The sequence below is a fragment of the Peromyscus maniculatus genome, chromosome 12 (assembly GCF_049852395.1).
Source record: "Peromyscus maniculatus bairdii isolate BWxNUB_F1_BW_parent chromosome 12, HU_Pman_BW_mat_3.1, whole genome shotgun sequence".
NCBI lineage: Eukaryota > Metazoa > Chordata > Mammalia > Rodentia > Cricetidae > Peromyscus > Peromyscus maniculatus.
This window is the reverse complement of record NC_134863.1, coordinates 65,818,331-65,962,509: the sequence shown is the minus strand read 5'-3', so window position 1 is coordinate 65,962,509 and position 144,179 is coordinate 65,818,331. Positions and strand designations below refer to the sequence as shown.

Sequence of the window (144,179 nt, the reverse complement as noted above, 5' to 3'; positions counted from 1 at the left end):
ACAGGAACCCATGTGATTTGAAGAGGACAGGTTTTTTACTATGGCATAAGATTTTTCTCATGCCGGGCGGTGGTGGTGCACACCTTTAATCCTAGCACTCGGGAGGCAGAGCCAGGCAGATCTCTGTGAATTTGAGGTCAGAGCGAGATCCAGGACAGACACCAAAACTACACAGAGAAACCCTGTCTTGAAAAACAAAAACAAAAACAAAAAACAAATTTTTTTCTCATATCATTAAATATTCTTTCAATGCTTCATGCATGTAAAAACTATTAATTTATTAAATTCTTTCTGAGTATTTTTCCATTTTTCTATATAATACATGATACTACAATGTATAACTTTACATGCTATAGATGTCTACCCCGCTAACGGTTATCTGAAGAGAAATTCTTACTTAGAAGTAGCTTTATTTGACCCATGGATATGATAAACTAATAAGATCCCAAATTGCTATCCAGAAAATCAGGTCCCACATAAAATGCCTGTGAACAACACACCTGCCCTGTGTTTCACCTACCCCTCTCAGCCCTGAGCAAGACTGCCCCCACACTGAAGGCTTTTGGAAAGAGGTTGTTTGGTATTATGTTTGTTTGTTTGTTTTCCACTATACTACTAGCCCTACCTTGTTTCCAAATATTAGATTTTATTATTTTACTTTTATATTTGCATTATTAAATTTTAGTTAGCATCTATGACTAACATGGTTAGCAACTTGTCGTCCATGGAGTTTTAGGCTATGTGATCTTAGTCCTCTATCAGGACATTAAGGAAGGAAGGTAACAGTGTGACAGTGGCTTTCATGGAAGGAGAAGGCCCCGACTCTGCTGAAAGATTGGTAAGAGTCAAGCCAGAGAGGTGACAATTGATAGAATTGTCAAAACATAGGCAGAATTCCACAAGGTTTGAATGAGCATTAGATATTCGAAAAACAATTAATTTGCTATATTGGGTTAAAATGGAGGAGGTGACTGGATATTAAAATATCCTTGGTGATTTTCCCCTCTTCCTGTGTGTGGTGGTAGACTTTTGACACGGTCACATTTTCCTAACCAGTTAAGAGATGCCTGTTGATGGAACACATACACACACACACACACACACACACACACACACACACACACACAGACAGACACACACACACACACACACACACACACACACGGGGGGGGGGTCTTTCTCGATTTGTTTTTCTGTATTCTTTACAGTAGGCAAAAACTCTCCTTTGGTTTCAGTAGCTGAGCTTATAGCTTTCATTTTGATGGTTTTCATAAAATTCGTATGCTAAATGTAAGTTTTTCCCTAAGTGAACAGAGGGAAGAAAAGTTTTTGTGAGCCCATATTTAGAATTATGTTTTAATGAGCGATCTCAAGTAAAAAGTAGCCCAATCCATCTGTAAACTAGTATCCATATCTGACCATCACATTATGTGCAAACAGTGAGATGAAAAAATGGAAAATAAAAAGCATCCATCTGGATTTCTGATGTAACACTAAAAAGTCAGCACCTTAAAACCCTCTGTGTTTGCATCCAATTTCCTCTCACTTAGTTATTCTGTTGTTTTTGTACCTCCATGTTCAGCATCCAGAAGAGGATTTGTGGCTTTGTATCATTAAGACTCCAATAGAAATCATTTTGTGAGCAAGAACTGCCTTTTGTCTCAGTCCTTAAACTACATTGATTAGACAATGGATCATCTCACCTTCATTTCTAACAGCCCCAAAATGAAAGCAACTGGGATATTCTTCAGAGGATGAGTGGTTCATCTCTGTGTCTCTAAGGTAGAATATACAGTGGATACAGATGATATGTCTATAGGGTGGAATATTCCCTGATAGTGAAAAAGAACAAACTATTGATAACGTATAATACCTTAGATGGATTTCAAGTGTCTTATGCTTAGTCAAAACTTGATTCTCAGAAGGTCACACATGGTATGATTCCATTTACACAATGTTCTAGAAATTGCAAAACTGAGGAGATAGAGAACACATCCGTGGTCACCTGGGGATGGGGCAGGAATGTTGGTTAGTGTGGATCTATGATAAACATAAAGACATATTTTGGGGGATTGGGGTAGTTCTGTACCTGATCGCAGTGGTGGTCCCATGAGTATTTGCATGGAGTTAAATCACATGGAATTGTCATATACACAACACACGCGCACACACACACACACACACACACACACACACACACACACACACACACACACACTACATATAAAAGGCCCACTGAAAGTGAAATAAGATGCCTGGACCAATCACTGTATTATAACATCTGTTTTTTTGTTTTGACATTGCGCTTCATCCATATAGAATGCTACTACTCAGGGAGACTGATGGGCAGTTCTATGAACTGCTGTTAACACTTTCTGTAAACCTAGTTACTTCAAAATCAGGAGGAGGGTAAAAGCATCAGGGGTTTCTCTTCTGCTGGGGTCATCGGTGCCTTGCTCTGCCCTTTGGCCCTTCTCATCCCAGTCTTCGTTGCCTCCCCAGACTTTGCTTCCTGAGGTCACATGTTTTCACAACACTTTCGGCTCTTCTTTGAGCTGGGCACATTCACTCTTAGCTAATACCGTAAGCATGGCATGCAGTGTACGACCTGCCTTCCTCACACCACACCCATTTAAAAGGCGCCATTCCGTGATCAAGCCTGAATGTTAAGCGTTTGATCTTTTCCCCAAAGCACCTGAGAGCCTGGGCAATATTTGCTGAAATAATGACTGAAAACGACACAGCACTGGGAAAACATTTCTCCAAGTCACATCTGACAAAGTTTAGTGAGAGTCAGAAAATGAGATCGGGGGAAAGTAAGTCTACAAATAATAAGTCCATCATAATCTTGCAGATGGTTAGAGCCACAAAGGGTTCAATATTAATTCTCACAATGCACGAAAGTTCATTTAAAACTAATCACATGTCTGCATGATTATCTCCATCTTTTCAATACTTCATCAATTCTATTAAACACTGGTAAAATGCATCCTCTGAGGTATTTCTTCAACCAAACTTCTTAGAGCAAATTCTGGTAATGAGGACACTGCATGGAAAAGTACTAGCAAGTTTGGTTTTCTGTGGCTTTCATTGCTCCTATTGCCCCCAGGTCTAGTAAGAATAGCAGAGACAACTGACCATCACACTCTTACACCAATTTTGTTTTCAGTTCTTCTCTCCCATGAAACCTACATTGTCATTGTTCACTCTATTTCTTTACTAGCTTGAAACACCCCCACTGTGGCATACATGCACATGTTCTTTCTGTCTTTCTGTCTTTCTGTGTGTCTCTGCCTCTGTCTCTTTCTTATCTCTGTCTCTGTCTCTGCCTGTCTGTCTTCTCTGTCTCTCTCTGTCTGTGTCTGTCTCTCTGTCTGTGTCTGTCTGTCTGTCTGTCTGTCTGTCTCTCTCTCTCTCTCTCTCTCTCTCTCTCTCTCTCTCTCCCTCTCCCTCTCCCTCTCCCTCTCCCTCCCCCTCCCCCTCCCCCTCCCCCTCCCCCTCCCCCTCCCCCTCCCCCTCCCCCTCTCCCCCTCTCTCTCTCTCTCTCTCTCTCTCTCTCTCTCTCTCTCTCTCTCTCTCTCACACACACACACACACACACACACACACTTCTCCATTCTTCCTTTGCTCAGATCTCCACCAATTCTGAGTTTAAAGGGATGCTAAGATGTTCAGACACACCCATGGGAAGGAAGAATCTGATTTCCTGGTTAAAGTAGTAAGCAAACATGAATGCCTAAAGTAGAGCAGGGATGATAGTTTCGAACAGAGGTGGTGGCTATCTAATCTCCATCAGCATCCCCACCCCTCCATCACATGCCAGAAAAGAAGAGATTGAGACGGGAGCCTGACAACTCATTTCTGAAAGCTTTCCAATCCTTAAAGTATAAGTCAGATGAAAAGCACAGAAGACATCTGGACTTGCTAAACTTTGCAATGCTAATGTGTGTGTTCTGGAAGCAACTATGCAAAGAGACGAGTGTAAGATTCCAGCCTCTTTCACAAAATTAGTTCAGAGGAACATAGTGAGGACACATCTAGTAGCAGAAACCAGATGCCAAACAGCTCTGGAGGGGGCGAGGAAGCTATAGCAAGCCAAGGGCATCACTCAATATTTCTAAAGTACGTTCTTATGCAAGAAGAGTTGATTCTTATTTTACTAGTGATTTAGTCCCTAGACGTGAAATAACAATGGATGCCGCCTGCGTGCTCATTAATATCATAGAATTGAGCATTTTGTGGAAGTTTCGGTTTGTATGTGAAAATCATACAATATTTTTATTTCCTGTTACTTGAATCATCTCTCTAGACAACATTAGATGTGGAGAAAAGCTAACTTTGGAGAACAGCACTGTGAATTAGAAAATAATTAAGGTAGTTGGGATTTTCTTTGGGCTGCCAACCAGGTCCCAAGTGAAGACGTGGAGACTTAGTATTAATTATGAACGCTTGACCTTAGCTTGGGCTTGGCTCACCAGCTCTTTTAACTGAATTCAACCTGTTCCTGTTCATCTACGTTTTGCCTTGGGGCTTTTTACCTCTCTTTCACTCTGTGTGTCCTACCTTCCTGCTTCCTCCGTGTCTGACTGGCTGGTCCCTGGTGTTCCCTGGCATCTCTTTTTTCTTTCTTCCCTAAGCCTAAATCCCTCCTCTTGCCTACTCTTCCTTCCCAGAAGTCCTGCTTATATCTCTTTACTTGCTATTGGCCATTCGGCTTTTTATTGGACCAATCAGGTGCCTTAGGCAAGCAAGGTTAAAAGAGCAACACATCTTCATATAAGTAAACCAAGGCAACACATCTTTGCATAATTACATATTTGGCAACAGATTAAAAATTTGCTGATCAGATTTTTCTAGATCTCATTTTTCCTCTTCTGGAATAACAAATGACATCTTGAATTTTACTTCTTACTTGACACTTTTCATTTGCAAGACTTGTTTGTGTTTTAATTGATTGCCATGTGATGGCCCATCGTACAGCAGGTTATATGGAAAAGAATAGACCACATTCCTCTCCTTCTTTCTTCATCTTAGATGATGTGCAAAGCTCCTCACTCCAGTTTGACATGCTAAATTAATTTATTTCAAGCATACGTGTGTTAGTACAGATATATAGCTTACCTTTAAAATTTTGTGTGCTTTCAGAACAAGAGGACCAGACACCAATAAGATAAGTAGCACAGGTAATCCAGCCATGCAGCTCTACATGCGGCACTAGATGGCTCAAGCCCACAGGCAGTGGCTGAGAGCTGCATCTCTGCACACCTTGGCCTGCCTAAGGGATTGCAGGAATAGGAAGTTGCATCTGGCTCTGTTTTTGCAAGTTTGGAACTCTTTTTCAGGCTTTCTCAGGTCCTATGTGGAAATATGTGCCCCCACATTGGATGCCATATGTACCGAGTCTTTCTCTGCTCCACCAGCCAGCTCCCAAATAATGATACAGAGACTTCTTGTTAATTGTGAAAGCATGGCCTTAGTTTAGGCTTGTTCCTAACCACTTCTTTATAACTTAAATTAACCCATATTTTTGAATCCATGTTCTTTTACGTGGCTCAGTTATCTTTACTCTGTCTGCCCATCCTGCTTCCTCTGCGTCTGGCTGGCAACTCCTACACATCTAGATTCTTCTTCCCTATCACTTCCTCTCTTTCCCCAGAAGTCCCGCCTATTCTCTCCTGACTAGCTATTGGCTATTTGGCTCTTTATTAAACCAATCACAGTGACACATCTTCACCCAATGTAAACAAATATTTTGCAACATTCTAATTGCATCAAAGTAAGCAGAAGTCAGGCTTTTTAGTGAAGTATTTTGATCTCAACACCTGAGGGCAGAAAGATCAGAAGCTCAAAGCCATGCTTGGCTTCATATTGAATTCAAGTCACCATAGGGTACAAGAGACCCTGTTTGTCAAGACAAAAACAAAAACAAAAACAAAAATAAAGCTAAACAAACAACAAAACAGGCAGTCTGTTGACAAGTTACATTTTTGTGTGTGTGTGTGTGTGTGTGTGTGTGTGTGTGTGTGTGTTTGTGTGTGTGTGCTGGTTATGCCTTTAGTCTCAGACCAACATTCAAATAATTTGTTAGTTTTGGACTTAACTTTCAAAACTAAATCAAACATACATGTAAAATCGCTACATATTTTCAGGACAGGATTCTCTTTGGTTTTAATATCTGATCACTTTTGTGATACATATTAAAGAAGAAGGTAGTGGGGTCTTTCTTGAAAATATGACTTGGCTTTAAAATCAAAGTTGTATTTGTTCTTGAATATCAGTTCTTTTATATTATCAAATTTACCTCATATTATCTAAATCATTTTTTCAATAATTTGATAGCATCTATAACCCCTTCATTGTTGGTAACATCTCTATTTTGGTGTTCAACATAATCTCTCTCTATTAAAGAAAGTAGCTATCTACTAAATCTACATTTTCTATCCAATATATATTTTCTATGAATTTTGAAACATGGTGTTCAATAATTAGCTTCAGTATTTATTACTTGACAACTTCATAAGTCACAGTCCAACTTTACACTTTTTTTCTTCCCTTGAGAGGTTCATACCAGTTTATTTCTATAATACACTTAAACTTTATGTCATAAAACAGACACACATACAGGTTTTCCCAACAATTCTGAAAGGCAACATAAAAGTATACCCATAAGAGTTTTGACAACCTTGTATATTGCTTCATGAACCCAAGTTCACAAAACTAAAGATGGGAGATAGTTATCAGTGGATTCAGTACCATAGGTTGTACTATTAGTTCTTGAGTTACCAAGATTCTAGTAGTATATTCCAGTTAGCCTGCAGAGTTACATTACCCTCTTAGTGGTCTACCAGTCCAAACCAAACCAAAACTTACCACAAACATCTCTGGTATATGAGCAAGTGGGGAAAAAAAAAAACCTCTCTAAGCCAAGAAGAGGAAAATGACAATTCTATCACTGCCTTCTACTCTTAAAACTGCAGAAAAAAAAATAATGCATACTGTGAACCAAACACCAAATATATATACTATACATTGGATATTTGCCATTTGGTTGAGTCAGTCCAGGTACATGATGATGGGTTCAGTGGTTTTTAATTAGGATATGTGTCCTCTACACATTAGCAAACTCCGTTTTTAGTTAGTTGACAGGAAACCGATTGAAAGATCAAACATTTTATTCAAATGGGATACTCATATAAAAGATAGTTCTACTTCATTTCCTCTTTGGAAACAAGGGTCTCTGAGACTTTCTCTGATGGTGCTTAATTGGTCACATTTTTACAGCTGTCTTTGGGGAAAGCAATGTTTGTTAAAACCTACCACATCTGAATAAATGTAAGAGATTAATCGAATGATGGGCTGGTCATCAGCTGTGACATACATGGCTTCTTTGGATGGGTTGAAACTGTAGATCATTAGAAATAGATTGTTTTGCAAGTCAAGTGCAAGATACAAGTCCTTGTCAACTAAAATTGTATGACTAATCAACTTTGTAATTTTAACCATAGGATAATATGTTAGAGACCTTCTCTTCAAGTGACCGGATATTTGACATTGTTTCTGTGTCTGGTATTGTTCATAATTTGCTAGTCATGTAGAGGGTGTCATCTGTGAAGGGTACTGTGGCATTTAAAACAATCAATAGAGACTAATGAACTCCTTGTTTCTAAAGCACAATTATAAAATAAATAGACTTTCAAAATCAAATTGGAAATATCTGCGTCATTCAAAGGTTATTTTGGAAAGGGTTTTAGCTCAAATAAAGATACCAGGCCTTTAAATAGGTGTTAGTACTGCATGTTATGACAAGGCATTGTGCTTTTATTGCTGCCCTGTGGATAGCACTACCAATCTGGTAGCCTAGACTTTGACCCGGGACCCTAGAGACTCATATTGTAAATGTCGAAGTCTTACAGCAAAGTTAAGATTAGAAGCAAACCGTGTACACCAAATCACAAACCGTGAGTGTTACAGACAAGAGATGCCTTTTCCAAAGCAAGGGTTTTTTAAAGATGGATTTTTCTCATTGCTGTCTCATGCTCTAAAAGTGAAAACAAGGGTTGTTTTCTTTCAAGACAATGAGTAATTTAGTCTCCTGCTTTGAAAGTTCTGACACTAATATGCTGCATTAAAACAAACGTTCGGTGCTCAAATGGGCGCTAAGTGAAACATAAATGGTTTATAGGAATTCATAAATTCCACATTAAATGTTACAAATCAGCCAACTTTTGAATGGCAGCGTTTATAATGGTTCACTTGTACACACAGTGAATTTTTATTCCTCTCTTTTGGGTTTTGGTTCTTAGACCTGGTCGTAAAATGTAAGCAGGGTAGTTTAGAAATAACCAAAAGATTATTCTGACTCCACCCCGACCAATCTGTGTTTCTATACTTAAACCATAAAATAGAAAGGATGGATGTACAGTCCAACCATAGACCTAGCATAACCATCTCCCTAAATTGATACATATTAAATTGATTGCATTCGTGAAAGTGGATTTGTCACATCTTTTCTTCGGTGTCTTGGACCAGTCCCCTCAGTATTCGATCTAATGGAAGTCACCTGGCAGACGTCTGATCCTGCAAAAGCCAGCAACTCAGGCCCACAGCAAGAGATTGCATCATGTGTCTAAGTTTTGAAAATGAACGTTCCCTGCAAGGTGGGGCTCTGAGAATGCTCAGAGCTCAAATGGGCCTCAGCCGCTGGCTGACAGGCTGGCACACGCATGGGGCCGCCTGCCAAGGGTGTAAGTGGTAGGGCACAGAGGGCCACATTTTGCTCCCAAAGCCTCACAGGACAAGATACTTTTTTTTGCTAATTCATCCACTCAGATCTCTGAGCGTTCCTTCATCAGAGGCTCTACTCCTAGGCCAACCAGGAGATCTTTAATAGCACATGCCCCAATACTCTGTACACATTAGTGGCTCTGGTGGAGTCAAGGTTTTTACAAGAAGCATAGTTTCAAATCTGCCTCGTGAAATCGCTAGTAGCTGCTCCTTTGCACTTAAAGTGTGGCAGGTTTTTCTTATTCTTGAAAATTACAGTATATTTAGACCTTTCGTGATATGCAGAGAGCCTATTTTATTTGTCCATATGAAATGGTACTAAAGCCAATAACATAAATGTTGAGAAAGGAAAATATCTGAAGTTTTGATTTCTCTAGGTATGGTTAGTCTGATATCGTGGAAGTTGCCTTCCAATGGACCAGGAGATTATTGAAAACCTAGGGAGCAGCCAAGAATAAAGCTTGCTTTCTGACACCATCACTTGTACTCTGTACCCTTTGACCAGGAAGTTAATGGCTCTAAATCTGCTTCCTTATCCCAAAGTGGAGTTGACAAGAGTACCCACCTCAAAGAGATATTGCCAATGCTAAATAAATAATCCATGTAAGACACACAGCAGAGCACCTGGAAGGCACCAACAAGCCCTGAATAAATGTTGGCCAGTGGGAAGAGAAGCAAGCAGGTGGTAGGCAGACTTTCTAAAATAATCCTCCACATTTCTAAAATAGTCCCCAAATATGTCCTGCCTTAAAAAAATAACTATAGATTATTTTACTGATATTTAACTAACAGAGGAAATAACAATTGAGATCATTTAATATGTCCTGCCTTGATCTCTGAAAACTGTGAGTTAATAAAGCAGCCCCGCCAAGATGACAGGATGGTCACATGGTAGAGCTGACCTTCGGAAGGGTAGTTAATCTTGGTAATCCTCATGTAGTCATAGCAGCATTTTCTGCAAGTAGTGGCATAAAAGTGGGTCAGAGAGATTTGTAACATTGAAAAGGATTCATTGGGCTGCTGCTGGCTCTGTGATGGAGAGAACCACATACAAAGAGTGTGTCACATTCTCAGGACCTAGAGAAGCCCCTTGCTGAAGCCAGCAAAGAAACAGTGACTTCAGCCCTAAAACCACAAGGATTGGGTTTGGCTAGCAATCTACATTAGGTTGGCTGTGAATTCCTACCCAGAGGCTGCCCAGAGCAGACAAGCCAGACGACACTTGGATTGAAGCCTCAGAGACCCAGGTCAGAGAACTTCAGCCCTAGTCTACTTGGTTGATTGGCTGAGCTTCACAACCATGAGATAAATACATGTTGTCATAAATGGTTAAATTTCTAGAAACTGGCAGATGACTAATACAATCTGAAATCCAATTATTAAAGTCAATTTACTAAAAGAAAGACCATATTTGGATTTTCTTGGTGATAAATCTCTTAGGAGAATACTAATCAACAATTGTGAGGACTAAAGGGTAATGTTTTCCTTATTCTCACTAACATAAAAGCAGAAGTAGTAGCTATGAGAACCAGTTGCCTACTCTTCTGAAAGTAGATGGTCACACCACCAGTGGCCAACAACAAAACCCAAATAAGGGCTGTCCTTTGTGGTGGTTTGAGGAGACTGAACCCCCAGAGGCTCGTGTGCTTGAATTCTTAGTGGTCCTCAGTTGGTGGAACTGTTTGGGAAGGAATAGGAGGTGTGGTCTTGTTGGTGGAAGTGCAGTTACTGTGGGTGAGCTTTGCGGCTTCAAAAGCCCATGTCATTCCTAGTTAGCTCTCTCCGTCTCAGGCTTGTGGATTAAGATATCAGCTTTCAGCCAGTGTTCCAGAGCCATGCCTATCTACCTGCTGCCACTCTCCTCAACAAGATGGTCATTGACTCTAACCCCCTGGAGTCCCAAATCAAACACTTTCTTTTATAAGTTGCCTTGGTCTTGGTGTTTTGCCACAGCAATAGAAAAATAACTAAGAGACCCATGGAAGTTATTTTCAAATGAGCATATGAAGCAAAATTCTTTAGGTTCTCATAGGGGGAAGTCAATTCTTTCATATTTATGTATTGCTAATACTATTTAAGTTCAACAAAATAAGTAGTTTAAAATAATTATGGAAGCATCTAAAATTTCAGTGCTTGAGGCTTTCTAAACACAGGGAGCCACTCACATTCTGGGTTTTCCTAGCATTGTTTTCCTTTAGGGAACTGTCTATCTTCCTGGTAACTCAGTGTATTATCTACTTTTTGTTACTATGATAAACCACAATGATCAAATGCAACTTATGGAAGAAGTTTATTTTGGTTTATGACTCCAGAGGAAGAATCCATAATAACCAGAATGGCATGACCACACATGGCTGGAGCAGAAATCTGAGAGATCACTTCTTCAGTTGCTTACAGAAAGCAGAGTATAACCTGGGAATGAACAAGGTGACCAGCTCTCAAAGCCTGCTCCCAGTGACATACTTTCTCCAGGAAGGATGCACATCTTATAAGTCCTATAGCCTTCCAAAATAGTGCCACCAACTGGAGACCAATTATTTAAATAACTGAGTCTATGAAGGACATTTATCACTCAAACTATCACATTTAGTTTATATAACACTGCCTCTTCCTCCAAATGGTTCACATTTGCTTCATGCTGAAGTGTCAGAGAAACACAGGTTTTTAGCTATGGTGCTGGGCCTAAGCACAATGATTGGTTTAGAGGTGTTTACACAATTAATCACCCTCAATCATAAACACATAACCAAACAGAATGCTCAGTCCTCGTGATGAAAGATTGATTATATCATCCATCAAGTCGTACTCTGTGTATGTGGTGTGTGTGTGTGTGTGTGTGTGTGTGTGTGTGTGTGTGTGTGTGTTTACAGACTGTTTTGTTTTCTTTTCATTTCCTCCTAGTTCTTTGTTTTTTATTTCTATCATCAGTATTATTTTACCTTCTCTTGAGGTTGGAAAAATGAAAACTCAAAATATTTATTTTTGCACTGCCATTTGGGGGATGGTGGTGTGTGTAAGTGATGACTTGGAAATTATCTGCAGATATTGTGCACAAATATTATTCTCATCATGCTTCCAGCAAACTGGAAATACCAGGTTACCCTTTTACTTGTTTACATAAAAGCCCCTTCAACAGACATATACTCCAAAACACAAAAGCTTGGAGTTCAGCATCTCTCTGTAGGGTGTGATTTGGTCACAAGTGAGGTGACAAGCTAATTTGGCAAATTGCTGTTTGAGCTCCTTTTCAGTTGAACTTCTGCTGAGAGAAGAAAGAACAAGCAGGCGAGCAGAGAACACACTCTATGCATCACCGAAACTTATTGCTTATCTTTATTGCATTTGAGTAAATGCTCTTTTTCTGCTGGTGCCAAGTAAGTCATCATATTTTAGTTCTGCACTGAATCCCTCGGTAGGAGACGAGGTTTGAATAGATCCAGAGTGCAGAAAAGAAAAAGAATGCACACTTTGGCTAAAATACCATGTTCCCCAAACTCTCCCATACCTCCTTCGCTGGAAATGTGTACCGGTTTGTGCTAATATGTATGAATTGTTTTCTAAAAACAGTAACAGGTCTTTTAAATAAGGGTTTCAGCTGCTCAAAAGCATCTTTAGTTGTTCTTCTGATAAAAATCATACTTGCTCATTACATAACAGAAGCATACAAAGGAAAGAATAATATGTAGCTGAAATTCCACCTCTCAGAAACCCACTAACATTGATCCTTCACATGTTTTCATCCTTCACATCTGTATGTTTAGAACTATATAATATTGTTGGAATACAACCTCAGCAGTGTTATTTTTCATTCCTTGATCCATTTTATTTTGTACATTAGTGGCTTTTTCTCCTTTTTTTAAAATTTCATCCATTGACATGTTCTCTTAACCAAGCATAGGTTTTACATGTCCCCATCCAAAGAGTTTGCTATTATCCCATGGATTTATTTTTCTAAATCTTCTATCACACTGTCTTTAAGGGACAAATTTAGCATTGTTTTAGATGAGTAAGGAACAGATACCAGTATGTCTGTCAATAGTTATGTAATAATTCCTCATGTGTAGATTCAGATGGTTTCCAGGTTTTTATCATCTCAAATAATGATGCAGTAGCCATTTATGTTTTACTTTTATACAACTTAGCATATGGTGGCTTGCATAAGAGATGTCCCCCATTGGCTCAGATATGTGAACCCTTGGTTCCTGATGGTGGTGCTGTTTGGGACGTTTATGAGGGGCGGCCTTGCTGGAGGAAGTATGCCAGTCAGAGCTGGCTTTGGAGGTTCGTGGACTCACCTTTCTTCCAGGCTGACCTCTCTGCTTCATGCTTGTGGCCGAGGATGAAATCTCTCAGCTTTCTGATCTTGCCACCATGCCTAACCCTTGTGCCATGCCTCCCCACTGAAACTGACTCATCCCTCTGGAGCTGTAAGCTTAAGCAACCCCTTCTTCTAGAAACTGCTTTTGCTTTGGGTCATAGTTGGTTTTTGTTTGTTTTGTTTTAAATAAGCAACCAAAAAGCAACTAATACAAAGTATCCCCAAGTAGGATTGTTGAGCAAGAAATGCATCTGTGTGTGTGTGTGTGTGTGTGTGTGTGTGTGTGTGTGTGTGTGTGTGTGTGTGTGTGAATACTCAAATCTTCACAGCACAGCTCCAACACCGCACATGTCTACAGGTTCCTCGGCACAACCCAACCCTGCAAATGAAAACAAACCACTTACTTTTCTAATGTGATGACTCAGGTGTGAAATTTCATTTTCATTCTGGCTTTCATTTCCCTTACCCTTTTTCCTACCTCTCTAGCTTAGGATGATGAAGCATTTGTTTATAATCCAGGTCTTATTGACCATCCCCAAGTGCACTGATATGTAAAGCAACTGTTCCCTTCTCTTGCCCATCTTGCCCTGGTTACCAGTAGAAGCCACTAGTGTTGATTATTTGGAGGGCCTGAAGGAAATTCTGATCCCTAGGTTTATATTTGTTGACTCTTCCCAATGTTTTCATCTCTCACTCTATGAGAAACCACAGCTCTTCCAGCCGCTGCCTCTTCCAGCCAGACTCTCTTAGTCTTGAGTGAGTGCATTTATTAAGTATACAGTGAGTCAACGTAAAAGAATAAATAGCAAGAAATAGATACATAGGTAGATAGACAGACAGACAGGTAGATAACACAATGTGGGAGCCCGTTCTTGCGTTCCTCGTGGCTTTACCCAGCAGGTCCGCATAGAGGATGATTAGGACCTTTGGCCTGAGTGCAGGTGGCTGAGATGATCTGCACTTGGCTGTGCTGGGGGAGGAGGTCTTTTGCTCCACCCCTTGGCGTCTTTATAAATACCCTGGGGCAGAGAGAGTCAGGGCCCATTGGAAAAGGTTCCAGGCCCTCTCGAGGTTATCCTTTATTTTCTATCTGTTTATCTCCGCAAGATTCTCTGCAATAAATCTTTCTATCTAATATTTCCTGTTGCTCGCACTCAAGAAAACTCTGCGGAGCTGTGGGGTTGGTGGGTAAATGGCCCACAACACAACAACATCAAACTAAGTGTTCAAACTTTGAAGCATCAGATGTGAGGGCCCAGTGAAACAGTCAGCTGGTGTTCTCCAGAAAATTCTGGGTAGAATGAAGAGTGTCCTCTCCAGTGAGGCTTCCAAGTAAAGACCAAACAGTAACACCAAGAGACAGCATCACTGGTGTCCATCCAAAACTGACTAGAGAAGTTGAGGCAGTCAGAGACGTTCTGGCTGAGCTTGCTCTCCATGGGTGAGCTCCCTTGGCTGAATGTCAGTCTTCGCTGGCCTCCTGCACACACTTTCACATCGTGGATAAGCAGCAGGAATCTCTCTTGGAAATGGTTCACCTTCTAGCCGTTCTCAAGGACACTGTGTTTTCACTCAGGAGCTTTTAATCATTCATTCTCTTCTTCCTCCTCAGAGTTAGGCAAGGCAGCCTATCCTCAGACAAGGTTCTTAGAGGACATAGACGGGACTAAGTTGGAACCACTGCCCTTCCAGAACCAGTTTCTCAGTGAGTTCAAATAACCCATGGCAACTTCTATGTAAAGTCTATTTCACCACGTTGATCATAGATGACCCTCTAATTATTTCTATTAAAACAGCTTGTATGGATGAAATGGTTTATGTTCCTTGGCTGATACTGCAATTATTCTGAATAAAGTATAAGTCTTTCGGGGGAGGGGTACGTTATTTGATGGTTTTGACATTTTGTTACTTACCCATGTTACTTGTCTTTTATAAGTACAGCATTAAAGAAATGTTTTGTTCTCTCCTGAAAGTTCTAGAATTGGGCGTATGTAACTGTTTCTATGGCCCATTCCCAACCTGGGTTGGTGATAGTCAGAGCTGTGGGTTGTAAACCAGCTGTGAGAGATTTCCCAACTTAGTTCGTTTAATTTATTCCAAGTCACTGCTAACCAGCTGTGTGTGAGTTTGTAGGTTTAGTTTTTATATGGATGTAAGTCTGTAGCTCTGAGAGAAAGTATTACATTTCTCAGCAGACTACGTTAAGGTCTGAAGGCCTCTGAGCAACAGAAATATGTGTATATTTAGTTCTGTTTGTTCTGGCAAACTTCAGAGCACAGACCTGGCTATTTCAGAGCCCAGCAATGTGTGTCTAGACTTGACCTATGCCTCTGATTAGAACTGAGGTTTCAGCAGAAGTCTCGTTCTCATCACTTTAGTTCAAGTTGAGTCTCGTACCCAGTTCCTTCCTGACGGGACCCACAGTGTGGCTGATAAATCTTCAGAGTAAATGGCAGATTCCAAACGGTATAGCCAAAGCCAGTACGTCAGAGAGAGAAACATAATCTGCCCTCCCATTCTCAGAGCGAGCCTGTAAATGGTGGTACCCACATCTGCTGACAGACTAGCAGCTGAAGAAACTTGGAGTCAGGCACCAGAGCAAAGAGGAGGCTTTTCTCCAGGCACTCAGGTACGTTTCCAGCTCCAAGCAGCATGCTGCACCCAGCGAGCCGGGGAGTTGGGAAGCTCTTCTGATTTCCTCGTGGATCTTTTCTTTTGTTTTTCTCTTCTTTCCTTGTTCTTGAAGCAGTTCTCTTTCCCTTCAAGGGATCTTTTAATTATCATCCTCTGGACTAACCAGTCAAGCTGCAAAACCCTTAAAGCAACTCAAAGCGTCCCGCTTCTCCTGCCCTGCAGCCTCAGCAGGTTTCCCTGCCGATGGAAGCAATTTCTCGCAGCCGCTTCCTGCCAAAGCAAGAACTGAATGCAGTATGTTGTTTAAGGAGCCACTTTATTATCCACGGGAACAGAAAACTTTGAGAGAAAAAAAAAAAAAAAGTCCTCAGTAAGGCTCAAAGTGACAAGACTCCCAAGCAAAAGGAAAGAGCGGGGTCCCCTTTACGTTGCTAATATTCTTTCTTTCTTTCGGAGAGGGTCTATTTTCTTCTTATGGTGTGGTGTGACATTGCCCTAGGAACACTGACAGAATTGGTTATGCAGCAGCTATCCTGAATTTCCCCTGTTCCGTGGCTCTCAGCTGTGTGCCCCTCCGACATAAAGGAGTAATGGAGTTGTAAGTGGAGATGAAATAGAGGGCCATGGCCTGATACTACACCCTGTCCATTAGCATCCTACTCTATCCATCGGAACAACAATCACATTGCTGCTGAACATAGACAAACGTAAATGAAAACGAACTGGGATCTTGTCGGCAAACACTGTTAATACAAAGCCATATTGTCTATCAATGAGATACAGTCATCTGGATCCAAGCCCAGTCTCCATTAATAAGGTTCTACCAGTCACTCACAGGTTGATCCTGGTGAAAGGCCATGATTAGTCTGCAGAAGGATGAGTCACCATACCCAACTTAGTAGTAGGATAGAGCTGGAGGAAGCTTGCAAACTTTCTCTCTTTCTACAGGTTAGGTTTTGGGTTATGAAGCCAACAAAGGTTATATTCGTGAAACCCAGGCCAGTTAGTATACCGTGCCAGTAGAAGAAAGAGGAAACAGAGAGGAATGTTCTGGAAACCATGGAGATTCATAATTAATATTGTAATATTAAAGTCTTCACTGTAACCTTCAGCATCAAATGTGATTTCACTTGGTTTAACCTAGTGTTTCTCAAAAGAATCTGACCAGCGAACAATTTTTGGTTTGTGTGATGTTTCTAACAGTCTATGGGACCAGTTGCACAGAGGCACACTGAACAATGTTGGTATTATGATTACAGCTTCTAAGAGGTCTCCATTGAAAAGCCTAACCGACCCTCCGGAAAGCCAGGCCATTCTCACAGGAACGCTCAGTATCATCCTTTGTTTCAAGAGAAATCTTCCTTTTGGCAACCTGGTTTATGTGTTGGGAATAAGGGATCTCCTGGTTCCTGATGTTGAAGGGGAAGGGGAATGTTTGTTATTCAGCAACCTATAATTTCTTCAGACAGCCAAACCCTGGGGCTGCCTTTTCTGGAAAAAAAAAAATGCACTCTCCCCCTTCATCTTTCCCCTCAAGCCTTTTCCCTCTCCACTTCCCTTTGTGTTCTCCCCAGCCACTTCTCTGTCTCTCCGTGCCTCCCTCCCTCCCTCCCTCCTTCCCTCCCTCCCTCCCTCCTTCCTTCCCTCCCTCTCTTCCTCCCTCCCTCCCTCCATCCCTCCCTCCCTCCCTCCCTCCTTCCCTCCCTTCCTTCTTCCCTCCCTCTCTCCCTCTCTCCCTTCTTCCCCTCCTCCCTCTCTCTTTCTCTTTCTCTCTCTTCTTTCCAGTCAAGATTGCAACAAAATCAGCAGTCTTGCCTTAGCCATGTCTTGCTTTTCTATTCCTTGAACAGTAGGTGAGGCCCACTGAGAAACTTCCCCAGGCCTGTGGATGGCTTGCCTTGTGGGCACTGTGTTAAGTTAGATGAGAGAGTAAAGTAACGGAAGCCTCTTTTTGTGCTTGGGCTCAATTTGTACCCTCGGACAAGAGCAAACAATCAAAAGAGAAGAAAGAAAGAAAGAAACAAACAAACAAACAAGCAAAAATTGTTTTTTAAAAGGACTGAAGTTAGTTCTATCCTTGAGTGCTCTGTTCCATTCTGTTCCATTCTGGAATTTGGAAACCGGAAGTGGGGAAGAAAAATAATTAATTGACATTCTCATTGCCCAGCACCTATTATCCTTAAGAGACCACTTCATCAGTCGGAAATGATTATGAGGTCACCCTGCAGCAATTTCTTCTCCAGCTCCAGTAATTCCAAGCTCTTTTCCCTTTTCTTCCCCGTAGCTCCATTTGCCAACACTAATTATTTTTGTTGCTCTTTGCTGGTTCCTTTCCAAGTTTCCAAATCACTTAAAAAATACAGAACCCGAAATGGGACAAAGCCGTCCACGGAGTTGGTTTGCTTGGAGCGTCTAGATGGAGTGCTGGCCGCTGCAGCATTTTGTGCTTAGTGGCGATTAGAGAGCATCCCCATGCTGAATGAGTTTTCATAACCAGAAACTGACACCAGTGACCCCACTCTACAGCTTGCTATAGTTTGCACGTCTGCTCCAAGGGGACGCTTAAGAACCACGGTGTTGTAATGGTGGAACCAGCTAGGCATTTCCCACTTCGTGTTGATAGTGCTCTGTGTATTTCACATCGGATTTCATTTGATTGAAGTCCAGCGAGCTTCTCTTTCCAATGTATCTTTTAAAAAATGCTTCTTTTCACTTTTCCTTCTATGCTAAGAAATGTTGTTCATCTTAAGACTTCCAGGCTACTTAGCCAAGCTTTCAGATTTAAGGTGAGGGGGTTCGGCAAGTAAGAGCATTTGCAGGGCAAGTCTGATGACCTGAGTTCAATCCCAGGAGTCCATGCTCAGGTGGGAGAAAAAAAAATCTATTCATAAAGTTGTCCTTAACTACAACATGCTTTCCAAGGCACAGCACACATGTACACCCCACACACATGGCACACACACACACACACACAATAATAATAATAATAATAATAACAATAACTTAAGACGTATGAGTTGTCTGTATATTCTTGACTCTTTTATTCCATGCCTACACATCACATTGATTTGCTAATACAATGAAAAGAGCTTTGCCTATATGGAGAGTACTTACTTTATAGTTCTTTGCTTTCCCAGTACACACTCTCCAGTCATTCACTGAACAATATTTACTGACAGAGCTCGTCCTGGACGTTAATGGGATAAAGTAAAGTAACACATAACTGGCCTCGCGAGAGTCACAATGGCGGGAGGGGCCTTGGAGCAAAGAGTTGCACTACCGTGTGGACAGCGCCGTAAAATAAGGGGCGTCGCTTTTGACAAGGGTCCAGAGGAGAGCTTGCAGAGACAGGTGCAGATGCGTGAGGTTAAAAGAAAAGCCCGATCCGTGGGCTTCAGGCGGAGGAGTGGAGACAGAAAAAGCTGAAAGCAAAGGGTGGGCCCAGAGGTCACACGCTGAGTCTTAATACAGCACACTCATTCACCAGTCAGAGTGTTGGCCGTCATTCTCACAGATGGCCGATCTTGGAGCTGAATGAAACACAAAGTAAAATCTGAAGGAAGACAGTTTCCAGGCTTTACGTTCCCAGGGCAGTGTTCTTTCTACACGAAATGTCTGCTATAAAAGCAAATGGACGCCTGTTCTCTGTTTTAGCATCCAGTATTTCCCTGTATTTTATTTTTTATTATGGAAATTTAAGCCTGTTTATTGCAGGACATTTTCAAAATGGAAATGCAGGAAGAACTAATAAAATTAAAGGTAGTAACATTTAAAAATATTTTCTCTGTCATTTGTATATATAAACTTGCATGCATATTTTATAAAATTGGCAGTATTGTGTCTCTATATTATATCCGGTTCTTTCCTTGAATAAAATATATTGTGAATATTTTCCTCATGCACATAAATAGGTTTCAATAGTATAACTTTTAATGTCTGCAGAGTATTCTATTTTTAATGATTGTAAAATATTCCATCGCATGGATATAATGACAATAATTTGTCTATTTCATTATTGTTGAAATTTAAGATATTTCTAGTAGTTTGTATTATGAGTAACTCTATTGCTCAGTGTTATGGGGTTTCTTGGAAGTAACAGGTTTGGGGCTATGTTTATTAGGACACAAGGAGATGTATCTTCTTGTCAAGTTTAAAGGGCCAGACTCCTCAGTCCTTGGAAAATGTCCCCTTCCTCCAGGGGAATTCCCTATGGCCATTCAGTATACTCCTTGCCCTCCACAGCCCACCCCTACCAACCAAGAAACCTCAGGTGTCTCCTCTCTATTCTGACCCAGACCTTGAAACATACACAGGGCTTTATTCTCCTGGACCTTTGACAGGATGGACGATTTATAAATAGAGAAGTCATTTTAAAATTGTGAGATATTGCCGGGCGGTGGTGGTGCACACCTTTAATCCCAGCACTTGGGAAGCAGAGCCAGGCGAATCTCTGTGAGTTCGAGGCCAGTGTGGTCTACAAGCACCAAAGCTACACAGAGAAACCTTGTCTCGAAAAACCAAAATAAATAAATAAATAAATAAAAATAAATAAATAAATAAATAAAATAATTGTGTGATATTTGAGGCACATAGAACCACAAAGATGACAGTTGTTTGCTTTCAGACTTTACCTGATGGCCATTGTTCTGTTTCCATACTCTTATCATTTGTTTCATCATTAACCATGATTTTGAAGTTTATCCACACTGTCACCTACAAATCTGCTTCCTCCCATGTAAATGCATATGGAGCTCTGCCATTGAAATATCCCCACAATTTATTTATTTTCTTATTGCTGCACGTTCAGGTTTTCCACGTTTTCTTATTTAAAAACAATTTAGCCTCCCATACAGTTTTCTTCCTTTGTAATTGAGAAATGAAGTTGCTCGTTGTAGGAAATATACACTCTCAAGTGGAGTAGACCTTATTAAATTCATCTCCAATGCAATTGCTCAAGCGTGTGGCACCCCAATAGTCCTAGCTTCTCTTGTCTTCCTTGAGCATTGATCATATCACCTGACTACCCATCTTGCACCAATCCCAGAAGGCCAAAAAGAAAAAAACCCAAACTAAGAAATATGGGGCTGGAGGGATGGCTGAGGGGTGGAGAGAACTGGTTGCCCTTCCAGAGGCCCCGAGTTCAAGTCATAGCACCTGCCTGGCAGCTCACAATCATCTATAGCTGTCTGTAGTCTGATGCGCAGACAAAGCGCCTATATACATAAAAATCTATAATTAATTAATTAAAGAATGAAAACAAAGACATTGAGTTTTCCATCCCTTCAAGGAGAGACAGAGAGTAAGCTTCCAATTGCATTTCCAGAAAAGAATTTCTACATTTTTTTCTTACACATTCAAAGATGAAAGTCATATATATGGGTCATTTCCATATCAAAATGGACTAAACTATTATAGCCTTAACAAGTATTTTCGTTCTCTATAAGGCAGGTAACAGTCAAAGGAAACTCTAGACTCCCCACTCCCCCAGATGGGCAGACGGGGTCACTTCTCAGTCACGTGGCTGATGCAGTTGAAGGCTGAGCTAGGCACAAAGGGGCTGGTTCTTTGCAAGAGAAGAGTTGGACTCTTCCTGAAAAGTAAAAGCAAGAAAGAAGTAAGAGTCATATGACTCCTTGCTCATGTTCCTACCTGACTGCCGTGATCCAGGAGACAACAGAGCTGTTGAACGGCTGCCTGTAACTGTTGCGTTAAGGCTGGAGCATTATTAGAACTACAAATCTGGAACAGCCTTCAAAAATGAAATAATCCTAGATGCAAACATGAATGTTTAGTAATAAGTATATAAAGAACATTCAATATATTGGGGATATTTTTAACTGGAAACATAATCATTTCTGATTATGTCATAGTAAATATAGGGATATGCTCTTGATACAAGGTTGAAATGTTTTCAAAGGTGTAAGAAAAAAGTAATAAACTGCATACATAATATGAAACATATATGTATATATAGGTACATATATATATACACATGTACTGAAGTACATACATAATGATAGATAAGCTGTATATATAGAAGCCATTTTGCTTGTATTTTTGTGTGCATATATCTTATGTAAAAGTTGAGACTAAAAAAATGAGCTAAAACATTAATAATTATTTGAATAGCAGAGCTATAATTAAGCTTTGTTTTCTTTCATTTTCTTACATTTTATGAGGTTGGATAGATTAATTTTAAATGTATGTTTGTGTGTGTGTGTGTGTGTGTGTGTGTGTGTGTGTGTATAAAATAAATGAAGCTAGAACTACATTGGCTATTGTAATTTGATTCAACTGTAAAGACAATTTGACATTCCTTTGGCAATCTGAAAAGAAACCAGCTCACCATCCAAGGTCTGCAGTTATAAATGTCAGAAAATATTTGGTACATATAAATGAGTGGCTGAAGAGTCGACCTTTGTCCTGAGTTGATATGGAGGAAACGCCATGAATATGCAAAGCAGCTCATTTCAAAATTCCAGTGGTCTTTTCACAGAAACAAATTGAGCGCGTTACAGTGATTGACTGTAACCAACTAAATGATCAAGGTGGCAAAAATAGAATCTGCTAAAAATCACTGATCCAGTGGCCATGTATAGACATACAGTCAATATCAGGATCAAGAGAATGAGAAAATAGAAGAATAGAGATAACTAGTCACTGAATAAAACATTCAGAAATGCTTTGGAACAATTCCTGAGTTCTCATCTTAGAAATTCTTCTAATTCTTTCACCTATTTTTATTTAGAAGCCTGTGGACAGATAGCACACATTTATAATTTTCAGCTGGAAGGTTTTGTGGTTTGCATTTCATTTCTTCAGTTCCTAGTTGATTATAGACTGCCTATCGCCTCTGAGTACCTTGTATCTATCATCATAGACCATCAGGCTTAGCCGAGTTAGGAATGTCAGTTCCTTAGAAACTTCCCTGTGCCTGGGGGAGCAGCAACTGTTTCCAGTCTTATACTTTATTGTCGCTGAAATAATTTGTTAACAAAATTTTAATTTAATTTGAAATTTATTTATATAACATAGGCCGGGAATCATAGAAGTGATCTCACATCCAGGGTGAAGGAAAATTCCTCTAGAGATGATGACATACAAACATGCTGGCATCACTAGCGTATTAACAGGCACTTGTGTGCACTGATAAATCATAGTGTCTTACAGACCAGCAAGGGATTAGACATTGCACAATTCCATCCCTCTTCCTATAAATAAGAAAATCAAAAACAAACGACAACCAGTCACCTGCTTGCATTGGGACTGAAGAGCCCTAAATCTCAATCTACTTTTTTTTCCAATTAAGGAAATATACACACAAACCCAGTTCTTTCAGGGAATTCGGTACCATTGCCCTGTCTTTCTGCTGACTTCACATACTGAATCCTAGGAAAGCAATACCAAGCAGATGTTGCATTGCATGAAGTCAGCTTGGCCCAGGGGAGCAGATGCCTCTCGCTCGGATAGCTTCCCTAATCCTAGCCCCTTCTAGCTGCTCACTCTACACTAAAACTGACCAAGACAATTGAATTTGGGTGGCAGGTGACTACAGTGATGTAAAAAAAGGGAGGGGGGAGAAAGACGTTTAAAATCCAATTGCTTTTGGAAGAGCTTTTTAATATTGGAGTCCACTATAAAACTGGTGATTATTTCATGTCATTATGGGAGGCCAAGTTTTATGTGAAGGATCTATTTTGTTGATTAAATGACATTCTTTTTGTGTGCCACTGGGTCACATATAACATATGTCCATTCAATTATTTTAACAGTAGTTGAAGATCTCTTTTTTCACAGTAATAGTTTTTTTGGCAATCAATAGAGCTTTGAAGAAACATTTTTCATGATAACGACATAGATCTTTTCCATAGACCTTTCCTCTGCCCAAGATGAACAAAGTTGGATTGTGGGGAAAGGTGATCAAGTATCCTTTATTGTAATTTTCCCAGAAAGATCAATGGTTTTGCATTCTGAAGTGATAGCAAAAACAACAATTTTTAATAACTGAATGCCTAAAAACAAATGGGGATTTGATTTGACATATGTCAAGTTAAAAATATTGATAATAAAAAAATAGCCATCCTTTTCCAGGAAATTTCATCTCTTTTTATCTTAGGAGATCAATATGATAAATTTAAGCTCTACCATTGTCAATAATCTAACCAGGTAAAAGATTCAGTATCAGATATTTGAGGCTTTAGTTTCAGGTCTAATTCTGATGCATTTAACATTTGGCAGAATGATTTCTAACTCTGAACATCTCTAAAAGTAAACTTCAAGTTTTCAATTACCTTTTGTACTACTTTCTGAAGCAAAATTACATGTTTACCAAAGGAAACACTTGCATTTATCAGTGTTTCTTTGCTTCTAGTTTGTGCTTAAATTAAAATAAATAATTTAGGAAGCCCATTGACCTCATCCTTAGTCCTTACATATGATTTACATAGGAGGCCATTGTCCCCTGAAACAGCTGAAGGACTTAAACAAAATTGGTTACCTAACAGTGCCTATTGACATAAACAATACTTATACTGACAATTTGGTTATATATGCCTGCCAATGCTATTTTAGAATCATTACCCATTATGTGCATGACCCAGTGAACTTTTGTGACCTGCCTTGACCCATTCATCCCTTTGTCTGAGCAGGACACTTGAAATTGTAGCCCATCCTCATGCCATTTACATGTGTGACACCAGAGGACAAAATCTGAGAATTGTTCATTGCAGTCGGTGTCCAAAACAGAGTGGGTCAAACCAGAACGTGCTGTATGTACACATGTAATCCAAGGGTCACTGGCCCAGGAGGAAAGAAACAGGCTTGGCCCTGTTTAATATTTGATCACACAGAAAATGGGAAAGCAAGACAAATACTCTGTACTGCATGGAATTAAATCTAGAAAGAAGTCAGATACAATTCTGGACCCTGACAGATTGAGAATCATCAAAAAATTACTTTTGTTAAACAGCGATCCACTGGAGCAAGTGAGAATTCCAAGCAAATCCACTACCAAGTGATGGGCAATGATAAGGGGCTTCTAGTTGAGAACTTTCCTAGTACAAGCTGTGCATCGGGATCATTGGAAAAGGTTCATTTCCTATCACACAAGTCTCTGCTTAGAAGGTACATTTATGTTGCACATATTTAAAGTTCCACAGAGGAAGCTGTCTCTTGGAAAATCATTAGGTCCCATATCACCCCTTTTGAAAAATACACAAATCTGTTTTCCAAATTTGTCATATCATTGATGAGATTCTGAAGTATGGTCGCAGCTGATAGATGAGGACCAGCTTCGTAGCAATTTGGATCCTTTGCTCCATCTTAATCCTCAATCTTCAGAATTTGAACCTTCATCTGAGAAGATGCAAATGGCCGACTTTTTCCCAACTTTTGAGTGTGGGTGAATAAAATTAAGTGTCCAACAGCTGATGCTAAGGATTCTAGACCAAGCAGAATCATAAATGTTGATGTCTCCTTGTCATACACTTATATGAGCTCTTTCCCTCAAGTTCTTGTTTGGGACTGCTGTAAAGATAATTTGACTATAATGGGTCTGTTGACCAGTAACACATATGAAGAAGTTTAGAGATAACACTTAGAATGACACAATTTCTGTAACCATGGTGGGGTGTAATAGCTGAGAATGTTGTATAATAATTCCTTTGATTTTCTAAGAACCAGAAGTCATGGTGTGCGCCCTACTTTTACACTAACTATGCTACTCCAACTGGTTCTTAAAAGAGTAATCCAGCCCATGGATGATCCATCACTAGTCTATCCATTAAAAACTCTAACAGATGTGCTGACACCACCTGGCACCTCACCAACATCACAAGTGCTTCTGCAAGAGCATCATGGTAAAGAAATCAACGCTGCTTATGGGACAGGAAGTTCTGACACTTGATGCCAAGTTTCAGTCAAGTCTCTGAACAAGTGAAGACAAGACATCCAAACATTGTTGTTAAGGACAGCTGAGGCAACCAGAACACTGTAGATAGATGAGATGGTCTTTGTTCCTTAGGTGTGTGGACTCTCCTACTGCCTCATTCCTAGGTAGTCAACATGAAGCAGATAACCAGTTCATATGATCCAGTAGGTCTCAGGAGAACAGACATGTCCATTAATACTCATCTGATCTGGGACTTTCTGGCCCACCAGGCTATAGAGCAACTGATGGAGACAATTCGGTTTGGATGGCCTATAAATTCCTGAATCGGTGCCTGACCAAGGTACTGCCCAGAGTTCTTTCCCATACTTTACAGGATCCCTATTATCTTAGAAAAGTGGCAGCATATCCCAGCAGAACCATTAACAATAGCTCCTTATTCTAGGCATGTCCTGGAGAGCTGCCCAATCCCTGATCTATTACCCTGCTCTTTGTCTCTCTGGTTCCATTTGCTAGCTTTGGTATTTGTAACCCTTATCATTTGGCAGCTTTCCTTTTGACATTTCAGGTCTTAGGTTCATTCTCATCATAGAAAAATGAGGGAAAGAAACCAAAAGCAAAAATAATCCCACTTTTTCTCTCATAGGTCGTCACTGTAAGAATTTCAGTGGCATATCCTAGTAGACTTATTCTAGATTTACTGATACACATACTACATATAACACACACACGCGCACACACATATGGGAAGTTCTTATTACAGTGATTTACTGCAACACAATAACTTCAGAAAATGAGCTCTCCATATTTATGACTTGTTATTTGCCTCACTCAGCAGCATAGAGTAAATATGTTCAGTGTTGGTACAATGATTTGGCATTATGACGTTTAAGTAAAGAATACACAGCAATTTTGTACATACTTGTTATTTTCCAGTTGTTTACACTATTTTGCTGTTATAAACACAGCTACAAAAAAATTATTCGAGTTCAACTTCTATATTCTAGGAATAGCTCTGGACAGTGAGATCATTGTTGCAAGGACTCTGCATAGTTAAGATGTTTGGAATAAAAGTCAAAAGTTCATAATAAGTTTCCATTTTCTCATCAGGAGCACATGTGGTTTTTAACCCACTTATTGTTTTATTTCAAAATTGTGATAAATGCCACAGGTCTTTTGAGAATCAAATATACAAAAGTCTTTGCTCTACCTGTATTGATTTTAAAATATGAGAAAATAGACATTAAGTAAGCGTAAAAACAATCAATGACAAAGTTCAAAATGAATCATGATCATAAAAAAGCAAGTTACTAGGCAGGCATAGTGGCACTGACCTGTAGTCTCAGCTGCTTTAGAAGCTGAGACAAGAAGACTGCCAGTTTAAGGCTAGCTTCAGCTACAGAGTAAGTTCAAGGACAGTCTGAACAACTTAGCAAGAAATGGTTTTCAAATATAAAGGTTTAAAAAAAGATACAAGACCAGGAATGTAGCTTAGAGAAGCACTTTGACATATATGTTTTGGTTCCATATCACTGTGTAAGAAATTACCATATGCATAGTGGCTTAAAGCAATTATCACCCCACAGTTCTCTGAGTCGGGATCTGGGAGGAGTTTAGCCATGTCTTCTGGAGCTATTTACTATACATATTTGAAATTAGAACTTATTCTTAGGTTTCTGGTCTCAACAATTGACTACTGGCATTAAGATTCTATATTGCTGCATAATTGTTTTTGTTACTTTTTACATGTTTAATAGGTAGCAATGATTTTCTCATTTAGGTTTTGAATAGTGTTTCTTTCCCTTAGTTTATTAGTCATGATGATGTTTTGTTCCAAATAATTTATACCTACTACTCCAGCAACTTTAAGACCATTTTTCTAAGTGCTAATGTTCATCTTAAAAAGCTGAACCAAGCCGGGCGGTGGTGGCGCACGCCTTTAATCCCAGCACTCGGGAGGCAGAGGCAGGCGGATCTCTGTGAGTTCGCAGGCCAGCCTGGACTACCAAGTGAGTCCCAGGAAAGGCGCAAAGCTACACAGAGAAACCCTGTCTTGAAAAACCAAAAAAAAAAAAAAAAAAGCTGAACCAAGCTAGTACCTTATTACCTCAACCTCTAGAGATAGTTGATATATACTAGTAATGAATAAAAAGTAATGTGCATCCTGCTTTTAACACATACAAAATGATACATTTTTATATTTCTTGATGCATACATATTTTAAAATGCTTAGATTATGGTAGATCCAGGAACAGTTTTCTTAAAGAGAACTGGGTAGCTGGGAGACAAGGAGAAATTTATTTTTCCTATATGCCTTGTCTATAATATAGACTTCATAAATTATATTTTACTTATACATATATATGATACTTTTCTTAAATAAATACATGGGCTTCAGGTAGTCTAATTACTGTCCCCCTGCTTCCCTTATCTTATACTGATAAAAAAAAAAAGCAAATAACAGATTTTAGACCCTATCCTGTGGTCACCTAGTGGCTGTTTTATCGAGTGATATGGGTATGTAAGTATATATCTACCCAAAGGCGTCCTGACTGATTCATCTTAGAAAATGCCATCTTAAAACCATGGATTTTCTTATCATTAAGAACTGAATATAAAAAAGTTTTTGGTGGACCTGAGACCACCAGTAACAATGGAACTTTGAGCTATGTATCACTGTGCTTTGTGACCTGTATACACCCATAGATCAATTATTCAGCATCCACTGTGGAGCATGTGCATTATCTAGATAATTTACCTCATATCCTAAGCTCCCCTGCCACCTGCCACTCAATTACATTCCTATTCATTACCAGCGCCAATGGGCATGGGCATAAAGTGAAGGCAAAACCCAAATAAATCTATTTAATTACTTAGACTTGTTAAAGGGTTTCTTTCAAGCGGGCGGTGATTAAGAAGAGTTGTTTCAACGTTCATTATTTTATTTTCATTTGTAATTCTTTACACCAATGCATTCTGAGTGCTGCCCTTTCTCCTTTGTTACTAAAAATATTATCTGCATAAAGGACTAATTGGATTTTTACTAGCCACTCCTTCAACTTTCTACCCCGTGTTCCCAAATATCAGCCATAAGAAAAGGAAGAAATAACACAGTAGCAGGTGTAGAAAAGACATTCATGATTCAGGATCTAGTGAAAGAAAACAACATAAAACAATTAATAACCTTTAAAAGGCACAAAGTTAAGTGGCGTAAACATGACCCAAGAATGAATATTAAAAGGCCAGCTATACGATGCTTGCTAAAAAGCAGCATCATAGAAAAAGAGAGACCAATTATGTGATGCACCTCTCTGAGGTACTGTAAACAAAAAGAGAATATATCACAAAGACGTGAAGGAACACAACAGTTAACAAAGATGGTACTGCACTGGACAGCTGTTGTTTAGTTGATGACTACTATTTGTTCATCCTGTTGTGATGAATGTTTCAGTTTAGTTTTACACTTGAGAAATCCACTTGAAACTCATTGGCACAAGACGATTTTGTGAACAGTACATTGATAGCACAGGCATTAAACACAACTAATACATAGGATCTCATGAAGCTAAAAAGTTTCTGTAGGGCAAAGGATACCATCACTTAAGCAAAGAGGCAGCCTACAGAATGAGAATTATTTTTAACCAATTTTTCATCTAAGAGAGGGTTAGTATCTAGAGTATACAAAGAACAACAACAATAACCAAAAAACCCTGAGCATAAGAAAACAAATAATCCCAGTTTTAAAAAGGGAAATAGCCGGGCGGTGGTGGCACACGCCTTTAATCCCAGCACTTGGGAGGCAGAGCCAGGCGGATCTCTGTGAGTTCGAGGCCAGCCTGGACTACCAAGTGAGTTCCAGGAAAGGCACAAAGCTACACAGAGAAACCCTGTCTCGAAAAACCAAAAAAAAAAAAAAAAAAAAAAGGGGAAATAGAAGTAAAAAATAACAGTTCTCAAAAGGTCAGGCACAAATGGATGAGGAATATTAAAATAATAATAATAATAATAATAATAATAATAATAATAATGTTAATAATCCTTAGCCATCATAGAACTGCAAAATAAAACTACTTTGAGATTTCATCCTGCCCCAGTCAGACTGAACAAGATCAATTAAATAAATGATGGCAGATTCTGGTAAGGATGCAGAGAAAGAGTAACACTTATTCATTGCAGATGGGAGTGCAAACTAGAAAAGCTTCTATGGGAATCAGTGTGGATGTTCCTCCAAACACTGTAAATTGATCTACTGTAGATGTAACCAACCATCTTATTAAATAAGAAACACAGAACCAATGTAAAAGAGAAAGCCAAGAGATCAGAGCTCAGAGCTAAAATCTCACCCTTTCTCCTGCGGTGGTCTTAGCTTCCCAAAAGAGAGCTACTTCCTGTGTGTAAGTCGTTTCATAGTCATTCTGCCTTCTCATTGGTTGTAAACCCAAACACGTGACTGCCTCTTCACTGTCTGTATGTACAGTCCCCCCCCCCCAGGTCTTAAAGGCATATGTCTCCAATGCTGGCTGTATCCCTGAACACACAGAGATCTATGGGATTAAAGGCGTGTGCCACCACCGCCACGCCCTGTCTATGGCTCTAATAGCTCTGACCCCTGGGCAACTTTATTTATTAACATACGATCAAAATCACATTTCAGTACAATTAGAATACCACCACAATCTACCACAAATCCAACTATATAACTCTTGTACGTATACCCAAAGGACCCGACATTTTACTTTAGAGATACTTGCTCATCCATGTTCATTGCTGCTCTATTCATGATAGCCAGAAGCTGAAAACAGCCTAGATGTCCAACAACTGATGAATGAATAATGAAAATATGGTATGTTTACACAATTGAATATTTTTTATCTGCTAAGAAAAATAAAATTATAAAATTTGCAGGTAAGTGAATGGCCGTACAAACAATTATCCTGAGTGAGGTAACCCAGACCCCCCCCCAAAAAAAAAAAACATTGCATGTTTTCCCTTATATGTAGATATTAGCTTTAAAACTTTAGTTTCATTCAGAATATCCATGGAGGTTAGGAAGATCGTAAGAGATTAGTGGGGAAGAAGGGATCTTCTGAAGAAGGAGAAATACAATGTAATAAAGGGATAAATGGAAATTAGAGTAGGAACATTAAGTTCAGAGGAAACTTACTATATTATAGTACTATAAAAGTTTCTTAAAATATATCCAAATGTTAAAGGAATTTAAATGGAGTTACCATATAATGGAGGAGGCAATTAACTAGATATCCTATGCTAACAAACAAAATTTCTAATACCAAGAATGGGTTACATCTTTCTGCATCATTGGCTAAAAGGATCCTGGAGATCCCCTCCAAACATTGCAGGCTATTACCAGTGCTATCTGCTACTCTCCATAACCTAATGGGAAGACCCGGACACTGAAGACAACACATAATTGTGTCATTGAACATGGGGAGCTTCAGCTGGTGCTTAAGTAGAAGCTGTACCCCTACTGACTAGTGCTTCTAGTGCTGGAAGATAGTATGCATTCTATTGGGGGAGAAAAGTAGCAACTAGTCTTACCCAGCTATGAACTTTGAGAGCTACAAAGCAACCTGCCTGTAACATATACCCACTGGTGCAATAATGGCGCACACGTTATGGGAGCAACCAACAGCTCTTTTGTTACTTTTTTTTTTTTACATTTATTTGTTTGTTTGTTTGTTTGTTTGTTTATGATTTAAGACCTGACCCATGAGATGGAGCTGACACTGCTAATAAGGCCAAGAATCTGAGACTGGATAGGATATGGGCCTATGGGGAAACCTGTTACTATTATTCTGCTAAATAAACATTGCAACAAAACAACTCTTAATGACACATCTCTATACCTATAGATCAGTGCTTTACTCATTGCTCATCAGAGAAGCTTCTTATTGTACACAGTAATCAACAAAGAGACCCACAAGTGTATAATGGCAGAGAGTGAAAGACTTTGGAGCACTCAGCCCTAAATGGGATATCTTTATCATCCACTTCCCCTCAAGGCCCTGGAATGTATGTAGAGGAGGCAGAAAGATTATAAGAGCCAGAGGTGATATATGGCTGCAAAGAAACAGCCTTTTCCAGATGTAACAGGACTGATGCACACATGAACTAACAGAGACTGTGACACCACACACAAGCCCAGTCCAGAGCTGGGTTAGGAGGCACAAAGTCCCGTCTGTAGCCAAGAAACTGTTTGGGATTGGTTCTTGCTAGGAAAGGGAAACTGAGTTGTCTTCAGCAGAGTGACACATGGGTCATATCAGCCATACTCCAAGGTGAGCCTCATGTTCAGGAGCAGTCAACCAGCACAAAATGGACTCCATGGTTTTGCTGTTTGTTTGGTTTGGTTTAGTCTTTTTTTGTTTCAGAAAGAAAAAGAAAATGAGGTTGGTTTGGTGGAGAGGGGATGATAAGGAAGGAGTTGGGGAAAGAAAGGGCTGTGATTAAAATAGAGAGAGGGAAATTTTTAAAAAGAAAAGAGAAAGCCCTGGGAAGTCTGTATTTCCCTGCATCTAACTTCTTGTGTGGTCTCTGTGAAGGAGAAAATGGCATCCTTACTTTAAAAGGAGTGCATGACCTCAAATTGACCATCAGAATACCACATTTGTTCCTGGTTAACTAAGGGGACAAGTGAGGCCAATCAAAGCCACTGACACTGATTGGAGGGAACGTTTATTGCCTGTTTTAGATACCGGATGAATTCATTTCAGCTGGACAAGGTATTGCTGTATTTAAAGTGGGTGATGTTTCTGTCATGTTGTCCCTATCAATGAAGCTGAGGGTAGTGCCTACACCAGAGTCGAGAACAGGGTGGGCCAAAAGGGCTGAAAGACACCAAGACCCACAGGACACGACATTGTTGGAGCTATTACCTAACCCAACTCAAACGCAACACTACTCTTGCCAACTTTAAATACAATGAGGGAATCAATTCAAGCTTTTTCCTTTTTTAAGCCAATGCAGATTATGCTTCCACTGTATAAAGGAGAATATATGAATATTACACAGAAAAGATATTAAATGAAATATGGTCTTTAACAGGGGACATGGGTTATGATAATGTCTTACACAGATAATTTACCACTACTTTCCTTTGAAGATTCAGCCTAGCTCCCGTAACACTAAGGGGAACCCTCTCTTCTACTAGGCAATGATTGCTGGTGGTTCCACTTAACTGCTTTTAAAAGTGGCAGATCTTTCATCGTTGAGACCTCTAAGAAAATATGTGACATTGGCCTATTGAGAATGTACCCATAGGAGAATGTTTACATGTGAAAGAACATATATTGGAGACTGAAGAAAAATAGGTGAATAAAGTTGGGGTGGTATGGAAAGAAGTGACAATGGCGGTGGATTTAGTTTGGGAAAAGCAAAATTATTTTCATCTCTAATATAATAAAAATCTCTCTAAACCTGAGAGTGTAATATACGCTGGGAAACACTGCAGATTTTGCTATGACCTTGCAACTATCTGGGCAGCAGCACTCAACACCCATCATACCTTAAAGTCATCATCCAAGACTTGAACTGGAAAAGTTGAACAAGATTGAAAACTCTGAGTCACTAGTGTGATAACTCAATGCCAGGAAGCAATGACCTTTTTGGACGATGTCTACAGTGACATCAGTTTGCAATGGGTCACTGTAGATTGCTCAGGGTGACAAGGTTTTGTGCACTATCCTGTAAGAGGCTTCTTACATGACACACGAGACCTCTAATTCTAACAATATTATAAACAAACCTATGCAATTAAGGCTTGATGCATGACTGGAAGCCGAGATAAGCTAATACGATTATGAAGCGACTAAATAGATCCTGAAGCCATATGATGACATCATGAAATTTTAGAAGCTACAGCTGGCTTCTGGTGATATTTTTGCAGTTGAAAATATGTAGCATCTGGTCTTTCACTTATCATTCTTTGCTGAAGTCGTCGTCATCTTAAATTTCCTTTTATCATGGAGATGTGGTAGGTTTAAAAATAATGTTGGAAATTTTTGATAGAGCATGCCATTCAAGTTCAAGTAAAATACAAGCAAAAATTATTTGCTATTTGAAAACAAATTGCTTATAAAGATGGGCAGTGACCAGAGTCCTTGAAATTATACTAACCAATTTTTTACTCATAAAGAGTAATTGACCCAAAGCATGAGTGTCTTTTATTGAGTTATGAAAGTCTAATTTTTCTTGTCAAGTGTGCAGTGCTTGTGTGTTTTCAGGGGTGGGTCCTGTCTCCTTGTATAATATACAGTTAAGAGGTCTGTCTTTGGATATATGTCTCTTGGGTTCAAATCCAATTTACTACCTACTATCCAGATTACTTATCCATAAAACAGGAATAATAGTAATCGCTATTAAATGACAAAAAAATTTATAAAGTATCCAATTGCTATTAAATGACACAAAATTTATAAAATTTTGCACTGTGTCTGACATTCATAAGCCCCAAGTAAATATTATTTATTGTTAGGTGACTCTCTAGCAAATAATTATTTATTAACAAATACTTATGTGACTTGAGTACTGTGCTCATTTTTGGGAATACTTGGCCAAGAAGAGAGAAATGATCTGTTAAACAATTAACTTGCTTACAGTGATATTCTCTGAGATAAGTGTATACACACACACACACACACACACACACACACACACACACACACACATCCACTAGAGTCTCTGATTCTCCACTTAGCAGATTTTGTAGAAACTACATTTTTTTTACTATTGGGAATGAGGGAGGATTCATAATACTGACAATAGTAGACTTTGTAGCTAGAGTTTTCCTGCCTTGCCCACAGTCAGGACAAATCTTTGTCACCCGCCAGTCCCACAGCCACTCAGACCCAACCAAGTAAACACAGAGACTTATATTGCTTACAAACTGTATGGCCATGGAAGGCTTCTTGCTAACTGTTCTTATAGCTTAAATTAATCCATTTTCATAAATCTATACCTTGCCACATGGCTTGTAGCTTACTGGCATCTTCACGTGCTTCTTGTCATGGCGGCAGTTGGCAGTGACCCCTTCTGCCTTCCTGTTCTTTCTTTTCTCCTCTCTGTTAGTCCCGCCTATACTTCCTACCTGGCCACTGGCCAATCAGTGTTTTATTTATTGACCAATCAGAGCAACAGATTTGACATACAGACCATCCCACAGCAAGATATGTGTTAATGGCACCATGACCAAAGTATCCCAACTGTCTGCATAATCACATTACTAAAAGTTCCTTCTAAAATTTTTCATGGTGAGGGGTGCCTGGGGGCTGCACACTAGAATCTGAACCAGCTCCCACGGTGGGAGTCAGCCCATCTCCCTGGATGCTGCTCCAGCCCCACTTCCTGGGTATCTTTGTCAACTGCTAGGACCACCAGGATGCCAGCTGTGTTTGCTCTGCAGCACCCCAGCCCTGCCATCCCCTTGGCACCCCACTTCTCCAGATGTTGCCTCCGTTCCTGCTTCCAGGATCATCAGAGCAGCCCCCCCCCCCCCCCCCCCCCCCCCCCCCCCCCCCCCCCCCCCCGCCTAGGAGCTAAGATCCTAACGGGACCAAGGTGCATAGACATGTGACCGCATTGTAGCCTGGCTGAAGTAAACACTGGCAGAGGAATGTCAGGAACAAACATGGGAAAAAAGGACCTCGTGGTGACAGGATCGTGTAAGCCGACTCTTCAAGGAGAGAAGATTTTTTAGCAGCAAACAGTAAAAGCAAGACCGTCTCGGGCGATGACAACGGCAGAACGTTCCCCGAAGGTTGTCACTGGGCTGCTCTTTTGGTGGTACAAACACCACAGAGCAATGACGTCTGTGTCTTCTGGAAGGACACAGCAAGTCAGGTTTTTGAAATGGACTCCTGGAGGAAGCTGTAGTTATTATGAAGTACTAGAAGAACTGAAGCTATGGCCTTTGTTTATGTACATTAGATTTACTTGCCTAAGGTTTTGTGAGTGGTAATATGAAGCACAATTGTGTGTGTGTGTGTGTGTGTGTGTGTGTGTGTGTGTGCAGACAAAACACCCCTACACATAAAAATAAATAAATAAATATTACAAAAGAAATTTAAAAATAGTGTTTCGTGGTGATAGGAGTTCTTCCTACTTTCTGCTGTTTCTATACATGGGATTTATATTGTTTCACTTGTCATAAATATGGCATTTGCATACAAACTACTGTAGAACTAATTCAAAGGGCATTTAAGCATTTGAACATTAATGTGGAACTTTTATGTGGATGACTTGGTTAATATCACGCACTCTCATTATTCACCTGAACCTTTTATGGGCTTGGTGCCTTTGATCTAGCAGATATCTAGAAACATCTAGGACATGATGAAATGAGACTGTTCCGGCTCATGGTGTTTAGATATGTCAATGGGAGACCTTTAATGCCATCACAATAGCACTTCTTATCTCCCTTCACCAGAGTCGAACACAGCAGAGCATGAGAAATGCATATGCCCAGGTCTCAACAAAGAGCTCATTACCATATTAGACTTAGCTGTGCTCAGTTAACTCTGAAGGCTCAAAATACAGGCAAAACGAGCCACAGAGTACACTTTATTGCCAAATGTTGTCCACATTAAGGAGATGATTTTAGCAAATGTTTCATTAGTGTTTGACTTCACAGTCAAACCACTCCTTCCCCTGTGAGCATGTTTTCATCAAGACGGAGAAAGCGGCAGATGCTGCCAGACAGTCTTTCCAATCTATACAATTTCTCCCACCACCAAATACATCTCATGCCCCCTTAAAGGTGATGTTGAGAATGCTTATGTCCAAATTACATAGCTCAGTTCATGTCGGAGCTTTCTCTATATTTTATATTGATTCACTTTCACACACCATTCAGACAGGATTAAATTATACATGCTTTAAACAGAAGATGCGTTGAGAGTCTACCTGGCTTCCTGAGTGGATTGATTAAGTGTATCAACAATCTCTAGAGTAGGAAAAATTATAAATTTAGTTCTTTGATATGGAATGGGATATTCAGCTTCCCCCTAAAACTGCCCAGGAAAAATGTTGATTATAGGCAGGGTTACCCTCATCTTAAAATTTTTTATTCATGTTGTATAGTTGAAGAAATTATGAAAGATATAGCCAGCAAAGGATAGGTCCTCTGTTGTCTTTTGGTATATATCAAATTCCCACTTTTCAAGACAACCTTTATAATTTTCTAGAGACTCTTAATAAGGAGTCTAAAATGACAATTTTTTGACTTATTAACAGAGAGCAGAAAATCTGCACCTTGGGTAGGCTCCCTGAAGAATGACTGAACTCAAGGTTTCTTATACTTCTTCAAGAAATGAAACACTTATAGAACCCTTACTCCAGAGTCCTCTAAGAGCTTGTTATATTAAACCACACATGACTATGCTGTCTGTAAATGTGATACCCTATGAAGCAAGAATCTAGATTCCCTAATGCTAGAACAAACCACAGACAAACATGAGAAAAGGCTAATTTTGATGACTACCTGAGAGCTAACTTTGTCCACTATTATCTCATTTTTAAGGAAATGTTTGAAAGTTTTCAAACACCGGTGTTTTTACAGTATAACTTGTGAACTGCTGAATTAAAATTTTAAGTAGGAAAGAGATTGAGAATGATAATGGAGCCCTGTGAAGACTCAAGAAGTATGATGAGCTGTATCATGAAACTCTGAGAGAGGCTTGGACTGTCCATGAACTGTAGCAGTATTCCCAAGGAGACCAGAGCTTTGGTTCCTTAACTTTGTCATTGGGGCAGAGTATTTCATTTGGGGCCATCCAGTAATTCATCTGTCAAATGAGTTTCAGTGTCTACCTGACATACAATATATAGTATGCCCAGGAACATTTTGGAAATTCTCAGATGATGTCACATCTCTATCTTTGATTCTACCTCATAGAGCACTGATTCAGCAGTTTATATTCATAACAAGGCAATAGAAACGCTGTATCAACAACATGTCTTGATAAACAAAGAATCAAGTTTTATCTTTAAGAAGACTAAACATTCAAGTCCAAATTAAAAAAAAAAATAACTCCTGGGAGATAATACTGAATGTGACAATGTTTTAGGGATATGTTTAAGAAGGTATTTTACTTACATTATTCTTGTATTTTTATGGAAGAGTACTATAAGATTGTGTATGTACATTTGTACATAAATTTAAAAGAGCTCCCCCAGTAAGTATAAAATTAGAATTCTATTCAATATGAAATAGCACTGTGGCATTGTTTAATTGATTACAATCTTCTTCCTTAGGAGTCCATGAAATATTTGATGGTGTGTTAAGGTCAAAGAAATATGATACATAGACTTACAGTGTCATTATGAAGTTACTGGGCAGCTAAGGGAATGTTGTCCTAAAAGTGAATTAGAAATATTATATGCTTTGGCATAAAAGGTAAGTTTAGAATGTTTTATAGCTTTATTTAAGGCCAGCCTTGTAAGTGAGAAAGAAAGCAGAGTGATAGCAGCATCTTCTGCTGGTAAACACACAAAGTTTGGATGTATATGCAAGTCATGGAGATGTTTAAAAATATTTTCTTTTAGAAAAGAAAACTCCAGAAATAGCAGCAGAGAACCCTTGAGAAATGCTGTATCAATGACAGTGGCTTTCCATGGCCTAAGACATTAAACTCATGATTCAGAAGAACTAAACATTCATTTTAAATGCACAAATGCATTCCATGGGAATAACCTTCTCACTGTACAGTGGCACACTGGGAAGGAAGGAAGAGAAGAATGAATAGCCCCTGCAAAGCCTGACGGGAGAAGATGTCATAGGAAGTATATAAAAGCTGACTTATTCTAATTATAAGAATAAAGTAGGTTAGTAAATTCATCATTCACATTCTCAATCAAAAGCATTTGCTCAAAAGAAAAAAGCATTGCTCTGACTTCCAACCTATGGACTGTGCCTTCTCTTCCTATTCCCTACAGCACCTATCCTAACTACACCTTTATTAAAACAACAACAACAAAAAAAAACATATCAAAGTAAATATTACATGTCTCTTCCTGTGGATACCACAGAAGAAGTAACCATAATTTGTTTATTGGCTACCAAAGAAACATGATATAGGGTACTCTGTGGACTTAGTAGGCAATTAGCAAATAATTGGTAGAAGAATGAATATGTTTGGTGCATTTTGTACAGAAAAATCACAACATTAGTTTTCAAGCAGATAATTTATAAATAAGATTAATGATACCATTTCAGTATCACAGGTCCTAGCTTATGCGGAAAAGAGGATACTGACTATACTAGAGAATTAGTTTAATCTCCTACCACAACCATCTTAGCCTTCTTGTTTGGGTAGCCCTATACACTGGCTTGGTAATGTCAATTGTTTGTACTAAGTGAACTTTTCCTCACCTTCCCTAAAAATGGTTATGTAGAGCAGGGTAGACATCTGGGTGTAAAAGAACTATGCTGGTGAAAACCACAAAAGAACTGTCTCTGAGCAAACTGAGTTTCTCCTTTGGAGAATTAGACGAACAACCATGGTCTAAGCAAACAAAGAAACAAGGCAAGTAACAAGTCGGGCATCGGGGGAAAAGTGTGATCCTTTGGAGACAATAATGGGAGATAAGATCTGATCAAACTACATCATATATATATATACATATATATACATACATATATACATACATGTTTGCATGTATATATATTATATATATATATTACATATACATTTTTCACATGTGTGTGAAAAACGTAACAATGAAACCCATTGTTTTGCACAATTAGTCTATGCTAAAATAATCATAAAATAAATTTCTTTTGTTATATCCACTGGCATAGATATCCTATACCACTCAAAGAGCCTTGTCCAAGAGTAGGTAGGGTATTTCTTCTCATTTGGTTCATGGTCATTAGCCAATGTTGCAAGAACTAAAACACAGTGGAATATAAACGTTAACTTTACTCAAGCTTAATGAGCATCGGATGAGTTGGTAATCACATATTAGGATCTAAAATAATCAGCTGCTGGTCTTTCGGCTTTGTGTGCCTGCTGGAGTTGGAGTCCTGCTTGCCCTGGAGGAGGCTTTTCTCTTTCCATCAGACAATGGCAGTCCTCAGGTATTCACCCCACTGATAGCCCCACATTCTCAAGGGCTTGATACAAACGGGAACCCTCCATTAGAATAGAAGACGGGGGAGTGAGCTGAGATTCAGTTGCAAAAGGCAATATATGAAAGGTCACTAGTGCTTTTAACATAGAAAGGCGAACCAAGACATTGTAACACCGTTAGCCCTAAGAGATGGGCAAAAGGAGCCCCGAAGAAAAGAGAGCCTAATTAAATCAGGCTAATTCATATTATGCATTAATTTTGATACGTGTTGTCATGAATTTACTTAAATTTTATGATATCAATTGAAGTATTATTAAAGTTCAGGAATAAATCTTTGGATACCATGAGAGTGACTGGAGAATGACACAATGAATAGTAATATTTTTTTTTCTGGTGTACTTTCTTGGCTTCTAGAGCCAGGAAGACTGAAAGCTACATTTATATCTTAGACTTAGGTAAAATGGAGGTTTTACCTGTTTTTTTTTTTTTCTTAATCAACCAACTGTATCTATATGACACAGGAAGGTGAGTATAAATATTGTGAGGCCAAATCTGCAGTGCTATTTGTCTAGAAACACGACTGAAATGTTTGCTTCCATATGCTTGTAATGCAGGTACCAGTGCCGAGCAAGATCCGGAATGTTCTTCAAAGGTTGGTGGTATTATTGAGTATCCCTGGAAACCTTAGGGGGTGGAGCTTAGTTCAAGGAAGTACATCAATGAGGGTGTGCACTTGAAGGGTATATAGGGGTCACAGGTTCTTATCTTTCTCCTTCCATAAAACAAGCCACTTTACTGTAATCCATGCCTCTGCCACAGGCTGTGGGGAGGAAAGGCCTAAAGGAAAAAGGCCAAGCAGCCATGCATGAACTAAAGCTTCTGAAGGCAGGGTCCAAAGTCAGCCTTCTGTTCCAGCGATAGAAAGCTAGTTCTGAGTGACATATGGCTGCCACTTGGCCGCCTTTTTGTACAGCTACTCAATTTTCCTAGGTACCACCAAGTCTGGATCCTTGGACAGCATGGGTTATATAATTATGAGGCCGTAATAAACCCATTGCTACTTAGTCGAGAGAAAGCAAATTTTATTTTTTTGCAATCAAGAATCACAGTCATTAGCTGGGTCAGGTGGCACACACCTTTAATTCCAGTAGAGGTGAGCAGATCTCTGGGAGCTTTGAGCTCAGCCTGATTTACCTGATCTAGTAAGTTCCAGGACAGTCAGAACACATAATAGAGAGACCCTATGTTAAAAAAAAAAAATCACAGCCAGAGTATTGAGTTTCTGCCTGATACCAGTACCATTGATTGAGTGGACACGGGCAGTAATGAAGATTCACTTTTAATGTGGGATGTGGTTAAAAAAATATATTTTGTTAGGCTGCTGTTTACTTACTTTGAAGAACAGGCTGTTGGCTAACAGGCTATAGCATTACAAGAACTGGCATAAAAATTCACAATGTTGGTAGAAGTAGTTTATACCAGAAGTTTGCCATTTCCTGCAGATGCGCATAAGTTGGATGAACTCTGACTAGAAGCATTCTGGAAGCAGCAGTAGAAGAAAGCAAGCATTTTGCTGGGAAAGGCATTCTCTCCCTGTCGGCTGGCTAACTGCTCTGGTGGAGAGCCCAGTGATTTGGGTCTTGCCGTGCAAGTGCTCTGCTTTCTACCCCAAATTGAGGAAGGCTTCCGCAGTGACCATGAAACCGCAGGCCTAGAGGGAGGCGAGCCTCTGCCTTGTCATAAAGCAGCAGCCATTTTGCTGGCTAGAGGTGATAAATTGTATTGCTTTTCCACCTCAGCCTATTATTTCAGATGATCTCAAGGTAGCCACCATTAATTTAAAGACCAGAGGATGCGCAGAGTCCAGGGCCTACTAAATAAAAGCGGAGAGGCTATAGGCAGAAAAGGCACACTGGGCCAGACTTTCAGCTGTGGAACTCGTCCATGGTGCAGAAACAAATCAATCTGGTGATATGACTGAAATAGCTGTCTTGCCAAAGAAATCTCTAACTTTTTCTGATGCAGGTTGTGATTGTGAAAACTTAAATAGACCCATGTCATTGTACTTCAAAAATCTGTGAGCTCTCCAAGAACAAGTCACCCCCCCCCCATGTGCCTATTTCAGGCATGATTGTTGAGGAAAATGGTGAAGTATGAATTCCCCAACAGAAGATCCAGAGACATCAAAGAACAAGAAAAGAAGAACATTTGGGAGAAGGAATTCGTGAGCATGGGACAGGTCAGGTAAGACGGGCAGAGTCTTGGCTGTTCCTGCTGAGGAGGTTTTGCTAATTATTATGGAATGGAGGTACATTCTTCCCTTTCCAAATGGATAGGTTTCACACAATGATTCTCTTCCTTTTCCACCATTGAAAATTTGTATGCTGGTAACTGAAAATATTTCCAGTTTTTTTTTTTTTTTTTTTTTTTTTTTTTTTTATTGTCAGCCTACAGGGAGCCCCAGTTCGGACCTATTGCAGCGGACCCGATATCATGCTATAATCTTGGGCAGTAGTAGATGTGGTGCTATATCAGGAGGAGATTGAAGTCTTTTTCCCTAAAGGTGGCAGTGAGCCTGCTCTACGCAGGTTTGTTTGGGAAACCAAAGAGGCTGATCACAACAAGAAATGCCAACGCCCAACTGCAGTGGCTCGAAAACATGTCTACAAATGATATGATACTCCCCCCTTCGCGGTGACTTTCCCCTTGAGGATAGAATGAACCCAGTGACTCACTTCTAATTATAATAAAATGGAAGTAATTGTGTGTGAATTAGACCAGGTCACGAAGGACACTGTGACTTCATCATTGCTCTTCTTGGGTAACTCGCTTTAGTGGAAGTTCACTTCCACGTGACGGAGTTATTCAGGCCACCTGTGGAGACATCTCGCTGTCCTGACCTGAGACGTGCCACCAAGGGTCATGTGAGGGAGGCTTCTTAACATTGGGTCCTCCAGACCCATATAAACCTTCCAATAGCTGCAGCCTCGCCAGCATGTCTTGCAACCAGAAGAGACAGTGTATCTCAGGGGTATAAAACTAAGCAGTCCCTGCATTTGTTACCTCTGGATCTTCGCTATAACCATGTGTGGCTCTAAGGCACTGTATTTTGAGGCAACCTGTTCTGTACCACCGAGGAATAAAAATCGGAGGGTTCCAATTACTCCCTGTGTCTTGGGCAGCGCTATTTTTACCCATCCTTACAGCTCTTCCTACTGAGTGTGAAGTTCTGTCACACTGTTGTTTTGATTTGTATTTTCCTAATAGTTAATTATATGGAGCATGTGGCCATGTGCTCTGTGTGTGTCTTCTTCAGAGAAAAGCCTATTCCGATACTTTACTCATTTAAAAAAAAATGAAATTTGTTTCCTGTGTTTTTGAGTGTAAGAGTTATTTACATTCTCTAAAAATTTCCCTTATTATATATGTATTTGGAAATACTTTTCGCTGTTCTATGTGTTGTCTTTTTATATACTCTAAACCCATAAAATATTTAGCTGTCAATCTAGGACTAGCATGCTCATTTTTTTTCTTTGTCACCGTTCTTTTTCTCTGTACCTCACTAGCTATTGCCTCGCCAGGGATTTAGGTCGTCAGGATTTACTAAACTGTGTTTTCTCCCGAGTTTTCTAGGTTGGTTCTTACATTTAGTTCTCTGCTCCGTTTTGAATATGAGGTGAAGAATAGCTCCACTTTCATTCTGCTCACATACATCTATGCACATATATCTCCAACTGTCCCAGCATCCTTTGTTGAAAAATTACTTTTCTATTGGACTCTCTGAAGTCTTGATGGAAGATATGCCTGCACATGTGCCTGCTCTAGAGTATGTTGTGTGTCAAGAGTGAAGATAATTTGACTGGATTTGTGAAAACATAATTTATATCAGACTTTTTTTTTAAACAAAATAAATCTGGAGAATGTATGTGTATATCTATTTCTTTGGAGCATTAAACAATTCACAAATAATAAATGTGTGTACTACAGTTCCTTTACAGCATTTTTTCACAATAGACCTCGGAATAACTTGGAAAACAAGATATGTACTTTGTTTTAATTGAAGGTTATCTGAATACATGCTCAGAAATTAATAGGATTATGTTTTTAACTGAATTGAATCATGTTTCATGTTGCATCATCACGCGTGTTTGTGAAATCCTGAAAATAAAATTTTGTGTAATATTGACTTTAATTGTTTATACATAGTAAACCGATTTACCATCAAAATTGGCAGCTCTCCCTTGCTTCAGCGGGAACTCTTGGCTTTCTGGCCTCGTAAACTATTCTATGTACTTCCTTGTTGGGGTTGAAAGAACGAGGCACATCATGCACGTTCCGTGGACGTGTCTGCCTTTTCCTTGCACACGTTCAGTTGCCTGTAGATAATCATTTCCAGACTTGCCTTTTTCTGAGAGTAAGTGTTTCAGGACTCATTTTAGTGCCGAAATGGAGCGCCCTACTTTTGGCAGACCTTGGAAATCAAGGACCACTGAGAGAGAAAGGGCTAGAATCCCACTAAGGACAACTGCAGAGAGAGAGAGAGAAAAGAGCCAGGGGCGGCTAAATGTCTCCATTCCGGTTCTACAGACTTCTTTCAGTACTCAGTGAGCTGCCACCCCGACGCTGAGCTGACCGCCTCTAACACTGTTGGGATGGATCCTGAAGTCCACATCTGTAATCCCCACACTTCCGCAGCTAGGACGATGCTTGACAGGAACTAGCCCAGAGGAAGTATGTGTTCTAGAGTAGTTGGTAGATTTTGTTGTTGTTGTTGTTTTTGCCTTTTAGCTCATCTAACCCAAACTTTATAGCATTGTATTTTTACTATAAAAGGTTTACACTTACAGACTTCCACCGAAAGTTAATAGAAATTGGAGCAGTTGTAACTACAGTATGGTTAATGAAGACACAGTACATAAAATGTCAACTCTACTGACTCTCTGATTGGTATCAAAGCCTCCACACAGCAAAGTGGGCTTTACAACACAGTATAAACACCAGCAACTGGCAAATAAATTTGTATGCTTAACAAGCTTGAGATTTTCATTTAATAGTTTTTTTTTTCTTGATCTCATTAACTGTTCCTGCAGTGGACCTTGTCTTGAACTGTACGGCTCAATATGGCAGTGTCTGCTGAGCACTCAAGTCATTTAAACTGAAGAGAGTTGAGAGTTGAAAAGGCACTACATTTTGGAGACCTGGTGTTCAAAAGAATAAAAGAGCGGGCTGCAGTGGTGTGCACCTACAACCTCAGTAGTTATCTTGAATTCCAAGCCAGCTAGGGCTACATAACAATACCTTAAAAAAAAAGATAGTAAAATACCTCATTTTTTTTTGTGGTGTACACATTTAAATGTTTTGTATATATTGAATTAATTGGAGAATAAAATTCAAGTTAACAGCATTTCTTTACCCGTGAGATGTAGCTACTGAAAATTTTAAGCCTCATGTGAAACTCACTTTTGTGACTCACTCTGCTCAAGAGGCAAACTGCTAGTATAACTACACTAGCGGCCCCATTTGGATGTGGTAAGTCACACACACATACACATAGAACATATGTGTTCAGGTCTTCTTAATGGACATTTCTATTCTCTCATAACTTTATACTATTACTAGTCTATTTCCTTCCTTTCCTTCTGTCTACTTAGCAAATTCTTCTAACCTTTCATCAGCCAGCTGAAGCACCATTTTTCCTGTAATGTTTTCTGGACTCCCTGGCCTCACATCCATACCTCAGACAGAAACAAACGTTCCGTCTTCTAGGATATGACAGTGACTTGGCCAACAGCTAGTGAATGCTTACTATTTGCTAAGCACAGGGATTAGTGTTGGAGGTAGCCTAGTGTGAGCAATAGGGGCTTAGACGATCTGCTTGCACACTTTCATTCTAGAAAGGAATGCTAATAAATGAACAAGTATAAAAAGTGGCTTGACGGATGCTGGACATAAAAGATGTAGAGAACACATCAAAATCTGTCTTTCTCAGACTCCTTGTAGATATGCATAAGAGGATAAACTAAAACACTGAATTCCAGAGGAGCAACGACAAACTTTATAATACATCTATGTTTAGGTATGTGAGCCGAATGACATCCTCTCACATTACACATGCTTCCAATGAGAACTGGCTTTCAAATACAAATTACTACAGAGGCACTGGTACATTGCATATACTCCAACATCCAGGCAATGATTGGTCCTCTTAGCCAGAAAATTTTGATATTGCTTTTTTAAAAAAATTTAAAAATTATTGTGTAACCATGAGAGACGATGCTTAGTGGGACATCAATCAGCCAGGATGTATGAGACTCGACCCCTGAGAGCAGAAAAAAAAAATTGCACGCAAGTGTGTTGGTTGTGTGCGGATGTGTGTGCTATGTGCATGTGTGGAGGTCAGAGGACAACTTTATGGAGTGTGTTCCAAGGAGCAAACTCAGGCAGCCAGGCTTTCCTAGTGAGCATCCTCCAGCCATCTTACTGACCCACTACAGGCATTTAAAAAAAAAAAAAAGAAAAAGAAAAAGAAAAACAAACATGAAATGGTCTTCACACAATTAGCACGGTACATTAAAATGCATTCCACATGAGGTAGGCAATTAATTTTATACAAACATATTATCAAAAAAAGCCTAGGATTTTAATTATTATGTTGGGGAAGGTTGATCAGCTTCGGTACATCATCTAACATATTGGAGTTTCAGCACTGATATTGGACAAGCAGGACAAGACTTGGCGTGCTGGGCAGTGTCACGTGATCCAAAACCTGGTTAAGAAGTGAGACTAATGCTTTTCAGAGTGACATTTGAGTTGCTCCAGTATCTGTCCTCAGGTCTGTCACTGTGGTGCATGTGCCTTGCTCCTTGGTGGGACTTTGATTCTCTCACAAGAATCTATTACTTAGTTTAATTTTGTGTTAGTTGTGACAAGCTGTCTGGATTCTTAGTCTGCTCCAGAGAAGAAGCTGCCAATCAAAAGAGAGGAAAATGTTTGCCTATGGGTGGGTAACAGACACTTGAAATCAAATACAGACTCAGAATTCGTGTGTGTGTGTGTGTGTGTGTGTGTGTGTGTGTGTGTGTGTTTTGCAGGGGCTCTAGACATACTAGTCAAGTGTTATACCTCTTTGCTTCATACTTAGCCCTTAGTTTTACAAATCTGGGTCTCTCAGTTTGAAAATTTGTTCTTGAACTTGCTAAAAAGTCCTGACTGGCCTTCAACTTCTCACTTCCTGCTTCCACCTCCCAATTACTGGGATTATAGGCTGGTGCCACCATGACAAACTGGAATCATTTCTTGAATCCACTACAATCCACCACTATGATGATCTTTTAATGAAACCAACATTGAATTTTCAATAAAATGCCAAACAAAGCTCAATAAACTGCTTAAGAACATGGACACATTTATAGGACATTTTAGAAAGTCCTTGTGTAATATTTAAAAATGTTTTCCCCCTCCCCCAAAGGAGCCAAGTTCCAATCATGCTGTTCATTTAATTGCAATTATTTGCTTTTTGTCAATCCAGGATGAATGATGCCCCAAAGATCTGCTGTCTTTACTAATATGCTTTAAGCAGATCTTGAACTGTGGCATACGCAAATGCTATTCTCTTACATGAGATTTACATGACACTAGATGACAACAGATCACATAGGTGAATCACTGGGAGAGATAATGAGTACCTTAAAATGCACCATCACCACTAAGCAAAATATTCCTAACGTGTGCTCAAGACTGTGCTGGGATATTGCTTTATTAAGAATTAATCTGAAAAACCGCTTTCGCTTTCAAGGTTGGAAAGATACTCCAGACCTTGCTCATTTGAAAAATCTGAAACATAGCTGGCTGTACAACTATTACATAACAGTAAAGAATACAGTTTGATCACTTGGGTAATTTTTGGTTTCTATGTGCATCAATAACTGTTTCCAAATGCTACTGAAAATACATGAGAGTAGAGAGCTTCATGCACAAAACTGTCTTATTCAGTGAGTGTTTTAACGCAGGATACCACTTCAGAGAGCAGGGTGAGCTAATGATGTACTTCAGTGTTGATTTTTTTTTTTATGTCAAACAAAACCAACTTCTGCAATCACTCTCCCCCCCCCCGACCCCCACCCCCCGCTGGTACTTCTTTTAATGGCGAGATACTAAAGTGAAAAAGAAACGTGACATCTGGGGCAGGGGGAGCGTCAGAAGGAGTCTTCACAAGTAAGATGCACGAGGAGAGAAGAGGATTTTTAAAGCGGAAAACACGAGAGGGCGAGATCATGGTTTCGTATTATTCTCTCCTCCCTCCACTTTCTCGCTTCACCAATCTGTAGCCCCCCTCAAATTTAGAGGCGGGCTCAGCAAGACGAGGCTGCAGGAAACCCAGGTTTCGCTGCACTGCCACCCTGGTTTCGTGATGTAATTGTTATTTATTGAGACTCTGAACCGAGCAGAGCCGCTTAAAGAAGTGACAGCCCATCTCCTAGCCCTGTTGGGTCAGATCCTTCTTGGGGGTGGTGCAGATTGGCCGGCAGACCCCGCTGGAGACTTCGCAGTGACAAAGCAACTGAAGATTATACCCTGCTTCCTGGGTCCTGCGTCCGTCTAGGGAGCTGAGCTGGGCACTCCTCAGGTCTCCTTCCCAGTTTTCCGCTTGGAATCACGCCACATTAATTAACCGGGTCCTACTAGGTGCTGGGCATGAGGTCAAAATGACCTAGAGTTATAGCGCCGTAGCTTCCGGAATTTAAGCGGGACACAGATTCCAAGGAGGTGGAAATATGAGGGTGGGTAAAAGGGAGCCAAGAGAACGCGTGCTGTGGGGTGAAATGGGAGGAAGGGAGACGCTTAAGGTGCCAGCCCCTAGGTGGGGACCCTGAGGAAGGGTTAGAACGCCCTGATTCCCCTACGGTGCTCTCAACGCCTGCCCAAGCCTGGGTGACATGGACGATCGCCTGGTCCTTAGGCACAATCTATCCAGGCGGCTGGACGGGGCCAGAAAGCCAGGGCTCCGGCTCGGGGCGCAAGGCACCCCCCTCCTCTCCCGGTCGATCTGCGTCCTCTCTCTGCCTTTAAGGCCGCGGAGCCCCGGGGACCCCACCCGGAGAAGCGTAGAGAAGGCCTGCAGGAGCCGGGTAGGCTCCCCAGCTCCAGCGAGCCACCGGGTACGCGATCAGCCGGGGTGACAATGGGAGGGAGGGCCAGAAAAGGGTTAAGAAACTTGGCTGAAGAGCTGAATGGCGTGGAGCAGCGAGGGGAGGGACCCGGCCGCCGCGAACTCGGCGGCGGAGGGAGGAGCGCGGCTGCGGCGGGCGGGCGGCGAGCGAGGCGCTCAAAGTCAGCCTCGCAGACATTGCAGCAGAGCCCCGAACTCGGGAGGCGACGGCGATCGCGGCGCAGGCGGAGGACGAGCCGGCCCCAGCCCACCCGTGCGCACCGCCCGTGGCCTCGCGCGGCCGCAGGGCACGGCTCACCGGGAAAGGAGGGAGCGACACGGATCGGCGGCCCCCGGGAGCCGCGGCGGCCTCGGTGAGTGGCGATCGCGGCCCCGGAGCTCCGTGCGGAGCTCGCGGAGCGGACGCCTCGTCGCCCGGGCACGGCCTGGGTGCGCGGCCCGTGGAGGCGGCGGAGGCCGGGGAGGCCCACGGGGGGCGCCGGCGACCGGGATCCCGGGGACAGCCTGCCGCCGTGCCTGGCTCCGGCTCTCCCCGGGAACTCGCGGGCCCCGGCCGGCGCGGCCGCCAAGTTGTAGAGTTCCCAGCCGTGGGCTCGTCCGTGCCAGCCCCGGCGCCAGGGGCGCAGCCGCTCTGGGGGTTCTGCGCCGGGACCCACGCGGGTGGCCGGGTCGCGGGGCCCGGGTCGAGCCCGCTCGGGCTGCCCCTGTTGGCCCCGAGCCCCGGGTGCTGGCTGCCGCGCCGCTCGGTCCTGCCGCCCAGCGGTGCCCGCGGTGGCGCCCGCGCTGCTTCCCCGCCTCTCGCCGGTGCCTCCCCGCGCGGTGTCGCCGCCGCCGATTCCAGGCAGGGAAAAGTGACTGGGAACGGGCACAGCGCTGAGCCCCAGGCCCGGCCTGCTGGGCACCAGCTCCCCGCCTGCCGAGGGAGGGCGAGGTCCCCTGCACCCGAGGCCTCAGCCTAGTGTCCCCCAGCATCTGAGAGCATTTTAGCGTGAGGCTGGTGAAGTCCTGGGAGACGCTCTTCTCTCTTCTGCCACTCTCTCCTTACTACTATTGTTGTTTGAGGGCATTCTCTTCCGTGGAAACGCTCCCTAGACTCTCCCATTCTCCCCAAAGTAGTTTCCAAATTTTGATCAGGAGTTGATGTTCAGACTGAAGGAACAAAGGAATCCACTGTGTTTAAAAGGCGGACAGGCAGCGAGTCTGACACATGTTGATCTCTGAGGCATTCCAGGAGTTTCTACCTTCCATCATGTCAGTAATTTAATTGGGTACTGGCGGTCGTAAACGAGGAACAGAATGTTAGGTAATTTTATGTTAAGATACTCTTTTTTTTTTTTTTAAATTAATGGGTCATTTTAGTTGGGGGAAAGTCCCGACGTTCCTAGGTGCAAGAACTTTTAACTCTTTTTTTTTTTTTTTTTTTTTTTTTTGGTGGCACTAGGCTGGAGTTTGTCTGCTAGTGTAAATGATTGTGACACTGAGGTGGGGAAGACCGTGTTTTTAAAGGAAGAGAGACATCGTCTAAAAGTAAAACAAGATTGCTATGTCTGTCTGTCTGTGTCCACATATATATGCATAAATGCTGTGTAGTCTTTGTATTTCTTGGGTTTTGTAAAGCAAGGGGCTTCAGTAATTCATTCTTTAAAGTTATGAATTACATTGAACCTGCTTATTAGTGAATCATAGGTTTTAGCAAGTGGGCGGCGTCTTCCCGATGCTATTATTCAGTGTTTAATCATCCGTTTGCCACCTTTGTGTAAGAGACAGTGAAGTAAGTCGACTTTTTAAACAAACGGTGCTTCATGTGCATGGCCCCCAAATGTGGCGGCTGCCTGGAGGATGTTGAAATGTTCTTCCACTTCCAAGTGAGTTGCCCTGGTTTTGCCCAGCGGCTTGCTAATGTCCATAGGGTTTAATTGAATCCGAGAGCCTGGCTTCAACAGCGGTAGGAACTTTCTCTGCTTGTACTTAGTTCCTGCAGACAAAGAAGAATCAGTCAAGCAGCAGGCATTACCTGCATACTCCAGGACTGCATGCTTACTTACCCCATCCTGTTTCATACTCCGGTGGGGAGATTTCTTTCTGAACTTAGCCTTTAAAATACAGGAGGAAAACAGATTTAAGAAGTCAATAAGGAGGGCAGTCCGGTTGCTGATTTTATACACATGAGTTCTGTGTAGTGCCTTTGAGATGGCTGAGAATCAGGTTTAAAGCCTATGAGAAGAAGGCTTAGAACCACGTATCTGTTGTTTCCAAACTTTGTGGAACTTGAATTTTTCGAACTGAGGTATCTGGAAATATTGTGAGTTAGCAATGGAGAAGTGTTTGTGGATGAGGCTAGGACTCCTCTGAGTCCTCCAGTTTTTAGAGCAAAACATTGTGATAAAAAATAACCTATACCACCACCTAGAGTCTGTTTGTTAGTTTATGGCTCTTGGAGTTTGCTTCCACCGACATGGCCCTTATGGCTGCTGTATAGTCAAAACACGATTGAGAAGTTCAGGCTTTCCAAAGGCCGTGCAGGAGAACAATTATTTAAGTAATAAACAGCAAGTGCCAATTTAAATTACCCATGCACCTTCCGAATAGAAAATTATGACATATCAACTCCAGTGGGCTATTCTCCAAAAGATATTAATTCAAAATTTTAAGAGAGAGCCTTTTAAGCTTGTGCCCTAAGGTGGCTCTGACTGCTTACAGATTTTCTGGGTTTTCGGAGATTCAGGAAATAGTATGAAATAAGTGGTCTCAGTGCCTTTTGATAAAAGTACTGCCACTACAAAAAATTCTAGACGTCGAAGCGGCTAGAGGGAATGTAGGCAGGAGTTGAATTTGGGCTCAGATATGGCAGAATACAGTCAACATGAGACAAAGTGACAATGTGTCTGTCCTGCTGGTGGTGCTGAAGCCTGAAGAGGGGACCTGAGGGAGGCAGCCTCTGCCATGTGGCTTACTTAGCACACTGGCCAAGGAGGAAGTAATGTTCCTCCTTAAAGCATGTAGCCTGAAAGATGGCCTCCAAGATCTTTAATTAAATATCAGTTGAACAGCGAGAACTAGAGCACTGTATTAATTCTGTCAAACATCACTATTTTAGAACATTGAGGACAACTAAAAATGAATTAACTCATATCTGAAAGCAGAGTTTTATAGAAGGTGACAGATGAGGCAAAATATGTCAATCTAATGGAACACATAGGGAGATCAGGATAGACATGCCATCCTCGGCTCTCTAGACGGTTGACAGAAAAGGAGGTTATTATTAATGTGCACAGATTTCATCGCACACCAGTGTTAGGAGAGCATGGATGGCCTGGAGATCGTGTGAAATCAGAGTGGCTTAGGACCACTGAGGTTAAAGGTGTTAGATTTTTTTTTTTTTAAATTTGTAAGCCTAAAGATTGTAAGCAACTTCAGGAAAAGCACTTTGATGTATGAAGTTAAAGGATCACTCAGCTAAAAATATGTTTAAGAGATTTAAATTTTAATCAGTAAAAGTTATTCATTTTAAACTGTGATGAGTCCCTTTTATGTTTTAAAATTTGGGTTTCCTGACAGTTTTTAAAGCATAGGTTTGTCATTCAGTTTCTTTCTACCCCCGCCCACTCCTCTTCCCTTCCCTCCCCACCTACCCCTCCTCTTTAAAATAAACAAATTGCATATCTTTAGCCATTTTTCTCTCTTCCATGAAAATGGCTTTAATGCGTGAACTTTCTTCTGTGTCTGTGGCAGGGTGGAGTTTATTTGGTAGTCTTTCCTTTTCAGGTGAGCGCTACAGTCTCGGGTGGATTCTGTACTTCCAAATAATGATTTACTCTTACAGGGATGGTGGCTGAGGAAAAGGCACTTGCTGTTCTTTGCAAAACCCTGTGTGCCCATGTCTTCCTACTGGAGACATACTTTCATTTCAAATATCCTGACTTCTGTTGAAGAGTTGAAATATTTTCAACAGAGCGTGGTAGGGGTCACCTCCTAGATGTATAAAGTTGGGTCTGTGAATTGAACAGTTTGGGACTCCTCTCCTTACGGTGTAGTTTTTCAGGAACCAGGGGATGAGCATGTTCATTCAGTAGATGACGACAGTCAGAAACCCAACACCAGGATGGACCTGAGGAAGGTAGAACCCGGGCATGTCAGAGGAGGAAGCAGGCCAAGGGAGAGGAGCTGGGATCCCTGCAAAAGTTGGAATGACCAAAAAAAAAGTAAATGGAGGAGGCTGATCTTGTTTCCCATTCCTGTTTGCCTCTGATGCTGAGGCGGGGACATGAATTGCTGATGGTAATGGATTCCCTTTTATGAGGCCAGCAATATTATATAAATAGTGATTGTTCGAGGGAATGAAATGACAAGTTCGCCATTTGTGCAGATTCACAGTGAGAGCGAGCTTTGAAATGGTCCTTAAGTGTATCTGAAATGGAAGGTCACAATTGGGTACCGGAATAGAACCAGGAGCTACAGATTGCTTGGAAGGAGGAGAAGAATATTATCTCCCTTTTTCTTTCATTTCTTTTTCTTTTCTTTCTTTCTTTCTTTCTTTCTTTCTTTCTTTCTTTCTTTCTTTCTTTCTCTCTCTCTCTCTCTCTCTCTCTCTCTCTCTCTCTCTCTTCTTTCCTTCCTTCCTTTCTTAGATCTGGAGTTTTAATAAGCACTGTTATGGACTTGGAAAATGGAGTGATGCGGTTTGGGTGGTGACATGGACCTCTTTTAACAGAATCTTGACGGAGATGTCTTGGTGTAACTGGCTGAAGAAAGAATGCTCTGCTTAAGTATATTGTCTTATCATTCAAGGGGGAATGGACAGCGAAGAGACCAGAAGTCTCATCTACAACTTACGTAGTTGCCCATCGTTTTTTCTTTTTCTTCTCCATCATATTCAATTTCTATATATACTGGATGGGTGGAAATTCTAAAAATTGGATTGGAGTTTATTTTGAACAAAACTTTTGCGTTGCTATGGGTATGGAAGGTATGTTTTTCATCATGAAAATTGGTATGTAAATCACTAGGAAGTCATGTCATTTTTTTGGAGCTGTTAATATATATTCTGTATCATGGACCTTGACATTCTAATTAGTCCTCACACTTTCTTACAGTCACGTCAGATAAAACATTATAAAGATTGTGGTATTATTGATCATCAATATGCCTTAAACAAGACAATTTTCTTGGAGAACAGAAGTGGATTTTCAAAACTGTGATCCATTTTACAGTTACATTAGGGTTTTGAATCATGTTAGGGATATTAGCCTAGAACTCTAGGGGTGCTATTGAGAGAAGCAAATCTGAAGAATTTAGAAGGCTGACAACCCAAAGAGCAAGAAAGAAAGCCACTTGGTTTCTGAGGAAAAGCATATTATCTACATTAGTAGGCTAAAAAATATAATATTATGTCGCTTTTTAAGATAGATTATTCTTGAAGAAAATCAGATGGATAATTAGAATTTATGGTTCATCTGGTTTGTTTCTTGCTTGAGATAATGCCAAGCAGGGTGGCAGCATGAATTGAACCAAAGGCTGGGCAGGTGCTTGAGACATCCCCCACACCGATCACCTCTTCCTCTCTTCCTTTCCTCTTCCTTTGGCCTTCAGTTCATGGGACTGGGGCAAAGCAAGGAGTCTGTCTAGAAATGTGCAGACTGAATTAACATTAATAGAACAAAATAGTTGTTTTTGAAATTTCAGCCTATCACGGTTCACTCTTCCCTCAAATTTTCTACTGCCCACACTTAGGAATGAAAAACTCTAAGCTAAAACCCACCTTTTGTTGTGGTAGTTTATTTTTTTTTTAATTTTGTGGGTTTTTTTTCCTCTCCCCATAAAATACCTTTAAGGATGAAAGGAAACTATTCTTTATTTGCTTTAACTTTTGTGTGACTAGCCCAGAGTTTCAAGAAGCATTAGATAGAAGTCTGCTAGGTACTTCAGTCCTCAGCCTGAGTTTCCCACCCAGACTAGGAGCCTCATGCTGGTATGAACTGAGAGCTTTGGTGGAAGGGAACCTCTCACTTTCAGACTTCTAATTAAGAAAGCCCGTTTAATGACAGACAGGGTTACACCTTTCGAAGCCTGCAATATTCATCTGCTGCAAAGGATTGTGGGCAACTCGGGAGCTAAGGAGTTTGGAGCTTGTATTGTTAGTAGTTTGCTTTGAATATTTTATTTCATGTTCTTTACTAGCTCTGTGAAGGTATGGGGTAACATTGTGGTGATTATCTTTAGAATGAAGTTAGGAGGAAAGCTTATGGTTGGGAACAGCGGTTAAGCCGGATGCTTATGGTTATGGACTTTTAATTGTTGAATTTGTCTAGACATAACATGTGAACATATTAAATATCATTGCATTAAAAATATCAGATGCTAATTTAGCATTACAATAGTGAGGTGGAGGATTATGCTTAGATACAAGCTTAAGTGGAGAATAATATTGTAATATAGTTTTTAATGTGGGCTGAGGTGGGTAAGAGCCTAGCATGTACTGTTAGGATCAAAATTTGAGATTTGGAAGTTCTGCAAAATGGGACTTCTTGAGGAATTTCTCTAGAAATTGAGATATCTCTCTCTCTCTCTCTCTCTCTCTCTCTCTCTCTCTCTCTCTCTGTGTGTGTGTGTGTGTGTGTGTGTGTGTGTGTGTGTGTGTGTGTGTGTGTGTGTTGGTGAGGACTGAACCCAGAGCCTTGTGCATGCTAGGCATGTGTGCTCTACCACCGAAGAACACCTGCAACCTTGGAGATGATGCATTTAAGGAGTGCATGATAACTGGAAGGGGGAAAACAAAGTTTAAGTTTTTGATTCCTGAATTTTGAGTTTTTAGTAATCTAGTAACAGGTTGATTTACGCACTGGAAAAGAAGCAAATTAAGGAAGGAGAGATAGACAGAAGGAAAAGTATTGGGAAACATGAAGAAACTCTGAATTAATTAATTACTCTTGCAGTATTTCACCAAAAGGGTCATGAAGGATTGGGTTTGATTTTTGCAAAAAAAAAAAAAAAAAAAAAAGAAAAGAAAAAAAAAAGAAAAGAAAAAATGCATTAAAAATAGTACTTCTGTTTTTTTCACTCTACATTTCATTTTCTAGTGCAGAGTCTTCTGCTAAATCAGTGTTTGATTCTGCTAAAAGGGAAGTCCTTTTGTCTCCCTGGGCAACAACATCCGTAGCACGAGAGGTCAGATGTGATTTTAAACTCTGAGGTTCTGCTGCCGTGTGTCAGGGCATATTGTTCATGATTTCAAACCGGTGGTTTTAGAAGGAGCAGAGATGATGGAGTGAAGACTCGGCATGCGCAGAAGTTGCACTGCTGTGTGCCCTGTGCTATTTGACCCCCCTCCACCCTCAGGAGGAGGGGCAGCGGGGAGGGGAAGTGAACTCATCCTTCGCAGGCAACTGCTTTATGCCGGGTGGGCACCGTTCTAGCCAGTTTACACGCATTTTTCACTTCTAATCCTTGCAACTTCCCCCCAGGGACTCATAGATATTGTTTCCTCTAGTGTATAGAGACAGAAACCCAGTTTGTGAGTTGCCAGAGTCACTTGCCTGAGGTCACACACCGCTAATTTCATTTTCCACTAGAATATGCCATCTTTGGAAAGGGAAACCAGCTGCCAGCTGACTTTCAGGAAGCCATTAGGGAGAGCTTGCTCTCCTACCTGATAGCCACAAACCCCAGATTCCAAGGACAAACCTCCCAGTCTGATGCTCACAGCCCAGTTTCTCCGGGGAGGCCTCTCTTTCATGGCTTCCTCAGCTGCCTACCCTTAACCAGAGGGAAACTTCAAAGGCAGCTGGCTCCTTTCCCCAATCTTAGTCCGCAAGGGCGGCTGGCCACTCTCCACCCCCCAGTTCCAGCTCTTGGGACGTGCACCACAGAAGTATTGCCCTGTTCTTCAAGGTGGTGAATGCTGCTGCGTTTCTTGATATACTTCATTAAAATAGCCTGTCATGGTCTTAATCCTGGTGTTCCCAAGGCTAACTGTGCTTGTCCACCTCAGGGAGCTGCTGTAGCAGAAGTCCATTCGCCTTCCTGGTTACAGATTGCAACTCTTGACTATCCTTAATGTGATCTTCTTTGTACAGCCTTTTCTTCACCCACCATGGTTTTGTTAAAGACTGTGATATGTTAATAAAGTACCATCTGAACTCCGCACAGGAAGTGGATAATGCATTTGTGAGTTTATCGGGAGGACAGAGATAAGGGAAAACTGGCTTCATTTGGGGAGTAGACCTTGGTGAGGAGGGAGCACTTTGACTTAGAGGCTGGGGCACAGAGTGCGTTTTTAAGTACACACCAGTCGTGCGCTTTTATTGTCGAGGAGACGAGAAATGGAGTTATAAACCTCTCCACCCTTTTTTTTTTTTTTTTTTACTTGACTCATTTAAGATTTATGGAATTTGGAACCCCAAAACCACTCTAGCGTAGTGGTTCCCTATACACTGAAAGGTACAAACTGAAACTATATTAGAGACATAGAATGAGATATAAAGTGAATATAGATAATATTTTCTGGTGTACTTTGAATGTTGAACTGCTAAGTAAATGTTGGGCAACAAAGGATTCCCATAAAAGCTGGGAAAGAATGTTTTGCTTTTATCTTTCATTAAGAGAATAGATATTTTATTCTGGCTAAATAAGAGAGGAACTCTCAAAGTAAACAGTCTGGGGAGGGCCATCCTCTGTTTCAGGTTGTGTATTGATATTCTTGAAATAGACTGGAATCTATGTGATAGCAAACGGAAGGGGTGGGCTGGGGGTTTCTGCTTTACCATCTGGCACTTTCTTGTGTCTCCACGGTTTGTATCACTGAGGCAAAACCCAAGGTAGAGCATGGCTCTGATCCTGAGGAGGTACTCCCCTCCCCCCGTGTGACTCAATATCATTGCTTCTTCCCTGAATTTTGAATCTCCACAAATTGAAATAATACCGTGGTGTATTTTCAGGCTGGAGAGGACCTGGCAGGAAGCCATAGGTAGGGTGAGGATAAGCACACTATCCAGAGGGTCTCTCATCCTGTTTCCTCCTTGTACTTATGCATGGTTTTCTTTTCTCTCCATCCCAGTCCTTTCTGTTTAGTATTGTTTCCCTTTAGCCTTGGGATGTCTCATCTACCCCCGCGCCCCTACCTGGGATCCATGTTATACAACCGGGCAAATAATTACTAAATCTTTCAGTTGGTTTTGTCATTGCTAACTTCAAAGTTCCCCAAAGGGGGAAACTGAGCCTATGAACATTTAAATTAACTATAAAAATTAGCTAGTGGGAGGTGGGATAGACCCAGGAGGAGAAGCCATGTCCTGATTTACTTCGAACTCTTCTGTGTCTCTTTTTGTTTTCTCGCTGAAGTTTAGGAAGGGAAGAGAGGGGGGTGGAGTGGAGAGGGAGGGTAGCAGGTATGATGGAATGCATCCTTTGGCGGAGGATACAGCAGTAAAGTGCAAGTTAAGGCCAAGGAGAGACTGGTCCTCAGTGCTGGGTCTTGAGGGGCGAGTAGTGGGCAGCTACCTCCCTGTGGTCTTGGTCCTTCATTTCCTTGTGGTCCTCAGAGTAGCCTTAGGATTCTTTTCATTGACCTATGACTTGAATGTAATTTCTCGGCCACTTTGTAGTTCAGGTATGTGCGTGTTCATGCAAATCCTTTGCTTTGAGTCTTCGTACATTTTCAGTTCTGCTTAAATAGCAACAGGGTTGAGGTTTCCTGAGCTTTCTTCCTTCCACGTTGGTGTCTGTTGATATCCTTTTTCAGGGCTTTTTTAGGAAGTCCTGTTGGTGAGTCTGCAGGGGGCGGCTTCTCTGACATTTCTGGGAGCCATGATCTTAAAGCAAACTCCTTGATCGCCTGGCTCTTAACGACCTTTCTACCCCATCTTCCAAAATGATCCCCGAGCCTTGGGTGCAGGACTCGGCATCCTGATCAGTTCTGGTTTCTGTGGTGGTCTGTGTCTGTCACAAAGAGACGTGTGATGAGTGGTGGGCACTACGCTTACTGGGGGTATAAGGACAGACAGTTAGGATGTAGTTAGGGGTTCTGCAGGTTTAGTAAAGTGGTAGTTGGAGGTTCCCCTAGAAAAGGGACTCCAGGCAACTAAGGAACACTGAGAGCTGAAGAGATAGTCCTCCCCAGGGAAGAACACACCCGTTGGTTAACCTATACCAAATGGCTAGCTCTGAAAATGTACATGCAAGTACCATTATATGGGCTGAGCAGGCTGCATTTATATATTTAGGAATACACACACACAGACACATGGACACACACACACACACACACACACACACACACACACACACACACGCCACCACCACCGCACAACCACCACCACCACTAGCAGCAATTAAAGAAGAAAGAGAGCAAGGCAGGAGATACGTAAGGAGTTGTAGTCAGGAAAGGGAAGGAAGAAATGATGTAATTCTAACCCAAAAAAACATAAAATAAAATAATAATTTTAAAAAGCAACAGGAGACCTTTCTGTTTGCAGACATAGCAGAACCGGGCGTCATTAGTTGAGAATACTCTCAACCAGCTCGTCTTATGAGGACCAATGATCTAAAACTATCAAAGGCGTTGCTTGGGGTCTTTTTGGTCAATGTACTTAGAGTCAAATATAGTCTTCACCCCTGGAAGAGAGGAAGAGAGCAAAAAGCTAACCGTAGCCCTTTACACAGGCCACAAGCTGATCGAGTGCCTCACCTTGGAAGGCAATTTGGAAGTCTTGCTTACGGTGACCGCGGATGAGAGAGTTCAGGCAGTGACTGCACCCCCACAAGCGTGATCTCTCCCTCACCCGGTTACATATTCACTGATCTCAGTGGCCCCGTTTGCCTGCTGTGCCTTCTCAGTAGACTGTGAGCTCCATGCAGAAGACCATGTTCCTGACAGATAGTTCATGCCCGGGGGCCTGCCACCAAGGAGACTGTCCAGTCCACAAATATTGTTGACTAGAATTGCCACCAACCTCAGTCTGTTCTTCATGACAGCTGCTAATGGTTAGGTGGAACTTTCCAACCATAGCTGTTCTGTGTTTCTTTGGTCTCTTTAAATTAGCACTTCTAAAAGGAATAATATTGTATGCTTAGAATACATCTTCTTTTCAGTTGTATTAATTACGAGAGAGAAAAGTGAACATAACTGTTGGTGACATTATAATTAATTGACACTTGCAATGAGAATTTGTTTTATAATAAATAAAGACTTCAAATTATACAAATTTGATTATAAAATATGTTTAGCAAAATCTGTAGACAATATTTAATTTCTTTCTTCCTTATTAATTTTTAAGAAAATGAAACAAAGTACCTCTGAGCCTTTAAAACCATTTCCTTAATTAACTTCTAGTAGCCAAAAGGACTGACCAGCTGGGCATATGTTTAATCATGTGGATTTGACTGCTTAGGAAGATGGACATATCTTTAAAAACACATATTACAATTTTATGTCTAGCCAGATGTGGTGATGCAAGGGAGACAGAGGCAGGTGGATTTCTGTGAGTTCTAGGCCAGCGTGGTCTACACTGTGAGTTCTCCAAGGTTATGGAGAGGGGGTGGGGGGAGAGAGAGAAGTGGGGGGAGAGAGAGAGACTGTCCCTGTCTGAAACAAAACCAAGTAACAAAATTTATGTATAGACCTAATTTTGAGGGTGGGAATGTGGTCAATGGGACAATACTTACCTAGAGTTCTTTTATTTGTTTTTTTTGTTTTTTTTTTTTTGGTTTTGAGGTAGAGTTTCCTTGTGTAGGCTTGGCTGTCCTGGAACTACCTGTGTACACCAGGCTGGCCTTGAACTCAGAGATCTGCCTGCCTCTGTCTGCTGACTACAGGGATTTAAAGCATGCGCCACCACCCTGCTTAAAACATATTGTTTTTAGTGCATTTGTGTGTGTGTGTGTGTGTGTGTGTGTGTGTGTGTGTGTGTGTGTGTGTGTGTGTGTTGGGGTGCCAACATGACAGGACATACATGTGACTGTTGATTTTCTTCCACTACTTGACATCCAGGGATTGAACTCAGGTCCTCTGGTTTGGCAGCATGGGTTTTTACCTGCTGAGCCATCTCACCAGCCTGAGACAAAGTCTCTAGTGAGCACAGCCTCACCTGTACCTGGCTGGGACTGGCAGGTGTTTCCTGAGTTTGACGAGTCATTCATCCACAAGTGTCACTTTTTCTTCATTCTTGTATATTCCTCCCGATAATGGCCAGGAATTCTTTCTCTGAGGGCATTGTCCTAATAACATGGATATATTCACTGACTTTATTTTTACCTTTTTACAGCTCCCACCTGCCCTTAATATTACAAGTATTAGTTGTTTTACACAAGTCTAAATGATAGTGTTTGCAGACTTACATGTTCCATTTCATAGTAGGTAACCTTGAACCTGTGAAGTTCAGAATTAAAAGTAGTTAAGAATATTACTAATGGAAAAAATGAGTTTAAAAATTGATCCTTTTGGCGGTGAACAAAATGGTAAAATCTTGGGTTTTTTTGTTTGTTTTCTTTGTTTTGCTCTTTGAAAGACTAAAGGTAACGTGTATTAATTTATTTTTATTTATAGTTATGCGTGCGTGTCTGTGTGAGTTTATATGCGCCATGCGTGGAGGTGGAGGCCAGAGGGCATCCGATCTGCTGGAGCCGGAGTTGCCCTGGCCTGTGAGCTGTCCGATAATGGTGCTGGGAACCGAACTTGGGTCCTCTGCGGGAGCAGTATGCCATTGTAACCACCGAATTGTCTCCCCAGCCCCACAAAGCTAAACAATATGCATTTCCTCCTAGGTGCTAGAGACATTTTAAATTATATGACATTGATTATGGTTCTGTTATTATGTCACAGTGAAAGCAATAAAGAATTCCTTTTCTGTAGTGGTGTGAATTATATCTCTATATAAATAACATAGATTACTCTGTGATAAAACCAGCAGGCCAATTCGGACCGTATTTGATTTGATTTTACTGTGAAGTTTAAAAATTTTTCGGTTCTGGTTTTTGTAATTCTTGTAACTGAGCAGAAATCCATATTTATATACGTGTAGAAAAGATCTATTCAGAAATATATATGAGCGATAACTTTGTCTGGTGATGTTAAATGCTGCAGCTCAAATTATTGGCTCAGTTGAACTCGTCAATGAAACATCAGAGAAAAATTACCTTTGCACACATTGCCTAGGGGGGGTTGCAGTCCTTGACAGTCCTTGGTGACCACAGCTGGGATTGCTAAAGGGGAAAGAGAAGTGAACAGGAAGAGGAAGTGTTGGTGTCTGGGAGGAGAAAGGGACAATCACTTCTAAACTCTCCTGAAGTCCTGGATTATTTTGTTTCAGGAATGTATATATCTTTTAATGTATCCTACAGGATACTGAGAAGTAAAATAGTGTTCTTAACGCTGTGCGGGGTAGTTTAGCTGTCAATCATAGGCACCATGGTGTTTGATAGCCGTGGCGAGGCTATGGGTGAGTCATTGAATGTTTTCTGGCTTGTTCCTTTTATAAAATAAGGAGGCTGGGTGAAAATGGTAATGGTAATGTGGGTCTTCTCAAGTCTGTAAAAATCAGCATGCCTTCAGAAGGGAGCTTGATTCTTTTTTTTTTTTTTTTTTTTTTAATGCCTTGAGTATCAAGGTGTGTAGAACCTAAAGCTAGGTTGATGGCCCTTGTGATTTTTGGAGCTTGGCATTTAATATTTTACAGCAAAGTTTTTAGTGTAACATAATTGAACTTGTACTGGATAGGGTTAATAGGCTAGAACAAAAGGTCAAAGCATAAGGCATTAGGCTTAATTAAGGGGGAGCTGGAGTGGCAGGGGTGTGTGACAGTTAAATGGTTCTCCCACAGACTAATGTCGGCTACAGTGCAGCCATGCCTCAACTTAAGTGGGTTATTTTGTGCAAAGGGCAGCAGTGATTAGCAGTTTGACATGCCAGACACTTCTGGCCAATCCCATCTGTTTTAGAGGTTAAAAAAGCACACCTTTATGAGCTGATGGATTGATTTGTGTGCCCGTCTGGTAAAGATTAGAAGTCCAAGGCCGGTGCTGTAAATGTCAGTTATGGAATATTGTACTTTCTTGGTTGGCTCATGGTTTTAACCGTCAACTGTTTTATAATGGGGGTAACCGCTGTTTATGGAGTTGCTTTCAGAATGGGTGGGTGAGCAGGTGAGGTAGGCAGGGGAAATATTTCCTGGGTGAAATGTGTTTTAGCATTCTCTGCCGCAGGTGCTTCTCATTATACCGAGTGCCTTTGACCTCTCTCTTACAGTTTGTGTCATATTGTTCTTTTGTGTGACCTGAGCAACATTGTCGGTCCAGGATTGCCCTTTGCTTATAGGATTGATAGGCGTCTTTATTTGGGCCCCTCTTTTAAAAAAGCAGGTGGATGGTTTAGTCCCCTCTCATTATATGCATTTTACAAGGTGGAAAAAGAAGAGAAAAAAAAAATGAAAGGAGTCCACGCAAGTGTGTACATCATCGTGCACACATACTGTTTTGCGTCAGGAATGTGCGGTCACAGAGAATTGAAAGGCTCAGGAAAATGAAGTTATTGTACTCCAAGTTTCCTAGTGCACTCCAGGCCATGCAGGGTGTTATGGGAAAGCCACAGTGTTGCCAAGAGACCCCATGAGGAGCTAGGGAGCAGCCTGGGCTTTGGCCTTTATTGGAATTTCCATGGGATAAGCAACATAGGGCTGGACAGAGTAACCAAGTTCAAGACTAGAGAGTTTTAGTAAACATTGGTTAGATACTAATGAGCTACGTCTTCATATATGTACCAGTATAATGGCCGGTATTACATAGTAGCTCTGAATTAGCTATAGATAAATAACTGATAGACAGGAGTAGCCTTAGTTTGCTTCCGTGTGTGAAGAAAGCAGAAAAATATTGCCTCCTAGATTGTGGGGCCAAAATGAAAGGGGTGTGATCTGGATTGATCACTGTGCATATGGAGTCCTTTGCTGCTTCAAGAGGGCAGAGTTTAAGATAAAAAGATCATTAAGATGTTGAAACATCATGATATACAGAAAATGAAAAGTAAAATGTGTAAACTGTGTGCACACATGCCTCATGGGTGGAGTTTCTTATAGTCATCTGAGGAGGAATAGAAAATCTGTGCTTCTTCACCTCTCCTCTTTGAAGAGAAGGGTCAGAACTTTATGTCATAGACACAGCCTACTTCAACTGATGCTTCTCCACAAAGAACATGGGGAAGAATGTGTACTTAAATTACCTTTCCAAATACACTCCAATATCATGAGATCACTTTGATCTCATATTACTTTTCATTTTGTGTGATTTTTTTTTCAGAAAGCTGTGTGATACTGTTAATATAGTTGGATGTCAGTTCAAGATTATAGGAATAGTTAACAATATACAATTATTAAACTGTGATTGTGAAAATTGGGATCTACATCTTTTAATGTCCAAGGAATGGAAAAATCCTGACTTTATGTGGATGCTTTAGAACTTAGGATAATGTCATCATAATGGACGTGCTGAGGAGCTTAAATCACTGTCTCATGAGATGGGCTGTGAGAAGTGTGCAGACAAACAAGATGGCCTTTCTATCAGAAGCTAATATTCCATCCGAGGTGTTAGCTGAAATTAAAAAAAAGGTAACCAAGAACACTGGGAGCAGTGCTAGAAGTTTCTGTCCAGACTCACACCCTTTCTCATAAAGAATACGAACCAGAAGTCCTTTTTACAAAGCTACAAATTGTCTGACCTTGAATTGTATTTCAAAACTAAGCTCATCCAACGTGAATCAATTTATAGATATAAATGAAGCCTTTTAATTTATTATTTTAAAAGGGTAAGGTGGCGGGGGCAGGGAGAAGGCTTGAAGGGCTTACTGTGTGAGCATGAAAATTTGGAATTAGAGCCACGGATCCTGCAGCCTTAACACTTGGGATGTGGAGGCAGCAGCATCCACGGTGCTCGAGGACCAGTCAGACTTGCTGGATGGGTGAGCTTCATGCTCAGTGAGAGAGAGACTCTGTCTCAAAAAATACTGTGGAGAATAATAGAGGGAGACACCCAGCATCAACCTCTGACCTCCAGGCACACAAGCACAACAGAAAAAATTTAAAAACATGTGATCTCATGGTACTGGAGTATATTTAGAAATGTAATAGTAAGCACGCACTCACCCCCGTGTTCTTTGGGTTGAAGTGGCCTGGGCCTATGACATCAAGTCTGACCCTTCAAGGCAGAGAGAGAAGGTGAAGACAGACAGATTTTTGTAATGTCATTGTTTTTCTTTCCTTAAGTCATTTTTAAATTGCAAAAGGTTGGCTTGGGTGATTATAATATAAAAGTGCTTGGTTAGTCAATTAAATATAGGAGACTTCCTGAGTGTAACAGACAGAAGCATCTTGGGAGAATTTCCTGCGACATTATATTAAACCCCAAACATGTGTTTGTTGTTCCCCATTGGTGTTAGCACATGTATTTTTAAAGTATCTTACAGCCCATCTTTATAGTCTCCTTTCTTTTCTTTGGTGACTTCGAGTGCTATGATATCTAATTGATTTTAGGATTGCAGTCTATTACAGTAGAGGAACCGTATTGTGTGGCTGTTGTTTTAGTGTGTTTTGATATGTTCTGGAAGGTTGGAGGGCACTCCTTGTGCCCTGTAATCTGTAATGGTGGATTTCTTTCACTGGATGGTATTTCCTCTCTTTTATTAATGTGGTGTTATTGGCCTTGAGACATGGGAAGCACAGGCCTCTAGTCAGTTGGTGGAACATATGCTTGTTCCACTTATTAAAAATGAAACAGAAACTCTTGGCTTCCTTTTTTCTTTCTTCATTTTCTTTTTTTTTTCCAATTGGGGATGGAAAGGTCTTGTGTATGTTATGCAAGCATTCTACCACTGAGCTACAGTCCTAGCCTCATAGATGCTTTTTTTTTTTTTTTAAAGAAAAAAGAACATCTTCAAGTATACTTACATCAGTTTTCCCCTTTCTTTCCCAACCCTTCCTATGGAACCCCCACTTGCTCCAGTTCAAATTCATGACCTTTTTTTTTCTTTAGTTGTTATCGTTATGTATGTCTATAAATGCAAAAGCATATAGAAACAACCTGCTGAGTCCCTTTCCTGTTGCCTGTATGTATATGATTTCAGATGTGACCCCTTGCTGTTGGCTAGCCATTGAGGAGACTCGTCCCTGGGGAAGTCTAGTCCTCTGGCTCTTAGCGTTTCTTAGTTAGCTATAGTTCTTTGTCTAAGGGTAGGGCCCGGTAAAATTCCCCTCTTCCATGTTAGCGTGGTCACTGGTGTTGTCACCGTTCAGATCACGTTTCGGCAGTCGTATTGTGGAGGAGTCCCTGTCGTTTGGCAGATCCCATCTCACAGGAGACGTGCTGGCCCTCCGGCTTTTATAATCTTTCAGCTCCCCTCTTCCATAATGTTCCCTGAGCTTTAGGTGAGGGGGTCGTCTTGTAAATGTGTCAAGTAGGAAAACAATTATAAACGAAGGGTGTTTTATGTATTTTAAAGAGTTAGTATTTTAATATACATAACATCTTTTGTTTGTAATTCTTTTGTCCTTAAACTATATAGTTTATTTTTACTTTCTAGAAGTTTGTGGGATGGTAGAAAATAATAGCTGTAGTTTGTGTTTTGGTTTTTTAAATGCTGCCAAAGTGTATGGAATTATTCTTTGCCTCTATTTAGGCAGGCGAATTTTAGTAAGAAAGCCATGGTATGTGATAGACTTAGCCAAACATATTCTTATTGCTTTGTATATGTTTATAAAATCAGTGAGTTTATGTGTGTGCGCACAGATGTCTGCACCTGTTGATTGCGCTAAGCATTTGATGTCTCCTAATGAGGGATGGAGAAGGGGCTTCCACTCGGTTTGAAGTGGATCATTTCTCCGAGGTGAATTGCATACATTCTACATTTTGTATTCTGTGACCTTGCAGTCATGACTTCAGCCCAGAATAGTTTCAAAGTCATGTAAATGAATGCAATTAAGGTATTGCTTATCATCTTACATAGTTCAGATGGAACCTTACTGGATAGAGAGGTTTGCTGGCCTTATGAGGAAGGTCAGAATAAGGTTAAATTTTATTACATAAAATGATACAGCAATGTTTTTATTTAGCCGATGAAAAACCAGTGTCATAATAGAAAAATCTTAATTTTTTTTCTTTTCTCTAATTGTCTGGATGCCTTCATCGGGTTTTTGTTTTTGGTTGGTTGGAGTTTTTTGTTGTTGTTGTTTTCTTGACTATTTCTCCCTATAAATAAACTCTTTTAAGGAGCTACCTTTCTACTTGTAAAACACATGGAGCATCATAATCAGACTTATAATTGTAGATGTCTTTGACTAACACATATAAGCTGGCATCTTGGATGTTGATGGGAGGTGGCTCTGGGCTTGCTAGTGGATGTCCTTAGAGAACTTGTGACGTGAGAGTTGGCACAGAACTTTCAGGCTGTAGGAATTAAGAGTCCCACCACATGGGTAGGCAGTTGTGGGATAGAGGAAGCTCTGTTGTAGACACGGGGCGGGGGGGGGGGGGGGCTGTACTGAGAGCGAGCTGAAAGCGAGTGTGAATGTGGAGATGTGAGATGTAGTGGTTACGAGCTGGCTTGGTTAGCCCAGGAAAGCACCGCACCAAGACATTGAGTGTCTGTGTATGATTCTAAGGACACTGAGAGATAACTCGCAAAATAAAGATGAACCAGTTGCTTCATTTTGATTTTGATAGGTTCGTGTTCTGGCGTATGGATTTATTTTTAGTTATAGCTGTGATCCTGGAGAACGGATCATGCGTTATGGATTAGACACTGAAGAGGTCCACGGTGTGAACTGGGAGTACAGTGGAACCAATGCTACAGTGAGATCAGGGTGTGTCTGCCATACCTCCCCTGTCTCTGGCTGACTGCGTTGTTTGCTGGCCCACTGATCAGCAGACCATTTCCAAAGCCAATGACTGTTCCAGTGGTGGCCATGGCTCTGCTGGCCAAATGCTTCCAGCAGCCAAGCATATCCAGCCTGTCAGCTTTGGGCTGCCCGCACCCCAAGATAGTTATGAATAGAGCCCAACACAAAATCTCAACTACCTGGAACACAGAGAGAAAGAAAGGCGAGTGGGTGGGGAGGGAGGGAGGGAGGGAGGGAGGGAGGGAGGGAGGGAGGGAGGGAGAGAGACTCAGTTGTGCAGTTCTTGAACTTGACCTTGTTCAATCTCAAAAGGTTGGCCACACCTGCAACCCTCTCTTTGTCACTGTAGTTCGACATTGAGTTCAGCATTGAGGATGGATCTAATTTGAGTTTAACTTCCTGTTCCTGCTGGGAGAGAAGCGGCGAGGTATTTCAAACTCCTCAATGAATGTCAAAAACTGCCCATGTGCTTTCTCCCAGAAATCCTCCCATGGCCCCAATTCCTCTGTATCCTCAACATTAACTTCTCACACCCTGGAGAGCAGGGGACAGTCTGCTGTTAGTGTGAAGACGGGTCGTGTCTTTTTGCAAGTAATTCTATAAGGCAGGTAGTTGAATTAGATGTCGTTAGCAGCCGCACTCAAGGAAAACGTGCATGTGTGAGAATCCCCCACAGCACATTTATTTGTTGCTTCTCTGAGATAGCTTATTTTAGGCCATAGTTCATACCCCATTTTCAAACACATTATTGAAACCATTACAGGCACTCAAAGTAACACATATCTATCTCTCTTTCTTTCAGGAGCGTGTGGATTGCGAGCTATTGCAGAAGTCTGTTCTCAGGACCCATTATTTTAAACATTTGGGAGAAGCACCTCCAAAAGGTATTGTACTTTGTCTCATTGATCCATTTTGAAAAGAAATTACTTATAGTCAAGCCTTTCAGCGATTGGAATATGAGACTATTATGTTTTATTCTGTTATTTTCTTTGACTTTGATCTGTTGATAAACTTCCATCCCATCCGGCCCATTATTTCTTGGCTTGTTGTGAGGTGTGATGCAGTAGGTTATGATGGCTAAGATGGGTTGGAGCAAAACCACTGACATCATTATGGATAGGGAGCAGGTGTGAGGTGGGGGTTGGGTGGGGGGGGATGGGAATAGCAATAAGATACACCCTTCGAGGAAGCCGTAGCTGTAGCAACCTGCTTCTTCTAACCAGGCCCATCCTCTTACTCACATTCAGTTGTGAATCCATCAGAGGTTGAATCCGTTGATGAAGTTAATACCCCTTATGATCCAGTCCCCTCTCAAAAGCCCCAAGAGCTGGAACAAACCTTGAACGAATCAATCTTCCTGGGGAGCACTTCACTCCCACTTCATTGGCAGCCAAAGCCCAATGAAAGGCTTTCCTTCTTAACGACCTGTCTCCTACTTCTTCTGTTTTAAAGGAGACACTTAAATGTTCTCCTTTAAACAACATTGCTAGCTCCCTTGCTTGAAATAGCAATAGATCATGGAAGACTACATTAATATAATTGATAATATAATGTATCTGTTAAGGTTACAGTGAATAATGAGCCGTTAAACTGTGTGATCACTAACTGAATATTCATGGTCTACATTCATGTGAAACAGCAAATACCGGTTTTAGAAATTATCTTAATCAGTTCCCAAGCAGTATGAATACTGAGGACAGGGTGAATATTGCTTTGTTTCCCAGAATATGGGAAATCTTCATTTTGAGAAGTTTTGCTCTGAAAAATTCTTAGAATTTTTACTATTTTTGGGGGAAAAATTGTGTGCTCAGAAATCTTGGAGTTTTAAGGAGTTTGGAATCATTTTTATTAGCCAAAGATAAGAAATAACTATGATAATTACACATTTAAAGAGAGAAGCATTCAAGTGAAATGATAAAGAGAATTGTTCCACTTTTATGAAATTGTTCCTCATTTATGAAAAATGTATCATTATCTCAGAAGAAGAGTGTATGATGAGCGTTGAACTGGATGCCACCATTAAAGAGAAACTCAGCATTGAATTGAAGTATTAAGTGGACAACCCCTTTTATAAATTCAAAATAGGAATTGTTTTGAAGTACTTTCTTTGAAGACACAATACATGAGGCTCCTTTTAAAAAACTGCTCACTTCCAGGACGTTCCTTCACCGAAGCATAACTTTATCCCGTGAGGGAGCCATCCTTCCTCGGGAGCTCTGTGGAAGTGTGTGTCTCAGGCGTCACGCTCCGTGCGTGTGTGTCCAAGTTTCTTCTAGGCAGTGTGCAAAGCAGCCTTCTGGCACTTGTTGGAAGTCACGTATGACTGAAATTCCATCTGGTGAGCACAGGACGTCCCTTCCTTGTCCTTCTAGCCATTTTACTAGCATGGCCTCTTGTCATCCTGGTCACTTTGATGTCAAACGGTGGTTATCATTCAAACTTCACTTTTATGCCGGAATGATATGGAACAAACACAATCCCCCGGTTCTGCGGTGGCTGTGCCCCAGCCCAGTGGGTCACTGAACATTAGTTCTGATTCCGTGTACTGGCTTCCCCTGTATATGCACCAGTACAGTGCCCTTTCTCTTAATTAAGCATTCCAGGTACCCATGACTTTTGCAGTATAAAGTGTTAGAGCAAAACTAACTAATTTTTTTTCACAGTTTCACAGGTAGATGTGTTCTTCCCCAACACCACTGTAGCAACCTCAATATGCGTTGTTTTCTTTTTAAGTAAATAACTCTTACTTTTTTACTAAAGGAAGGACTTTATGGTTCCTTTGACGCACAGAGGACCATTATTAGGTAAATAATGTGATACTCTGACGGTGACTCTAATAGCAAATGGTTTCCTGACCAGCGGGCGGGTAGCATATACGAAGTGGATATGCTGGACAAAGGGATTTTCACCTTGTGGAAAGAGACTGGGAGTTCATTGTGTTCTTCAGCTGTGTGTGGTTTGAGACTTAGGAATCCTGTATCTCGACTTTCCCAACTAATAGAGTTGAGCGTAGAAAACTGAATTCACAGGAAGGGAACTTCTGGTTTGTTCTAGGACCTTATATGAAAGTCCACAGATGCTCACATCTTTTATAAAGTGCTGTAGCTTTTGTACAGAACCCACTTCATTCTTACTATATTTTACATCACCCCTATAATATACCCAATACAATATAAATGGCGGGTAAATAGCTGTGCATGATACAGTGTAGAGAAGAATGTCACAGTTATTATTATGCCATTATTAATATTATATATTATTATATAATAATAATGTCATTACTCTCTAAACTGTATCAGGGGTCAGAACATTCTGTACATTCTCAGGAGAATAGGCTACCCCCCACTAAATATTTTCCATCCAATTTGTCTAAATCCACAGATGCAAAACCTTTATATACAGGGGTGGGGGCATCCACAGTATTTCTCTTTGACCTGTGTAGACATGTGGGGTAACCACATCACAGCCACATTTAATTTAGTTGCATGGCGGATGCTGGCTTTAAGGGCCTAAGAGTTTCATTAACTTCATATAGCCTCTTCACTGACCGGTTCTTAAATTTCCTGATACGTAAACTGAGACTACATCACTGGACCACTGTGAGAAATGAACAAGGAAACAGAGTGTGTGGTCTTCAGAGTACTGTTAGAGAAAGAGAAAAACGCGTTGAGTACTGTTGGTAACTTGACATTTTAGGCGATCCTTGTGACTCAGTTGCGCGTCCTTCTAAATCAGGACGTGTCATTCCACACATCAGCTTCTCTTTCTTTTCTCGTATTTTCATGGGTTGTCCCAACCCCACCTGCTCCGTGCTTTTTAATTCCTTTCGAGTTTGAACCTGTAAGGGTCTGCCTGCCGCTGACAGTTCCTGGTTCCTCAGCCGTCCTGAGGTCCGCTTGCTCCTTGTGTGTGCAGGGTGTAAACCAACCCTCCTTTCATTTCGGGAAGCATCTAGATTGCACGGAGCTAGAAATGGCAGTCTCTTGAGTTCGAGCTGTAATACGAAAGCGCTATGTTGGAAACAAAGAGGATTTTCGTTTTTTTCCTCTCAGGAAATGGTTTCCAGGTAAATAATTAGTAAAATCGCATCTGGATTTGATTTGCCTCTCATGGTAGGTTGCAGGTTTTCAAAGTGATTTCTTCTGACATATCCAGGTTAAAAGACGTCTTTCCGTGTAAAGGGTGAGTTTGGAAGTTGGCTTACCGCACATGGAGCTGCTTCGAAACACATGTCCCAAACTACTGTTTGCATTCTTATAGGGTTATAGTTTTGCTGACTGCAACAAAAAGAAAGGCCCTCTAGTTCTTACTGGGTCAAGATGTATTTTAAAATATCAACATTTTTTTTTTCAGGATTTTTCTTTTCTTTTTTCATACTTATAAAAAGTCTTGGAGATTTTCCTGCAAAACTTTTAACCAGCTTTATCCCAGTAAGGAAACTCCAGAGTGTGTGTTTTCCCTGGTTCAGCCTGGCTCTTCAAGGACTTGGATGTATATATTGGTGTCTGTGGCACAGTTCTTGGTACAGAATACAGTGGTTTGTGAGTAGGTCGTCAGTCTCTGATGAAATGATTAAGTGGGAGACTGGCTGACCAGGCTGTTTGGGGGGGACAATAGAGGGGACTTATTTGTGGAGTCTGTGTGACTTGCATTACAAAACCAAACTGGCTCAAGTTCAAATCCTAGCTCTGCCTCTTACCCACAAGTTCCTCAGATTTGCTGAGCCTTGGTTACTGTCTACTTTACAGTTAAATGAGGCCGTGTCTGACTGTTGGCAAATGACTGATCCTGTCCTGGTTAGGGTTACTATTGCTGCGATGAAACACCGTGACTGAAGCAACCTGGGGAGGAAAGGGTTGATTTGGCTTATACTTCCATATCATCTCATCGAAGGAAGTCAGGACAGGAACTCAAGCAGAGCAGGAACCTGGAGGCAGGAGCTGATGCAGAGGCCATGGAGGAGTGCTGCTTTCTGGCTTGCTCCCCAGGGCTTGCTCAGTCTGCTTTCTTAAATGGAGTCAGTGACTGTTTTAAAAGGTGCTCTACAGAATTATTTCCTGTGTGTTTGTTTGCTACCAGAGAATACGATGAGAAAATATTGATGGAAACATCTGCTTTAAATATTGGCCTTAAATATTTTTCCCTGTGCCATAATTAACCAAATATTTTTTTTTAAACGACAGCCTAGAGCCAGTGAGATGACTCAGCAGGTAAATGAAATTGCCACAGAGGTGAATGACCTTAGTTCCATCCCTGGGACCACATTATGGAACAAGAAAACTGACGCTTGTGACCTCCACATACATACCCACCTGCTCTCACACACACACAAATACATAAATAAAATAGCATCCAATAACTATAAAATGTAATCAAATATCTATTAAAAATAAATGCTAGTAAAATATTATTAACTAACTTATAGATACCATAAATGTAGGGTTAAGTTGAACCTATAGTAAATCTTTTTTTAGCATCGCCTATTTTGATTCGATTATGTCTAGAGTAATTTCTTTTCCTAGCATAAGAATTATATACATTTGTAAGATTTTTCTTACATTGTGATGCTTAGGTTATTGTATTGAGACCTGTTAAACCTCAGTTTAAACCGATGAAGTGTGGGCTTGATGAAGTGTGGGCTTTGTAGCTAACTAAAGGTTTGGCTTTGAATTAAACATCAAAGGGCTTTTTGACTGCACCTGGCATTACCCACTCTCCCCACCACGTATCTAGTCCAGGATTTCTTTGGGGTGAAGGGTGGCATGTGTGGTGAAGGGCAATGCCCTCCAATTGCCTTCGAAGGAGTGTGCACACACATGGAGAACATATGCACACACACGGAGAACATAATGGTCTCTTTTAGCTTTGTTTAATTTGTCATCACTTTCGTATATTTGGCCTTGAGACCCTTCCCTCCTATGTTCTTACCACACAACGTTCCCCTTTCCTCTCCTTTGGATGAACATTTACCATTCTGCAGACTGTTTTAGACACATAGCAATTTGAGCATGATTTTGTTATGTTAAATAATACATGTGGATGGCCTCTGCTCTGGTCATATTTGTTTTTAGTTCTTTGTTTGTTTTTTACTTTTTGATATAAGGTCTCACTACGTAGCCTTGGCTGCCCTAGTACTTGCTATATATAGTCCAGGCTGGCCTTGAACTCACAGAGATTCACCTGCCTCAGCCTCCTGAGTGCTGGGATTAAAGGCATGCACCACCATGCTAATTTTCTGTTCTTAGGACCATAAACATCATAGGGACATTCATAATAGTATGATAAGAAAATGGATTCATGTTAGTAAATGTCTTGCTTTCCTTGTCTTGGGTCATGTTCTGTTGGCATGGATCGTAACAAAAGTTAGTTAAAAGCCCACGTCCATCAGATGAATGTATCTACTTTTTAATTTGATCTAGCACATTGTAGGAACCTGCATAATTGACAAATGTTTCTGTGCTAACTATGATGCAGGCTATTGATGTCCTTCTTAGAAGCAGCTGCAGTAGTGAGTGGTCCTCACCCCACACATGGAAACTGTGGGCAGTTAGTTTCCAGGACGATGGAGCCTGGTGCTTTCCCTCTTGATAACTGCCATGTTGACTGTCTCAGCTGCGAAGCTCATCATCATTCAGGATGCCCATTCGCCTATGCTGTTTGCTTGTTATTTAAGAATGAGAAAACAATTCCCAGTAAACTCAAGGGGCAAAGTCTCATTATCTACTCATACTATGACCTTTACGATCAGAAAAAACATTACTTGTCAATCACAGGTAGCTCGACATAGTTGGACTTAATTGGATTCACCTCTCGAGAGAAGGTACCCGATTTTGGCCAGCTAGTCGGGGAGGGACACCAGTGTTTCACAGTGGAGCCTGCAGTTTGGTTGATTTCCAGAATCTGTCTTGTGTGATCCCAAAATGCCATCATGTTTAGGCAATGACACTTGATTCTAGTTCTTTTAGCCTGTGAGGATAGAGAACTCCAAAGTGAAAAGCTTTGCTGCTTTCCCAGAGCGTGCTTGGGGTTGGTGAGACGGATAAAACACTTCAACCTTATGGTGTCTTCTTAAATGCTAAGTAGAAATTGAAGCAGAGGATGCGGCACGGAAGACCTGGAGGACGGCAAGTGTAAGGTCGGGTTGTGTTCCCAAAGGTCTCGCCCACGTGAAGTCTGAGACGCGGAAGGTGGAAACAGCTCTTTGGGTGGGAGCATTGCTGTCAGGGGGCCACGTGGCTGCTGTGGGTGAGTGGGGAGGAGTCACTGGGGATGAGCTGGGAGGGAAAGGAAGCTGTTAGACAGTTTGCAGCAGCAGAGTGACCCGATATAGCATCTTAATGGATCATTTTCACAGCAGTGTAAAACCATAAATAAACCTACTGTACGCATTTACAAAAAAATCCAATGTAAACAAGAAAGAAAGAAGCTTTATAGGGGAGTGAGTAGTCTGTGTTCCATTTAATAAGTGGAAAAAATGAAAGTACCTTTAAAGTAGTCAAATCATTTGGATGTTGAATGTAGATCTGGGGCCCATTTTATTCTAGTCTTAAAAATCACATACTAAATGTATTTATTTGAATCAGTGCCTCATTTTTGAAGGCACAAACCTAGTAATAGACATGGTAGTTTTTTAATATCGCTCAGAACCAGTAGTGTGGGTTCTTTTTACATCCTTTTCCTCAGCAATGTGATGCGGTAAACCTTCCAAAGTATATACAGATAAAATCCCCACCCAGCTTTTCCTAGGTGTTGTTTAACTGTTTCCTCTGAGATTGAAACGTTTGGTGCTACCCTGAAGCTCCCTAGGCAAGAAGGTAAACAATTCAGAATAGCTTCAGGAAGTCCCTAAAACTGACCAGATTCACTAGGACCCTTTCTGCCAAAGTAAGCCATAAAAGCTGAGAATCCCTCAGACAAGCCAAGCTACAAAGAAGATTCTGAGACCCTTAAAGAAACAGAAGCCAGCTGAGCTTCCTGGAAGAGGTTTAGATCAACTGAGCATAGGATAAAAGGGCCAGGAAAAAAAACACCCTGACCCTGACTTGACCCTGAGACCAGGCCTAAGGAAGGAACACCCTGACCTTGACTTGACCCCAAGCTAGAGACAAAGAGTTCTGAGACTTGGAAATCCCTACACCCTTGATGCAGACTCAGGGTTAACAGGTAATTTTCCCTATAGTAGGACACTTTCCCACTAAGCTCACGGCGCATGATCCAAAAACCCTATAAGAGCCTTTCTCCCTGTTCAGACCTCTGTTGTGTCTCTTCTGATTCAGAGGCAGCCAGCATTCTGTTCTCCCCAGCAAATCTCTTATTGGAAGTGTTTTGCTTGGTTTGATTTTGTGGTATTCTTGGCTCCTGACTGCCAAGATGCTCTTGCACTGGGAAAAAAAAAAAAAACAAAAAAAAAACCTTACATCAAGGCACCTAGAAAGGACACTCTCCAACCTGTTAAGCTGCCTGCAGGCTGTGCAGTGTGCTCCAGGTTCCCGGCTTTGTGAGCTGTCACTTGGCGTGGGCCTTGGTAAAGCAGCTTGTCTTTGAGTCATTCCTGCTTCTCTAAGTAACCCTTTACCCATATACTCCTGTAAATAACCCCGATAAGACTCACTGGTTCGCCAAGTTGAACTTTGGTGGTACCTGTACTTTGCTCTGTCATGGGATCCCAGTCTCTATCTGGAGTGAGTAGACCTCAGGGAATGCTTTGTCACACAACATAATTGGCACCGGAACAGGGACACGGCAGAACCAAAGATGAGTTGGGAGGAATGAGTAGTGGATGGCGCTGGCTATGGGGTGGCAAGGCATGCGACCAAGGTCAGGCAGCCTGAGGGGAGAGCATCCGTGGAAGAAATTCTGGCAGTTTTCTTTTCCTGCGTGGTGTGTGTTAATGTGCTTTTTTTTTTGCCGTGACAGGGGTTGCATGGTTCTTGCTATGTGTAGCGAGACCTCAAAGTAAAGGTAAGCCATTAGTATTAGGAGTGTCTGTGGGAGGAGTCCCAGGAGGGCAGCCTTTGTCTCCGTGGTATGTGGTGGTATGCCTGCTGGATGAATGGGGTCTACCACATGAATGTGGAGGTACCCGGGAAACAGTTAAAGGTTTGGAGAAAAAATCCGCAGTCTTTAGGTGTAGTGCACAAGGGTGGGGCTCAACAATGAACAGTAGCAAAAGTTGCCTGGCCGGATGTTGTGTGTGGTTCGGAATGGCCCTGAGGAGGCAGCCGACTGACCTTGTTTGTGTAGAGGAACGATTGCAGTAAGAAAGGGAGATGTGGCTAGCATCCTCCTTGGTAGCTTCTGAGCTGGCAAGTGAATTAGATGAAACCTCTTTTTATCCAAGAGACAGCTGGTTCAAAAAAAAAAAAAAAGTAAAACAAAACAATAGAAGAGACCCCTCAGGCTCATCCTTCAGTAGAAAAAGTGGAGACACCTGTGGTCCAGTGTGCGGAGGGGGGGCCTTTATGATGGCCCAGAGTAAGAAATGAGTGTGATCAGGAAATACTCAGCCCTTGGGCTGTTGGAACTGGGGAAGACTTTTCAACAAGCAATAAAAGCCTGTCACAGTCTAGCTGGTGAGGCTGTTGGCCACAGGAGCAGATGGGATCATCCTGACTGCCGTGGGGGCAGAAAAGCAGAGTAATATCATATTATATATATAATATTATGATATTATAACCTTTCATCCTCTCTCAAGACAAAAGCCATATAATCTTAAGACAATATGAGGGAAATCAGTGCCTGATGGACTGGCTTATTAAATCCGTTAGGAGTACTGGGTTATTTCCATCTGAGGTGCCTACAAATAGCGGGGGCCCGGAGGCTGATAGAGGAAGGCCAGATGCTAGTGAGGAGCCAGGACTATGAGAAGCTGTGTTGGAGCACTGAGCCATGCAGAAGAAGGCTGACAGAGCAATTAAAGAAAAGGGGATCCAGCAGGGAGCTGGAGGCTGGCTTTGAGGGTTGGCGGCTTCGCTGGGTCCCTTGGTGGGACAAGATCTTTATGAAGCAGGAATGGCTTTGACAGATCTCAGGAACGTAGACCAACATGGAAAGAGAGTTGGTAAAGTGAGAGAGTGTCCAAGGTGAGATAAGAAAAAGGTAAAAACAAGAGAAAGGTCTGTCTGGATGACTGGAAGACAAATGTGACGGTTTGTTTCGAGCTAGAGTTCATGTGGAAAAAAAAATGACAAAAAGCCAAACTGTGTGCTAAGAGCTGCTGGGAGGCTTGGAAGCCTGAGGAACAGTTCATGGAAGACAGCGATGATAGAGCAATATGGGTGGAAATGATTAAGCCTCTTCCAGGGGTGGGTATGTATCCACCCAGAGTAAGGGGAGCTACATTTCCCTCCAGTAAGAGGGTATGCTAGGGCTGGAGAGGGTTTGCCAATCCAGAAGCTGCCTAACAGCCAAGTATGGTGAATGCAGAGGCAAGAGCTTCAGCCATAGCCCTCTGTGCTGACCCAGGGCCGCTCCGACCCAGGGAGCCAGCAGGCGCGACAGGGCAGAGCAGGGCCCTCTTCCCGCCTTGGCACTGAGGAGGTCTGAGCCAATTAAGTCGCACCCTTGAAGTTCATCCTGCATGGAGAAATGTAGGGGGTGCTCCATGGAAGAGCTCCAGGATCTGGAAACGTAATGGCTCAAGAGAGAATGACCGAGGGTTCCAGGGAGCTAATTAAGTTAGTGCCTCCAATCCAACTTTGATCTGTGGAGGAAGCAGCTAATGAAAGTGGATTATACCTTTTCTATGCTGTATTAGAACTTGCAGTGTTTGACTTTAGTACAATCTTAGTTGTGAGACCCTGGGGTCATCTGACACTTGCTCAGAACAGATGACAACAGACTCTCACAGTGCTTCGCCAAGGCTCTCCTTGTAAGCCCACTATTTGTTATGGGATGGAGGTTCAGGACGTTGTCTTGTCCGACCCATCCTTTGGAAAAAGGTTTTGTTGTATAGATGATGTAATAATGATAACCTCTGGGTATTTCCCCGATTTGGAAAGCCTTTGGAGAGGCAACCAAGTATGATGGTGTGCTCACCTACCTCATAACCCTATGGGACTGGGCTAATTAAGAAAAAAAAAATCCAAGAGGTACCCTACTTGGGTGGAAAAGAACACTCCCAGAAGCCATAAGTTTATTGAATGAAAACCTTGGTGCCAGGGATGGGTTACCTCCCTGTGAACTGTTGGTCAGGGAAGTCCCTGAAGCCCCTCTAAACCTCAAAGGTTATTGCTACTATTGTGGTTATATGCCAAAATGAAATGGCGAGCCCTATTGCCGGGAGCTCCAGGCCATGAAGAAGTTAGGCTGGGACTGACCGGGAAACTCCCACCGGAGGCTGGCTTTCATAGTGGCAGAAGCCGCCATGCAGGCTGCTGGTAGAAAACTGTCACCAACATTCCCGTTGGGCTGTGGACCCTGCGTGCTAAAATACCACATGCCAGGCACGAAGTGCCCGCTTGTGCAATCATGACTCGGCTCTCAAGGGTAAGACCAATAGCCTTCTCTGGAATTTAAGGCCTGTTCTACAAGAAGGAGTTCACCATGTCTGGAACTGTAAGCCAGGATAAAAACCTGTGCCCAGAGAGGTCAAAGAACCCAGTAGAAAAACAACTCTCTCTCTCTCTTTTTTTTTTTTTTTTGATAAATGTGTGTTTCTACCCATAGATCGCTTGTGGTTGTCAGCCTCACCACATAACCACCGGTGAGGCTTCTGAGATCATGTGACTGTTACTGGGGCACGGTAGCCTATGTCTTAGCCATAGGTGGACGTCTGTGGTCACCCCACCCCCCACCCCAAGGCTCAGAGTAAGCAGCAAAAGCTAAGAGTCTCTTCCAGACAAGCCTAGCTACGTAGAAGACTCATAGACCCAGGGAGAAGCAGAAACCAGCCGAGCTGTCTGGAAGAGGTTTAGACCAACTGATGAGTGTGTTGTGTCTCCCCGGGAAGTTTTGTCACACAACACTAGTGTGGTTCACGGTCAACTTAGAATTCAATGCAAACGAAAGCTATCAGGGTGAATCAGTGCTGTGTCGCCATGGGATGTTGAAATGGGTGGCTTTTCTTCCCTTTTTTTCGGAAGAGCTGTTAGTCAAGATGTCAGATTACTGCACTCATTTGAACTAGACAAGGACAGCAGCTAAAAACTTCAGTGTGCACATTCCATGACCTGCTCAGAGCATTTCAAAGTACCTTTCACATGATAGATACTGTGGAAATATTTAAATCGAAAACTTGATCTCGAACATTACTATCGTTTTTTATTTAAATTTTTAAAAATAATAATAGGCTTCCTGCAATAGTTTTCCTTGAGTGATAGGCCCCAACCCTGAAGCAATGCCATTGGGAACATTGGATTTAATTGCTTTGGGGCTAAAAGCAGTCTATAAGGAATATAAGGAATTCTTTGTTGGGCAAATACTTCGCTAGGAAGGTTGAGTTAGGCTTTTCTCATGACCCTTTTGCTCACCATACCATATCTATGACTGGTGGCCTGTGTCATCAACTGGGGAGAGAAGGCTGTGAAGATCTGGGAGCTCCTGAAGAGCACTGGGTGACTCCCGTGACCATCTCCCATGAGATCTACTGACATGAGCCACAAGCTAGTAAGCACTTGGATGCTTTTGAGACCTCGGTGCCTGATGAGAATGTGTTACCCTCACTCTCAGATTAGTAAAGCTGTAAGCTTTCATCTGCAAGTCTGCTTTCATGTTCTTCTGAGTGTGTGCATCTCCTCATATATTCCTCTGCTTTTATTATTCCTTCTTAATTCAGGAAAAATCTATTGCCGAGCAGTTCGCGTGCCTATGTGAAAACTTTTGAGATACATACCCCAACAGCTTCTTCTCATGGTAGAGTTCCATTTGCCAAAACGCAGCTGCTCATTTTGTGTTAATTATGGCTCTCTGTAATTGGGGGTACACTTGATTGTTCCCTGTGCTCCAGACTTCAGAGTCCATACCATTCTCCAATATTTGTCTGGATTTTTACTGGTGCTCACAACTGAACACTATGAAATGCTCCCAAATCGGAAGCCTTTTGATGTCGTGTCCGAGGCTTTAAAAGTTTTAGATTGTGAAGCATTTTGGGTTTCCAATTCTCAAAGGAAGGATCCTCACCTGTGCTTGCATTATGAGACACATCATTGAAACAATATCCCAAGAATGGGCCACCTACTGCAAAGAGAACCTCATTAGCACAATCTTCTGCCAGCTAGCATCTCTCCTCACCCACACCTTTGCCTTACCACTATCGCTTCTGAATTTTATGTAAATAACTTAGCTTGTTCTTAATAGTGCTGATTTTTTTTTCTCCTTGATCTTTAAATACTATGTATTTTAATTTTATGCTTTTGTTAAGTCCTGTGAAATCATAGTATTTTGTACATAGTCTCCTGAGATTTGTTCTTTTTAATTCATTGTGGGTTTTTTTTTTTTTTTTTTTGGGAAATCATTTATACTGCTGTATTAGTCCATTTATTTTCTCAGCTGGATAGTATTACGCTGCGGGAATTCATTCACTCCCTTGTTGGTTGATATGTGGGTGCTTTTGTTTGCTTGCTTCACTTTGGTTTTGGATTTGTTGCTTTCCTGTTTCTGTGATAACATACCACGACCACAGGCAACTAAGCCAAAAAGAGTTTACACAGGCTTGCGGGTGTCCCCGAGGTTAGAGTCCATTGTGGCAAAGGAAGACACAGCCCCAGGGGGCAGGAGCGGGAAGCTGGCGGATCACATCTTTCGTCCATACACAGGACAGAGGGAGAAGGAGGGCACGCGGGAAGTGAGGTGAGCCCATACATCCTCAAAGCCTGCCCCAGGAATGTACTTCCTCCAGTGAGGCTGCGCCACCTGAAGGTTCCATAACCTCCTTAAACAGTGTCACCAACTGGGAACCCAGTGTCCATTATGTCCACAGCAGCCGTCTCTGTATTGGTATATTGATGCGCACGTATGATGCACTTACAGTCATATGTGCACACACACACAATAGCTGTTACAAAGCATTGTCGAAGTCAACTTTGGTTTCACATAGGGAAGACTCTAGATTGCCTACCCAAAAGAGAAATGTCGACAGTATTCAGTTATTTGAGCCTGTGCTAAAGCGTTTTCAGAAGGCGTTAGACCAATTTATGTTTCCAGTATCAAGCTGCCATTCGGCTACGGCCTTGCCAAATCTTGGCACACTCAGGGGCCTTAACTTTTCCCAGTTTGGTGGAAGCAAATAGGGTTTTTCTTGTTCTTTTTGAAGCTGGTTGCAATTTATTAATTAAAGAAGTGGGTTTTTTTTTAATTTTTTTATTTTAAAGGATGGTGGTAGCATATCCTGAGAACTTCAAGAGAGAGTTCTGGGAGACGGCATCTTTTTGTGGTATCATTTGCTTTTCTGTGCTTCCTAACAAGGTGTTCAACACTGCTTGACATCACTGTTCACTATTGTTAGAGTCTTCCACGAAGTGTTTATGTGTGAGTGGTGTGGATATAGGTCAGTTGGTCCAGTGCTGGCTCACCATGCCCAAGTCCTTCAGTGCCCAGCACTACAGATAATAATAATTTCAATTTTTGTTATTGTTGTTGTTTTGGTTTTTTTTTTAAGAGGAGAAAAGAAAGGAAGACTTATTCATGTCTTCTACAACTTTTCATTCACTAATTCACATAGAAATTGAAAATTGGTTAAGGCTACCTTCTCTGCATTTTATTTTTAAAGTAAAATTTTGTGGGAAACACACACATACATTTGCACATGTGTGATGGTACTATTTTTTTTTTTTTTACCATGAGTTTTACGGTTTATTTTTTGTTTTTCTTTATTATATTTATTAATGAATGGACGTTTTTAATGTTAGTGCAATTGGATTCATTATTCTTTTTAGTTAGCCCTTTGTGTGTCTTAAGAAGCCTTCCCTGGCTGTTCATATTCTCTTTCTTTCTACCTCATTCTCTTGCTCTCTCCTTTTCTCTGAGACAAGGGCCCAAACTAGCCTTGAACCTGCTACGTATGTAGCTGCGGATGGCCTTGAATTCCCCATCCTTCCACCTCAGCCTATAACACTGCTCCGCTCAGGGTTCATAATCTCTTATGTATCGTTTGTAAAACATTAGACTCCTGCTGCCTTCATGTTTGAAACTCTAATTCCTCTGGAATGTGTGTTTTGTGACAACCGCGGGGATCCAGTTTGTTTTTCTCAGTCGGTAGGTAACTAATTGTTTCAGGACACTGAGTGACTGCCTCCTTTGCTCTGCCATGAGCTAAGATGCGGCTCCTGTCACATGTGATGGCTCTATCCAGAGGTCACTTGTCCGTTTCCGCAGAGCACGCTGACTCCACCAACTTAACTTTCAGAGCTTCACGGCGATTCCCGGTGTTTGGCAGAGCTCGGGGGGCCTCTCTGTGGTCTTTGTGGCTCAGTGGAGTGATGCGATTGGCTGTTTCAGGTCCGTTAGAGTCGGTGTATAAAGGCTTTGGAAATTAGATGGACACTGTGTGGTGTGCATTGGCTGGGGTTGGGAGGAATCCATTTCTTCCACTGGGGCTTCCTGCTCATGATGAGGTGGGTTGTGTAGTTTCTGCTGTTAAAGTCTCCAACATACTTTCCGAGACAAGAGTGGACGGTGTTTAGAACTTACTTTTATTCTTTAGGTATGTTTTGTTGTTGAGGGTTTTTGTGTAAGTTTCTGGTTTTTTGTTTGTTTTGTTTTGTTTTTGTTTTTTTATACCAATGTGCTGTAGTGTTGACTGTTTTCAGTAAGTGTCATAAAATTGACATGTTTGTAGAATGCAGCAGTACTTCGTTCTTTTTTTAATGGTTGAGTAATATTCCACTGGTAAGATTTAACAGATGTTATTTATGGTTTGGATAGTGGACACTTAGGTTGCTTTTAGCTGTTTGCTATTATGAATAACACCCGTGGGATAATAGGAATTCTTGTGTGGACAAAGTTTTCATTTCCTTTCTCCCTATACCTGGAAGTAGAATTTCTGGGGGCTGTAGCAACCATTAAATTTTAAAGGACTGTTTAGCCCTTTCCAGAGCTGCTGTACCATAGGCCACGTCTCCCCCACACTGCTCCTCCCCAAGTGTTCAGGAAGCGTCAGTTTCAGACTACATCAGAATTCTCTGAAGAGTAATTGTAATACATTATGTGTGTGTTAGATTCTAATTTTTTTCCCTTTAAATAAAGAAAAACAGCATGGCTTATTTTAATCAGCTCCCCTTTAAGGCAGTTTAGTTTGCTAAATGTTGTAGCGTGTGTTTTCTTAAGTCTTCGCTCCAGTTAGCGCTGTACTTGAAACACCATGGAGTTCACACACTGACAGGTATTGAGTGTGATGATTTCAAGTCAGTCATCGCAATCATCCTTTTTTTTAGAAGAGCAGGGTCTCCCCAATGTTTCCCTGTTCATCTACAGCAATGTCTCTTCTCTACCCAAGAGACAATCTACTTTTCCTTCCTCAATCCAGCTCTCATTACTGTACCACGTCCGGGAATAAGACAGTACAACTATGGAGCTCCCTCCCCTCGATTATCTTTAATCTCTGAGCCTTGTTCCCTAGCCATTAGTGCCTTGGGTTTGTTGTTGTTTTGTTTTTAGTTACCACCTTAGACTTATCCCTTCATCAGTGGATGTTTGCTTTGCTTACCGTCTTGGCTAAGAGGCTTGATACTGATCTCATTTGCATACAAGCTTCGGACTTGGCTTTGGTTTCTCTTGCTTAAATAATCGTGTGGGACATTGTTGGGACATTGTGAATGTTTGTGTACATAGGACTGTACGGCACTGCCCAGCTCATTCCCCATGTGGCCAGGACTCTGAGGTTCCCACCAGGAGTGTAGGAGTGTGCTGGTCACTTTTTTTTCTTTTTTGTCAACTTGGCTCAAGCCTTCTCAGAAGAGGGAATTTCAGGTGAGAAAAAAAAATGCCTCTACCAGATTGGCCTATAGGCAAGCCAGAGGGCATTTTCTTGCCGATGATTGGTGTGGGAGGGCCCAGCCCACAGTGCAGGGGTGCCACCCCGGGATAGGTAGTGCTTGGTTGGGAAGCAAGCTGAGAAAGTCAGGAGGAGCAAGCCAGTGAGGAGCACTCCTCCATTGCCTCTGCCTTAGTTACTGCCTGGGTTCCTGTCCTGACGTCCCCTGTTTATGGACCCTTAACGGGTAAGAGGAAGTAAAGCTCTTCCTCCCCAGTGTGGGGTTTTTGGTGGCGTTTTATCACAGTAGAAAGAGTGAGTTAGTACAACAAGAACCACCCCCCACCTCATTCGACTTCTGATTATTTTTTTAATTGAAAAAAAAAAAAGATAGGTATTCTTGAGTGTTTGTACTGAGATCTCTTCTCGCTTCATCTACATTCCTAGTGAGTAATTGGGATGGTCACCTTGTCGTGTGAGGCCTAAGCCTTCTTTGAAATGCTTTTCAGTCCTCATCCAGTTGACTTGTTTTTATTTGGGTAGATTATCTCATTGTTCAGACTTTTAATACGTGCTGGACGCAGTGTCTTTATCGTGCGTATGAGTTGCAAACATTTTCTCCTGCTGTGCTGCTGGCTTTTTAGATAACAGATATCTCTGAGGGACTTCAGGGAGGCTCACTTGCTCAGTTTTTACAGGTTGTGCTTCCACGGCTTTACATAATGTATCTCCTCCAACCTAAATTCTCCTATGCCTTCTTCTAGAAGTCTTGATCTTTTTGTTGCTTCATACAGCAGCCCCAATAATTAGTTTTCTAGGTGGAAGCTGAGGGTTAGGACTTACTTATTTACTCATGTGCATGCTTTTGTGACCATGTTCTTTCAAGACTGCGCTTTCTCCCTTGAATTTCTATGGCCCCTTTGTCAGAAAGAAGCCAACCTTGGGTCTGGGAATTTATCCTGTGTCTCCCGCTTCTTTTCTGTTGTGTAGTAGATCTTACTTTATACCTGCACTACATACTGTGTGGGTTTCACATTAGCTTTAGAGTAAGTTTGGGTGTGGGTGGTTTTAGAATGTTAACTTCCAGTTTTTTAAAAGATGTCCGTATTGTGTTCTTGTGCATGTGTATGTGTGTGGATATGTTCACATGAGCACAGGTGCCTGCAGAGGCCAGAGAAGGGTGTTGGATCCTCCAGAGCGGTGGCTCTCACCCTTCCTAATGCTGCAACCCTTTAATCCAGTTCCTCATGTTGTGGTGACCCCCCCCCCAACCATAGAATTATTTTTGTTGCTATTCCATTAATTGTAATTTTGCTACTGTTAGGAATTGTAATGTAAATATCTGCATTTCCATTGGTCTTAGCTAACCCCTAAAGGGGTCGTAATTCAGAGGTTAAGAACCACTGCCCTAAAGCAAGTCATAGGCAGTTGTGTGCTGCCCCACAAGGGAATCAAACCCAGGTTCTCTTCAAGAGCCTTAAATGTTCTTAACCACCTAGTCACCTCTCCAGCTCTCATCTCCATGTTCAAAGTGATTTTAGACAGCCTGGCCTACGTAAGCGTTCACTTACATTCTCAGGACTAATGCCTACTAAAAGAAAAAAGTCTTCATAATGGCGTTTGCAGGATCAGTTGGAGACACTGAGAAAAATCATATTTATTCTTGCAGACAACTGAATCTATACTCTATTAGAAGAACAATGGTATATATCTTTGTTTCCCTAGATCATTTTCATTTCTCTTAGCAGTGTTTAGTAGTTGGCAGTGTACTGGTATTTTCACCAATGGTTAAGGTTGCTATTTGTAGTTGGAAGTTTTCCTGTGTCATACTTGCTCCTGTAGCTGCTGGGACCCAAGTAAACACACAGAGACTTATATTACTTACAAACTGTATGGCCCGTTGCTTTCTTGATAGCTAGCTTGTATAACTTAACTCAACCCATTACTATTAAGTTATGCATTGTCACATGGCTTCGTGGCTCACTGGCACTTTCACATCTTGCTTCTCCTGGTGGCGGCTTGCAGTATGTCCCCCACCTCTGCCTTTCCTCTTCCTGTCTGTCCAGTTTGAATGTACCATATAACCTTATTCTGCCTCACCATTGGCCAAACAGCTTTATTTGTCAACCAATCAGAGCAACACATATTCACAGCATACAGAAAGATATCCCACAGCAGTTCTTGTCTTTTATTCTTTTGCCACTATTTAAACAAACGTATCTGGTTTCTGCAATCACTTTATTGTTAACAAGTAGATGAGATGCAATTCTTTTATTTTAGGTCTTGACATTTCTCATATACACTGTAAACTTTTCATTAATCTTAGAAGATATATAGTAGATGGCATATAAGATCACACTACCTGGTGACAAAGAGGATAATTAAAAAAAAAAAACTTTATGTATGGGTATATATCTGCACGTATGCATGTATTCATGCTGAATGCTTATGGAGGCAAAGGAGTGCATCAGATCTGGAACTGGAGTTACAGGTGGTTGTAAGCCACTGTGTGGATACTGGGACTCAAACCCAGGTCCTTTAGATGAGGAAGTGCTTTTATCCTCTGAGTCATCTCTTTAGCGCCCAGATAGGATAATCGTAACTTTCCATGAGCTCTCTGTCTTCATATGTCTTGTTTTGCATTAAGTGGATAGTATTTCTCCACCTTAGGGAGCAAAGTCTGCAATCTTTTACCATTACTATGGTATCAACTGTGTTTAGGTTGTTTTAACTTTGAAACAAATAATGCGATGCACATTAGTAATGGAGTAGACGGCAAACCCATGTCATGTCAAGAGCTGTTAGTAAGAGCAGGTGACGATGTCCAGCACAGGAGTAAAGCAAGTGAACAAACTCAAAGACAAGTATGGACAGGAATGCACAGATGTTCCACTGATATCACAGCTGATAGTGAAGGAATATTTTCCTCTTAAAAAAATGTGTTTCCTGTTGTTATAATTCAGACACACCTGAAACACTGAGTTGTAGACTTGTGCTTGAGACCAACTTAAACATTTATTCACATAAGAACCTTGTACATATTCATCTGTGAAAGTTGCTCTTCTATATTAACCTTTGTTGTTATGTCTAAGTATCTATATTTTTTCTCTGTGGTCATACATAGCTCAAAAGACATATAACAACACTGGTGGAGAGCAGTCATTGAAATAAATAGTCCTGGAACATGTAGTAAGTATCCACATAGACGTAAACTTGATTTTTAACTCCTTTCTTGGAATGTACAGATGTCATCTGGGTCATTGTTATTATTTATTTATTTATTTATTTTTGCAATGTGCATGTGATTCAAGAAGGCTGTAGACAGTTATTACTACAGAAAACAATAATGTTCCAGATAATTTTCAGGGTTTAGAAGTTTTTCAAGTAAAATGTTCCCAGGTTTTGGTTTCTTCTTTTTTTCTTTCGTTTTTGTTTCTGTTTTGAGATAGGTCCTACTACATAGACCAGGTTGGCCTTGAACTTACAGAGGTCTGCGTGCCTCTGCCTCCCAAGTGCTGAGGTACAAGTCATATATGTCCACACCTGGCCAGAGTTTGATTTCTTCTTTAGTTTTGTGATTTGGGATAACTTAATTTCAGTTTTTTTTTTTTCATCCATCAAATAGCAATAATAGTTTTATAGGGCTCTTTTAAATTGGTTGTGTGCAGAAGGCTTCGAGTTGTGCCGGACCATGATAACTGTCTGTTGTCCTTGAGAGTGTAAGCAAGCTTTGTGCTGTAAAGGCTCCTTATGCTTCACCATTGTCACCAGACACTGGCCAGCCATTTAATATGTTACTTTACAAATCTTTGCTTTTCCTCTTGTCAGGAGCGGGTCGTGTGCCTCATAGAACATCCCTGTTCGGAGATAGTACAAAGGAAGGTATTGCTTGAAGCGGAGCTTTGAAAGTTCTGTCTTTGCTGCATACTTAAACACAGTCAGGTCATGTTCTTCTTCCAAGTGAAGACCAAGGAATGGTATTTCTCAAGAAGAGAAGAAATGTCACAACACTGAAAACCTACATTTAGTAGAATGTCTGAGGTTTGGTATTGTCTTCCAAGGCAAGGTGGACTTAAAATTTATATACATACATACATACATATATATATATATATATATACATATATATTTAATAATTTTTTTAATCTTTATTATGTAAACAGTGTTCTTTCTGAATGTATCCCTGCACACCAGAAGAGGGTACCAGATCTCATTACAAATGTTTGTGAGCCACTATGTGGTTGCTGGGAATTGAACTCAGGACCTTTGGAAGAGCAACCAGGGCTCTTAACCTCTGAGCCATTTCTCTAGCCCCTAGAATTTATATTTGTAATAGCTTCCAAGACTAGAAATTATGATGTAGAGAACTCCCCGGGTCTCTATGGTATTCTAATAAATATAATTTGCAAATATGGTTGTAAGTTCACATGTGAATAACTTCCTTCTATATATAATCAAGAAAAGTTATTTTTGAACTGGCTTTTTGGAGCCCATATCCTATGGTGGGACACCTTGCACAGCCTTGATGCCAGGGAAGAGTCAGACTCTGCTGACTCCCCACAAGAGGCCTTACCTTTTTGGAGAAGGGGATGGGGGAAGGCAGGGCAGAGCAGGAGGAGAGATGAGAGGGGGATCTGTGGTTGGTATATAAAATGAATAAAAATTTTCTTAATAAAAAGAAAAAAGAAAAAGAAAAGTGATTTTCCCTCTTACTCTTCTGAGAATTCCAGTCTGAATTTAGCATCAGGGCCTGATTTGACTCCAGAATATAGAATTTGGGACCTTCCTCCATGTGTGCTGTTCCCATGTAAGCTCACTATAGCGATCAATTATGCTCAAGCCTGATAAAGTGCTTTGTAACTGGGAAAACATGCAGCTTAATGATTGCTTCCGTGTTTCCGGTTCACCCTCCCCTCCCTATTTAGTAGGTCACTGGTGGAGGTGGTGTGGTAGCAGAGCCACCTCTGTGACTTGGGCTGCCTCTTAGATGCCTTTGCTTTATACCTCTACTAGGCGGGAACAATTTTTCGTGGTTGTTATTTTCATCTTTTATTCGTTAGTGATGTATGTTTGTGGGTGGGTTTTTCTGTCCCGCCTGCCAGCTCCCAAATAATCACATGGAGACTTATTAATTAGGAAAGTATGGCCAATAGCCTAGGCTTGTCCCACTAGCTCTTATAACTTAAATTAACCCATTCCCATCCATTTCTGTGCTGCCCCAAGGCTTGTTTATCTCACCTACATACTGTCCATTCTGCTTGCTTTGCATGCTGGCATCTCCTCGCCGCCGTTCTTCTTCCCAGAGTCTTCTGTGCTGGGCTGTCTTCCCTATACCTTCTGCCTAGATAATGGCTCTTCAGCTTTTTAATTAAACCAATAAGAAGGCACATTGGAAAAGACACATCTTCACAGTGTACATAAAGATTACTACACAACATATGTTCATTGAAGAAAATTACAAAATATATATCAGCACAAAGGAAAAAAATACTATTTTTGAATGCAGGAAGGATGCCTTTATTTTTGAACAGTTTTAATGCAAAAGTCTATTTATGCTAAACATAGGATTGTTTCTTTAATCCTTAATAAATATTCAGTATAATTCAATTTTTTTATATAATACTCTATATAAGATACTGTATTGTATATACTATCTAATGGTGTAATAGATTGTGAACTACTTTCAGCTTTTTAAAAATTTTGACATACAACAGCTTTTTCTAATTTTTGCTGTTAGAAACAATATATATAATAATCATTCTTTTTTGCTAAATATTTTTACATACCCTCCATGTTCTTTATTTTCTTCTAAAATAGGGTAAATCTTAGGCTTGCAATTGCCAATTAAGGGACATAAAACGTTTTTTGGCATTTCCAGTCAAAATGAGCCTGTCACCACAGTTTAAGAGAGCACCTGTTCAGTTCCCTCCCGGTGTACTCCGCTGTCCCAGGAAACCCCGTTGATCTCATTTTTTCCGTAGTAGGTTAATTTACATTGTCTGGGATTGTATGCAAATGGAGCTACACTCAGCAAGCTTGCGTTTATCTAGTTTCTGCTTCAAGGTAATTTCTCTGTTCATTATTGTTATACCAATGATATAGTAGTGCTGGGTTCTGCAGCTGCATGGACTTGCCAGAGTTAACTCAACTGGCATTGTGTTTTTCTTTGTTTGTTTTTGTTTTTCCATTTGACGCTGTTAATACCAAACCTGGTTCTAACTTTGCTCTACTGACTTTGTACAAGTGTAATACAGCTGATATTATTGTGTTGGCAAAGTTAAATTGTTGATATTTTGAAACTGAAGAAATTTAGTGTGAGAAAACCTACAGTTATTTTTCTTTCATATTTTCTTTTTTGGAGATGTCTTTAGGGGCACATAGAATTATGGCGTGGGTCATAATGGATGAATTTGTCAGAACACTAGGAAATTTGCAATTTACATAATTTAACAAGCACTTTATAGCAACAACACACTTTTGTTATGGTTTATTTTGTTATAGCCCCTTCTTCTAATAAGGTAATGTATTTCTCCATAGCAAGGACCCTTTTCATTCCTTTAATAAGCTGATATTTATAAAAAAAATTTATATTTACCTGTCAAATGACTCCTTGTGCATTAAATTTGAACAAAGAAAGATTCTGAGGTAAAAGTATTGAATGTCACAAAATAATATTCCTGAATCCGGTCTGGAGAAGTTGCCAAAGTGTCTTTTTCCTCTTGGTAAGGTACGAAGTTGACTGAGGAGGCCGGGAGAATCTGAAGACTCCGATGACATCAGAGCTACTTTTCAGCAAGCTTCTCAGCTTCCTTTTCCACATAGCAGAGGCTCAGCCCGGAGACAGACGGTGAGAATCCTCTCCCTCCATTCTTTGGCTTCCTCGTTGTGGCTTTAATGTGTTTGGACATTTCTTTCGCAGTTGTGAATGAGCTTGCAGTTACCAGACGTGTATTCTGTGTTTTGTCTGTATCACTTATTTCTTTCGGCGGTATACTTAAGAAAACACGTAAGAGCCAATCTCAGGAATGTACAGTAAAGAATCAAAGGTTAAGTGCATAGGAAAAACCAAAAACCAAGATTGTTGTGACTAGAAACGGGTAGATTACTTCTGTGCAGATGGACTGAAAAGAGAAAATAGTGCTTGTGTTGATGATATTTAATTTCTTATCCAAACCCATAGAAAATGTAAAGGTATTAACAGAAGTAGCGATCCTATTTTATGCAAAAAATTTAATTATTGTTTGGAAACGAAAATAGAAATATTTAATTATTGTGGGCATGTCATAGTGTGGGTCAGTCATTACTTTCGGGGCTGTATAAAGTGGTTGCTTCCTATAAGGCATTTTTGAGAAATGATAAAATATTTGGTTTGAGTTAATAAGAGAGATGGGTGAGTAGGAAATTCCAGTTGAAATAACAATACTATTTTTCTGGTGTAAGTGCAGCCTTGGACCTTATGTGATTTATTCATGGGCTCCAGCAGTCTGTGCAAGCTAGGAAAAAGCAAAGGGATTCATTGTTGTGTTTGTAAGTTTTCAGGAAGAGTTTGCTTTCTGCTAGAGAACTGAATCTCTGGTCAGAAAAAGTAGCAGCTTCCCCCCAGATTCACCTTGTTTTAACTGACATGCTCCTGGGAAACAGGAGTGGTCATTTTGAGCCAACTGCTGTTCAGAAAACCTAGCCGTGAGGGTAGCTTAATTGTCTCCTTAATGTTTATATTTTTTTGTCATTTTATAAAGAAAATCCTTAAAATGTTCTGTTTCAAAAACTGCCTGAATTTAGCAGTATTTGGTCACTTGTTATTTTTCACATTTTTATACATTCTGTGCCTCTAAGTTACAACTATATGAACTCTGTTTCTATTTATTAACAACGGTTATTTCATTCATGAACATTCTGTGTTCCCACGCTGAAATCTGTTTATGCGGTGAAAACTTGGAACTCCTTTCTCAACTTTTAAGTTGATTCAGATGAATTCCAGAAGGTGGACCCCGCCCAGGTGTGATGAGTTTGACGGTGTTTGCCCAACACCCTTGGTTTACGGAGTTACCAGAAGTTGCTGTCACTTCGAGTTGAACAGGACCTTGACGATGAGCAGATAAACCTACAGGCCATATGAAGTTCTTAGAAAATCAGCATATTTAGCTGCTCTGGTGGCCCTGTAATCCGGCACTGGAGGCTGAGACACGACAGTGTTGAGTTCCAGGCCAGACTGGGCTACCTGGTAGTGGTGTGAGACAGCCTATCTCAAGAGAAGTGGGTGAGGGCAAACTCTCAGTGTAGAGTTTCCTTCTCAGTAAAATAAGATCATTGAGAACAGCGAACAACTTTGAAAATACAAAAATACATCACTGGTAGTGATTTCTTTGTTTATTTACTCTAGATCTTTTATAGACATTTAACATGGGTCAAGATTTTTAAGGTGAATATGCCTGGTTCTTATTTTCTAAAATGTGTTCATCAGGATTGGAGATGTAGCTTGGTTGATAAAATACAAGCACAAAGCCCTGGGTTCTGTCCTAACACTGCATAAAAACCAGGACCACAAGACCCAGACCTGTAACACCAGCACATAGGAGGCAGAGGCAGGAGACTGGGTACAAAATCACCCTTGGTTACACAGTCTGAGATACTATATATGTATGTATGTATATATAGTGTATTACACACACACACACACACACACACACACACATATTTGAACACTTGTTCGCCAGAGCCATGGTCAAGTAAGCTTTGTTATGGCTGGGTCATGATTTCTAATGTCATTAGCCGGCTTTCAATAAGTGGACAGTGTCACCCTCAGATCTGGTAGGCCAGTGTTTGACAAGTTAAAGATATTTATGGTGTTTTTAATTCAGAGTTTATCATATAACCACACTGAAACCAGTTATACTTTTAAGGGCAGTAATGTCTTTTTTAATGAAGAAGAGGATTGAAGTAATGATTAGTTTATTAATTATTGAGAACTATATAAAGCATGGAGTGTGTATGGAGCTTTTAATGTCCTATGCTAGTTTATCCGTATTTGTTAGCTCAGCTCTTTCAAGAAACAGTCATCTTATGTAGTAACTAACAAAAGAAATTTACCCTTAATAGGGGAATTTTATAGGACTCTATACACTGAGCACTACTCACTTTCTTTGTCCACTATTCATTAGCTTATTTTTATATTTAAAAAAACCACTTAAACAAAAAGTGAATATCTTGAGTAGAATTGATAATGCTAATTGACGGACTGTGAGTCAACTTGACTTGAATATCTGAACATAATAATTTTTCCAGAGAAGGAAATGCTTTCTATGATAGACTTTTTCACTAAGAAAATTTGTCTACTCTGTAATCTTGGTAGTCTGATTAAATTGTGGGTGACTTTCAGCCGGTGTTTTGAGTATTCAACTTTTATGTCAGAGAAAGAGATTTGTTTAATGACAGAAAAATGGCCGGAGATTGAGTTGGTTCTGATAGATTGGGATGCCAGGTTGTTTGGGTCAGCAGAAAAAATACATGGAAATGTCTTTCTAAAACACGTCCGGGGCTAGTGATACCTCAGTACGTAAGGATGGAGTCTGGGACACCTGAGTGCGACCTCCCAGACTCACACGGTGGAAGGAGAGAACTGACTCCTGAAAATCGTCCCTAACGCACACAATGGTGGCATGTGTGTGCCCACACATACACTAAATAAATGGAAAGAAAGATTTTTTAAAAAGCCAACACTCCTGAAAGAGTAGTACTCCTTCAGATCCAGAGAGCCCCAGTGGAGGCCTGACATCAGGTATTAATACAGAATTCCCTAGGTACTGTGCACACCTGTGATGAAGTCTAATTTAAAGCGAGCTGGCATAAGAGATTAACAATAATAGCTAATGATAAGAAAGAATAATCTAGAAATATGGTATAAGAAACCTTTTGTGGAGAAGCCTTTGTCTTGACGCACCTTACCCTGTGCTAACTGTGGTAGGCCAAGGGTCCTCAAACTGGAAAGCAAACCCTTGGCTGTGTAGCGCTAATAATGCATTGCCTTTTGCTTAGCACATAACCCTATGGAGGGCATTTCAACTTCTACACAAGGCCGCAGGAATGTGGTCCAGGCAAAACCCAGATCAGTCAATTTAATTGGAATTAATTGCCATAAGTCAAGTTGGCTGCCACCAGCCGGTTTGGCTGCCTCACTGGAGCTTCGCTGGCTATGGGCAACCCTGGTAAGAGGATCTAGATGCTTGGCTCCAATGAGGTGTTGTTAATTTCCAGCATTGCTCCCATCTCCTTCTAATTCCCTTCCTCACAGCCAGCCATCTTACTGCAGAGGCTTAACCTTTACTCTTTCCTGAGGTCCTTGCCCCAATGTCTTAACCACCAGATTTCCCCCCAACTCCAATTTATTTGTGTTGTGTTTTCTAGACAGTTAATACTTGAGCCATTCTCCCAGCTTAACGATCCTAGAAAAATAACAAGGCTTCCTTAATTACTCCTGACTTACCACTACAATGGGAAAAGCATAATTAACATTTCTTCTAAATTTGATGTCTGTAAAGAATGGCCTCTCCTTGACTCTTCTGAATAATTAAACTAACGTCATTGGGGAGGAAAATCCCTACTGTACTAAACTTCCTGATGGGCCTGGAATTTCTGCTGTTCTGTGATGGGTTCAAATGACGTAAGTAAAACAATGATGCGGAACCAGCTGTGAAGCCCACACTGTCTTGCACAGACCCTGGTCTTTTTCATTTGGCTGGCTAATTGGATCTTCTTGACTACCTCACTCTTGACCATCCAAACTTGGCATGTTTCTAACAGCAGGGTTTTTTGATTTTGGTATCAGACTCAACTCTCGTTTTCAAGTCCTGTTGGTCCCTTTGCGCTTCCACACAGAAGGCTCCTTCATGGAGTGGCCTGAGCAACACTTGGTGAGAAGTCTTGCCTCCTACGTTGCCACTGACTCCACACTCCCCTTGCCATACATACCAAGTTGTCCTCCAGGCTGGTGCTTTTCAGTGTGTGCACAGTGAAGGCCCAGTTTCCCTTATGCTTGCAGGTCATTTTAGTGCTACGGGGGCACACACTCTGGTTTTCAAAGGCTTCTCATGTGTCAGAGGAAATTAAGCAAAAGGCTGTTTGTCCAAATCTTTCACCAGGCCCAAGGATATCATATTAGTGTGCAGGTTCCTAATTACCAGCAAGTTCTGGTCTTTGAGGAGGTAACGATGTTTCTTGAGTGTGCTGGGTTATGTGTACCCATCTCTTCCTTTCTTGTTCTCAGGACCCTTCCACTCCCTAAAGCGTTCCAGTTGCCAGAGCCCTTGATTGTCCCCAAAGCCAGCTCACACGCCACCTCTGTAGAAACACCTCTTAGAAACACTTCCCTTCTCTTTCTCCATCTCTTCGCGCCATGAATTTATCTTCAGAGCTTTCTCCATTTTCTCCATGTTCTGTTGAACTGTTGGCCCAGTATGTTGTTGACTGAAAAGCTCGTGAAGCTGGTGCGGACAGGGTTGTCATGGGTTATTCTTGCCGCCCCAGTTCTTACCACACGGCAGCTTCTTTATCAGCTGTGTGGTAATACAGTCTTAATGGTATGGTAAATTCGCAATGGTGCTGACGGCGAAGACGGGAAACGTCCCTCATCTTCTACTCATTTAAAACAAATATCCTTTTCTTTCAACTAAGTCTTGGGGACATTTCAACAGAGAGAATACCCCCCTTCTTTCTCTTCTTTTTTCTTTTGTCTTCTGTAGTACCAGGAATCGAACCTATCTAAGGATTCGTGCATTTTAGGCAAGGGCTCTCCCACCGAGCCACACCCCGATCTGAGGGCATCCTTTATCTGTCCTAGTTACAGGCAACTAGAAAACAAATATTCTGTGTGAAGGCAGTGAAAGTACCACTTCTTGGCATTGGTCCCCGTATATCATCAGTGTTTCTCAGACTTCTCAAGGCTACATTATATTCTTAATCTGTTGAGGACCCAGGTAAGTTTTTGTCTAGGTCAGCCATAAGCCCTGTTAGGTACCATATGAGAAATTTTAACTGAGAGAAATTTTGACATGCAAAAATCCTCCAAGATGCATTTCATTTGTCATTAAAATGATGGCACGTGACTTCTGAATGGCACCATGTACACACATGGCGCACCAGAATGATGCACCAAAGCACATAGCATTTTAGTACCATGAAGGTAGTCCTCCTGACTCTTGTGCATTCTGAATAAGGACTCTTGAGCTTCGCTGGCCCATATTCTGAGACCACTGTTATGGAAATTCACTTTCTGAATTTCTAGCGGAGTGTTCTATCCATCTTTCCTAATGTAACCTAACTTCTGTGTTTTAGAGTTGTTAGTTTTTTCCTTAACTTCAACAGAGTTCATCATGTTACCCACTCTTCTATTAATGTCTAGACATAGAATGTGCTGGAACCTAGTACCAGTGTCAGCTGGGCAGTCGTAAGACAGAGATGCTTACTCAAGGAGAAGTCATTTTATTTGTGGATACTCATAAGGTCATTCCTAGTCATGCACTGTCAGTAACCCTGGCTTTCAAGAGCTGTCCCTTTTTATGACTTCTGAAACTCCACGTCCTTCTCCAGTGGAAGTTGGGTCATTAATAAAGTCTTACGATGAAGTCGGCATCTTCCTTTGGGACGGTGGTAGGCTCTCCTTCAAGTCTTCCATTCTCCTCTCCTCTGTGTGTCCTTCCCTTCCTCTGGCCTCAGCCTGACCCCTGATGCTGGCTCTTTTTGGCTCTCTGGCAGATACTCCTTTGGCCCCAGTGACTCCTGGTTGGTTTTTTTTTTTTTTTCTTCTTCTCACTCCCTGCTCTCTTACCTTGGCTGATACTCTGTTAAATTCTTTCTGAGGTCTTAGCAGGACAATCAGTCTCTAGAGTATTTAACGACTCTTCCAGTCCCTGAGTACTGGGTCTTCCCGAGAGTTCTGGGAATGCAGCCTCGTGTACCTTGCAGCTGGATGGTAATCCCAAAATGGCTACTCATCAGACACTGGATTTCCTAACAGCTCATAGTCTCCTATTGTACAGTGATGTCATCATGATGGGAGCAGGAATCTGGGGACTTAGCATGATCACCAGTGATAATCTCAAGGCACAGCATGAAGCCCGCAGAATATTGGGAGTCTTTTAGTCTTTTAATCTTTTGTTCTAAACATAGTAGGCCCTCAGTAAATGTTTACCAAGGAAGTTTTTTTTTTCCTCATTAGTGTTGAAAAAAAAAAAAACCCTTAGCCCTAGAAACTGTTTAATAAATTAAACCAGATCTCTACTCCACGTGCTCACTCATAGCCAGAGGAATATGCCTTTAAGCTGGGCACAGTGGCACATTCCTATAATCACGGTACTTCAGCGGCTTCAGCAGGTAGAATGATGAGTTCAAGGCCAGCCCAGACTGTGTAGGATGTAAGACCTTTTCTCAGATAAACAAAACAAAAAGAAAGGAAAACAGAAATATGCCTTCACATTGTTATAAAATGGTATACACTGCTTTTATAATAAGCAAAACCTTTGCCTAGTAATAAAGGTTGTGTTTGAATTACACACAATTTGTAATTTAAATTCTTTTTTTATTTTCCGAGACAGGGTTTCTCTGTGTAGCTTTGCGCCTTTCCTGGAACTCACTTGGTAGCCCAGACTGGCCTCGAACTCACAGAGATCCACCTGGCTCTGCCTCCCGAGTGCTGGGATTAAAGGCGTGCGCCACCACCGCCCGGCTCGTAATTTAAATTCTTACTTCTACCAAAGTGTTGGTTTTTCTTGAAATTTCATACAGATCATATCAACACAATATTTCATACACCTTTGCTAGAAATCTAGTAATTATTTTGCTTTCATCCTCTCCTGTTAAATAATATCTACTTTGTAACTGTCTGTGACACAGATTGCTTCCTAAATATTCGGTGCTGGTTGCATTATTTTCCCAGATGTGTGTAGCTTGGCTGCCCACACCTTCATTTGACTGTGATTTCTTCTCTGCACCAACTGGTCGACCGCAGCTTCTCTAAGCCATCCACAACCGCACAGTTTCTGTAGTTTGTTTGCTTTGTTTTTAAAACGTCATTTCATCATATCATTTCCTATAAACCTTCCATTCCCACCAGATAAAGGCTTGAGCTCCTTGGCATGGCCTTGACTCCAAAGTCCTTGGTCCTGGTGGCATTGTTAACTTAATCTGCAGTCACAATAGACAGTCACCCCTTCCTGTTTAACAGCAGCCCTGCCCTGCCTTCAGGTCCGTCTCTGTGGCCTAGAAGAGTTGCCATTCTCTCCGGGTGGGTTCGCTCTTACTCCTGTCCTCAGCCACCATTCCCCACCATCTGCATACAGCCCGAGAACTAAAGCCGAGCTTACCCCTACTCTGTGTGTTCAGTGCCCCGTTACATGCTTCCATCTTACGGCTTAGGACCATATGCTCCCTGGCTTTTTGCACGGAGAACCATGAAAGGATTTGCATGTGCAATGCACAGTCCTGGTACATACTCACTAGGTGCCACAGCCCTCACCCCCTATGTTTTGAAACCACATACCTGAATTCAAGTGAATGAAAATGTAGTTGAGATTCCAGCAGAATCTCGAACTTATTTATTCTGTTTTTTTAAAAAGGGAATCATTTACAACCTCTTGGGCCCTCATAAATACCAAGCCTTATACTAGCTACTCTTTTTTTGTGAATTGTGGGGACGGAGTGTGCACATGCCATAGGGTACATGTGCAGGTCGGAGGACAACTCCGTTCTCTCTCATTCTCTTTACTTAGGTTCCAGGAACCAGACTCAAGGAGCCTTTACCAGGAATCAACACGCTCCTTTAGCTGCTTCGCCATCTCCCTGTCTGGCGACGACAGTGCCCAGTTTATTCCACTCCATTGCATTCAGAGTTCTAGGACTATTTTTTTTTTAATCCTCTTTTTGTTTTAGTTTTTGAATAATGATTTCACAACTTGCCTGCTATAGCTGCTAAATTAAAACACGAAGGCATTGCCTAGGAAAGACCCTCCTCTTTTAGTCTGTTTTCTGTTGCTCCAACAGAATACCCAAGGCTGAGGAATGGAGGAGGAATGAGTGTGTCTCAGGGTGCTATAGACCGGTCGAGCGTTCTCAGAGCATTACGCTGACTTTTGCTTGGCATCTGGTGAAGGCTTCTTGGTACATCCTAAGATAGCAGAGGGCATCTCATGAGGCGAGAAAAGCCTCCCTTGATGGGGCCTGGCCTTCATGACATCATTTAATCCTCATTCCTTCAGCAGAGAAGGCTCCATCTGCTTAGTACCATTAGTGGATGAAATTGAGGGTGCGGTTTCTAACACACTGGGGGAGGCGCACTCTAGCCAGGGCAAGCCTTGACTGCCGTTATCTTCTCTCTGGGCCTGTGCATGGAGATTCTGAAAACAGTGACGAAAATGGCGTGTTTACCTCTCACAACACACAGGACTGGGCTTCCCCATGTTATTCTCATGGCCACTCTCAGTGTGCTGATGGTCCTTCCCAGCGTATCTGTCCCTGATTACATGATACCATATTTAATTGTCATTTTAGCAAGATATTCGCCATGGCATGAAGTCCGTGGTTTAACCAGCCCAAAGCTTATTTTTTCAAAGCCTGAAACTGCTGGATTAATGTCAATGGGATGATTTCCATAGACGTAGCTTGTCATTGTGCTACAAATCTGAAAGATGTAACTGTAGTTTTAAGGTTTAGCTCTATGGCACTTACGTATGTCTCCCCAACAAAAATATCCAACTTGAATTCATTGTAAGCAAAATGGAAGGACTGTTTACCTTAGAGGACTAATGGTTGCCCCATCCTTTTTCTGATTTCTTGCTTACATAATTTGTTATGAAAGAATGCTCCTAGGTGAGCCCTCTCTCCAGAATGCCTGTTCCTCCTTCTGTTCTGCTCTGGAAGGGTTAAGAAGAGACAACATCCTGTCAAAGACCTTGTTTTTAATTTTGCTTCTCACACTGGCACTGATCCTGCTAAGAGCAGCCCAGATTAGTTCGGGAAACCTTTGAAGAGATTTAAGATGTCCTTCAGCCAGTTTGAAGGTTTTTGTCTTGCAAATCCAGTACAAGGGTGCCTGCAGGCATCTCGACCCTTGCTGGGTTGCTGATGCGGCTCAAGGTCACACTAACCCGCCCTGTGACATTCAACAACAACAGAAAAAAAAATTATGCGGTGAAACTGCCTCAGCATTCAGCCAACCAAAAACTTCCTTAGTGAGGAACTGGGAAAGAAGTCTGTTCCCTCCCCTCTTCCCTCTTTTCTTTTTTGGGGGGCTTTATGAATTTTTGCTGTAGGAAATAATCCCGGATTTCTGGTGTGTGTGATGACAAGGTCATTTCTTAATTAGAACACATGTAAAGAACAAAGCTAAATGGCTTCAAAACAGCTTTGTAGTTGATGGAAAGGATTTAAATTATTTAAAGAGATAGTCACCCATGTATGATGGAAACTGAATTCTAAAGGCATTAACTCCTTCCTCCCTGACTACTTGCTCTTTCTTTTTTGCATGCTTCATGTCTGACATTTCAGGGTTACATTCTAAAATAAAGTAAGTTTGCATTAATGTCTAGTTTTTTGGCTTTTTTTTTTTTTTGAGGCAAAACATCATTTGTCAATCTAATCCAGAGATAAACTTTGAATTGAGTTTTCTCTCCATGGCACTTATGTCCTGGAAATGTTCTCAGCTGACCTGAGGAAGAACTAGGGAATCCTGATGCACTCTTTTCCCTGGCAGCTGTCCTGGAGGGAGGGAAGTAAAGGTCACCTTCCTTTCTCCTCCTGACATTACCCAGTTCCGGTTTAGGTGGCTTGCTAAGCATTTTAGCCTCTGTTTCTTTAAAATCACCAGTCCATATCATTCAGGTTTTTCAAGTTTCAAAGAACTGAAGTGCATTTGAAATGGGCTTCACAAAATTTGTTCCTGAGCGCAGTTGACATATTAAGGCTATTGCCACCATGTCCATTAATACTCAGCAGCCTTGCTGGGTTACCTTTCCACTAGGCATTGGTACTCTGCCTGGCTCCCCTTCTGTTGTGGGCTAGTGCAAACTAACCAGTATTCAGTGGGGTAGAGGCCAGGAGAGTTGGTTTCTTCTACTTAAGATTTCGTGCATGACTGGTATAGTATTGAGACCCAATAATGAAAGAGAATAATGTTACTGTTGTTATCTTTATAGGTTATGTGTGTATATATGTGTTATAGGTTATGTGTGTGTGTATATATATATATACATATATATGTGTGTGTTATAGGTTATGTGTGTATATATACATATATATGTATATGTATATATATATATATTTTAAAATAGTTATTTTCTCTTGTGAAAATTACATTTGGGTAGAGAAATTTTATTTCAATTTTATGATATTAGCTGAACAGTTTCCTTGGAATTCAGACCCCATTGCTTCCCCCAAATTGATGTTTTTCTGCAAATAGGACTGAAGTGAAATCCAGCCAACTAGGTAAAGCGATCAGCTTGACTATTTTAACAGATAGTTTTGATTTTGTGGGCCACACTTACAATTTTTAGGTTTGAGTGGATAACGTGGTAGCTTGCATAAGGACTACCTGGAATTCATTAGACCTGATATTCCGAAGGATTTCCTTCCTGTCAAGAAACATTGGTTTGAGTCCATGAAAAAAAAAAGGACCCACACATCAAGACACATGTTTTTAGGTGTGGAGATCTTAAAGGATTTCAGGTTTGCCAAAAGACATATTGGAAGGGAATCTGTATGCAAGGACGCGGGGTGATTCGGTGAGTCTTGCCCTTGCCTGGAGTCTCCTATGCCCTAAATGTCATCTATGACCCCAGCTCACCTGCTCGTCATTTCTAATTTACTGTCCTAATTCATCGATTTGTTATTGCTAATTGTTCTTCATTTACTTCTGTGTAGTTCCCAGTACCTAAAGGGTTGAAAGGTGGCTCTAATTGGCCCCCGCAGCTGCTCTTCCTTTTGACAGGGGATAATTTTGCAGCCTATGCTTTGTGTGACAGCTGCCTAATTGGGCATTCTCCCCTTGTAGCAAGCCTGCCTCCTCCAGCCTCCCTGCTGACAAATGGTGGTGGATTATAGATGAGGACAAGCTGACCCAGTCGACCTTGCTGAGACAGCGGGGAGGGGCCTCCTGCTACTTGAGGGAAGCTTTAGGTCATTTGGAGGACAAGGTCAGGAGCCAGGTGGAGAAATGACATGATATCACATGACAGTAGCCTGATGACATGGTCAGCATGTCAAGGACAAAGCTATCGGTATTGATTAAGCAATACTGCAATACTTTACTGAATTCCTTAGTATTTCTTAATTGTTGCTACTATTTTTTTTTTTTAAGAAAAGAATGCAGAGCCAGAAAGGAAGAATACAGAATAAGATAAGCAGTATTTTAACAATGGTAGAGCATTTGTTTATATGGAAATAGACCTGGTTGAGGAAGCTTCCTAATGAAGTTTGTGCAGTTCTATGGAGCTTTCTATTCTGTTCTTAATTACAGCTTAGTTTGCAGCCCTTTGAATATCAGGACTTTTCAAGGTATTCAAACATTAAGGCAGACAAATTAAAATGAGGTAATGTGTGTTGTTATAAAAGTATTTAACAACTTCTGTCATCGCCCTACCCAATGACTGGCATACCTTTTGTGTGGTGAAGAAAAGAAAAATAAGCCAAATGAAAATGCCTAATTAAAAAGAGCCTTAAAACGCTAGATTTTAGAGATCAAATACACTACTGTGCCTCCAAATTATACAGTGTTACAGATACTCTTGAAACCATTTCTGAGAACTGAAAATATTTTTTAAATAGTATAGATTTAGACTTAGTGTAATAGCTTCAAGATAAATGGAATTTTTTTCATTGTTATTATTAAGGCACATGTTCTTTTTGAAGTAGGTTTGAGCTATTTCATTTTAAGTGTGAAAATCAGAAGAATCCATGCTGAATCTATTAACCCTATCATAATGCTTGAAAGTTGTATCTGTGAGTTATGTAGTGGATAGCACAATTTGTAAGAATGTCTCATTTTTATAAACAGGAAGCATTTTAACAGAATGATTCTCTTCAGTGGAAAAACAATTGCTTTGGATGCTGTTAGGTAGAAGCCCTCAGCTGAACAGTGGGAAATTTTATCCCCCTGAGATTAAAAACTGAGGAATGATCAAATATGATGAATTATTTCACAGAAGTAGACACATCTGTGTTTTCATGGCGTGCGTGCGTGTGTGTGTGTGTGTGTGTGTGTGTGTGTGTGTGTTGATTTTGCCCGCGCTGTGCATGTGTTGAGCTCTTCTCAAACCCTGACTCAGGCTTGGTGGAGGTTTAATCCTGTGCCCTTGTACATGTATACTTGATTAGTAGTTGTGGTTTTCTCAGCAGAAGACATACCGCCCTCCTCCTTGTATTGGTCGGGACCCGGGCATTGGGGAGCCAAGGCAAAGGAGAAAGCAAAGAGCTCTTGCATTAGTATTCTATGAAAGCCTTACTGTCTGCAGAACAAATTGATTGCTCCGGTGTACCTGTGCTTGGCACTACTGCTGTGAAAGAAAGGTAGGGCTGTGATCTGTTTGATTGTATGACATATTGTGACACTCCAGGAATATTTAACATGCGCTCTTTCTGTGGCACGAGCTATAAGTCTAAGGAAAAAAAAAAAAAAGAAAGGAATGAATGAAAGTGTATAGGAGGCGTAGGCTACGGCTTGGGTGACTACTTCAGCCGTGAGTTCATTCGAGTAAGATAATTTTGCTAAAAGGCAGCCACTGGGAACGTAACCTGATTGATAGCGAAACCCTGGCAATTCTTGAGGCACTAATGTGTTTCTTTGCTCGAAATGTGTCAGGCAAAGACAGGATTCACGCTAACTCTGTGAGATTTTAACTACAAAGTGGGAGGGATCATGGAAATTGTTATGCACATAATTAGTTTAGGAAATTATTTTCAGTACATCCTATTCTTAAAGGTCCAGTGGAGAGCAGAGGATCAGTAAGAGATTTTTCATTTTCAAAAGAAGAGAAACAGCTGCTATGTTGTATTAAACTACATTAAGAAATGTGTTAGTTTTTTCTTTCGATGGTTCTTCTGTATAGACATTATATTCTTAGATTTCTGTGGTAGGAAAAGAAATTATGTGATCTCCTTTCTGAGAGCTTTAAAAACAAACAGATAAAAAAAACTGAATTCTTTTCAGATAGGGGCTTGTAGTGGGCATTTTGGGATTGTCTATATGAACTAAATGGACGTTGTGCTATTTTTAAATCCGACTCACATATCTGCAGTTGGAGTTGGAACCCTCGCCATTCTGAGGCGCTAATGAAACCTGGTCACCGCATTTCTGGCTGTGTGTACGTCTGTCCTGTGAGGGAAGAGAAGTGATCCCTCTTGTCCAAGTCTCTTGCCACATGTGAACTGTGGGTGTCCTTTGCCTCCTTCACCCATGTCTCAGTCTGCTGTATACAGTCCGAGAGCACTAGATCTCAGAGCAGAACAGCGTCTGTTAGCGCAGTGATGAATTAAAGTTGGTCCATTGTTGACTTCTATGTTGTTGAAATGAATCTACTGCTTTGCATGCTGTAGATTAGATTTTGCTTTCGTGTAAATGAATGCATGATTGTTCTGTGCATCCTAACTTTTAAGCCTCATAAAGACCTCCAGGTACAGGCTCTAGGCAGTAATCTACATTTGTTCTGTGTAGTTTTAAGGAAAATGGGTGAATAGGGAAGCATTTCACACATTTGCTCAACTCAAACACAAATACACAAATTCTGACATAAAACAGTGATTAAAAATCAGCCACTTTAGGTCATGATGCCTGGCGAGGATATGATATATTAAAAAAAAAAATCCCTTTATATTACATGGAGAAATTAGCATTATTAAGTATATTTTAAATTGAATATAGCCATCAACTGTCTTAGTACGGTATCTTAATGCGGCTAGTCTGTGGGTGTCTTACGTCAGAAAAGAGAGAAAACAGAAGTACAGAAGAAAGAAGCAATGTTTTCTTTTCCAGAATTAAAAAAAAAAAAAAGTTAAAAGGCTTTCCTGGCTTTAGCTCTACATGTTTTAGTTACTTTAAGTTTTTGACGAATTTTTGGAACGTTCTACCTCTTTTTACACCTTTTCCTTTGTATTCGATGTGTTGTTTGACTGTCTCCCACGAGTGTGTGATGATTTCTTGTTCCTCTTTCCCCACCACGCTCTCCCCTCGCCTCCCACCCTTGCTCACCATCACATCTCCGTTCCCACTGCCCACTCTTTCTGTCTTGTTGTTTTCTTTGGAGACCCAAGTTGTTCCCATGGGTTGGAATCTGTTCATTGGAGCCTGGTGGGCTCACCATAGGAACAGGGCTGAAGACAAAGACTGCCCGAGGGTGGAGTTGGCAGGCAAGGAGGAAGGTTAACCCAAAGGTTGGATGAAACCTCATGGAAACCTGCTATATTATAAGCCAATTTAAAAAATATAACTTCAAAAAAGATAGAGGGATGGCATCATACATGGCTGGAAGATGGTCTGTCTGAAGGCCAAGAGTTATTAAACAGAGTTCCCAAAATATCCCTTAAGACCTGTTGGTTTTGCCGGTTGTGGTGGCACATGCCAGTAGGATTTGCTGAAGGAGGCAGAGGCAGGAGGATCACGAGTTCAAGGCCAGCCTGGGCTACACAAGAAAAAAAAAAAAAAGCCGGGTGGTGGTGGCACACACCCTTAATCCCAGCACTCAGGAGGCAGAGGTAGGTGGGTCTCTGTGAGTTCAAGGCCAGCCTGGGCTACAGAGTGAGTTCCAGGAAAGGCGCAAAGCTACACAGAGAAACCCTGCCTCGAAAAACCAAAAAAAAAGAGTTGTTGGTTTTTCACACTTTAAAAGCAAATACTAGGCATGTATATACACATATGCATGTACAATCATGCATATATGAACATATATACCATAATAATTAACCAAGGAAAATAGGCATGGAAGACTACGAATACCAAAACAGGTTTGGTTTTTATATTTTCTTGTTTCTTATCGAGAACCAAGGGTTATGTTTTGCTTCTCAGAGTCTCCATGATGCTTACGTGTTGCCCAGCACATAACAGCTGCTTAGTAAATTGTTCTTGAACAACAGAAGATAGACTGCATGTGAAACCTCCTCCCTCTTGTCTGTTTCCGTTGTCAGTTTGGACTGTGCCCAGAGAAGTGAATTTGTCGTGTCTGTTCGCTTCTGAACGTATTGTAGGTATTGAGGAAGCGGGAATTCAGGATTTTTCTTTTAGAACCAGCCACAATACCATGTCTTTGGCTGCTTTGGCCTGGTTCAGATGTCTGACTGAGCCTCACGCAGGCCCTCTTCAATTGCATCCTTGGAGCCCTTTTTTCTGCTCATATGCTGACCTATTGTGATATTGAATATTTTTAAAAGCTGGGTTCTTTTAAAGCTATAATACTTTCTCGTGGTTTCATGTGTGAATTTACATGTCTGTTAACTAATGTCAACTAGTTATTTTAAAAGTTCGGGAAAGTTATACCCCTACTTTAGTCCAAGAGGCCTAGGTAATTAAGTTAGGAAGAAAGTCAGTATTTAGTTATGACGATTAATTGAAGCCATAACATGAAAATTATTCACAAGGACAACATTATGTGTATGACACCTTCCTAAAGCTACCTAAAAAGCAATTTTTTTTTCTTTTTTGGCATTTAACTCTATGTGGGCGTGGACCAGTGCTCCTTGAGCCCCAGAACCAAGGAAAATAAGGATGGAAGAATGCAAATACCAAAGAGAAGTTTGATTTTTATATTTTCTTGGGTTTTTGTTTGTTTGTTTTTCTGATACAGGGTTTCTCTATGTAACAGCTGTGGCTATTCTGGAATGCACTCTGTAGACCAAGCTGGCCTCGAACTCACAGAGATCCAACTCCCTCTGCCTCCCCAGTGCTGGGATTAAAGGTGTGTGCCACTACCGACCAGCCTATTTTCTCGTTTCTTATCATAGACACAAGGAACATATAAACTGGCGTCAGAATTCAGTAACCTTGAGAACACCAGGCCTCACATAGCTTGTTACTTAGCTTAGTACCAAGGGTGGACCTGACACATACATCGCCTAGCTTCTTTAAGCTATCTTTCTGTCTTATGATATCAACTGTGTTTTATACCTGTAGCCACAATTAGTTTATGCATAACTAGAATATAAATCAAAGGAAAATGGCAGTATACATGCACATATGCATATGTGTGTGTGTGTGTGTGTGTGTGTGTGTGAGTGTGCGTGTGCTGTGCATATATACCACATACTATTATGAATTGCTTCCTAAGTGTGGTGCTGTTGTGTTCCCCAAAATATCGTGCACCCTAATAAACTTATCTGGGGTCAGAGAACAGAACAGCCACTAGATATAGAGGCCAGAACATGGTGGCACACACACCTTTAATCCTAGCATTCTGGAGGCAGAGATCCATCCGGATCTCTGTGAGTTCAAAGCCACACTGGAAACAGCCAGGCATGGCAACACACACCTTTAATTCCAGGAAGTGATGGCAGGAAGCAGAAAGGTATATAAGGCATGAGGACCAGGAACTAGAATCTGTTAAGCTTTTAAGCTTCTAGCTGCAGTTCAGCTGAGATCCATTTGGATGAGGACTCAGAAGCTTCCAGTCTGAGGAAACAGGATCAGCTAAGGAATTGGCAAGGTGAGGTGGCTGTGGCTTGTTCTGTTTCTCTGATATTCCAGCTTTAACCCCAACACCTGGCTCTGGGTTTGATTTTATTAAAAAGACCTTTTAAGATTCGTGCTACACTACGAATATAAAACCTGAATTACCTTTATGCCAAGGATGGGTGGCAAAATATTGTGTATCACTAAGAAAAAATAAAGTTTTGCTGGGCGGTGGTGGCGCACGCCTTTAATCCCAGCACTGGGGAGGCAGAGCCAGGCAGATCTCTGTGAGTTCGAGGCAAGCCTGGGCTACCAAGTGAGTTCTAGGAAAGGCGCAAAGCTACACAGAGAAACCCTGTCTCAAAAAACAAAAATCAAAAAAAAGAAAAATTAAAATTTTAAAGGAGATTTTACAGAGACCTGTAATCAGTTTCTGAATAGTATATTCACAACCACAGTGTAGTCTCTGGATACCTAAAATGTTAGGAGAGTGTGTTCCTTAGTAGTGTAGTCATGCCGGAGCTGAGGGAGGAAACACTTACTAGACATGGATGCTTTCAAAGCCAGTTAAATACTGTGCTGTCCAATCCAAGAAATGTGCTCTCTCTAATCTCACAGAGAGGTTAGACTGCCGGGGTGGAGTGGGTGTCTGCAGGTCTGTCCCTGCAGAGAGGAATCTGAGGAGGTCCACAAATGAAGTTCTAGCTCGAGCAGTTGACAAAACTTGATTTAGCTATGGGTGTGTTAGTCCTTCATCTGTCTGGGTTGATGACTATGTTTTATTTACAGGGGAGAAATGAACAAGGAGTTAGAGATTCTCGTAGGAAGCCAAATCAACCAAGCATGGAGGCACAGAGGAAACCAGTGTGCACTGGACATGTGGTTGGGGATTTGGGCTGTCACATGACCGCAGATATGGTTATTAGCTTACTAGGGTTGGCAGTTTAGCTGTTTCTAACCCTTTCCACTCCATGCCATTGTGGAAAAGAAATCTACAGGTCTGGTCCTTTAGTTCAACAGTTGGGCAAAGTGCACAAGCAAATTAACCTCCAATGCAGTTTCCCCCTCTGCAAAATGGGCTGTTTCAGCCTCTCTCCTGGGGACCATAAGGGTTAGCTGGAAAGACATAGACTAGTCGTGGAGCATCACGTATGGGATGGTGACTTTGCATAGTTCCCATTTAAGACAGACGTGTCTCCACCGAGGTTTGCTTTTTGTACTCTTTTGCACTTACTGCAGAGGGCTTGGCCAGGTCACTGTTCTGTCACACATATAAGAGCTGTTCCGGAACTTCACAGTTATTGCTGCAATTTCCCCCTTTACTTACATTGCTTTTACTGATTTTACCTATTAATATTTGCTCAATACTTAAAATAACCTTCAAATAAAGTCTGTGGCTTCATTAATAATATGAGTCTCTCCAATGGGCACATTTTGTCTCTATCAGTTATGGAATTTTTATTTGTATTGTTTTTATTAAGATACTTATCAAGTGTGTACATAATTTCTAATGAGCACATCCCCATATGTCAGGGAATTATGTGTCTCAGTCAAAAATACAGTAATATTCTGGAAAAATGAACAGCGAGAATAGAGAAAGACTGTTTTGCTCAAATTGTAGATTTTGCTTTCTTTAGGTACTGCTCAATTAACAGACTTGAGGCTTCTTTCTTTATTTTTTTCTTTTAATTGCAGACATTTCTGAGCAATTAAGTAATTTTGAGTAATCTTTATTATTATTTTTTAAAAGAAAATAGGGGTGATATGACTTTATAAGAGTAAATGCCCAGTGGGATAGCAGTTGGGTGGTCTCTTCCAACAGGCAGGAGGATGGGAATGTTAGAGTTTAAATCATGTTTTCCTTTTTCGTCATACAGTATTCTGATTGTAAAAGAAGTAATTATTAATTCTGTGGGACATAAAAGCACGGTACTTAAAAATAACCATTTCACTTACATAGTATAAAGCACCTTCGTTGGGTTTACATGGCAATTTGAATAGTTGTGCGCATCTTTTCCTTTTATCCCCTTGCAGGGAAGCTGTTCCCATGGTTTCTCAGAATTGTATGGGAGTGTTTGTGTGTACTTCATGACTAGACATGCATTAGCTCTATAAAATGTGCCTCAGATGTCTGGGGGTGTTGGAAGACAGTGATAACTATTTTTTAAAAAAGCGGAAGTTAGACTATGAAGAAGTCCTAGAACAACAGGGTCTCCTGGGCACTTTGTCCAGACATGGATGTAGACATTGTTTAGTTGCGGAAACAAGGTCTCCCGGGCACTTTTTCAGGGATTGGGCAGAGAGACTTAGAGGTGGAAAGGCTTCTTTCTGGAAGTGATATTTAGGGAGGCTGTGGAGCCAGTCATGAGAGGAGCCAAGAGGAGCTTTCTGGGAAGAGGAATTTCACACATGCAGGCCTGCGGTAGGAGTACACTATCTATGCATGGTCAAGGATGCAAGGGATTCTGTGTGCCTAGAGCTGCTGGCCCTGTGTGGCAGCAGAAAGCCACCGGGGCTTTTCCCAATGCAGAAACAGTGAGGACAAAGGACACACAGCATACAATGAAAAGAATCTGGTAAAGCTTGACAATTTTTATTGGTTTTTACATGATAAAATAACATTTTGGATTAAATAAAACATTCTCTAATTTTACCTTTCTTTTAACATTTAAAAGAGATCCTATTAGGAAAATTAAAATTCTGTCTGTGGTCCTCTTTTCAATTTTACTGAACATTGCCTGAAGAGAGGATGACTTGAGCTCATTCTTCAGATTCACTGTAGCAGTCAGGCCTTGGAGTAGGCTAGAGAGGAATTTCAGCTCTGGCCCAAATGCAGTCAGAAGCAAACCATGGGACAGGGTAGGATGCGTTACAAAGAGCACTGACTACAATTCACAGGATGTATCACAAGGGTCCAGTTAGGAATAAGTGCAATAAAACACACACGCGCAGACAGCGCCAGTCAGCACGACGGTTGCACGTAAAGGTGTGTCAGCCTGGGGTTGGTCCACAAGTGTGAGCGTACTCAAGATTTCCAAGTTCCATCTCTCCCGGCCTCCCACCATCGTGCATTCACATAAACGTTACTGCTTTAAGTATGATATAAAGTGCGTACTTATTCAGTGATGTGTTGGGAGCTGTGTGCGTCCCAGATCTCCAAGGCCTACACATCAATTATTTCATTTTACTGGCGGTTTGTTTGTTATTGTTTTCTTTGTTTGCCTTATAGAAGGTCTCCCTTGTGACTTAGGCTGGAGAACACTGTGTGGCCACGGCTGCCCTAGAGCTCATGGCAGTCCTCCTGCCTCAGCTTTCTCTCCCTGACTTAAACAGAGATTTTTAAGGAAGTTAAACCAATGTTGCTGTTATTGTTGTTGTTTTTCTTCTCAGTGATAACTCTGCTAAGTGTTTGTTAGCACCATCTGTCTGCTTATCTTTTAAAATTGTGTAGTTAAAAGGCAATGCAGAGTGAATTCTCACCAATATATAAATCTTCGCCTACATATCATACCATGTATGATATTACTAATATCATAGTTTTCCGTGTTTAAATCTCACAATGTGGGATGCAGTGATGCAGAAGTCAACTTGACCTTGTTACTCTCATTATAAACATCATAAAGTTCTACTTTGTAATGTTCGTGCTATCAAATAATAAAACTAGAAAAAATAAATTAGCAAATGCAGGGAGAGTTTTCGTGCACCATAGGTTTTGGTTTTAATCATAACGAAATGTTTTGTTTTCTCTCTTGTTCCTCTATTTGTGTCGAGCTTTCTTCTGTGTACATACCTTTGTGGAGGGTCATCTCCCTCCACAGATGAGCTCTTTTGGTTTTGGTTTTGGTTGGTTTGTTTGTTTTTTCGAGACAGGGTTTCTCTCTGTAGTTTTGGTGCCTGTCCTGGATCTCGATTCCAGGCTGGCCTCGAACTCACAGAGATCCGCCTGCCTCTGCCTCCCGAGTGCTGGGATTAAAGGCGTGCGCCACCGCCGCCGCCGCTGCCGCCACCACCCCTCTAATTTCTTTAAAACGTAACATTTCTTTTATTACTTTTAATTGCTTATGTGTGTGTGTGTGTGTGTGTGTGTGTGTGTGTGTGTGTGTGTGTGTGTCTGAGTTTAGGTGTGTGCACATGAGTGTCAGTGCTGCAGAAGCCACAAGTCTGGGATCCCCTAGAGCTAGTCATCCCCTGTAGTTGTGGACAGTTACGAGCTGCCTGATTGCTGGGAATCAAATTCCCGTTCTCTGCAAGAGCAGTACATGCTCTTGACCACTCTGTCTTCTCTCCAGTCCCCCTCTATTAGCTTCTTCATTAGAAGAAAATGTGGCATCATACATAAATGCTTTCCTTCTAATATCAGACATAATTATCATTAAAGCTTAGCTACCAAAGGTCTGCCGTGTTACCCAGAAGTACTGCTTCTTTTGTAGAAAAGGAGGAAGATTAAATCAGTGTTTTATTCCATCTGGAGTCAGAGGTGCATGCTTAGGCCTGGAAGGAACATTTATGCTAAAGGGCAGAGCCGAGCAACAAAAGGCAGAGGGATCAGATTCAGCTGTGCTAGCCCTTCGCACTAAGGAGGTGAAATAACCAGGTGCCAGGAACACACAGAGGAATCATACGGAGGATCTTTTGGAGCCTTCTGCTTTTAAGTGAGGAAAGCAAAGGACACAGAGGAAATAATATGCTCTGTTTCTCTTTAGCATCTCTTGTAGCACCAGAGTTCAGAAAATCGGCCCACGTGGCCTCGCTATGCTTCCGACTCACCTCCCTAGCCCGGTACGATTAGCAAAAGGCAAGGTACGTGAAGGACGTGATTTAGTGCAGTGTGGCTGGAGAGCTCCAGCTGTAGAACCTCTGCCTCCGTTTTTCCAGATTGTTCCATCATGGACTAGTAATGCACCAAATCTGTAGTTTAGCAACTGTCGGAACATTTTGGGCCAGGGCTGTAATCTAAGACTAGGAACTTCCAAAGTTTAGGAAGCATTGGAGACATGTAAAGGCCCAGTAGTTAACAGTGTCAAGAGAAAGGCGCTAAGGTACAGAGAGCCTTCCCTGGCCCAGGGTAACCCTTCTCCCTGTTCCACTTCATTGATGAACTTGGATGTAGTCTGAGGGCTGCTTGCTGTTAGATGCTATGTCTATTTTCCATTCAAAATGGAGCCATAATTGTCTAACAACAGTGCGATTTGGCTAAATCATGATCTGTCTCACCGTCTGAGGAGGAAACATCTGGCCTTTGCTAGCCAGTGGCAACATTCACCATCTCTTCCAAGTTCTGCGGGGGAATTTTACACATCTGCCTACCCACATAGCTTGAATTCCATGGTCTCCTGTAAGGAGACCTCCTTATCACCTCCTTTCTGGTTATTACTTATGCTTCCTGGCATGGACTCTTCACATATTATATATCCAATACGAAGACTCAGAACATCCTACTCTCAACCACAGTTAAGCATGAATACTTGCATTTCTTAAGAGTAACCCATGGTCTGGAGAGATGGCTCAGCCATTGAAGGCCAAGCTCACAACTGGAAATACAAGAGCAAGTCAGCCCAGTATAGCAAAAAGTGCCTCTTTGCCAAGAAAAGGAGAATGAAGGTGCTAATGCTGTAGTTCTTCAGCTACTTCCCACTTCCTGTTGGAGGCCTTTCTAGTTCCCAATGCTGGGAGTTTATGCACTGAGACTTAGAAAGAACAAACCATGTAAGAGCGGGAGCAGGAGGAGGCAGGAGTAGAGGAGAGGAAGAAATGTATGCATACCTAATGCTGGAGTGGCACTGAAAATCATGACCGAATCTCCCTGGATGGGTGTCCATCTGGTCTCAGATACTGGGCAGCTCTCTTGAACTTGATTGTCCCAATTCTTGTCATTTAGTAGACTTAAGAAATGAGAGATGGGAAATGGACAAGGAAGTAGAGTACCTGGGTTCTCCCACATCTCCTTTTCCTTGGGTTGATGGGAGGACCCATATGTTTAGTTTTCTTGTGAAAAGAATTGCCCAAGTCTGAGTATTGACTGGCTGTTGGCCTGATTTTCTTCTCTGTGAATGAGAATTTTATATATAAAAAAAGTCAAGCCTCAATACCACGCCTACTCACACATGCACAGGCACACGCACACACAGGCACATGTGCTCACACATACATGGTGCTTCTGTTCATGTGTATGAGGTAACTTCAAAGTCACTGAAATTGCCTGTATCCTGAGAAAATAAAGATTTATCTACTTTTACATTTCATGAGATGAGAATGACTAGAGGCAGGTAATGATGACTTAATAAAGCGGACATAAAGATAATGGTTTTTCTAGTCTGACTGCCGTGGATTGTTGTTGTTGTTTTTTCTGGTAGATAAGGACACCCAAATATATTCGCCAGTGGAAGTACAAAATCCACTGTGCAGCTCCACGGCTTCAGAATGCCTCTTCTCAGAGTGTAGAAGTCCACTGAGATGTATAGACATTGGGTCTGGTTCATTTCACTGTGATGTGTGATTTTTTTTTTTTCCGAAGATTTTTTTGTTTGGGGTGTGGGTGTTATAGTAAAGTTAATATAAAATTTTGAAAGACGTTGCCTGGGACAGGAGGGAAATAGTAAAACGATTTAAAGTGAAAAGTTCTTCGACATCATTGAGTGTCACACAGCTGCAGGGATAACTTCAGGAAAGGACATGGGCAGCCAGATGGCCTGTGCTGGCCCTCTTCCCATTCCTGCAAAAGATATGTTATTCCCTCCCAGGGTAGCGCAGGCAAAGAGCTGATTATGGAATTAAAACAACCAATGTCCAATTAACCCCTGTTTTGGTCAGTGTTTCCTACACAGTTTGAGTAATTGGCAGCCTTTCATTCCATCAGGGGAAGCAGCTGGATTCTTGGTTAGTGCAGACCCCTGGGAGTAAGACATCTGAAGTGCTATTATCATCAACTCTGCCCCTACCAACTTAAGTGTGACCTTGGACATCTTATTTTCTTCTCTGTGTCATTAACTTCCCGTCTTTGAAAAGTGGAGATGTGGATTGCTCTTGAACCATTCGTGAGGGGAAGTTACTATAGGAGCACTCTTATTGGCCGAATTCTTTAGGGTCAGAGATTCAATGTGTGGTCTGTTTTCCACGTTCTGAATTCAGTATCTCAGCGAAGGCGTGATTACCTGGGGCAGATACCCCCTCACCCAAGTCCAAGTGCGGGAGAGTTTATAACAGACGCGCACCAGCTCTTCCGGAACTTGACTGACAGGAGGTTTCTGCTGCTCCCTGAAACAGGAAAGCCAGGCTCCGTTTCCGGGCTGGTCTTCTCTCTCTTCTGCTTCTCACTGTGTGACCAGTCCACTCCTGTCTCTTTGCACACTCACTCTTCTGTATGCTTGTGAAATGTGACTTCATCAAAGCCACTACTGATGACATTTTCTTTCTCTGCATCATACATCCCAGGAAAGCAAATGATTGGTCCATTTTGGTTAAGTTCGCAAGTGATTGAAGAAGAAGGTCTAAGGAAAGAAAACTTACTAGGCGTCTTTCATACATGCAATTTCTCCTTGATTTAAATCTGTAGTGAAAGATTATAAAATTTCAGAATTTCCTAGGTTAACAAACTTGTGTATCCAAATGCTCCCATCTCTACAGATATACATTGAATATACTGAAAGATTCAACTGGTAATGGTCAGTACCTGTAAAATATCACCCATGGGAATACAAAGGCATGTACAGTTGACCCATCCTCTAGGAACTTGATGGGGGTGTCATGCAAATCAAAAAAAAACAGGCATGGTAGTTTTTGTCTGTAATCTCAGCACTCAGAAGGCTAAGGCAGGTTTGTGATTTTTTTTTTCAAGACAGGGTTTCTCTACATAGTTTTGGTGCCTGTCCTGGATCTCACTCTGTAGACCAGGCTGGCCTTGAACTCACAGAGATCCGCCTGGCTCTGCCTTCTAAGTGCTGGGATTAAAGGCGTGTGCCACCACCACCCGGCTCAAGTGTGTGATTTTAAGGCCAGCCTGTACTACATAGTAAGACTGCCTCAAAAACAAAAAACAAACAAACAAATAAAACACCTGAGAGTAAGTTCCTCAGTTTGGTGCTGTGTCATCCATCTATAAGTAACAGAATTGTTAACAATCATCTAGAAAATGCTAGGTAAATATAGTCAATATTTATATTAAATATATATGAATATGTACGTTTTGTGAAGTAAACACTATCATTCCTTTTTCACAGCTTAAAGAAACTGAGCCCCAAACTAGAGCAATAAATTGACCAGAGTTGCCGACCTACTGAGGTGCAGAGTCAAGAATGCAGAGACCGCCCTCTTCAGCTCTGCACGGTGTAGCCTTCCTCAAATAAAAAACAAGACATTGGGATAGCAGAGAAAAGACGTTGGAATAGGAAAAGTAACCTTGTATTTCCCAAGGGCTACACAAACGTTTGGTTGGTTGAATGTTTTCAGCACTTTTTTCTTCTTGTCTGTAGTGGTCTGACATGACAGGAAAGGCTGGAATCCCTAGCCCCTTCATTTGGTTTGGGGTTAGCCGCTGACTGCAGCCATCACCAGCCTCTCGGTTGTTCCCAACTTTCGTGCCCTTGCCTGGAAAAATGTTAGTGAGGGTAAATAATACACCAACCACCTCCTGAAGGAAATCGAAGAACATATGCCTCCGTATTCGTATTTCCTTGGAGGAAGGGATGTGGATGGCTTCAGCATACCCCTGAGAAAGCAGGGCTTTGAGAGGTCTGGCACACTTAGTACGAGTCAGCAGTTCATGACACAGTCTTCCCAGGAGTTTTGAAGCCGCTATTTTGACCCCGTCAAGAGTTGATAAAAAAAAAATTGTGACTTTACGGCACCCAGAGACCCGGAGTGTTTGTCATCTTTTAAGTGCCCTTTCCTAGACTTCTATCCACAGCAGGTCTTTACTGTCTCACCTAGACCTCCGGGATGAGAGAGCTTGCCAGTGGCATGACACTGTTGTTTGCAGTGATTGGCCTTTTTTCCGGGACGCCCAACAGACTGATGATCAGACTAAAAAAAAAAAAAAAAAAAAAAAAAAAACAGAGTAGGAGCTGTGGACGTAGCTCAGTCTTTAGTAAAGTGTGCGCCGCGTTCAGCACGAGGCCTCGAGCTGGATCCCCACACCCAGATGCAGTGCTGCATATTGAGGAGGCAGACACGGGAGGATCTCTGGGACTCGCTGGTCAAGCAGCCTAGCCTAATTGTGAGCTCCAGGTCCTGTAAAAGACCCTGCCTCAGAAGAGGAAGATGGGAATGACTCCTGAGAAAGAACACCCAAGGTTGACCTCTGACCTCCATGGGCACGCATGCATGTGCGCCAACACACAAATAAGTGAATGGAAGAAAGAATAAATTAATACATAAGATGAGAGAGAGATTGTTGTGGTGATATTGTGTTCCCCAATATACTGTGTACCCTAATAAACTTAGGGAACAGAGCAGCCACTAGATATAGAGGCCAGAACATGGCACACACACCTTTAACCCTAGCATTCCAGAGGTAGAGATCCATCTGGATCTCTGTGAGTTCAAAGCCACACTGGAAACAGCCAGGCATGGCGACACACGCCTTTAATCCCAGGAAGTGATGGCAGGAAGCAGAAACATATGTAAGGCGTGAGGACCAGGAACTAGAGCCTGGTTAAGCTTTTAGGCTTCTAGCAACAGTTCAGCTGAGTTCAGTCTCTGAGTCCTCAACATTCCAGATGAGGACTCAGAGGCTTCCAGTTTGAGGAAACAGAATCAGCTGAGAAGTTGGTGAGAAGCTGGCAAGGTAAGGTTAGCTGTGGCCTGCTCTCTTTCTCTGGTCTTCCAGCGTTCACCCCAATACCTGGCCCTGGGTTTATTTTTATTAATAAGACTTTTTAAGATTCATGCTACAGATTATAATCTAGTACTTGGAGGAATTTTATAGTTTCATTTGTGCCAGTATAGAACAAATTCTCGAGTGTATGTTTCTTCTGTTGTGCTGTGTCCAGACTGTGTATGTGTGACCACATTTACTCCCCACTGAGGTTTTGTGCATTTATAAACAATAGTGCACTAGAGAATGGCTGACTTGCCCAAGGTTAAACAGTTGATAAATCAAAGCCCCAGAAACTGAACCCAAACCTCTCAGCCTTTTGAGCTCCTGGTGTTAGTAAGGTTTAACACTAACACTACTAATAAATAGTCTGTACTTTTGTCACGGGATAATTAATTAGTTCTTTTGCTAGATTTTTGAAAATCACAGAATTAATTTTATTTAATCAGATTGCAGACTCGTCCAACAAGAGTGAACCCTTTGTTTTTAATACAGGTCCCAGGAACCGTTTCCCTTGTATTTCTGCTGGTGGCTGTTTTAAAGATGTAGGGAAGAAGTGCTCATTGTCTGTGTCGGTATTCAAGAAAGCTCAGCTTGGGTTATGTTTGTTCTTGTTGAATTGCTTTTCAGTCTTTCTAATTTAAGTCTTAAAGGGTGACTTGACTTGCTATACCTGTTTGTGTATGCATGTATGTTTATGTGTGTGTGATATGTGGGTGTACTTATGCATGTGTATAGTGTGTGTGGGTGCACATGTGTGCCCATGTTCATGTCTGTGAATGCTGCTGTCTACACGCCCCGGTGTGCATGTGGAGGTGAGAGGAAAATCACAGTGTGGATCCTCACCCTCCATCTTATTTCAGACAAGGTCTCTGTTGTTTACCTGCTGTGAATGCCACCAGACTAGCAGGCCCACAACCTCGCAAGGAGCCATAGTCTCACTGTCTCTCCTGTAGGAGTGATAGGATTACAGATACTTCTGTGACATGTCAGCTTTTCAGTGGGTTCTGGGGATTTGAACTCAGGACCTCACACTTGCACAGCAAGCTCTATTCCACACAAACCATCTTCTAGCCCCACTCTTACATAATCTGATGGAATCACTTTAGGTTAAGACACTACTTGTATTTAGTCAAACTAAGTGAAAGCTAACATTTGATACTCTCCAAATATATGGATATAAATGAAATCTAAGTTCTTTAATGAATAAGTGTTTAATAGTGAAAATGAGCGTAAAGAGTAATTTCTTGGTTATATTTGATACAGTAAAAATCAAAAAGCTTTCTTTTAGAAAAGTGTCCTTATTTTGCCTCATTATCATTATTTTTATAATATATGTCATTTCTTTGGCTTTAGAAAACAAATCTTTCAGTGTGAAACTTCATTTCTTAATATGTCTTCATCCAAAGACATTGGACAAATAACATTTCAGTTACTAGTGAGTGTTATTCATTTTTCTATGTGGACAACAATTGGGAAGAAGAAATATGATGGAAAATGTAGGGTACCAGTATTTTGAAACATATGCTTACTCTTGACGTCATCTTTGTATGCTGAATCTTCCTAACATGACTGATACAACAGCAATCAATGTGCATTTTAAAAATTTGTATATCTTCTGGGTTTCTACCAGAATAGCAGCCACTCGTGTAAGATTAAAGCAAACAACTTTCGCTACTTCGGGGGCGGGGGGGGGGGGGGGGTGTTTATTTCTGTTGCTAGGGACTGAACCCAAGGCCTGGAATTTGTTCGATGACAGGCAACCTACCACTGAGCTAAATTCCTAACCAACCTATTACTCTGTAACTTTGTAGTTTTTGTTAGTTCATATGCAGAAGAAGCAAGTCTTGAATTTGAAGCCAGATGTTAGCACTAGCACCATATCATTTTTAATACTGAGATCTCTCACAGTTATGATGGCTTGCACCATATTTAGCAGAACTAAGACTCCCAGAGATTGACTTTTTGCACATTGTAAGACTATATCTGAGCCGGGCGGTGGTGGCACACGCCTTTAATCCCAGCCCTTGGGAGGCAGAGCCCGGAGGATCTCTGTGAGTTCAAGGACAGCCTGGGCTACTAAGTGAGAGTCAGGAAATGTGCAAAGCTACACAGAGAAACCCTGTCTCGAAAAAAAAAAAAAAGACTATATTTGCCCAATTTGCCCAGTCCTGGAGACATAAGGATGAAAAGATCTAAGTCTTGCCTGTAAGGAACTTACCCTGTATTGAGGGGTCAGGTATGCACAAACAAACAAAAACTCTTAATTTTGAAAATTCCTCTGAGTGCTGGGGAGTCACAGATAAAAAGCCACTCCTGGTTTGCAAGTTGGGGAAGGTGCCTGCATGGGTCTCTTTGTTTTTAACTGAGACAGTTTATGAAATGAGGGTGATCGTAGGGGTTAGATGGACACATGGGAAGAAAATCACTGAACGTGACCCCGTCTCCCATATCATAGCACTTCTTCCTGCTCACTTATTACGTCCTTATTACATAAACAGATTATCCATTTGTATAAATGCTCTAGTGGAGAGCACAGTGAGGACAAAAACTCAAAGCAAAATGTAAATATTAAGAACTCTTGCTGCAGGAACTTAAGCGATTTCAGAGACAAACAAACTAAACAGTGAGGTGATTACCGTAGTCCATTTACCACTGCACACACGTCCTCCTGCCGGAAACAGCAGCCTGGAAGAATGGTGAGAGATTTCCACAAAGCTGACGTAGTTAGTTCGTTAGCTGTGGCACAGTTACTTTCATTAAATGATACAAGTAGTAAACGTTAAGTAATTTTTATTATCTTCATTGTTAAATAAAAAGTCATTCAGGAATGTTCTCGACCCAGTCTGTGAAGTCACAAAAACCTGACACATGTCACTTAGACCCCTGACTGCTCTTCCTGTTCGGCAGCTCACCAGAGTGCTCTTCTAAATCCCCCTTCCTAAGCCTGACCCTGCCTGACCCCCGTCTGCATCTTCTTCCCAGTGGCAGCTGCCATGGTGAGGGCTATCTCCAAGCTACCCCTATGGTGGAGACTTAAATCTGAACACCAGTAAAGCTGTTTCAGATTAGCAGTTCCCGGCTGCGGCTACTGAGATCACTTCAAACGCTGGGTCGTATGCACAGACAGGCAAGAGAGAGGTCCAAGAAAAGTACGCATGGCTATTTCTTAAATAAATAAGAAGTCGTTAAAGTAGCCTAATAGTGGCGTGCCATTAGCTTCCACTTACCAGTTAAAGGACACAGTTACCTGCTAATATTTAAAGGCTTAGTCTCCTAGAACCTTGTGCGTGTAGTGTTCCTGTTCTGTGGTTAACGTTTGGGCTCAGGTTTATAACTTCTCCCTTTTAGACGTGTCCTCACCACCCATGCCTGTCTGTCCATAGACTGTGTCTAGTGATACCTGTTCCATATCCTGCTGAAACTTCCATTCTAAAGACCTTTGGGTTCTGGGCCAGCATTGGCAAGAGCAATGGTACATTATGTTTACCGTTTCTGGAAAATTATGGTCTGTTCACAGCTAGTCAGCACTTTTACCCAGGCAATATGTAAAAAAGAACACATCGTTCACTGATAAGTGTCCCCACTAAGACAGCTTGGGTGATGTGTTTTATGAGGAATTTTCCCTGTTTTCCAAAAGAACTCATCAATGGAACTTCTATTACTTGGCAGAAATAATTTGTGGTTTTTATCAAAATAATTAATGTATAATAACTTACATATTATACATTAAGCTTTCTTTTTTATTCTTATTTATTTTATTTGTTTGTTTGTTTGAGACAGTCTCTATTATGTAGTTCTGGAACTTGCTATGTATACCAGGCTGGCTTCAAACTCGTGGAGATCCAGCTATACCTCTGCTTCCAGAGCTCTAGGATAAAGGCGTATACCACCATGCCCAGCTACGTTATTGTGTTAGGTAATTGCACTTTGACAATAATTCCATTATAAGGCACTTTTGTAGCAATTGTTGATAACTAAATTTTCTTCCCGAATATATGCTGGAAATAGTGATGGAAATATTACAAAACATTCCTACAGAACCAGTATTCAACAATTAAATCTACACATGGTCTGAAATATTGGGAAATACAGTATTAGATTCAGCCTCATATAGATTGAACCTGTAAGGGAGCAGGTTATGTTTAGGGATATATGCAAGTTAAGTTCATTTTCAAAATTATCACGCGAGGGAGATGAATCACAACAAACAAAAACACAAGCATAGATAGGCTTATACATCAGCACACGTAAACATTCACAGTTCTGAGACACAAAGAATTCTCCCACTCTTGATTTGAGGCAGTGTATTCAGCAGGATCATGCTTTGTAATGAAAACAGTACATGAAGAGCTTGTCTGCAGGATGTAAAGAATATTTTTAAAGCAGAGTGCATCCTGTGAGTAGAGGCACAATGTCTGAGAGGTATACTGGAAACCTGGGGAGCTCGGATCAACTGCCAGCTGTTACGTCAGTCCTCCTGGTAATCTTTCCTGCTGATCTGTGACCTTGAGCTTGCTCTGCCGTCTGTATGTCACATCTATTTTAAGGATGGAGAAGCTGGAGTTGAGTTCAGAAGAAATTATGCATCCATCTCAAAAGATGCTCCCATGTATACATATTATAAACAGGCAACGCCAGGAGAAAGGGGGTCGTTTGCCACACTTCTCATTATTGATAGGGAAACAGACTTTGAAAACTCAAAGAATGGACTCGTTACTTTGAGGAAATGTTGCAGAAAGCCTTAAGAAACTGTCTCCTGTGTCATTATGGATTTAGTCTTTAAAAAAAAGAAAAGAAAGCTGGTGTTAGCTACCTAAGTAATTTGTTAGTGATTATTTTCTGTTGTTTCAAGTCTTATGAATTCAGCATTCAAGCTCAGAATTTTATTATATCAACCTAGACATATTCATCTCTGCCACCAGGATGATTGTGTCGTCTCTCTTGCGTTTGTTTATGTGGGTACTTGAAGATCCTGAATATTTTCTTGCATTTTATTTACGATATAACCATTATGAAATGAGTAAAAGTTCCAATGTGAGTATACATTTATATTTAGCATTTAAATAAACACAGGCTTCAAATATTGTGTGAAAATTAAACAGTTGGAGGGGACTGAGTGGACTTCAAAACCATTTTCTTCCTCTAGGATTCACTATGAAGGTCAAAGTCATAAAACATGTTGTTTCGTCTTTTTTTTTTTTTTTTTTTGGTTTTTCGAGACAGGGTTTTTCTGTGTAGCTTTGCACCTTTTCTGAAACTCACTCTGTGGCCCAGGCTGGCCTTGAACTCACAGAGATGCTCTTGGCTCTGCCTCGCGAGTGCGGGATTAAAGGCATGCGCCACCACTGCCCGGCCTTTGTATTACTCTTACGACAAAGTATCCTCTGGTTAAAGTGCTTGTTACTCTGTCAACTACAATGTAACAAATCGCTTGGCCTCATGAAGAGTTACAGAGGTCCTCATAAGCCCAGCCCGTGGTGAATGCTTGAGTTAGTCAAACAACTATGTCTCCCGGGGAAGCTTTTATTGAATGGGGAATTTAAGTGACAGTGTTAAACCTGTGCAAGCCAACAGGCAAGCTCAAGCCATAGACCTGGAAGTTAGGAGTAAGCGTGGCCTTGAGCAAAAAAAAATCTATAAACGTGCCCACCTCCCACCATTTTCAGCAGAGAGAAATTGGGTGTCAGTGGGCACCCTCTGTGTACGCTACCTCTGTGGTTCTCTTATACAAACTGTGAACCTTCACCGGGGTTGTGGGAGGGGACTCTTTAAGTTTTAGTTGCAGAGGGCGTGAGGGTCTCATTTGAGCAAACTGATTTAAATAAGGTGGTTTGTTTGTTTGTTTGTTTGTTTTTGGTGCTCATTATCTGTCCAACCCCACATCTACCTTTTGACGAAGACAGCGCTGCAAAGAAAGTTATCTTGGCATTTGGCTTCTCTCAAAAGATGCACATTTTGATGAGAAATGAGGAATTTACTGAGAAGTGTATTTCAGGTTATGCTTTTACCTCCCAGTTCTCATCCCTGTTGTGAAGTAGCTGCAAAGCGATGCTTGTTTTACTCTTTGTGAAGCGTTTTTTCCCAGCAACAGCCTCATGTTCCATTTGTAGTAGGGGAAGCACAGTAGTCCCCCCTCTTAGTAAAGGTTGAGGACCCTCATCTCAAGTGCTTTCTCCTGTCCTGCCTGCCTTGTGAAGTTACGTGATGAGTTCTTCTGTAGTAATTTCTAATTGGTGCTGGTCAGAGAAATACTTTCTTCTCTCTGGGTGGAGTGCTGCATGCTGTGGCATTTTTCTTTCAACTTTTGAAACTTTTCTTGGTCAATAAACAGGACTTTGGGATGTTCTTACTTCTTTTTTTATTAATGCTTAATGAATACTGTATTTTTTTTTTTTTACCATTTGCCTAGAAAGACCCCTCAAGGGACCCAAAGTATAATCCACAGTAGATGTTATTGTCACAGGAGTTATTATTGAATGGCACAGGGAAGTAATCCTCGTACCTTTCTATATTTTCTAGAAACTAGAGCAAAGAATCAAAATGTTCATTAAAGCTTCAATGAAGAAACTCCTTGAAGTTTAATACTCAGATAATTATGACCTGACAATGAAGAAATTGAGAAATTTTAATAGAAACAGTTGGAAGTCATTCCTTAGACTTATCTTAAATAGCATGCTATGTAGTATTATAGATGTCAATCATTTAAGTGTAGTTTTAATGGAGATTTTGATTGAAAGAAAAATACGGAATGTAAAAGCAACTGGCTAGTGGTCTTTATTATTTATCTTCAACCAAAGGTAAGCTCGCTCACAAATAAGAATTCAGTAAGCTACATCTTTCAATATCTAAATAAAACCTCAGTATTTGGTTTCACTGTTTTGAAGTATATAAAATTTCAGCAAAGTTTCGTTTTTCTTAATAAACAACTTTTAAATGAAGAATATAAAACATTGCTTTGGAAATAATCTAGTCATTTAAAGGAATCATTGTGACCACTTGTGAACTCCTCACATATGAACAACTTACAACTTTTTTTTCTTGTTTATTTATTTTTTTTCTTCGAGACAGAGTTTCTCTGTGTAACAGCAATAGTTGTCCTAGAACTAGTTTTGTTCATCAGGCTGGCCTGGAACTCACAGAGATCCACCTACCTGTGCACCCCGCCCAAGGGCTGGGATTAAAGGCAGGAACGACCTCTGCCCAGCTACAACTTTTGTTTTATTGATCTATCCCTTATAAAACATACACACACACTTTGAGCTAAACTTGGTACTTTTCAAGTACTATGTCAAATACCAAAGTACATTACTTTTGAAAATATACTCTTACAGTTCAAACATTGATAGGTGTTTCATTAAAACACTCTTGTGTTGAAATATCTGCTAAGCATATGATCAAGATTCCAAAAATTTTTTCATAGTTTAGGTTTTTTTGTAGAATTCTTTCAGAAATACTGTCTTTTTTTTTATACTACATACTTAAGAACTAGTAAATTTTTTTCATAAGAAAGATCTAAAAGATATTTTTGTGCTTATAAACAATTTTAAATTAATGAAAGTGGGATTTACTTACAATTCCAATGTTGAATAACTGACATGAATTGCATTATTAATCTGTAAAATGAGTGCCTGGATCGCTATCGTGGTCTTTAGACCCAACTCTGGTTTTCAAGACTTATTTAAAATTTATTGATAACAAGGATTACATTACATGAAATTCACTTTTAAAGTTATAGCAATCTGTGTGTTTGTGTGTATTTGTGATTATATGTGCTGTTCAGGATGAAACCCAAGGCCTTGGACTGTGTCTTGTCCATTTGAAGCAAGTATTTAATATTGAGCTGCATCTCCAGCCCAGGAATGTGTTTATAATGGAGTATAATACTGTATTTTGCTATCAATATATATATATATATATATATACACACACACATAAATATGTCCATATAATATATGGTATATACACACACGCCTTTTATGTATTTTTATAAATTTCCTTCTTTTAAGTGTTTTTGCCATTTTGCTCTTGTTGGAGTGGTGTGAGAGTTTTGATGATACTGTGTTGAAATACCAGAGCAAACCAACATTAAGAATGGAAAGATTTCGGCTTATGCAGTTCACACTTGCAAAGGTTTCAGCCTTCTGCATGGAGAGCAGCTCACATCATGGTGGGACAGGAGCAGACTCAGTGCTCTGTGCGTTCCCTTTTTTACACGCTTATCCCACCTGGGGTCCTAGACCGGGATAGTGCTGTCCACATCCAGGGTGGCTCCCCCACTTCAATAATCCTCTCTGGAAATGTTCTCACAGGTACACCCAGGGATGGGCTTTACTAATCTAAGTGTTTCTCAATCGCACCAAGATGACAAGATTAACCATCACAGCGATTCACTGTACTTAAAGAGACAAAAGGAAAATAATGGAGTCCCTAGCAAGATGAGGCAATCCCGGCATGTCTCCACCATTAAAAGCCATTTGCAGAGCCATTGTGGAACCCATTCTGCTGCGTCATCTTTCAGGATGCAAAAAATCTGCCAGATCCTACTTCCCTACACATATTTAAAAGTTTTTTATTAAGCACAAGTTATAATTCAGCATTTTTTAAAATTTTTCTATCCAGAATGCATACCTTTGAAAATTTTCAACATCTAATTATGCTACCTAGAGGGCAGAGACCTTTCTTGTCTTATAATTGGTAAATATATTTTTTATTTTTAGCGGTAACCAATTGAATAAATGATGTCATTTTCACATCATCTCTTCCCTTCCTCCTTCTCTTGCTACGCGCCTGCCTTCAGTCTTTTTCCACTTAATGAAGAGTCTCACGTGGATTTTGGCTGTTCTACATCTTGAAAGCCTGAAAGATGCTCAGAGGCTTGGTGGACCGAGGGGTTCTGTCTTCAAGACAGTAAGAGCGCTGAATGACAAAGCCCTCCCCATTAAGTAACTAACTGATGAAAACACCATGTTTCTGGTTTTCTTTAGAACTACATTTTATTCTTGAGTTTGAGAAATAAAACAAAACACCTAGATATTAAGATATCTAAACACATTAGGCAAGGTATGGCATATAGAAGTCAATAACATCATCGTCGTCCGTGACCCCGGAGTTAAGGGTCTCTGTACTCAGATTTCAGTTCATCTAATGGGAACCTTTCCTTTGTCAACTTCCTTTGATATTTGGGGCAAAAAAACGAAAACTATTTTAAAGAAATGTTTTTCTTTTATTAAATTTTCCACTTAAAAATTTAAAGCAGTCTGAAAGTATTTACTGAATCACATTTATTTTCTAAATGTATCCGTATTTGTTGTGCATGTAAAAAGAAGTAGAAGGTGGAAAGGACTTTATACTGAGACTATGCTAGGAATGTGGGTGCAGGCTCCCCTTACCCAGTGCTGGGGTTCCCTGTCACAGCTCCCTTTCCCAGATCGTTCCACAGCCCTCAATGCAGACTAGGATCAGAGAGACTGAGCTGTAACAAGAACAAAGTGAATACTCGGGATGGCCTTTTCCTGCTGTTTCCCCGTGGAATGCCAATGAGGTTCCAGTGTCCAGTTTCAATTTTGTGACCTCAGTCTTTTGGGTTCACATTTATCCAAACTTCAGAGGGCAAGAACATCTATTCATGCATGTGTGTTTTTTATAACTGTTTTCCTTTCTAGAATTAATATATAAATTCTAAATAAATTCTAAAATAAATATATAAATTGTATCTAGTGTGTTGTGTGTGCAAATTACAGTTAGTGTAGTAGGTCTCATTCTGAAGGAGTTTTTGCATGTCTTTTTTCGTCCCCGAAGCTAAAGATCCAGTGTGCTTTCTGGTTTAGGAAATGATTATTCTTAGCCTGTCATCTAGTTCTGGTAAGGTAGAAAATAAACAATGAGACAGGTGAGTGGATATTACTGTACAGCATTGGAGCCCGTTTGCAAACTGTGCTTTGAATAATTGCATAGAAGTTCTCAAGCCCTTATCTCATCCTTCAGTGGCAGTGGAGTATTTTTAAGGCTACTTACCTACAAATCACATATCGGACGGATGTGGCTATCATGTGTCTGTGTGCTTAGTACACATGTATAGTTTATATGCATAAACTCATGATGCTGTATTCTATTCCTTATAGGCAATAAGCATGAGTCTGGTTCTGTACCTCCTTAACTATTTTTACTTATATATTTTTAGATACTGACATGTGCATTTGGTGAACAACAAACGATGAAGAAAGAAAAGCAGCATATTCCCTAAGAAGTATTACCTCCGTGCTACTACATAACTCTGTACTAAAGGAGGGAGTTCTCCGGCTGCCCTAGCTGCAGATCAGTGCTGAGGTCCGCCTTGGAGTTTGCCCGCCTCTTAACCTGTCACTGCCAGAAGACATCCTGGTCAGAATGTAACAGCACATCACTCTCTGTCTGCTAGGGAAGGCGATCGACTGACATTAACTTCCTGAAGTTGGATCTTACAGACAAAAAAAAAAGAAAGAAAAAAGAAAAAAGAAAAAACCAACAAAAACAAAAAAACATATCTTTAAAGTGAATAGAAACCAAGCCCCTGTGAACACTTGTATTGAACATGACTCATGGAGAAGAGCTTGGCTCTGATGTGCATCAGGATTCTATTGTTTTAACTTACCTAGAAGGATTACTAATGCATCAGGCAGCGGGGGGCTCAGGTACTGCCGTTGACAAAAAGTCTGCTGGCCACAACGAGGAAGACCAGAACTTTAACATTTCTGGCAGTGCGTTTCCCACCTGTCAAAGCAATGGTCCCGCTCTCAATACACATACATACCAGGGATCTGGCATGCTGCATCTCAAAAAAGCCAGACTGCTACAGTCTTCTGAGGACTGGAATGCGGCAAAGCGGAAGAGGCTGTCTGATTCCATCGTGAATTTAAACGTAAAGAAGGAAGCTTTGCTGGCTGGCATGGTAGACAATGTGCCTAAAGGCAAGCAGGATAGCACATTACTGGCCTCTTTGCTTCAGTCATTCAGCTCCAGGCTGCAGACTGTTGCTCTGTCACAACAGATTAGACAGAGCCTCAAAGAGCAAGGATATGCCCTCAGTCACGATTCCTTAAAAGTGGAAAAGGATTTAAGGTGCTACGGCGTGGCCTCGAGTCACTTAAAAACTCTGTTGAAGAAAAGTAAAACCAAGGATCAAAAGTCCGGCGCCACCCTCCCCGATGTGACTCCAAACCTCATCAGAGATAGCTTTGTGGTGGAGTCACCTCATCATGTCGGGCAAAGTGGGACAAAGGTCATGAGTGAACCCTTGTCATGTGCTGCAAGATTACAGGCTGTTGCCAGCATGGTGGAAAAAAGGGCTAGCCCCGCCACCTCCCCTAAGCCTAGCGTGGCCTGCAGCCAGTTAGCTCTGCTCCTTTCCAGTGAAGCCCATCTACAGCAGTACTCTCGGGAACACGCTCTAAAAACCCAGAACGCACATCAAGCAGCAAGCGAGAGACTTGCTGCCATGGCCAGACTGCAAGAAAATGGTCAGAAGGACGTGAGCAGTTTCCAGCTCCCCAAAGGGGTGTCTGGCCATCTCAATGGGCAGGCCAGAACCTCGTCATCCTGCAAACCCGTGGCTAGCAAGAATAATGCTACAACGTTTCAGAATCCAATGAGTGTTGTTCCTTCTTCCCCCAAAAACGCAGGCTATAAAAACTCACTGGAAAGAAACAGCATAAAGCAAGTCGCCAATAACAGTTTGCTTTTACATCTTCTCAAAAGCCAGACCATACCCGCGCCAATGAATGGGCACGGCCAGAACGAGAGAGGAAGCCGTTTCGAGGGGAGCAGCACCCCCACCACGATCGATGAGTACTCCGATAACAACCCCAGCTTTACCGATGACAGCAGCGGAGATGAGAGCTGCTACTCCAACTGTGTTCCCATAGACTTGTCCTGCAAACACCGCCTGGAGAAGCCAGAGGCCGACAGACCCGTTTCCCTTGAGAACCTCACTCAATCCTTGTTAAACACGTGGGACCCCAAAGTCCCTGGTGTGGACATCAAAGAAGATCAAGATACCTCAAAAAATTCCAAGCTGAATTCACACCAGAAAGTCACCCTTCTTCAGCTGCTCCTCGGCCATAAAAGTGAAGAGAACGTTGAAAGGAACGCCAGCCCTCAGGAAGTCCCCTGTGATGTGACTAAGTTCGGTCCACAGAATTACACAAGGACTTCCGTCATTGAAAGCCCCAGTACAAACAGGACTACCCCCGTGAGCACTCCACCACTGCATACATCCACCAAAGCGGAGTCTCCCATCAATCTTTCCCAGCACTCTCTGGTCATCAAGTGGAATTCCCCCCCACCATACGCCTGCAGTACTCCCTCTTCAAAGCTAACCAACACCGCGGCTGGCCACTTGATGGACCTCACAAAAAGCAAAGAAGCGCCAGCAGAGAAACCAGCCCCGAGTGAAGGTGCACCAAACCCGGCAACGTTCAGTGCCAGTAAACTGTTACAAAATTTGGCACAGTGTGGAATGCAGTCTTCCATGCCCGCGGAAGAGCAGAGACCCAGCAAACAGCTGTTAAGTGGAAATGCAGAGAAACCTCTCGGAGTGATTGATAGGTTAAATAGCCCTCTGCTCTCAAACAAAACCAATGCAGTTGAAGAAAACAAAGCCTTCGGCCATCAGCCAGCAGGACCTGACCCGGCTCTTCCTGGTTGTGAGATAGAGAATCTGCTGGAAAGACGCACCGTCCTTCAGCTGCTCCTGGGAAACTCCAACAAGGGCAAGAGTGACAGGAAAGAGAAAATTCCTTTGCGAGAGGAAGGTACCCAGGAACACGCCGAGAGACCTGTGAGTGAACAGATACTGATGGTGAAAATCAAATCCGAGCCTTGCGATGACTTCCAGGTTCATAACACAAACGTGCATTTAAACCCTGACGCTCAGAGCTCCCGGTTCTCAGGCGTCACTTCCACCATGCAGAGGAGCACATCTGCCTTACCAGTGTCCGAGGACTTTAAATCAGAGCCCGCTTCACCTCAGGATTTTTCTTTCTCAAAGAATGGTCTGTTAAGTCGATTGCTGAGACAGAATCAAGAGAGTTACCCAGTGGATGATCAGGACACGAGTCACAGAAATAGTGAGTTGACACCCCTGGAGTCGAAGAACTTTTGCATGGTCCCCAAGAAAAGGAAGCTTTATACGGAACCACTAGAAAATCCATTTAAAAAAATGAAAAATAGTGCTGTAGATACTGCCAGTAATCACAATGCCCCAGAAGTACTGTATGGGTCCTTGCTTAATCAGGAAGAACTGAAATTTAGCAGAAATGATCTTGACTATAAATACCCTGCTGGTCATAGTTCAGCCAGTGATAGTGAACACAGGAGTTGGGCCAGAGAGAGCAAAAGCTTCAATGTTCTGAAACAGCTTCTTCTCTCAGAGAACTGTGTGCGAGATCTGTCCCCGCACAGGAGTAACTCTGGCATCGACAATAAAAAGAAAGGACATAAAAATAACGTGCCCAATAGCAAACCTGATTTCAGCATTTCTTCTTTAAATGGACTGATGTATAGTTCCCCTCAGCCCAGCAGTTGTGTGGATAACAGGACATTTCCATACCCAGGAGCGGGAAAAACTCCTCTGAGTCCTCCCTTCCCGGAGCACTTGAGCTGTGTGGGGTCCAGACCAGAACCTGGGCTTTTGAATGGGTGTTCTGTGCCCATTCCCAACGAGAAGGGACCCATCAAGTGGGTCATCACAGATATGGATAAGAATGAGTATGAAAAAGACTCCCCAAGACTGACCAAAACGAACCCAATCCTCTATTACATGCTTCAGAAAGGAGGCAATTCTGTTACCACTCGAGAAACACAGGACAAAGAAGTCTGGAGGGAGCCTTCATCTGCTGAGAGTGTCTCACAGGTAACAATCAAAGAAGAGTTACTTCCTGCAGCAGAAACTAAAGGTTCCTTCTTCAATCTGAGAAGCCCTTACAATAGCCATATGGGAAATAATGCTTCTCGCCCACACAATACAAATGGAGAAGTTTATGGACTTCTGGGAAACGTGCTCTCAATAAAAAAGGAATCAGAATAATGTCTATCTGCCATACCATTTTTGGATCTTTTTAAAATTAATCAGTATGAACTTGAGATCTGTATAAATAAGAGCATGATTTGAGAAAAGCATGGTATAATTGAAACTTCTTCATTCTGAAAGTATTGGTTACTGGTGATGTTTAAATATGCATACTAATTTTTGCTTAACATTAGATGTCATGAGGAAACTATTGAACTAGAAGTTGGTTGTTTAATACTTCTGTATACATCAGATGACAACTGTGAGTAGCCTATGGATGAAACGATTTTATAGTCATAAATAAGAGGCATACATTAAAATGCAAAAACTCCATCAATAGTGGATTGATGCAGTTTGCTTGCTCTCTTTATTAGGGTACTTCATCTCACATCTCAGAAGTCAGCCTACATAACACGTTTTTAAAGTCCAAATTGTTAACTATTGAAAGATAATCAAATTAAGAAAAACCCAGAAGCCTTCTGCTGATTCACATCACATCAGTCCAAACGTAAGAAAAAGTAGTAATGCTTACATTTTTCACTTTTGCTAAACAAAAATTCTTTTTAACTCTTGGAAGGGGTTTTGAGATTCCCACTGTGTCTGCCCCACCCCAGACCTTTTCAATGTGTATTTCTTTAAACCTTGTACTATTTAGTAAAAATTGATTACAATGGAGGGCAGTTTAATAGATCCTTCAAAATAAAAGGCAGACTTCCATTTTTTATATTTTGACTACTTTCCTAAATTAATACTCCCTTTTACAAAATTAGAGAAGGTAATGTTCATCTTCAGGCAGTTTCCTGAATAATTGACTACTTAGAAATAGTTTTTAACAAAAGCAAAAATGGGTTTTCTTTGGACAGTTTTCACCATCTCTTGTGAAGTTAATCCTCCCCATTCCTGTGGTACCTGTAAATCTTAGGACTAGGATTTCTTAATTCTGGGCACAGAAACTGCATTAGGACCATGTGGAGCAGTTGTTTAAAATGCAGATTGCTAGGCAGCATCTCTCAGGTCTCCAGAACAGGGTCTCTGCTGGACCTGGGAGTCTTCGGCCTGCACCTTAACATGTTCTGTATGTGTTGGAAAACCACATACAACTTTTCCAGAACATGGAACTTTAAAGAAACTATTTGATGCCTATACTTACCCCCAATACAGTCACACGTCAACTCAAAATTTGCAATATTGTAGTTCCTATATTGCTGTTATATCTTTGGAAATCAGGTTCAGAATACTTTTTATGACAAAAAAAAAATCAGGTAGAGGGGACAACTTTCCTATCTGGGTCAACATCTCAGGAAAATCTGTGATTATTTATTTGTTCTAATGAGTAACATCAACTTAATTAGCCTTAGGGATGGAATAACAGGGCCACTTAGCAAACTCAGGTGATCCCAGGATGGTTGGGAAACTTCTCCTGAATACATCCTTACCTTCTATTCAAACAGTCTTCTGCGGAACAGTGCTTCTTAGGATACCAGTTTCAACCCAAGAGAGACATTAAGCTCAGATTGCCTAAAAACCAATCAAAGGGCACTTATCATAACATAATAGAACCTACACAGTCACTACATGGCATCAACTCGTTTTGCACATGTATTCAAAGTAAACACTGTTACTCTCTTGGAAGAGCTTAATGTATGTTGGAGCCACATGGAATTTCAATCTTGAAACAAGTTGCTTTTTAAGTTCAGTTTTTATAGCCCACAATTCATCCACCAGACAATATTTTATTTTCAGTCTTGAACCAAGTTAGCAAACAACTTATCAAAACATTATCGTGTACTCAATAATTAAGTAGAAGGAAGTTTATTTGAAGTTGTTGTATGTACTTGATGTTGTTTCTAAGATTTTTTTATATTGCAAATGGACATTATTTCTTAATTATCTAAAATTCTAAATTGTTATTTTTTTTCTCAAGATGATTTGTAAATAGTTAATGGAAATGTTATATGGTAATTGGAGTGTATATTATGCTACATCAGAGGGAGGGGAAGGCGTATGCTTATTCTGCTATGAAAAATTCCACTGGCCAGTGAAGATATTTTACTCCATGTCCATACTGTGACAATCTCATTGTCTACACTCTATAAATAAGCTTTACACTAAATCGTTTTTCTCAGTTATTGTGAAAGGGTTGGAGCCTTAGAAGTATATTGTAGGATGCTGGTGTTCATCCTCAGTTGGAGGCAATGGGTTCCTTACCGTGGAACGGCACTTAGGTCAGGGAAACGTCCAGAGCCAGCATTGTTTTGTCTGTTTGTTTGGTTTTGGTTGGAATGGGAATATGTAATACAGAAATCAATGTGACTCTAAAGAATGCTGTTCTGACTTACTAGAGAATACCCCCACGTGGAGTTTAGAGTAATCCTAATGAAGAGAAAGTGCATACATCCACAAATTTACCTTGTTTATGCATCTGTAGATTCAGATATGCACACATACACATTTTCCAGGACTATTTTCGATACCTAGGCAATTTCTTCCGAATAAAGTCATTTGTGAAAGGGTACTACAACTCTCATTGACATCAGTAAGGTAGCATTACCTGTTTGTTCTCTGCTACATCTTACAGAAGAATAAACTGGTGAGAGTATATATTTTCTATATATATATATATAATGTATATATATATATTGACTTGTTACATGAAGATGTTAAAATTGGTTTTTAAAGGTAATGTAAATAGTGATTTCCTTAATAAAAAATACATATTTTGTATTGTTCTAATGCAACAGAAAAACCTTTTAATTTCTTTGGTTCCTGTATATTCCATGTATAAGTGTAAATATAATCAGACAGGTTTAAAAAATTGTGCATGTATGTATACAGTTGCAAGTCTGGACAAATGTATAAAATAAACCTTTTATTTAAGTTGTGATTACCTGCTGCATGAAAAGTGCATGGGGAACCCTGTGCATCTGTGCATTTGGCAAAAATGTCTTAACAAGTCAGATCAGATGTTCATCCCAACACGACAGTATTCAATTTCTGGACATGACTTCTGTGGCTTAAGCTTTGTGAGAGAATATGCTTTGAATCCAAGGGTCTTAATTTTTTTTTTTAAATCAACCACTTTTAACATAAAGAATTCACACAACAACTTCACAAATCTTAAAATCCCATTGGAAACATTATAACCAGGAATAGTCCAGTGTTTCTGAATGCTGGAATGCAGGCACATTACCATTCATGGTAAGAATTCTGGGGTTTACAGCCAGTTTTAATGCAATCTGCTTAGTAATATAATTTGCCATTTTTATTAGAAATTTAATTTCTTCATATGATGTCATGAATTGTACATACTGCAGTGTGAATTTTTTGTTTTGTTTTTTTAATCTTTTAGTGTTTACTTCCTGCAGTGAATTTGAATAAATGAGAAAAATGCATTGTCTCTAATTTGAAATGGCTTATTTTTGTGAGTTTTGTCTGGTTTTTAGGTTATCCATTAATGTCTAACTCCCGGGTCATTTAAAAAGAAAAAATAAATAATAAAAGCAATAGATCATATATTTTGTCTGTCTCAGAAAAATGAAGGGGAAAAAATAAGCAACTACCAGCAAGTTAGTATATTTAGAAACATGTAATTAAAGCATCTCTCAAACTGACAGTCAGCCTGTGGTCTGTCTTCCATTTCTTACTGTGTAATTGAATGACCACTACATTTTTTTTTAAGACTGGAGTTTGTACAATGTTCCAAAATAAAGCTAATTAGATACATATACTTGGTCTTAAGATTTTTATCAGGGGTTTTCATTTTATTTTTAATGCGTCTTATTTGTTTTTAATGCAAGAAAAACTTCGAGTCCTTTCCAAATAAAACTGTATACAGGAAAAAATTAAACATGGAAAGATATATATATATATATATAGTCAGTGATGGAGACCGTTTTACTTTATGTCTGTGTTTGCAGTGGTGAGGACTTAGCCCAAGGCCTCCATCTGGACAAGTGTTCTACCATGGAGCTATATTCACAACGTTATTTTTACTTTTTATTTTGAAACAAGGTCTCACTAAGTTGCCTAGGGTATCCTTGAACTCACTGTGTTGTCCACACAAGCTTTGACCTGAAATTCTTCTTGCTTTGGCCTCCCAAGGAGCTAAAATTTATAGATCTGAGCCATCAGACCCATCTAAGATCAGCTTATGTAGGGAGAAAAGAGTAAATTAAACCTCTGTACTCTTCCGATCTGATGAATTAACAGTTTATATTTACATATGTGTTGCTGGTCATTGAGGAGGGAGGCATTTGCCCAACAACAAATTCCATTTCCTGGGACTAAAATTGTCTTATAGTCGAAACAGGTATCTCAACATGTTCACAGACATTTAGACTCAATGGCACAGCCCTCTGTTGCATGCACAAAGCCTCAGCCCAGCATCAGTATCTGTCACTGCACAAAAAACTAAAAATGGAAATGTTTAGGTCTTAAAGACACATCTTGCTATTGGATACCATGTGTGTATCGACGGTTTTCGTCTTTCGTGCACCATAATTGTTAACTTCAAAATGAAAGATGGAAAGCCATGTTTTTTATTATTTTCAAAGTGAGAAAGCCTAAGTGCATTGCTTGAGATGGATTTTTAAAAGAACCATTAGTTAACAAATTTTTTGAACATTAATATGAAGAGTCTTCAAAACCAAATCGAGTTAGAACTACCCATGCTATGCAAGGCTCTAGTTCATGCTTATTGGTGTGGTAATATCAACAACAGATTGAAATTTCGTTGCCTGCCACTGAGATCGCTAAGCTGACCTGTTCTGCTACAGAAAATAGACTTTAAATGTTAAATTGGTGCATGTGCTGTACCCTTTTGGTTTTTATTCCACAGAACTTGTAGGCAAGCTAGTGCTATGCTGTGTCTTAAGGGTTGGTATTTTGTTGGCAGCATGGAATACTGAGTTAATACTCCAATTCTGGACACAGCTAATGCAATACTATTAGCATTTTCAAGATGCTATCTTGTGGAGTAAGTTAAAGACGCCTGCTCTGGAAGTCAGTTAATGTAGTCCTGAGTTAGCAAAACAATTGGAAATAATCTTAAAATCCTGAAAGCTCTGCCACACTTGACCCCTCCTGTGAGCATCTACAAGTACATGTTTTAGAATGTTTGAGCCTCTTTGCAGCTTTTTTTAATGATGCCGAGCCCCAGAGGAGCTGCTGTTTTCTTATGGGTTTTACCAAACATAATGGACATGTTACCCCGACTTTGAGAAAACTGTGCAATCCTTTTCTACAAACCTCTTCTCTCATTTGCTTATAAACTCTGGCCCTTGAGACCGCTCGTACAGGAGGGAATGTGTTACAGATATGAATCCTGTCTTTGGAAAGCTGTGTGAACAATTCTGTAGAGAAGAGGGCTGGTATGGGCTTACTGCCTGAGGCTCTTTAATTCAAAAGTAACACTGGGATAGTTTTCTTACAATCAGAAAACTACTCTTTTGTCCAGAGTCTGAAGGCTTTCCTCCATCACCTCTTGCGTGAATCTTCCCTAAAGCTTGAACATCCCATTGTTGATGTTAGCCACCCTATGGTGTCTTACAGGGGTGGGGGTGGGGGTGGGGGGAGTGTGTGGGAGGGTGCCTGCTGGCCACTTTGCCTCTAGCCTGATTTTGTGAGTTTGTTTATATTCTTCTGTCACAGCCACATTTGCACCTTTGAATAGTAGTTGTTTCTGGGGAGAAAGTGAGAGACATCTGCAGTCCCCTTCATAACTTCAAAGACTCCTTTTAAGCTGGCTAACTTTGTGTTAATTTGACACCAGCTAAAGTCATCTGAACTCCCAATTGAGAAAATGCCTCCATGGGATCAGGCTGTAGGCAAGCCTATAAAGCGTTTTCTTAATTAGTGATTGATGGCCGAAGGGTCCAGACCATTGCGGGCGGGGCCACCTCTGGGCTGGTGGTTCTGGTTTTTATAAAAAAGCAGGCTAAACAAGCCACCAGGAGCAAGTCAGTAAGCAGCACTCCTCCAAGGCCTCTGCATCAGCTCCTGCCTCCAGGTTCCTGCGCTGCTTGAGTTCCTGTCCTGACTTCCTTTGACAATGAACAGTGACATGGAAGTGTAAGCCAAATAAAACCTTTCCTCCCCAAGTTGCTTTGGCCATGGTGTTTTGTCACCTAGTAATAATAACCCTAAGAGACCCCACACACATACACACACCAAATTGTCATGCTTACCTTTGCTCCTTCCTCAAGCTCTTAACCACGAGTCTCTTTCATTTATGTCAACTTGGGGCAGAGTGTCATTCACTTATTTAAAGAGTGCCGAAACCTAAACAGACGTGGAAACAAGACTCGGCGCAGTAATCAGGAGCCTCTCCGGTGAGTGTGATGAATGCGGTAACTCACATACGTAAGCTGGAACTTTCACCTGAGGCCTTTCCCTTCTCCTAATGGTTTTCCTTACTGCTACTGAAAATAAACTTTCCCTCACGAGACCATGGCTTTGGGTTTGATAGCGTCTCCTAGCCCATTTTAGCATTTTAGAAACTTTAAAGGCATGGTGGGTATTTTCTAAAAAGCCTTTTAGGAGGAAGAGGTGGGGCAGAGTCTTGTAGTGTATGTAGTACTGTACTTATGTAGTGTATGCTGGCCTGAAATCTGCAGCAACCTTCCTTCATTCTCCCAGGGGCTGGGATTACACACATGATCTACCCATACCCTATTCATTCATGCTTTTTAAAAGGCAGGCGGTTAAAATATAAGAAGCAAATATCTTCCATTCCTCCCCACTTGCAGCAACACACAGACACTTATACATCTTAGATAGAGTCTAAAAGAGCGTCTCACATAGGTAGCTCTGATAATCTGCGCAGAGGGTGCACCTAATACCTCACTTTGCCTAGTGTAGTGCTACTAAAGGTCATTATAATCATCTTTGTAATATGAAGAGCATGAGGTGGGGATTTTCATACCTCTTTGGGATTGCTTGCCACTCAAGAGATATTATTCCTTCAGTATCTAGTCAGCGCCTCTGCTATGGAACATGGCCCTCTAAAGGGGATGTTTCCTGTTCACGTTGGAAATGTGTGCTTAGAACAAAGTTGCTCCAGAGAGGAAGTCCCAACCTGCTTTTCACAATGTTGTGTTGGGAAGTCTATGATGGGACGTCAAAAGTCTGCACGAGTTAAAGATCACCCACTCAGACACCGGGCAAACGGAGGCTAACACCAAATGCTGTCATTCCCTCCCATCCTGGCCTAGGAGAGCTGTCAGCAAGTGATCTCTAGTTTCATAACTCAGTTCCACGCAGTCCTCTTAAGAGCATCCTCTCTGCTCAACGTTCTCTGCCATCAAGGTGCCTTCTTCTTGTATCTGCTTTCAGCGATACCAAGCCTCCCTGTCTTCAAACAGCTAGGACTTCAAGTTCCTTCTAGTTATATAGTCGTCCTAGGGTTGGTCTGTTTCCTCTGACTTACGTGTCTATCTACCTTGTCATGTTATTAACATCTGAACTTCAGATTTCTCCAGTTTTGAATTCAGCATGCATGCTTTCTTCCACTTTGTTCTAACAACCTTTCTCCATGTTGGAAAACCATTGACGTCTAAAAATTTCATCCCTCCGTAGCTTTGGCTGATGGCCATTCTGGCTCACCTGAGTCCTCCTTAGCCTGTTGCCCCCTCCCATCTACCATGCCATCACTCTGAGCCTTAGCCCACCTCATCTCAAGTCTTCAGCGTCATCTGCCTGGTCTTCCTCCTCCTGTCTCTCTAAAGACATTCCAGTTCCAAAAAGGTCCAGAGTCCACCGTGCTTTCAAACAAAACGACTGTTGATGACAGCCGAAGCCTGGCGGGAGTTCAGACTAGTTAGCTAGAGTGCCCATTATCCAAGGTTGTAGACTTCTCGCCTCATCTGCATCTTCACATTTTCAACTTCCCCGTCCTACCTCGTCCTCTCCCACTCTCCTGCCCGTCTCATGCAGATTAGAAACTTGGCAAATGGCTCACCGCCTCTGAGTAATCCTGCCTCCAAGCCATTGGTACATCCAGTTCTCCACCATTCTTCGCCAAAGAATCTTCACCTTTGCCCACTTGTTCCTATTACCAGAGGAATAAACTACCATTCCCTGTGTTTCCTTTATCAGAGTAGTAAACCACCATTCCCTTTTAAAAGCTGCCTTCTTCAGAAAACCCTCCATATTTCACTGCTGTGAGACCAATGTGTTGTCCAGGTCTCTACAACTCCACATGCTTTCTGTAAACTTCTCTTATTGCACTTAGCAGAATGAATAACGTACTTCAAGGCTCCTTTTGAAAGACATTAGGTAGAGCTGGGCGGCGGTAGCACACGCCTTTAATCCCACAGCTTGAGAGGCAGAGCCAGGTGGATCTCTGTGAGTTCGAGGTCAGCCTGGTCTACAGAGCGAGATCAGGACACACACCAAAACTACACAGAGAAACCTTGTGTTGAAAAACCAAAAAAAAAAAAAAAAAGTAGGTAGGCAAACAAAGTTCTTAATGATAAGACACTCAACCACATAGAAGCTGCAATTAATATTAACCTGCTTCAGATCCCCAAGGAAGTATAAAGAATTTCCTTGGGTACAGAAATGCCAACCAGTACTAAATATTAATTAGTTCACTAGTCTTTTGTTAGAGTGTTTTGAATGTAGCTACTTACCTATGATGACCAAATCCCTACGATTTTGGTGGCTCTTCCATGACAAAATTGTACATGGGTTGATGTAAAGCTTATTTCACATGTGAAGCTAGGCTGCTAGAGATGATTTTTCTTTATTCTGATTCCACAGAATTGGCATAAATGTGTTTAACGAGTACATTCTGTTTTCCTGGGATCGGGATAAAAATTCATTTCCTAGCCCTCAAAAGAAGAAACATGATCTTGTCTGAAATGTTGTTGTACTCAGAATCTTTGCAACTGGCCCTGAAAGTGTAAATCTAGGGCATACTCAGGATGACTGGATGTGTGCAGTGAAGACGTAATAGTTCACTTTCACTAGCCCAGCAGTGCTGATGAATGTCATTCCTGATTTCTACTCATTATAAGGCTGGGCATTGTAAGGAGGACGGAATGGGTGTCTGGCTTCAAGGCTTTTTAAAATAGAAGGGCTATTTTAAAGTTAGTCCTTGTGTAGTTGAAGAATCATGAGGACAGGTGAGTATAGTAACAGTGAGAACCGCAGTTACAAGTCCAGGGTCCTGCCTTTGCTAAGAGTGAAGTCATTTCCTTCTGATCTAGCTTTGATTTCCAGGACTGAAAAGAAAGCGGGGGGAAAAAACTCTTTCCACTTGAGAAAAACAGGATATCTTTTAGTCTTAACTATTTAAAGGATAATCCTACTTCCTTCATCAAAGATAAGAAGTTTGCTGTGAATCCATACATTTAAGTCAGATTTATTTCCAGTGTCTTTTGTCTTGGGGTAAGACTGTAGGCTCACAGAAACCATGGGCTTCATGGGGATAAAAGTCCCTATGGGTAGAAGTTGGTTCTGGAAGGTGCCCCCAAAGCCCATGTGTTAAGTGCCGGGCCCCACGGGTGGCACAGTTGAAAAGGGGTGGAGCATTAGCAGATGTTATATTACCTGGCAGGAAGCCTTCGCATCATCCCTTCATCCCTCCTTGGCAATGGGGTGAATGATTTGCTCTGTCATATGCTCCCCATCATGTCCTACTCTCACAGACCCAAAGCAACAGGACCAGCTACTCACTGACCAACTCTAAATCTACAGGCCCAAACAAACCATTCTGCATCATAAGTCAATTGTCTCAGGTGTGAATCACACACGCACTTGACAATATTTCAGGGACTTTTCTGTATCTACCACATTAAATCACTCTTTATTATTTAAAGTTACAGAAAAACTGAGCAGAAGCAGCCAACATTTTCCACATACCCCATCCAAGTTTCCCCTCTATTAGTAACATTTTGAATATTGTGGTACATTCATTATAATTGATGGACGAATAATATTGTACTGTCAACTAAAGTCCATAGTTTACATTGAGTTTTAATCTTGGTATTTATTCATTATATAAAATTTTATGAATGTATGGTGTGTAGCACTATTATGTTATCATAAAGAACAGATTTTCCACCCAAAGACTCCTCCATGCATGCCCCCCCTTCACCCCCACCTCAATCCCCGTACTGCACAGGAGTTATTCCTTTTCTAGACTGTCCTGTCATCAGAACCTATGGACACAGAGCCTCGTCGGTGTTGCTTTCACTTAGTGACATGCACTGTGTTGGTCACATCTAGTGGCTTGATGGTTCACTTCCTCTTATTGCTGAATAATGATCCATTTCTGAATCTTACCAAAGTTTGCTTATGTGTTGAACTGGTAGAAGATGTATTGGCTGTTTCCAAGTCTGGGAAATTATGAGTAAAATTCTATAAACATTAGTGTGGGATTATTAGGAGAACACTGTTCTCTTCATTTCTTCCTTCCTCCCTCCCTTCCTCTCTCCCTCCCTCCCTCCCTCCATCCATCCCTTCCCTCCTTTCTTCGTCTCTTCTTCTTTTTTTTTTTAAATGTGTGACAGAAAGCTCAGCCTTTCTGCAATTTAAATTTCCCAGCTTTCTGGCAATAAAGTGATACTTAACAGTCATTCCAAATCAGTCAGTTTCATTGACTGTATCAGGATGGACTAACTTCAGTTGTAGTATTACACAACCCTAGATGCTTGGTGACTAGGAACCACACGCTTCTAGTTCATAGTCGTGGTTTCTGCCCATCCTGAATCAGCAGAGACGCTCTTCGACCCTGTCCTCACTGCAGAGTTTAACAATATGGTGCATTAATACCTCAAACTATCAATGGAAGAGCCACCGCAGAGGGGAGAGAAAATGGTAAAATGAGTGCTGAATTTTAAAGAACACAGCACTATATTATCCTGCCAGTATATTGTTCTACTTTGTTCTAATGGGATAAGAAGAACAATTATGTCACTTACATGAAACAAATAATCATAAACATTCACTAATACATTTTAATACTTTGTTTTCTAGTGCATAGTAATGATCCATAATCACTAAATTAAATTTGATTCTACTTTGGTGTTTGCCTTTCTTCTTCCAATTGTGGACAGTCGTGTCTAGAAGCAAAAATTATCCAGCCTTGAGGACTCAAAGCAATATTTGCTAATTCCAAGAAGAGGCTTAGTTTGTGAGACTGCTCTTTGGGGTTACTAGAAGGCAGATAAGCTCATCTAATAAGACGTTGATTGAGTTTGGCGTTTCTGATACCATAGAACTCAAAATGTGTGAGAATAAATTCTTTTCATGTAGGCTTGGTATAAGAACATTGGGGTATTCACTTGTGGGCCAATGTAAATGTGTATCTGCAATACTTCATCTTATTATCTTAGTTTTTAAAAGTTTCTGCTAGTTTCAAAGTGGGATATTCATTTGAATCTATACACACCTGTGGTGATTTGATGAGAATGACCTCCTAGAAGCTCATATGTTTACATTCTTAGTCCTCAGTGAGTGACCTGTTTGGGAAGGATTAGGAGGTGTGGCCTTGTTGGAAGAGGTGTGTCACTGGGGTGGGCTTGAGATTTCCAAAGCCCATGCCAGCCTGGTGTCCCTCTATCTGCTACAGATCAGAATGTAGCTCTCAGCAACCTCTCCTGCACCATGCCTGCTTGCCTGCGGCCACGCTTCTCCCCATGATAACAATGACCTGGCCATCTGAAGTCATAAGCAAACCCCCAAATAAGAGTTACCTTGGTCATGCTATCTCTTCGCAGCAGCAGAACTGTGACTAAGACCTAAAGAAAATTTTAATTCAAAAGACACATTTCACTCAGGGCATTTCAATTCATTGCCCTTGAATTCTTCCCCTGAATAAATGATTTCTTTTTCAGTGTTTGCTGGCAATTTCTGAATGACCAGAATCTAGCTCGTGAAAGTTCTTTATTGTTGTTGGAACCATTCTGAGAACTAGATGTTTGCTCCTTTGTTCGTCAGTCTAGAGAAACTTCTCTTCCACCCCGACCTGCTGACCTCGCACGATGACTCCCTGCTTCCTTCTTTCTTTCTCATATGTTACC

At 41.2% G+C, this 144,179-nt stretch overlaps 1 protein-coding gene across 3 annotated transcripts; it reads left to right on the top strand.

The window, feature by feature from the left end:
- The first annotated feature begins 48,204 nt into the window (after nucleotides 1-48,204).
- On the top strand, nucleotides 48,205-135,562 carry Nrip1 (nuclear receptor interacting protein 1). Of its 3 annotated transcripts, none has more exons than XM_016002142.3 (4): nucleotides 48,205-48,336; nucleotides 68,551-68,632; nucleotides 91,385-91,504; nucleotides 128,290-135,562. In XM_016002142.3, the coding sequence occupies exon 4, from the start codon at nucleotides 128,680-128,682 to the stop codon at nucleotides 132,169-132,171; it is 3,492 nt and encodes a 1,163-aa protein (XP_015857628.1). In that variant the 5' UTR covers nucleotides 48,205-48,336; nucleotides 68,551-68,632; nucleotides 91,385-91,504; nucleotides 128,290-128,679; the 3' UTR covers nucleotides 132,172-135,562. The 3 variants fall into 3 exon arrangements, with proteins under 3 accessions (XP_015857628.1, XP_076405234.1, XP_076405235.1); XM_076549119.1 differs by lacking the exon at nucleotides 48,205-48,336 and adding an exon at nucleotides 49,006-49,232; XM_076549120.1 differs by lacking the exons at nucleotides 48,205-48,336; nucleotides 91,385-91,504 and adding an exon at nucleotides 49,006-49,232.
- The last annotated feature ends 8,617 nt before the right edge of the window (nucleotides 135,563-144,179 follow it).

Coding starts and splice junctions, on each gene's coding strand:
- Nrip1 (XM_016002142.3), top strand. CDS start 128,680: ATGACTCATGGAGAAGAGCTTGGCTCTGATGTGCATCAGGATTCTATT.